At 35.6% G+C, this 121,896-nt stretch overlaps 5 protein-coding genes across 8 annotated transcripts in view; 2 read left to right on the top strand and 3 right to left on the bottom strand.

Moving 5' to 3' along the window:
• Positions 1 to 12,737: 12,737 nt before the first annotated feature.
• LOC114274409 (uncharacterized) lies at positions 12,738 to 16,210 on the top strand. Of its 2 annotated transcripts, none has more exons than XM_082891256.1 (5): positions 12,738 to 13,123; positions 13,806 to 13,839; positions 13,922 to 14,082; positions 14,266 to 15,192; positions 15,696 to 16,210. In XM_082891256.1, the coding sequence occupies exons 1-5, from the start codon at positions 12,923 to 12,925 to the stop codon at positions 15,894 to 15,896; spliced, it is 1,524 nt and encodes a 507-aa protein (XP_082747382.1). In that variant the 5' UTR covers positions 12,738 to 12,922; the 3' UTR covers positions 15,897 to 16,210. The 2 variants fall into 2 exon arrangements, with proteins under 2 accessions (XP_082747382.1, XP_028072122.2); XM_028216321.2 differs by having other exon boundaries at positions 12,745 to 13,123; positions 15,642 to 16,210.
• Positions 16,211 to 18,092: 1,882 nt separating this feature from the next.
• On the bottom strand, positions 18,093 to 42,604 carry CPL2 (carboxyl-terminal domain (ctd) phosphatase-like 2). 2 transcript variants are annotated; one of them, XR_014341930.1, is made up of 17 exons: positions 42,056 to 42,565; positions 41,504 to 41,974; positions 39,116 to 39,326; positions 38,251 to 38,408; positions 38,081 to 38,151; positions 37,859 to 37,964; positions 37,683 to 37,772; positions 37,345 to 37,459; positions 36,860 to 37,224; positions 36,737 to 36,791; positions 23,962 to 24,095; positions 23,833 to 23,886; positions 22,203 to 22,299; positions 20,603 to 20,763; positions 20,335 to 20,526; positions 19,881 to 19,957; positions 18,093 to 18,631 (listed from the first exon to the last, which is right to left on the bottom strand). XR_014341930.1 is itself a non-coding variant. In XM_028216318.2 (16 exons), exons 1-16 carry the CDS (start codon positions 42,323 to 42,325, stop codon positions 18,526 to 18,528), a joined length of 2,541 nt encoding a protein of 846 aa, XP_028072119.1. In that variant the 5' UTR covers positions 42,326 to 42,604; the 3' UTR covers positions 18,093 to 18,525. The 2 variants fall into 2 exon arrangements, 1 of the variants encoding a protein (XP_028072119.1); XM_028216318.2 differs by lacking the exon at positions 20,335 to 20,526 and having other exon boundaries at positions 42,056 to 42,604.
• An 8,795-nt stretch (positions 42,605 to 51,399) lies between these two features.
• Positions 51,400 to 55,273, top strand: LOC114274411 (clathrin light chain 2). Its single transcript, XM_028216325.2, has 3 exons — positions 51,400 to 51,755; positions 53,906 to 54,059; positions 54,655 to 55,273. The coding sequence occupies exons 1-3, from the start codon at positions 51,499 to 51,501 to the stop codon at positions 55,000 to 55,002; spliced, it is 759 nt and encodes a 252-aa protein (XP_028072126.2). The 5' UTR covers positions 51,400 to 51,498; the 3' UTR covers positions 55,003 to 55,273.
• Positions 55,274 to 55,581: 308 nt separating this feature from the next.
• LOC114274410 (cold-responsive protein kinase 1) lies at positions 55,582 to 61,887 on the bottom strand. 2 transcript variants are annotated; one of them, XM_028216324.2, is made up of 7 exons: positions 61,552 to 61,774; positions 61,359 to 61,444; positions 59,367 to 59,479; positions 58,942 to 59,152; positions 58,273 to 58,510; positions 56,875 to 57,025; positions 55,582 to 56,185 (listed from the first exon to the last, which is right to left on the bottom strand). In XM_028216324.2, the coding sequence occupies exons 2-7, from the start codon at positions 61,420 to 61,422 to the stop codon at positions 55,826 to 55,828; spliced, it is 1,137 nt and encodes a 378-aa protein (XP_028072125.2). In that variant the 5' UTR covers positions 61,423 to 61,444; positions 61,552 to 61,774; the 3' UTR covers positions 55,582 to 55,825. The 2 variants fall into 2 exon arrangements, with proteins under 2 accessions (XP_028072125.2, XP_082747378.1); XM_082891252.1 differs by having other exon boundaries at positions 61,359 to 61,887.
• A 58,439-nt stretch (positions 61,888 to 120,326) lies between these two features.
• The window catches only part of LOC114274412 (uncharacterized), a 5,043-nt gene continuing 3,473 nt past the window's right edge, over positions 120,327 to 121,896 (bottom strand). Inside the window, exons 5-6 of the mRNA XM_028216327.2 lie at positions 121,634 to 121,896; positions 120,327 to 120,902 (exon numbers count right to left, since the gene is read on the bottom strand). The exon at positions 121,634 to 121,896 is cut by the window's right edge and continues 772 nt beyond it. Coding sequence (XP_028072128.2) covers positions 120,636 to 120,902; positions 121,634 to 121,896 — 530 coding nt within the window. The 3' untranslated portion in view covers positions 120,327 to 120,635. The remainder of the gene's footprint in view (positions 120,903 to 121,633) is intronic.

Here is a 121,896-nt window from a genome sequence, read left to right as displayed (position 1 = left end):
GGCCAAAAATACTACGCAAGATAACGGTATTTAAGAGGAATAATGAAGCAAGTGCAATATGGGGGGCTCAAACAGTGTTGAGCCCTTAATGAAATAAGAAAATGAGCTCAAAAAAATGACCTTTTCAGTTTTTTTCGGAGCTCAAAACAGTAAGAAAAGAGGCTAGAAAAATGTTGCAAAATTGAGCTCAAAAGAGGGGAAATGATGCTTACCCTTGAAGACAAGTCTTTGGATGCTTCTTGGCTTGAGAAGTGATGTCTCCGAGCTGCTAGAAAGCTCTCCAAACTGCTGGAAATGGACTAGTGGTGGTGGTGCTTGGTGGTGATGAAGAAATGAGGTGTAGGACTTAGGAATTTTTGAGGAAATGAGAGAGATAGAGGGAGTTATGAAGCAAGAGCTCTTAGGGGAATTTTTTGTAACCTCTATCACAGACTTGGCCAGCCAAGTATATACACCAAAAAGGGGGGAAAAGGAGGGAAAGAAATGGGGGGAAAACAAGCCAAGTTTCCCCCCAAAAGTTGTCCCCCCGGATAGAGATTTTTGGAGGGAAAAAAATGTATAGCTGTAATGTACATGTTGCAAGGATCATGGCCGGCCACTTATTGGAGCTGCAGGTGGCCGGCCGGCCACCTCCCATAGCCGGCCGGCCAAGGGTCAAAAGGGTCAAGAAGATTTAATGGCCGGCCACCACAAATTGATGTCCTCCCAGGTGTCCTCAACACAGCCCTATGGTTCAAAATTGTCAACTGTAAAACAGGAGAGAGAATAGGCCATTTTTAGGAGAGGTTCAAAAGGGTCAAGTGGAATTACTGGCCGGCCACTAACTTTTAGGATCCTCCCATGTGTGTACATTACAAATATGTGGTTAAAAGTTGAAGAAAATGGCCCAAGGGTATTCAACATTGGCTCGGAAGTGAGAAAAACGGGCGTCGGAGGGCGCCGGAGGATATATAACTGGTTGCTGAAACAATTACTGGCCTCCCACCCTTCTATGGCCTTCCTGGTGATGAAACAGAGGTACCTGCCAAAAATGAACGAAAACCGATGCAAAACGAATGTTCGGGGGCCAAAACGCGCAGTTCGGGGCCTCGAAAACTGCCTGTTAAGCACCGAAAGTGGCATTCGGCCACGAAGTGGGTCTCTCAGACCTCAGTGTCCCTCAAAAGGGAGCAAATAAGAAGTACGCCAAAAACCAGAGCAATAGGAGATGGTTAAGCGGTCCCGAACCGAGGCACACGGCCTGACGGCTCCGAAAATCGGGAACCGGGCTCCGAAATGGGCAAAATGGCCTACAGCCACAAAATGCAGCCCACGGCCATGAAGAGATCGTCTACGGGACCTCTCCCTCCCCTCAGGAAAACAAACAGAGAAAACCGAGCCTGGTTCACAAACCGAGGCAAAGCACAGAAGAGGGTTCGGAAGTCCGGAGGCAGGGCTCGCAGCTGAGACTCTGAAACTTCTGAACGAGCACATTATGCAATATCACCAAGCACTCAACTGGTGACGTCTGAGTCTCAAGGTCGGTCAAAAATGGGGTGTCTATAGTGTGCTATGCACATTGCGCCCGCGACAACAAACTCACGCCTGCGACTAAGCAGTCCAAAAGTGTAGCTCTCAGTACTTTTCTCTGCATCCCACGATGGCACATCGCTCCCTCAACTTGGAGTCTTGCGCCTACGATAACTACATCCGCACCTGCGAACTTGGCCTGCCCAGGTCTATTTAAAGGCCCCCTAGCTGTTTTGTTAGATATCTCTCACACTTACATTTTCTAAGTATTCTCTCATATACTCTTCTGAATATTTCCTATCTTGAGATACTTCCTATCTTGAGAGACTTTAATTTTTTAGAGGAATACATTTTTGTGCGAGCGTATTTTTATAAGAGAGATTTATTTTTTAGAGAAAAATATTTTGAGAGAGTTTGTTTTTTAGATTGAACTTGTAGTGAGGTTTATGTGTAATGCTCTCATCTGCTTGATGATTCATTAGTCCATGGAAGCTTCAAGATCATCATCAAGCTTTGTAAGTTTTTCACACCTTCCCAAAAGTGAACCTTCTAGGTGGATTCCAAGATTGTAGGCTTCGGCAGATTCCAAAGTCATTGGCGTCCTGTGATTTGACAAACCTTCTTGGTGGATTCCAAGATTGTAAGCTGCGATGGATTCCAAGATTGTAAGTTACGGTGGATTCCAAAGCCATTTGGTGTCGTAGTCATTCAACAACCGTTACAAAGATCTAGTGGAAGAAGAAGTGTTACTTGAAGGTTGAGCAAACGCTTCTACTCGGAGTAGCCTTGTAACATATCTCTTGTACTCTTTTCTTTCATAGTGGATTGTTTGCTTGGCCGAGGGCCCGTGATTTTTTATCACAAGTTGGTGGATTCCAATTGTGATTTTCCACGTAAAAAATCTTTTGTGTCATGGATTGATTTTCTCTTACTCTCTCTTACTTACATCGATCATGGTTGCTTAATTTTTAATTGAATTGCCTAAATCGATAATCACTGTCATGACCCAAACCCGCCCCTATGAATTAGAGTCACAACCAGCTAGTAATCATGAGATTACTTACGGCCTCAGTTAGAAATCAAACCATATTTAATAATAGGGGGCCAAACTGCGGAAGCAATACATACAAGAATTGTCCAACGAGCTGTGCATACATGGTTTAATCGAAAACTTTCTCATATTCATGAAATAACTCACTCCATGCAATACTTACGTTATGTATGTACTACGTACATTCAAGATCATTTTACAGTTTCAACACCAAGTTCCAAGGTTATACACAACGTTGGTCAAACATAACCATAAGAGAACAAAAACAAAAGTAAGGCCTCTGCATGAGGCAACCTTGGTTGACCTCACAAAACTTGGTTTCTCAATGCTCACTGGGGCTGGGGTTGGACGTCCTGGTGCTCACCTACATACATATAAATACCGAGTGAGCTAATGCCCAGTGAATAACACCAGAGTAAAGAGGTTACTAAATGAGATTCGTTCATAAATGAGTCATACTTATAATCTACATATTTGAACTACTGTTCCCATTCATTTACAGATTTATAGATCATAACAAAGCAAAATGACCTCGGGTACAATACGTCATTTCCATATACAAAACGACCTCAGGTCCAACTCATATACAGAACAAAACGACCTTGGGTCTATCTATACAAAACGTCCTCGGGTCCAATACTCATTCATAGACCGACTTTAGGTCTAATGGATCTATGTGCCAATGACCACCGGTCCTTCATATCATATTACCAAACGACCTTGGGTCCATCATTCTAATATTCATAATTATGAGCATGTGATCATGATCACATCCGTACTCATATTCAAAACGACCTTTGGTCCAATTAATTCTTTATTCAAAATTTTGTCCAATTTGTATATAAGATGGCCTTTAGTCTATCTTATTAAACATTCTAAACAGCCTTAGGCCCAATTTGTGTCCTCGTCAAATATACCAAACGGCCTTAGGCCCAATCTGTGTTCTTGTCAAACATATCAAACGACCTTAGGCCCATTGCATATGTTTACACCAATCACTTTATAGATTCTACTACAAATAGGACAGATAGAATACTCATTCATAGTACAAATTCATAAAGTCAGAAATTTACCATGTAGGTAACATTTAGAAAATAATGCATACACAAAAATATATTTACTAAAATATTGCTCACTGTGTTCCAGTGCTTGACTCATCCTTACACTTGACCCTACATAATTCATAACACATTGGGTCATAATTCAATTCATTCCGTTCTTTAATTTGCATAATGTTCTTAGGCTTCTTTCATGCTCTTTAATTCATTTAGAATGTCCAATGCATGCCTCAGAGTACTTAGAAATAAAAAAGAACGGGAAATGAATCATAAAATGACTTTTCAAAATTCCTGAAACAAAGTTCTCCGCTCGAGCGTAGCTTTGGTTACTCGAGCGGACCCTTTTGGTCTGCAAAAGTACTGGTTGCATGCATTTTACGCTTGAGCGAGACTTCCGACGCTCGAGCGAGACTTCCGACGCTCGAGCGAGGAGTCTTGCAAAACAGGGTTCGCTCGAGCGTAGAGTTTATCGCTTAAGCCACTATGCAAATTTCTGCAAAACTTCTGGGAGCTCAACTTTCACGCTCGAGCAATACTTTCCTCGCTCAAGCGAACAAGTCAAATTTTGGGTTTTCCAAAACTCTATTTGAAGCTCAAGCTTGATGTTTAAAGGTTCAAAGCTCATACTTTTGGAACAAAAACATAGAAAACCATTATATGACATGAGAACATGGACAATTTGAGACCAATTACTTAAAATCACGAATCATTATTCCAATTCAAACTCAAAACATGAAGTTGAAACCATGTATGATATGAATTGTATTCTCTCCTTTTCAAGCCTCTCCAATACTCTTATGCATGAGGTGAAAAATGGTAAAATCATGGAACATCACCAAAAATGTCAAATGTAGCTTCATGCATGTGGAAAATTCCATGAAATTCAAGTTCAACTTGGTGATTCATGCATGCTTGTACACAATTCAACTCAATTCTTCCATTTCAAAGAAATTCATACTTCCTTTGTACAATTACATGCAAATGAACTCAAGAATTAGGTAAATTCAAGTTCTAAATGTTCTAATTGCAAGAATCAAGGTTGACAATCATAGCTATGGCTTGAGTTTAAGGGTATTCTAGCCCAATTCCCCCAATCCCCTTCAATTCTTTCATAATTATCTCCTCTCTCTCTCTCTCTCTAAGCAAGTGTTCTCCCTCTCTAAAATGTTTAACTCAGCTAAGAGGTGACAAAGATGAGCTCACCAACGTGAGTTAGGCCCTTGATTAGCATATATATAGGTCTCACTAATTATATGGCTAATTAAGGCTTAGGCCTAATCAATTTAAACATAATTAATTTAAATTAATCTAATTATCTTAATCCGAATCAATTTTTAATTAAATTTCACCATAAGCTCTAAAAATCATACTGAATGCAAAAACACAATCAATTTCGAGTTCTGTCGCCCCTGCGGCCTTCAATTTAATTTTTATAGCAGAAAATCAAACAGATTTTCCTACGGTGAACAGATATAAATTCACAAACATCCATAATCATATAATTAGCATTCATAATCATATTAAGCTCATAATTATAAGCATAATTAAGATTAATTAACATACACTAGAGTTGGGTTATCACAATCACGTTAAATGGGACGCATCTAAATTTTTTAAAAGAGTTTTCCGCACAAATCTAGATTTTTCAATTTATTACTAGTATTGTTGTTGATAATAATAATGAGGAGGAGGAGGAGAAGGAAAAACAGATAGTGTTCATTCTCTCTTTCTCTCTTATTCCTACACATAGAGTAAGAAAGAGCGAGATGAAGAGTGAGAAAGAGATATTGTTGTTGTTGTTGATGATTGCAACAAATAAAAAAAAAATTTGAGCAAATAATTTTTTTTTTGACATAAACAGTTTGTTTTCAACAGTTTGGTATTTTTTTAGTTGTTGTTTTGTTGATTATCATTGTTGTGCTTTCATCTATCTGTTAAACAAGTTCGAGCTTATGTTGAGTTAGTAGTTACTTGTTTTCTCGCACTTCCAGATATTACTAGTATAATTTTTTGTAATTGAAGCTTAGTAGGTGCATTTATTCATCCTCTCTTCTTCTTTTTTTCTTGCATAAAAATAAATTTTGTTGCAGTGCAAATATTACATATAAATTGCATAAATTAATCTTGTACTAAAACCCCTTTAATTATTTTGAGAAATAGATAATTAACTAAAGATCTGTGCTAGATTATTTTATTTTTAATTTTTATTTTTTTTTCAGTGGTTGTTCATGATGATTGTTGTTGTGGAAGATTGTTGAAAATGATGATGGTGATGGTGAAACATATTAAACAGATCATCATTTTGGTTTATTTCAAATCTTTTTTCTTTCTTTGTTAATATTAAATAGATAGGTGAAATAGGCTTGAACAGATAGGGAAAAATTATAACAAATAAATAAATAAATTGAACAAATAAAAAAATGAATAAATAGAAAATAATTTTGAACATATAGATATAAAAATAGATAAAAAAAATATTAATTTTAACAGATAATTGAAAAGATTAAAAAATTAAATCGACAAACATTGAACAAATAGGAAAAAATTGAACAGATAGAAAAAAAATTTTGAACAGATAAGAACATTTTTTGAACAGATAAAAAAATTTAAACAAATAGTCAACGTCAACATATAAAAAAAGTCAACAAAGGTAAAATTTGAAAATAAAATGTCCTTCAAAACCAATAAAAGGATTTCTCACTAAATTATTTCACAAAAAGTGAACTTATCACCAGTAAAAAATATTCACTGGACCTATTACCTTAGACACTCTCTAAATTAGATTTATCACCAATTTTTTCTAAAAATTATTACTATTTAATCGAATTCCATCTTTTGAGTTGGCCTTAGACCTCCAGAAAGTTAGAGCCAACCCTGTCCCTATAGATTCATCGTTGTCATTCATCTTCTTTCACATCTACCCTATAACATTAACCAACCAACCAACATCTTAATAAATATTTTTAGGACCAACGGTCATCGTCGTGATCGCTTTGATAATTTTGTAATATTTGTTTTATTCTCCATTATTTGCAATTATGTGCCCATTTTATCCTTCTTTTTTTAAGGAGTTGCCCCAAAAATGAATTTAGGTCCCATTTATTTGGATGTATTACACTTAAAAATATTTTTCATGTAAATTAATTTCATACAAAAATAAAATAACTTTTTATTATTTTTTTATATTTGAAACAAAAAATTGTATTATATACTATGGGTAGAAGTTAATAAAGAGATACCTCACTTTTAAAAAAGTTACGAACTACTAATATTAATCAAACTTATTTAGATGGTTCACATGACACCTCGGCAAGAATTGAACTTGAGACCCAATGTCTTACCACTCAATCATACCTTTAGGTTCCTTATTTTCACTTATCAAAATCTTCAAAAAGTGCTAGGGCAAAATATGAATTTTAAAATTTATTGATACATTAAAAAAAATTATTAGATTTATAAACATTTAAGTACATCTCATAAGACCCGAGCATTTGTCCAAGCAATCATAAAAAGTGCACTTAAGTGCGAAGGTGAGTAAACTTTCAAGTTTGAGTCTATAGAGAGATATTGGCCTAATGCTAACCGCTATCTTGTGGAGGGAAAAAATTCATCACATAAGACAATTTTAATTTATATAATTTTTAATAATAACTCATTTTAGAGATTATGATAAAAATATATATATATATATATATATATATATTGTAAAAATTACAACAAAAAAAAAAAATCTCAGACTTTAACCTTTATAATAAAATAAATATTGAGTTTTTAATTTTGCCAACTTAGACCCTAATTTTTTGACTTATTTTCAATCTAAATTATTTATTTATTTTCAACATAGAAAAAAGCTATTTTTTGCTTTTTGCTTTTTTTTTTTTTTTTTGGTTGCTTTTAGGCTTTTTCAAAAATGCAATTGGGAATTACTTTTTTTATTGATTTTTTTGCTTTTTTTAAAAAGTATTATAATATGGTATCACATCATTTGTAAAAATTATGAAATTCTCATATTACCCTCATGCACAGAATATGGTCTGCCGTTGTCAATGAAATAAATTGAAAGTATGTCGGTAATTTGACGTATCACTTATTTATCCTTATCGGAAGAAAACATACCTCAAATAAGCTGCTTTTAGCTTATTTCTGAAAAGCAAAAAAGCAGCTTTTTTCTATATTTCCAAAAGATCCCTAAGTAAAATTGATTATAAAGATAATCAGTGTGTTTGGTTTGAGTCTTTTGGATTAAATTTTTAAAAAATTAAGTTTTTTAGTTTTTGTATTTGTTTTTTTAGTAAATATTTTTAAAATTTTAAATATTTTTGTTACTTTTTTAGATACACCTTACTTAGATGTATCTAAAAAATAAAAAAATTGTGAAAAAATAGTTTAAAAAATTAATAAATACATAAAAATACAAAATATATACGGAATTCTCATATTTTTTTTTTTTGTATTTTTGGTATTTAGTGAATTTTTAAAAAGTTTCTTTCACAAATTTTTTACTTTTTAGGTATATTTATGTTAGGTATGTCTAAAAAGTAAAAAAAATTGCTTAAAATATTAAAAAAATTCAGTAAAAACAAAAAAATATGAAAAATAAGAAAATAGAATTTCTTGAAAAGAGTTTTTGAAAAACTCTAACCAAGCATGCTAAATATTTTCGCAATTAAACTTAATGAGAAAAGGCATTTTAAATATATTTTGTACATCTACATTGAGTTTAGTTAAGATACTATTTTTCTGTTATTTTACTTGACGAAAATAAGCTTAAAGTTTAGATTGAAAATAAATATTAAAAAAATAAATTAAAAAAATTAAAATTTTAAGATTTATTTTATTAAAAAGCTTAAACATATGTAGTTTTTTTATAATTTCTCCAAAAATAATTTTAATTTTTCATTAATCAAATAATAAAAAATACAAGTCAAAAGAAACAAAATACAAATAAATAATGCTAGAGGCCCCAAATGTTTAGGTAATGCTGTTATAGAGCGTGTACCACATGTAAATTATGATTTTTGTAGATATAATTACAACAAATGTCATAACTCAGTCATATGAGAATTATAACTAAAAAAAATAGTTATAACCAAACATCACAAAAGGTATAATTAAAAAGTTCTTGAAGCATAACCAAATAATGTTATAATCAACATCAGAATGTCATAACCAAGACCATAATTTATATAAATAAGTTATAACTAATGCTCCAATAGATCAACCAAATACCACAAAGATCATAAATAAGGTGCATATATTACATATCTCAAAAGAAGTGTGTACCATAGAATTTTTCCAACTATTTTATTTAAAGAAATTGACCAAACACTCACATGGCACTGAGTGTTTTCTTAGGAGAATTTCAATTCAGTGTAATATTTTTAAAAAAAAAAATTGCAAAAAAATTGTAAATTTTATACCCATTAATAATTGAAAATATAAATTATTTCATGATTTTGTAGTAATAATTTTCTGGGAAACCCACTGATAAGTAATTTTTCCAATTTTTTTTTAGAGTCTTGCTAACAAAAAAAAATACAAAGTGGTTCAAAAAAAAAAAGGGCAAATTACATATACACCCCTCCAGGTTTGGTTAAATTACAGATACCCCCCTGAGGTTTCGGAAATTACATCCCGCCCCCTGAGGTTTGTATTTTCATAACAATTTACCCCCTGAGGTTTATATTTCATAACAAATTACCTCCTAATTTCTTATGCAAATATAGCATTCAGGGGGGAATTCGTAATTTCTCAAACCTCAGGGGGGTATCTGTAATTTTATCAAACCTGGAGGGGTGTATATGTAATTTGCCCAAAAAAAAATAATATGAAACAGATGAAATAAGCGTCGAATGCAATACATTTTTCGTTAGTTTTGTAACGTTTTTTTACTCATTTTGAAACACTTTTTAACTTTTTCATCATTTCTAAAATACTTTTTATTTTAATTCTAACATTAAACAATACATAAGAATACTTGTTAGCATTTGTCTTTTTTCTTTTTAGGATAAATTATATAAATGGTCTATGTGGTTTACACAATGTGTCAACTTGATCCCTATTGTTTTAATTTGCTCGATTTTGTCCCTTAATTTAATAAATTGTGTCATATTGATCCAATAAATATCGACTGTTAGGTTTGATGGACGGAAACTCAAACGATGTGTCAAATTTTTTTTTTGATCGGAAGAGATATTTCATTTAATAAAGCCAAAACGGCATTTACAAGAGTCCATTTAACCCAAAACTTACACCAAACAAAGAGAAAATAATGCAAGAAGCACCAAGGAAGAAAACTATGAAAATATTCAGACGTACATATCGTACTCGTGCTCGTACTGCGATGCAGAGTCGATCGTAAAAGTTCGACAATAGAGCATGTCCGAAATAAATCATAGATCCCATCCACAATGAGGGTAAGCTAAACAAATACGCACAGATGGACTCTAAGAACCAAACAAATCCAAAAACAACACAAACCGTTGAAAGAAAAATAAACAAAAGTAAAACCAAACAAGATAGACCCACAACCAAGTAAATTCGGCAGCAGCGTCGGCAAATCCGGCAATGGAGAAGACCGGCAAGGAAGAGGCAACAGAGAAGAGTCGGTGAAGGCAGTGGCTAAGGCAAATCCGGCGACAGCAAAGGAGGGAGGAAGAGAAGGCGGCGATGGAGAAGACGAATCTGACCGGCGAGGAAGAGAATGCGGTGGCTATGGAGAAAACGGCGGTGTAGAGGTGGTGAAGGCGCGGATCTGAGATGGGCACTCCCGAAGTGAATGGGTGGAGGAAAACACCTCACAGAGGAGGGAGAGGATGGAAGGCAAAGCTTCCAAGTTATGGAAAAGCAAAAAGGAAAGGAAAGAGCAAAAGAGAGGTAGGGGGAGAGGAGGCCGGACGCCGCCGGAAACCCCTCCCCCACCACCAGCAGCCACCAACTCGGGAAACCCTAGGGGGAGAAAAGTTTAGAGAGAGAAACTCTCAAACTAGAGAGAGAGAGCGCAAGTTGATCTTAACGATGTGTCAATTTGGTCCTTATAGTTTACACGATGTGTTAATTTGATCTCTGTTATTTCAATTTACTCGATTTTGACGAGAAGCAAATTGACACATTGTGTAAACTACAAAGACCAAATTGACATATCGTTTGAGTTTCCATTCACGAAACCTAACGGTCGTTATTTATTGCACCATTATAACACAATTCGTTAAATTAAGAGACAAAATCGAACAAATTAAAATAATATGAACCAAATTGACACATCTTTTAAATTATAAGAACCATTTGCATAATTTACCCTTTTTTTTATTATCCTTAACCTTGCTCAATATAAATTTTGATTATTTACACGAATACCTCTTAAACGATTAAAAAATATTATTTTGATCTCCTAAATTATAAAAATATACAAATAGACATCATAAACTATTGAGAAGTATAACTTTATCTCTTAAATTATATAAGCGTACAAATTGATCCCCTACACTGTAAAAACATATCAATTGGACTGCTAATAGAAAGAGTCAAAATGAAACACATCAGTAGTTTAGATCATTTATTCGACACGTTCTTATAATTTAAGAAGTAAAATGATATTTTTTTAATAATTTAACGAGTCTATTTATAAAAAATTGGATAAATTACAAATACACTCCTTGAGATTTGATTAAAATACGAATTGCCCCATGTGATTTTAAAAATTACATTCCACCATTTGAAATTTCTAATTTCATAACAAATCACCCTTTTATTAATAAATCATGAAGTCAATTAACAACTTTTAATGATATTAAAAATATGTTTCAATTAATAATTTAAGTAATTTTATTATTGTATAGGAAAATAATTATGAATTTTATTTTTTAATTAATTTTGTTAAATAAAAAATTTTGACAGTGAAATATTTATAATTTTTCAAATAATTATAAGGAATAACTTGTATTTTAAGTAAATTTTAAAAAATATATTTATAATTTACTTTATAAATTTTTATAATTCAAAATATCAAAATGATATATTTTTAATAATTTTAAAAATAACCCTATAAATTTCACATGAAAATTTATTGCCGTCGCCCGTGAGCGCTGACATGTAGCTACTGGTACCAACAAAAATATTAATAAAGTTTTTAAATTGTTTTGTTTTTTCCAACTAACCCTCGAAATGCTCACCACAATATTCAACTTTCAATTCAACTCATGGTGATTCCCAGTATGCCACCTGGTTCGTCATCCGTTCTCTCTGTATCCACTTCTCACACTTGTCCCCACCATTAAAATCAGGCTTCGTTTGGCAACCGAACTTTTTAGTTAAAAAGTCAAAAAGTTATTAAATTAGTCAAAAAGTCAACAATACATGTCAAAAAGTGAAATATTCTCTAGTCAAAAAGTCATTCCAAACATACTAATTTTTTTTAACTCATATTTTAGCCAAATAACTAAAAAATTACTAAATTAGCCTATTCCCAAACGGGGTCTCAGAGAGCCTAAAAGCTATGTTTGATTTTTGCTTTTTAGTTACAAGAATATAGAAGATAAAATTTATTATATAAGTTAATAAAATAAAATATTATATTTAAATTATAATTATTATATATATTTTTTTATAAAAGTTAAAAAAGTTAAAAATAAAAATCAGATGAAGCTAAAAAAATCATACTAAAATAACTAAAAAGTAAAACTATTTTAGCTCTTCCTAAATGAAGGCTGAGGCTTGGAAGTAGGGAAAAAAAAATTAGTTTATTGATTTTTTTTAATTTATTTTAAAAAAATAGGTAAGAGAAAATAAGGAGACTATCAAACTTAAATAAGTTAAAAATTTGTTTTTTTTTTTTTTTTTTTTACTTTTCAAAACAAGCCTAAGACATAGATTTTGGCTAACAAAAATTATCATAATCAAATTAAATGAGACATAATTAAAGAAAAAATAATCATAACTAACATAATTAAATCATTTTTAAGGCGATGCATATTAAAATTTTCTTGAAAGGAATCTGAATTACATGTTAATATTTTTTAATAAATTTTGGATATTTTTTTTAGATTAGTAATATCCCTTTATATATGAGAAATTCCAATAATATATATATATATATATATATACTATATAAATCAAATCCCAGGCACCAGTATCAGATTATTACGCATATACATACAAAATTATTCATCTATAAATAATTGTTTCCCTTTTTTCGTCTTCAATTCTTTTAGTACCCATTTGATCTGCTCTCTCTCTCTCTCTCTCTCTAGAACACAAACCCCCCAATCAAAGCTCAGATTGTGAGTGAAGTGTGTGTGGTGTGGTGATGGAAACCCTATCGAGCTCGTCTTCAATGGTGTTTTCAGACAATTACAGAGACAGAGGCTATTACTCTCCGAGAGATGTTGTGGGTAGACAAGAAATTCGTTTCTTATCATCTCCAGCACATGTTAGACTCGGTTTCTCTCATTCGATTTCTCTGCAGCATAAGATGATTCAACCTATTTTTGTATCGTCTGAGACCCAGGTCTCTCTCTCTCTCTCTCTCTCTCTCTCTCTCTCTCTCTCTCTCTCTCTCTCTCTCGAGACATGTGGTTGTGTTGTGGTTTGTTTGATAGCCAGAAAACAGAGGAACCTTTTTATGAATAAAAAATAGTGGAAAAGAGATGTAAACATTTGATTTCGCACCAAAATTAGATTTTTATTTTTATTTTTATTTTTTTTAAGTTCCTTTTGTGAAGTTAATTTTTTTGTTTCTCCTGTCTTTCATTTTCCTACACTTTCTCAGCAACCAAACAGTGAACAGAGCAACATTTAGCTTCAGTTAGTTCTTCCCTGTAGTCCCTTACTTCCTTATGTGGCCTAAGAATCTTTGATATATATTATTTTGTAACCTTCTTCATGTAGCTCCCATGTCATTTCAGTGTTTAAGCAACAAATATTGAGAAGAAAAAAAATGTAAAACATTTTCATCTTTGTATTTTGCTACACATTAAATTCAAAAAACAAATTTCCAGCAAGTAGTGTTTCCTAGATAATATATGATCCTGATATTTTCCTAGAAAACAGAGGAAAGTCATGTAAAGAAATTACAATATATCTGCATATATATATATATATATATATATTTTATTTTGTAGTTGATCTTTATGATTTACAATACAATTCTGCACAAAAGTGAATAATTTATAACATTCCTATTGATGCAGAAGAACTTGCAGAATGAAGAAACTCAAATCCAAGGTACATACAAGTAAAAAAATATCCCAATTTTTCTTATTTTTTCAATTTTTTGTTATCAATATAATGTCTTTTTGCTTTGCAGATACATCGAAAACCGTTCATGTCAAATTCCAATTGCAGAAAGAGTGTGCGTTTGGTGAGAAATTTCACATTGTGGGGGATGATATTATGTTCGGTTCATGGGACCCTTTGAGTGCAATACCGTTGGATTGGTCAGACGGACACGTATGGACTGTCGAGCTGGTGAGGAGAACTTATCCGTGCAATTTTGTTGAAGTTTTATGTATTCAACACCAAATGTTTGATATATCCGTGATACGAGTCATATACTCTACAGATATACCAATAATGGTATCAGAACCTGTTATGTAATGGCTGATATTTAAAACCTTGACGTAGTGTAATGCATTAATATGTTTTTAACAGGATATACCTATCGGGAAGTCGATCCAGTTCAAATTCATACTAAAAGGAAGTACTGGGAACATCCTGTGGCAGCCAGGCCCCAACCGGATTCTTGAGACATGGGAAACGAAGAACACGGTCTTGGTTTCTGAAAATTGGGACTACAATGAACTTCGGATGCTCATAGAGGAAGAACCAACTTCTATTGAAAACATCGAGTCTACAAGTAATACAGATACGCTAATCGTTGTGGAAGACTTGAGTCAGGCAAGAGTAGACAAGGAATCAGCCTCTACCGTTATCATAACAAATAATCCTACGGAGAAGCCATTGCCAGGGAAATCTTTGTCTATGGTTGCAGAAAATATCATTGATCCAGTAAAAGAACCCCGGATCCAAACAAGAACAGTTGATTATGCTAAAGAAGAACATGTTCATAATCCTATGGAGAAGCCATTGCCAAGGAAATCTTTGTCTATGGTTGCAGAAAATATCACTGATCCAGTAAAAGAACCCCAGGTCCAAACAAGAACAGTTGATTATGCTAAAGAAGAACGTGTTCATAATCCTACGGAGAAGCCATTGCCAGGGAAATCTTTGTCTATGGTTGCAGAAAATATCACTGATCCAGTAAAAGAACCCCGGGTCCAAACAAGAACAGTCGATTATGCTAAAGAAGAACATGTTCATGTTTCAAACAAGGATATGGTTACCGGAGAGAATGCTCTTGGAAATAATGACTGGTCCGGGACTCCCAAGAGTTTCCCAGACACAAAAGACGAGGCAAACCTGGCTTCCTATGAAGGTGATCCGGTTTTAATACCAGGCTTGACTCCATTAACCGCAGAGGATACTGAAGAAACATCCCCATCGAAAGATAGAAAACACGTTGTTGCTAATGCTCCCCTCGGTGTCGACAAACAAGCTGACGAGCACAATGTGCCAGAGGTAAATGCTTAACATGCGTCGATTCTTTTCTGCTTTTGCTTTTTTTACTTCTTTTTTCCTCTGTGCCTATTAGCTCTGCAAGAAATAACTATCTGCTTCATTCCCTTGAAGCCGGACCTTAAGAAAGGTGATTCCAAACCAAAATAGCTGTTCTAGTTTTGTTGTATCTGCTTGAAATCCATTTTTGGATGAACCCCTTTTGGTCGGGGATAACTTTGCTCAGATGAATCTCAGGTCTGAGTTCAATCTGAATTCTAAATTCCGAACTTAAAGCTACCTTTCTTTATTTTTGTAACCTCACCTAATGAACGCAATTTAGTCACATCATATGCAATGGATTCTATGTTTTCAATGTATACTTTGATGAATGTCAATCGCATAGAATTTTCTGCACTCCCCGAATGTTTAGTTCCTCATCTCCATAATTATGTTCGGCTGTTACGGCACAGATGCAAGTTGTTGACATACTTCAGATTTTTCACATGTACTCCAACCAAATGAAGAAAATCCCAAACGACAATGACTCGTCACATCCCAAAGATTCGGCTGAAATGATGTTCAATGACAAGGAAGAACAACTACATGGCAATGAACAAACAGAACCCGTTTCAAAGCAACTCGGAGACGTCTTGGAAAACGACGTTCAATGGGGCCGTAGAACTCTCCAGAAACTTCTTACTAGTTTTGGCTTCTTTTGGCTGTAGAACTCTCCAGAAACTTCTTACTAGTTTTGGCTTCTTTCAGCTCCAAATCAACTAAAATATCTTCCTTGGTGTTTGTTATATGTGCATTAGGTACTTCATCATAACCTCGTATGCTTTTATGTGAACTTGGTTACTTCATTATGACCTTGTATGCTATCTCAAAGATTGCCTATTCTCAAGCAAAAAAAAAAAAAAAAACAAACAAAAAACAGAGAAGAAGAAGAAGATTGCCTAGGTTCTTGTTGTATTTGGGATGCTTGTAAAAAACCTCAGTTGAAGTGTGAAAGGAGATTTTGTAATGTATTCTTGTACCATTCCTTGATAGCGTACCAGTGACAACTCAAAACACACACAACTAATTTCTAACTCTTGCATTGATGTTGAAAATTCAATCAGCACAACCTTATGGCTATTCTTCTTCTTCTTCTTCTTCTTCTTCTTCTTCTTTCTGCTATGCGAATGGAACGAAAAGCAGACTACTTGACACGTTGGAGAATCCAAGACTTATCCAAGTTGCAAGAGAAAAATTGAACAAGCGTGCTCGGCCCTTGTTGGAATGTACTATTAAACCTAGATTGGGGTTATATGTTAAAAACTATGGCAGAGCAATTTATGAATCTCTACAATACGACAGACTTGATTTTACTCCCAACCATTTACGTGTTGGAAAGTCCATTTCTTATTTTGTGTCGAAGCAATTGAAATTTTAGGATCTCTATTGAATCAGGAAAGACTTACTCTGAAGGGCTTCAGCAAGAACATGTTCAGTGGCTGTTTCTAAAAGCCACCGGCATCCTTCCCTGCTTTAATTGTAGGAAATCTTTTCTTTTTCTCATAGCAATAAGATATAGGCAATTACTTCACGTTAAAGACAATAATAAATTGTTCCCGATAGAAATTGGCACAGGAATAGGAGGGAGTTCCGGCCACTGGCAGACTCAATGGTTTCTTGGAGGACTCTCACCAAAACCGAGCTTCATCTTTGAGCATGAATGTAGCCACTATACCACTTGCCATTATCTGTAGATGTCCATCATATCCAAAAAGAATTACATCTTTCTTAACTATTGCTCTGCTTCCAAAGGGTTCATGGACTCAGAAAATTTGGAGGTCCAAAACAATGAAGCACTACCAGTTTTCTCGTCCCTTCCATGTCCTTTCTGTCTGAGAAACCATAGCTGAAGGACTAATGCTGCAGGAATCAGCACAATTACTTTTATATCCCTAAATACATGGGTCTCCAGAAAATATGGTTACATTTCAGAGGAACTGACACGACATAAGTTTTAGACTGGATATCGACCAAGGGGTGAGGTAATTCTGTGTGATGCCCGTGTTCAAATCTCACCAACTGCAAGCTGTCAAAACACAGAAGATTCCAGGCAACAAGAAAGCTGGAGGGAGAGGGAGAGAGAGAGAGAGAGAGAGGTGACTATGAAAAATGAATATGGCACAGTTTCACACAACTAAAGATAGCCAAGCTCACTTTCTCCAACACCCTTATTGAATTGAATTCTGGTTTATACCCATAATAAAATCCTCAAAACACACAGCGTACAGCGTAAGTTGTGCATTTTTTGTATTCAAATGAGTCCTCCCATATACGCAACACCACATTCAAAAAGCTGGTGAGGGACACATCATCAGCACACGGAACATTAAGTTAATCAAATTCATCAAACCATCAAATACAATAACTTAATAAGAACTACAAGACCCCACATCAATGCTGTGATCATTTAGTGATGAGTGGACACAATGAACCTCGAAATTTCACCTGTTTCTACAAAAACACAATCAATTTTTTTCGTGGCATCAAAGATTTTGACCACAAGTGAAGACCAATCACAGTCAAAGCTTGGCTCTAGTTGATGGGCCAGCAGTAATCACTTACCAAATGCATAGGAAAGAACATACATGTAGGGAGAAGGGAACTCAAAAAGGAAAGAACCTCACCTGTTTCTTCTAATAACTACCTACTCGCTTCAACCCAACCTTGTTCAGCCCCAAGTTCTAAGAAATAATGGTATCAAGGAAATCGAATTACAATGATGTTTGTGGCATAAAAATGTGATTTACAGTATCATACTGAATATAAAGTTCAACATGTAGATTGACAATATACTATGTCCCATTTTCAGAATAACAAACTTGCAGTCTATCATAGATGAACCTTCTATATCAAGATCAAAGCCATTTATAAAACACAAACCATATCTCTATTCCATTAGGGAAGTACAACCAGCCAAAACAAAACTGAACTTGTATGGGCAAGGAGGTCAACATAATCATCTCTACCGTGATTTCTACATGAAAGATACTAACAAAGAAGAAACAAAAGATCCAAAGGCACCTTATACCCTCAAAATAAAAAAACCTAAGCAGGACAAAACAAAAACAAAAAAGCAAAGGGCATCAAGGGAAAATAGACTGCTTTTCAAAAACAGGTTAAATTACGGAAAGATTATTCACCTCGGCAGGACACTCCAAATTTACCAAGAGAAAGATACTCTGAGCGTATGGGAACTCCGGTGTTAGAGCCTATAACCTCAAAATGTTTAGCTGAATTCACATTTTCCAATCTTAGGTAATTTTCTCTTTTTTTTATGATAAATAATCTTGTTACTTCCTATGAAACAGCATGCCCATTCTTCGGCTGCAATGAGGATGATACACCTTGTGAACCATGCAATAGTTCTTCCTTTGATCGTTTACTTGGAATGGACTGGGACGACCTGAAAACGGACTACGAAAATGAGAAACTACACACCATCTATAAGTACCATGTGGAATAATTCATCTACTTCATGCCTTCCAGTGCTATTTATCAAAAAACAACTTTGTGACTGAAAGGGAGTTTTAACATCAGAAAATAAGGGTAAATGATGAAATGAGGCATGAACGAGACACATATTTGTAGAAAAGTCAACTTTTTATAAAGAAAGACCAGTCAAGACAAAAAAAATTGCAAAACTCGCAAGACAATTGTTATGGTGACAAAGTTCACATCTCTTTTCGTAATCCTTTTGGTAAAGCAAAGTTCTAATCTCTAGAGAATATATCAGCAGAATCCTGTGCTTTAAGGTACAATGACACCACTTATAAAGGAATTGACAAATACCACACATATAACGTCAAACAGACCTCTCAGCCCTCACAATTCCTTCCATTCCATTCTTTTCCATGGCCTACAAAGTAGCTAGACTATCAGATGCCACTATATTGAGTCCATTTCCATGAATCGAAGTGAGCATTGCAAAGCTAAATAAAAAAACAAGCCCAAATACTCAACTCAAAAGTAGAGGTTGAAATAAAAATACAGTAGGGGGGATGATACCAATAATCAATAACAAACTACCCACTTCTACTCACTCATTAAAATTTCTAACCTGCAGCATTTTACATCTCCAGATTTGCCTAGACAACAATTGAAGGACATATCTTTGTGTTGGTTCCATCATTACAATTAAATAGAGTGATAATATACAAAAATCAATACATAATGATGTGGCAGATTTGTATCTATTCATTTCTACACCAAAAGACCCATCAAAGTGACATAATTTCAAAAATGTCACAGCCACATCATTTTTGTGGGATTTTTTGTAAAAAAATTTGTTACTGAATCATTTTTCATATAAGTTATTGTATTTTAACTCTGCAAATGTCATTCATAGCTCTTGGGCTCAACCTTAACAACTCGAGTCCAACGAAAAGTTTAAGGGCTTGGGCAATATAATTTTAAATTTGGATAAATTATACTGACCTCCCCAGAGGTTTAGAAAAATACAGTAAGCCCAACATTTTTTGCATAATTACACTGACCTCACGTTTAGTAAGGTTAAATGGACCAAAACTAATGCAAACGTTGTGACAACACAAAAATAAACTACTTGAATACATTTTCGAGTGAAAGAGATGACAACGTCATGTTTTCATCCATATAACTAACAAGAATAAGATCCATCATTTATCATATTTTACCTGGGAGAATTGGACCGCTTCTGCACTTGTTGGTTTCCCACATCGAAGGAAGTATTGCCAAGTGCCCCTTCAGCAACCTGGAAAACATTTTTTGTTGGTAGAGAGGATTAAATCCAGTTCATCTGAGGAACATTGAATAAAATCACATACTACGAATCTATTTTTGTTTTCTTTTCAGTAGAAAGTGGTAAGGTGTACAAGGTAAAAAGGTTCTGGTCAAATTACCCCCAACATTATCAACCACAATTCACTTAAATGAAACATTATTTGAATCACAGGAACTGAGAATTTTGAAGAAACCCAAATATCCCCAAGGAAAACTGATTACAGATGGCCAATAAACCCATAACATGAGCTAATCAACTCAGAAAATGGAGTAAAAAACTCAAGGAGTTGACAACACGGGAGTACTTGGATAACGGGTAGAAACTACGACTCATCACCAAATCCTTACCTCTAAAAACAGGAATTGTGAAGCATGGTGACGGCAGCACTAGTGAACATGAAGCCAGCTCACTACATTTTTCCTGTTTTTTGCGCTCACACCTTGGTGCAATGCAAAATCCAAAAGAGGATTGGTTTTTCTCCCGATAACCACAACCCCTTACTGAATTTCTTGCCCACATACCCTTTATCCAAGCATCACCTATGTTCTCAACAAAAAAAAATGAAGCAAGAAAAGAAATCAAATCAAACATAGGCAAAATCATTAAAACTCTCACCTCAGAAGTGCTTTCTTTGGACAACCCATCTTCCACTGATGGTTCATCTGATCCAGGATTTATTATATCCCATATAAATCCATTTTCACTTTCAAGAGAGAGATTATTCAAATCCCTGTCCACAGCTCCAGAACGAGGTGCAATATATGATATGTATTTATCTGTGGTACAATAGGTAAAATATTATGTTAGCATCTTATACTTATATAATGTAATTATTTAACATTAAAGAGCAACAAAAAAGAAAAAGAAAAAGAAAAAGAAAAAGAAGTAGAAATAGATTTTTAGTCTACCCTCCAGGATAAGCATGTAAACTAAACAGCAAAAGTTCCAACTCCAATAAATGGAATCCATACAATATGCAATGACAAATAGTAATGATACTTATGATAAATGGAGTACTAAAGTCAGGAAAAGAATGTCTGGATGAATAATTTCATACATCAATAAATCATATATTTCAAAAATGATGTTTATATTTCGCAGATTATAGACAGGATTTCTGGAGCATGGATGTGTTTATGTTATACAATGGAACTTTATGTAGCCATAAAGTGTAATGAAACAAAAAAATTCTGGATCATGAGAAAAATTAGACGTCACATTCTCACAAACACAAAAAGCAAGCATCATTGTCAAATAAGACTTTAAGTGAGGAGAAGATTTAAAAAGGAGGGAAGGTGAGGCAAAAATGACATTAGCAGATTAGTGACCGAAGATCAATTCCCTTCAGTTTCTAACTATATTTTTCTGTTAAGTTAAAAACAAAAAATTGTATTTATGAACGAAAAGACGCAAAAGGGCACAACCTTTGTACAAAAACAATGACAAATCAAAAAGGCTCAACAGAAAAATTGAGCTTACCAATGAAAGCTATAAGAATAAAAGAGGATTCACAAAAGCCTCCAGAGAGTTTTCTGAAATGTTTAGATATCCCCAGGTGAAGTTAGCTGCCTAAATATTACACTTGAGTGACAATATCTTCCTAATATACTCAACATTGCAGTCAGGCTAGAATTTCATATATGGGAGAAATTCTCTTTGCAATCAAGTCACCCACCATCCAGAGTGGGAGTAATTGATGGGCAAAAACATAATCCCAAAAAGCAGTTAAGGTTTCAATATTTTTGTTTGGATTTCATAAATACGACACAAGTCACCTTGTACAACAATTTGAGAACAATAAGGGTACAAAATTTTCTAGTAGGAAGAAAATACTGTTTGGAGAGGAAAAAGAGTTGCAAAGACATCTGTATAGAATACGACCATGGAACGGTTCATGTCAAGCCCATTCTCATAAAAACATTGGAGGACTTGTTTACTTAAGAAGAATAGAATAAATTAAGAGGCATGCTCCGTGGTCAATTGTTCATTTTAGATACAGTGGGGATTACATTATTAGGATAACTAAACATGCCCCAGAATAAGTCACTTCATAACTATCATTTCAAATATTTCGACATAAATGCCCTTTATCAGAATCTAAATCCTTGCTCCTTTTACATCAAAAATTATTCTTGCAAATAAAGAATCCACATTGAGATATATTTGACATTACAACAAACAAAGGTACGAAAAATAAACTAGAGGATGGTCTTACCAGCCAAGCAACGAAGAGCATTCTCAGCAGCCTGTTGCTGAGCATCCTTCCTCGTCTTGCCCATTCCAACGCCAATTTTCTCACCAGTGAACAAGACCTACGCCAAGAAGTCAAATTAAATTCTTCAACATTCAATCAAATTTTTAAGGTTTACCAACACAAAGAAGGGGAGATCACTTCCCAAAGAGAAAAAAAAAAAAAAATGAATATAAGCTACTTCAGAACAAAATAGCAAATATATGTTCCTGAAGCAACTATGATGTCACTAGCCTAGAAAAATCTTATGGTGCTTTAGAAATTAAATGCCTCCTCATATGCCTATACCATGAGACAATCCTCGGTTTTGCATGGTCAAATTTAATGAGAAAAGGATATAGTCACTAGAGAAACACTATAGCTAAGAATGAACGTAACTGATGCAAGACAGGACTAGAAAACCGAGGATAGTGCTGCCTATAATTTATTTTCACGGTTGGTTTATGTCAAGGAAAAGTTGCACGCTAAGGATTTAAAAGGGTGGAGGGAAATGGATAGATTTGGCCAAATTAAGTCGGAGGTTGCTGAAATTGCAAAAATTAGTCACTAAAATTATCGACAGAAAGTATGTTCTACTTTTGTTTGTTAAATTGAAGGCCAAAAGGTAGGGAAAAGGTTAAAGATTTAATGAGGCTTGATGGATTGGTGATAAACTAGGGGCAGTTTTGAGGCTGTGACAACCAACTTAGCTATTTCTGTAGAACAAAAATTAAAAAGCCCAGCCCATACTTCTTAAAACCCAGGTATTAAGGAGAGGAAAACTAGAACCTTACAACTAACACAAATGGGCAACTTTAGGCGATGTGGGACACATTCCAATAGAAACAAGAACAAGGAAAGAATATATATATATATATATATTTTTTTTTTGATAAATAAGAACAAAGTAAGAATATATTCTAGAAATCACATATATAGTTCCCCAAAAAATCAGCTACTTTGGTTAGGTTGCATCACACATGAAGCAATCCTTAATCCTACTCATTCCATTGATTAAAAAAAAAAATTACACCTACAGATACAAACTGTTGAGACTTTTCCTACTCCTATTAGAGCTAAAGACTTCAATTAGCAAATACCAACTATTAACGTAATGCCAAGAAATGTAAATCATTATATATAAATATAACTACAGCCATGATCTTCAACAGCAACGTTTAATGAGAAGATTTATAAGTTAAAAACTTGATGGGCATAAAAATCATGAGCCCAATTGTAACCTAGATTGCACAAACGATACAAATCGGTGTAAAATAGATATTATAACAACATCACAAGATTTATAGAATCATGCAGGATCACAACTAGGATCATTCGGATGGTGATTTTTCAACTTACTTTAATATGCATCATCATTATTGGTGAATTTTCACCTTATTTTCTATGCAAAATAGAATCATACAATCCTAGATCTAATCCGCAAGACCCTCTCATTGATCCCACGTGGGATCCTGATTTTAACAACCATGCTATGCTTACCAAAAGTAACGAAATCAACACTCTCAGTGAAAAGAAGAAGAAGAAGAAGAAGAAAACTACAAAAAATATATATCAAAATATGTTCACAGTAACAATAGTTACACATCATACTAACCTCAACAGAAAACTGCAAATCTTTACTAGTGCTTACGACAGACCTGAACTCAATCTGCATGGCAAGAAACAATATGAAACCCAAAAAAAATAAGCAACAATAACAATAATAAAAAATAGGTTGTTATACCTTTGAGCTGCATCTCCTTCCAATTTCTTGCAGCACTCCAATAGAAAAAGAAGATGGCAGCAAGCTCATTTTTCCACCTTCAGTTTGAAGTTCTCTGCCATATGAGGATGATTGATTCTGAGATACACCAACCTCTACACCCATGAAAAAAAACAAAGAGAGAGAAAGAGATCAATCACCCAATAACATAATATATTGGTCACATACATAATCATTTTTTATAAATATATATAATATTGTATCAAAACAAAACAAAAGGACGGAAAGATGAGCTAAAAGCAGAAGGGAATTGTTGGAAGCTGTAGTGTGCTGATGTCAACTTGACGTTGGCAAAAGTACTAAATAAATCACAAACTTTTCTGATACTGAAATATGATAGAAAAGGGATCAATCAATAGGTTACATATGGGTAAAAAACATCTCCAGATGAACATCCAGTGGACTCTTAGACAATCTCATGCCCTCCGCACCGCGTCTCTCAAGGGATTTCCCCCCTGATGTGGGCTGGACATATCAAATAATTAGATCAAATGGTGGCAAAAGCTCCTATTGTAGGCAGCCTTAGGACCTAGTTTCTTAATTTGTCTAGCAACAATTTGGTATAAGAGCAAAAGATCCTTAATATTGTTCCTGCCCTTATCTAAAAGTTGGTCTATGACGATGGTGACAAAAGCTAAGTTCAATTCAAAATTGGAAACACTAATTGAAGCCTGGACATCAATACAGAGCAAAAAGTTCTACTCAAGTGAATGACAAGTTTAGTACTATAAGGGTTGCTTCTGGGTCATAATTTGGGTCAACTTAAGCTTTTGGGTTATTTATATGGTTTTTATAGGTCTAGAATATTCCAATTAGTAAAAGTTTACTAGTTTCCAATTTTTTTGGGCAAAATCCTTGTCGGAAAAGAAATTTTTAATAGACAAAGGACAGGGGAAGCAACTGAGACATGGAAGGCATAGCTCTGGAGTGCAAATATATATGTATGTAGGAAGGGCGGCAGCACCAGTGTTGTAAGGTATTCAGTTGAATATACAAGTAATATATATACATATTAATTAGTCCACTCATAATTTAAACACCCAAATTCACTTATTTTGAGTACTCATCCCACAAATCTTGAACACCCAACTCGCTCACTTCAAATGTTGTACAGCCACCCCACAGCTCACTCACAATCTCTTTTAATTCTGAATGTAATACCCTCATCAGAAACGTTAGTACCAAGAAAAAGTGGTCAGAAAAGTTAAAGTGTACGATATACAGTTAAAGTTGGGGTGATGTGAGGAACACTCAAAATGCATTTTGCTCATACACTTCATTTTCTGAGTACTTTTCTTAATTTGTAACAGTATTGTACCCCTATACAAAGACCAAAAAAGTTACTCGTCAAATAAAAAGAAGGTAATACCCAAAAGACAGCTCTCGTAGTAAATGTAGCTTATATTGAATTATAGTACTAAATTTGAGAAAATCTGCCATCAAGCTTTATCAAGACTAGGTCGAGTGGTATGACTTGTCAAGAGAAATTGTAGAACTGCATATATTTATTTATTATTTCTTTTTGCATTGAAACAATAGTATCAATATATTAAAATTATTTTTGTTTGTGATTTGAAAAGTTTAAATTAGGAGATTGGAAATTGATGATAAAGATGGGTGAGTGTGATTTCTTTTATATAAATTCTAAGTTAAGTTTTTGAATAGCCTGACCAAAATTTCTGGAACCACCATTGGGACTACATAATATACATGTAGATGCAAATTTATATGTACGTCAATAAAATTATAACTCTTCTCCAATCCTCACCACTTTGATAAACTGACTTAACTACGTTTTTTAGTATGGTATATCTTTTAAATAAACCTTAACTTAGAAAATATGAGGAAGAAGAACTCCGAAAATATGAGGAAGAAGGAATATATTTCTATTATATTCAAAACTTCTTATTTTACAAAACCAAATGACACTCCTTATATAGGAGATATTACAAACATCATTATAACCCATTATATGCCACTTACATATTATATATTACCACTATCTACCACTATCATATTATATACATGCCACTATCTACCACCAACACCACTATCATATTCTATACATGCCACTATCTACCACCAACACCACTATCATATTCTATACATGCCACTATCTACCACCAACACCACTATCATATGCCACTATCTTATTATATGCATTAACACAAATTTCCAGCACTCCCCCTCAAGCTGGTTTGAAGATATCTTCCATAGCCTGTTGACATATTATAATCACCGAAAGACACTTAGCATATTATATTAGCCGAAAGTCTCTAGGATCTGTAATCATTTTTACGCACTCAGGGATCATCTTGTAATTGTCTTCTTTGTAAACCCTAAATCTTCATTTATAAATAAGGGGTGATATCTCATCATACCCTAAGCTGGTTACCCAAGCTTCATGGTATCAGAGCATCACCTCCAGGGCTAGGGTTCAAAGCATACCTAGTTGGATCATCTGCTGAATCGATCTTCTGCCATCATCATCATTCCGCTTCGTCTTCGTCTCTGCCATCATCATCATCCCGCAGTTCGTCGCTCGTCTTCATCAATCGCAGTTCATCCCGCAGTTCGTCGCTCGTCTTCATCAATCGCAGTTCGTCGATCTTCATCGCAGTTCGTCGCTCGTCGATCTTCTCCCGCAGTTCGTCGCTCGTCTCAGCCCTCGTCCCTGTCGTCCTCGCCCTCGTCCTCGTCGTCCTCTGATCTAGGTACATATAATATATATATATATATATCCTGATATATATATATATAACTATAGTCTGATATATATATTTATATATAAATACATGTATATATAAATAACTCAACATATATAAAATAAAATAAAATAAAATAAAATAAAATAAAATAAAAAAAACAAAAAAAAACAAAAAAAAAAACAAAACAAAACAAAACAAAACAAAACAAAACAAAAAAAAAAAAAACAAAAAAAAAACAAAAAGAAAAAAAAAAATGGTTTCTTAATTTTGTATTTTGTATGTCTTTATAGTGATCATTGTGCCGGTTATCTCACTACCACCTTCCGGGTTTGTGATTTCCACTAATTTGTTGCGGGTTTGGTAGTATTGTATCCATGACAGATTCCACTAGTGTGTCCTCTTCGTCTCAAACACCAAAAAGTGAGAGTCTCATTCTACCTACTACCATGATTGAGAACCCCAACCCTAGTCTGAAAATCACCACCTCTCTATTTAATGGTCAGAACTACCTAGCATGGTCTCAAAGTTTGACTTTGTTTTTAAAGAGCAGAGGGAAGATGGGGTATGTTGATGGCAGGATACAGGCACCTAGTACCACTGACTCAGGTTATGACCAATGGGAGATTAACAACTCTTTGATTATGAGTTGGCTTATCCATTCGATGGTTCCAGAACTTGGTGAGGGCTACTTGTCTATGGAGACTGCCCAGGACATTTGGGAGGCTGTGGCTGTTACCTATTCCCGCAAAGGAAATTTTTCACAGGCATTTGAGTTGCGTCGCTCTATTGAGAGCACACTTCAGGGGGAGCAGACTGTTCTTCAGTACTTCACTTTCCTCACCAACGGCTAGAAACGCCTTGACCACCTGGAAGACTATAAGCCCGTTTGCCCTACTGATTCTATCGGGTACAAGAAGTTCATCGCACGGGAACGGGTCTTTAAATTTTTGGCTGGCCTAAATATGGAGTATGATCCAGTTAGGGGTCGAGTTCTGAGTATGGACACTCTTCCTTCACTGCAAGAGGCATTTGCCTATGTCCAAAATGAGGAGAGTCGTCGGTCTGCTATGATGTCCCCTGTCTCTACTGACCGTTCCGCATTACTGTCTACTCCTCGAGATAGCCTCAGCCTGCCTCCTCCGTCTGCTGCTAAGGAGTCTGTATTCTGTGATTATTGCAAAAAGCCGCGGCATACTCGTGAGACATGTTGGAAGCTTCATGGGACTCCATCTGGGGGTCGAAGTGATCGGTCGGGTTCTCGAGGAGGTCGGTCAGGCCACTCTCGAGGACGTGGTTCCTATTCCCGGGCTCATCAGTCGAGTGCCGTTGATACCCTTGATTCTAATTCCACTTCTGCTACCCAAGCTTCTGATACTGAGCTGGAGGATGCTTTGCGCCAATTGTTGGACCGCCGATCTTCTACTGCTCTCAGTACCGCTTCCTCGTCCTTTGCCCGCTCAGGTAACTTAGTACCTTCTCCTTGTGCTTTCCTGTGTCATACATCTTTGCCTTGGATTATTGATTCTGGTGCCTCAGATCATATGTCTGGCTCCTCTGATCTTTTCTCTGCCTATAAGCCCTCTTCAGGTCAGGACAAAGTTAGGATTGCCGATGGAACTGTTTCTTCTATTTCTGGAAAAGGTTTAGTCCAAGTCACTCCTACCATGCATCTATCTTCTGTTCTCCATGTTCCCAAGTTTTCTGTTAATCTGTTATCCTTAAGTCGTCTTACCCAGGATTTGAATTGTTGTGTGACGTTTTTTCCTGATCATTGTCTTTTTCAGGACCTTGTCACGGGGAGGACGATTGGCAGTGGTAGTGCAGAAAATGGTCTCTACTTCCTAGATCAACCGGACAAACTTGCTTATTCTTCCACCCCGTCTTCTCCTACCCCCGCTGATGTATGGCTGTGGCATCGACGTCTTGGGCATCCCTCATTTCATTTACTTAAGCATTTATTTCCTTCTAGTTTCGCAAATCATCATGTGTCTGACTTTCTTTGTGAGTCTTGTCAACTTGGAAAACAACATCGAGCTTCTTTTGCTCCCAGTTTGAATAAAAGCTTAGTTCCTTTTTCATTAATACACTCTGATGTTTGGGGTCCCTCTCGTGTTCTGTCTGTGAAAGGTCATCGCTGGTTTGTTACATTTATTGATGATTTTTCTCGTACTACTTGGGTGTATCTCATGAAAGATAAGAGTGAAGTTTTCTCTGTGTTTCGCACTTTTCATAAGATGATTTGTACTCAGTTTGGGGCCACTATCAAAATATTTCGTTCTGATAATGGCGGGGAATACATAGATTCTGGGTTAGGACAATATTTCTCTACTCATGGCATTATCCATCAGACCTCTTGTACCAATACCCCTCAACAAAATGGGGTGGCCGAACGCAAGAATCGGCATCTTCTTGACATGGCTCGGTGCATGTGTTTTTTTATGAACGTGCCTCGACCCTATTGGGGCGACGCCGTTCTCACCGCTGCCTATCTTATTAATCGTCTCCCTACCCAGGTTTTGGACAAACAGGCTCCGCTTCACGTCCTCCTCGGTTCTCAGTCCTTATTTTCTATTCCTCCCAAAATATTTGGTTGTGTCTGTTTTGTCCATAATCACTCTCCCTCTCGTGGTAAGTTGGACCCTCGCTCCCTCAAGTGTGTTTTCCTTGGTTATTCTCCTACTCAAAAGGGGTATAAATGTTACCACCCTTCTTCTCGTAAGTGGTTTGTGTCCATGGATGTCACTTTCTTTGAGTCCCAGTCCTATTTTTTGTCCTCTCCGGTGTCCCCGACCTCACTTCCGGGGGAGCCTTGGTATGAAGTGAGTCCTGTGCCTCCTATGGTAGAAGTGAGTCCTATGCCTCCTATGGTAGAAGTGAGTCCTGTGCCTCCTATGATAGAACCAGTTGTTCTTGCACCACCTGGAACTATAGAACCCACTGTCACCAAGAATAAGGATGGACATGTTTATATCCGAGACATCGACAGAAAACAAGTTAACTGGATACACGGGACCGTTTCTGCTACTCCACTGTCATCTCCTGCTTCTGATGAGAGTCTAGGTAATTTTGAATCTCGTGAGTCCATTGATCTTGATGTTCCTATTGCCAAAAGAAAGGGTGTGAGATCTTGTACTCAACATCCTATCTCACAGTTTGTATCATACTCTCATTTGTCATCCTCATATAGAGCATTTGTGTCCAATATTTCCTCTGTTAGCATTCCTAACCATTTTCAGGATGCTCTTGCTATCTCTGAGTGGAAACTAGCCATGATTGAGGAAATGAAAGCACTTAGGAAGAATGGCACTTGGGAATTGACCGAGTTACCTACGGGCAAACGACCTGTGGGCTGTAAATGGGTATATACTGTGAAACACAAAGCAGATGGGTCTATTGAGCGTTACAAGGCAAGACTTGTGGCAAAAGGGTTCACTCAGACATATGGCATTGATTATCAGGAGACCTTCGCACCCGTGGCTAAAATGAATTCAGTCAGAGTACTTCTTTCTCTAGCAGCTAATCTAGATTGGCCGCTTTATCAGTTTGATGTCAAGAATGCTTTTCTCCATGGTGACCTCGAAGAAGAAGTATATATGGACATTCCTCCGGGTTTTGAGAATCATCAAACAGAAGGGAAAGTATGCAAACTTCGGAAGTCGTTATATGGTCTCAAACAGTCTCCAAGGGCTTGGTTTGAGAGATTCACTCAGGCTATGATTAAATATGGCTTCAAACAAAGTCAGGCAGATCACACATTATTTGTGAAACATTCCTCATGCGGTAAGACTACAGCACTTATTGTTTATGTAGATGACATAGTTCTTACAGGCAATGATAGTGGGGAAATACCTCTGTTGAAGAAATATTTAGCCAAAGAGTTTGAAATCAAAGACTTGGGAAGCTTGAAGTATTTTCTGGGAATTGAAGTTGCTCGCTCTAAGGATGGGATATTTATCTCACAGAGAAAATATGTGCTTGACCTGTTGAAGGAAACTGGGATGCTTGGCTGCAAGGCATGTGCCACCCCACTGGAACCCAATCAGAAATTGGGGGATGATGAAGGAGGAGAAATTGTGGATAGGGGGAGCTATCAACGTTTAGTGGGTAAGCTCATTTACCTATCTCACTCACGTCCTGATATTGCTGTTGCTGTCAGTGTAGTTAGTCAGTTTATGCATGCTCCTCATCAGATTCACTTGGAGGCTGTCATGAGAATCTTGAGGTATTTGAAGTCTGCTCCTGGTAAGGGTCTGTATTTTTCAAAGTATGATCATCTTCGTGTAGAAGCCTATACAGATGCTGACTGGGCTGGGTCAGTAACTGATAGGAGATCAACTTCAGGGTATTGCACATTTGTCGGCGGCAACCTAGTTACTTGGAGGAGTAAGAAACAGAATGTGGTTGCCAGGTCAAGTGCAGAAGCTGAGTTTAGAGCTATGGCACAAGGTGTGTGTGAACTTTTATGGATCAAATTATTGTTGAGTGATCTAGGTATTGCTCAGACGGACTCCATGCGGTTATACTGTGATAATAAGGCCGCCATCAACATTGCTCACAATCCCGTTCAACATGACAGGACAAAACATATTGAGATTGATCGCCACTTCATTAAGGAGAAACTCACTAGTGGTACCATTTGTACTCCTTTTGTTCAGTCTGGTGAACAACTTGCTGACATTCTCACCAAGGGAATTGGGAATAAACCGTTTCATGACATATTAGGCAAGCTGGGCATGAAAGATATCTTCGCACCAGCTTGAGGGGGAGTGTTGACATATTATAATCACCGAAAGGCACTTAGCATATTATATTAGCCGAAAGTCTCTAGGATCTGTAATCATTTTTACGCACTCAGGGATCATCTTGTAATTGTCTTCTTTGTAAACCCTAAATCTTCATTTATAAATAAGGGGTGATATCTCATCATACCCTAAGCTGGTTACCCAAGCTTCATAGCCAGCTTGCTAGTCAGCTTATCAAATTGCTTCTTGTGTAGTCCCTTCGTTAGCACATCAGCTAATTGTTCACATGTTGGAAGGTAGGTCATACAGATTATGCCAGCATTGATTTTCTCCTTGATGAAATGTTTATCCACTTCTATATGTTTTGTGCGATCATGTAGAACTGGATTATGAGCTATAGATATAGCTGCTTTGTTGTCACAATAGACCTTCATAGGTGTCGGGTGAGAAAGCTTTAATTCTTCAAGAATTCTTTTAATCCACATTACTTCACAGATTCCATGGGCAACAGCTCTGAACTCTGCTTCTGCACTACTTCTAGCTACCACATTCTGTTTTTTACTCCGCCATGTAACTAGGTTCCCACCTACAAAGGAGCAGTATCCGGATGTTGATCTCCTGTCTGTAACACTTCCTGCCCAGTCTGCATCTGTGTATACTTCAACTTGAAGATGTCCATGTTTCTTGAACAGTAAGCCTCTCCCTGGAGTTCCTTTCAAATATCTTAAGATCTTATAAACGGCCTCAAAGTGCTCTGCCCCTGGTGAGTGCATGAACTGACTTACCATGCTGACTGCAAAGGCAATATCAGGCCGCGTATGAGACAAGTAAATCAATTTCCCGACAAGTCGCTGATATTGTTCCCTCTCTTTGACTTCTTCAGCCTTAGCAGCTTGTAACTTCAAGTTAGGCTCGATCGGAGTCTCCACCATCTTACAACCAAGCATACCTGTTTCTCTAAGGAGATCAAGAACATATTTTCTCTGATTAACGAATATACCTTCCTTGGATCTTGCAAATTCCATTCCGAGGAAATACTTGAGGGCTCCCAGATCCTTAATGTGAAATTCTTTTGCGAGTTTCTCTTTGAGGGCTGCTAACTCTGCTTCATCATTACCAGTTAAAATGATGTCATCAACATAAACAATCAAAATTGCAATTTTACTGTTTTTTGAATGTTTATAAAATATTGTGTGATCTGCTTGACTCTGCGAGAAGCCACAACTGATAACTGCCTTCCCAAAGCGTTCAAACCATGCTCTTGGTGATTGTTTGAGTCCGTATAATGACTTGTTCAATCTGCATACTCTGTCGCTTCCAAGTCTCTGCTCAAATCCCGGCGGTAGGCTCATGAACACCTCCTCTTCAAGATCACCATTGAGAAATGCATTTTTAATGTCAAGTTGATGTAGAGGCCAATCTGAATTTACTGCAAGAGACAACAGTACTCTGATGGAATTTATTTTAGCAACAGGAGCAAACGTCTCCTGATAGTCGATCCCATAAGTTTGAGTGAAGCCTTTAGCCACCAGTCTCGCCTTGTATCTCTCAACGCTTCCATCTGCGTTACATTTTATCGTAAACACCCATTTACACCCAACTGTTTTCTTGTCTTTGGGTAGATCAACTATCTCCCAAGTACCACTTCTCCTTAAAGCATTCATCTCCTCCATGACTGCTAATTTCCAATTCGGATCATCCAATGCTTCCTGTATATTCCTTGGAACAAACAAGTGTGAAATCCTAGATGTGAAAGCTCTATGGTTTTTAGACAGTCTTTGATAGGAGAGGTAATTTGCAATAGGATGTTTAATGCAATTTCGGACACCTTTCCTAATTGCTATAGGAACATCAAGGTCGGAAATAGAAGGAATAGGATTACCTAAAATTTCGATGCCAGAACTCGGGTGGACATTCGGGTCATTAGGATGGACATTCGGGTCATTATTCCTCAGATGAAATCGCTTCCTAGTATAAACCTGAAGCTCAGGATTTAGATCATTTTGTAGTACTTCTCCCCCTAAACAAGAATCTTCTTGACTAGGCACCATAGAACTTGGTTCTCCTAAGTGATCATTATCAGATAGATGTGGTTTTTGTGTAGGATAAATGACATTGGGGAGCGGGATAGAAATATCCCAAAAACGGTCTTCTACTCCACTTGTCTCCCCCTGAAGAGAAGTGTTGGGAAAATAGGATTTTGTTTCCACAAATGACACATCCATACTCACATGAAATTTCTTGGTTTGAGGGTCGAAACACTTATACCCCTTTTTGTTTGAGGAATAACCCAAAAAAACACATTTTATAGCACGGGGGTCAAGTTTTGAACGAAACTGACTAGGAACATGAACATAGGCAGTACATCCAAAAACTTTGGCGGGTAAATCAGAAAACAACCTCGTGTCAGGAAAAAAGGTTTTGAGACAATCGAAAGGCGTTTTGTATGTTAACACCTTTGTAGGCATCCTGTTTATCAAATAAGAGGCTGTTAAAATTGCTTCACCCCATAAATATTTAGGAACATGCATGTAAAACATTATAGCACATGCTACTTCAAGTAGATGTTTATTTTTTCGTTCTGCAATGCCATTTTGTTGAGGGGTATCCCGACATGTAGATTGATGAAAAATTCCCTTTTTTTCCAAAAACTCACCCAACTGCTCATTGAAATATTCTGTTCCATTATCAGAATGTAAAATACCAATTTTGGTTTGAAATTGGTTTTCAATCATATTGTAAAAATTTGTGAATAAATTTTTCACGTCAGATTTTTTATTCATCAAATAAATCCAACATAAGCGGGTATGGTCATCAATAAATGTAACAAACCATCTTTTACCAGAAAGAGTAGTGATTTTAGAAGGGCCCCAAACATCACTATGAATCAAATAAAAAGGTTTGGAAGCCTGGTAAGGTTTTGGCAAATAAGTAGAGCGATGAAATTTTGCAAAAATGCAACTTTCACAATGAAAAGAAGAACAATCAATCCCTTTAAATAATTCTGGAAATAAATGTTTCAGATAAAGAAAACTAGGATGTCCTAGCCTATAGTGCCATAGCATTATTTTTTCTCGAACAGAGATTGAACTAGTACTATTAAAGCTCTGAGCTTTTTTATTACTAACAGGTACTTCATCAAAGTAGTAAAGACCTTCAAGCATCCTAGCACGCCCAATCATCATCCCCGAGTTCTGGTCCTGAAATTCACAATGGGATTCAAAAAATGTAACACGACAATTAGAATCCTTAGATAGTTTACTGACAGACAAAAGGTTACAGGCTAAGTTGGGGACGTGAAGAACAGCATTGAGATTAATTTTCTCAGTTAGTTTAATAAATCCTTTTCCTGCAATAGGTGAAAAACTACCATCGGCTATTCTGATTTTGTCATGACCGGAACAAGGGAAATAGGTACTAAATAAATGGGAAAAACTAGTCATGTGATCGGAGGCACCGGAATCTATGATCCACGGAGAGAAGTTTAGGCAAGAGAAGGCTTTAGGATTTCTACCTGTTTGTGCCAACAAAACACTAGGAGTACCGGATGAGGAGTTGGATTTTATCAGCTTTAAGAGTTGATCAATCTGCTCTTTGTTGAAGGGACCTGAATCGGCTTCATTAGCGGTAGAAAAGCCACGATTCTTCTCTCCTTGTTTGCTGCTTTTCCAGTTGACAGGTTTGCCATGGATCTTCCAACACGTTTCACGTGTATGGCGAGGCTTGTTGCAAAAATCACACCAGACCCGTGGCTTATCATCAAACCTGCGCTGGTAATTTGCAGCCTTGTTGGCCGCAGCATCGCTAATTAAAGCAGAAATTTCAATTGATTCACCAGTACCTTTTTTCTTAAGCATGACGCTCCTTCGGCTCTCTTCCCTTCTGACTTCGGCAAATACTTCGCCAATGGATGGGAGAGGAGGTCTGCCAATAATTCTTCCTCGCACTTCATCGAACTCAATGTTGAGGCCGGCAAGAAACTTGTAAATACGGCTGTCTTCCACAGTTTTCTTGTGGTGGTTGCAGTCGTCAACCGATTTCCATTCGTATGTGTTGAAGATGTCAAGATCCTGCCACAACCTTTTCAACGAATTGAAATATTTGGTGACGGAATCATCTCCTTGACGAATCTCTCCCAACTTCAAAGTTAATTCGAAAACTTGAGATTGATTTCCTAAGTCAGAATACATCTGACTAACATTATCCCACAATTCTTGTGCAGTAGGATAGCACATGTAATTAGAGCTTATATCCTCCTCCATGGAATTGACCAACCATGTCATAACCATGGAGTTTTCAGCGTCCAACTATCGAACAGCGGATCATTAACAGCAGGAGCCTTCTTGTCACCAGTGATGTAACCGATCTTTCCTTGCCCACGGATATACATCCGGACAGATTGTGACCAGCGGAGAAAATTATCACCATTTAGGCGGATGGTGGTGATTTGGACAGAGTGAGAATTTGATGTTTTCAACGGAATGGCAGCGGCAGGGGTTGAATTGGTTTCGGACGTGACTTCCGACATGGCTATGACGGTTTTAGGGCTGCTGTGTTTTTTGTAGCTCTGATACCAACTTAGAAAATATGAGGAAGAAGAACTCCGAAAATATGAGGAAGAAGGAATATATTTCTATTATATTCAAAACTTCTTATTTTACAAAACCAAATGACACTCCTTATATAGGAGATATTACAAGCATCATTATAACCCATTATATGCCACTTACATATTATATATTACCACTATCTACCACTATCATATTATATACATGCCACTATCTACCACCAACACCACTATCATATTCTATACATGCCACTATCTACCACCAACACCACTATCATATTCTATACATGCCACTATCTACCACCAACACCACTATCATATGCCACTATCTTATTATATGCATTAACACAAATTTCCAGCACCTTATCATACTACGTTACAATTACACCATGTCCAATGTCAAAAGTTTACACATAGGGGGTCTCCAAAAAGGGTCAGTAAGATGTCCAAATATATGGATTTTACTTTTATAGAAGAGACATAGCAAAGATGTGTCGAACACTTCTACAAGTGCCTAAGAAACATTGCAATCCTTCATATGTCTAAATGGAAACATCTTATCTTAAAAGTGTATCTGATCAAAGAGACTTGGACACTCTTTTTAAAGTGCCATCACATAATAAATATATGAAAAATTAAAAATAAAATAAAATAACGATTCAACGAAAATTGAAATTGTCTAGCATGCAAACATTGCACTAGATGATATATCCATATACCAGATGGCTTTGCGGAAAGAGTATTCTGCCTCTGCAATTCACGTCCTGGATACCCCTGCAAATCATGTATATAAAAGTTAAAACTAGAATCTAATATCCTAATAAAAATTCGAAAGAACGAACCTCTTCACCCTTCACTTCAGATATATGTGATGATAATCCTGGAGTTGAACCAGTTGTGCCATGAAAAGGTGGATTCTGATGAGCTCGCTGCTTATCAATTTTTAACAAATCAGACTCTTGAACAGTTCCTGAATTTCGGTTATTGAAATGCCCTCTATTTATATCTTCTTCAACTAGCCAGCCTCCCTGTGGTTGTATGGGGATCACTGGTAGTGGTGCAGGTAATCTGGACAGCAGAGGAGGTTCACCCAAACTTTGATACCGTATGTCTTGAGAAGGGTTCACAACGAGGAATCTTCTCTTCACCTCATCAGATTCAGAAGAGCTGCTGTCTCGTCTAAAGGGAGCTCCAAGCAAACTAGGCTCTACAATGTCAATGGAAAAAGAATATGATAAGACAAAAAAAGACAAATATATATATACTGTATATCCTGCTTTCAAAACCAAAACTTGAACGAAGAATATGCATTGAATAAGGTTCATACTGTCTGAAGGTACAACTGTCCTGAAAGATGCTTGACCAAAAACATTTGGAACACTTGCCACAGGTAGCTGGGAGACTTCAGATTTAAGCTCGAAATCTGCTCCATACTTCTCATCCTAAATCATGCACCGATAAAAGAAAATAATAATTAAACAAAATTCCTTATCTCATGCAAAATGATCAAATGCAAAGCAATGAAAACAATAGAAATCAAATCAAACAATCACCAAATGCGAATCAAGCATTTTACCATTGTACTCTTTCTTTATAGGACATAATTTATGAAAATAAAGCAAAATACGGAGATACCAAATTTAAAATAAATATATACAAACTTACCAATTGGTTCAATCTCTGGGCAACTTCAGGACCATTCATCCCCTCAGCCATGGGGGCATTTGTATTTCCATTTGGTACAAAACTAGCATCCTAGTATCAACAATAGCAAACAAAAATAAATGCTAACTTTCATCAACAAATTGGCCCTTGAAGTAACTAGTTGTTTACTAACATACCTCTGACATCAAGTAGTTGCTCACGTCAGGTGCAGAAGGTAAATTTACCACCTCATCTTCATAGAAAAGTTCAGAGATTCTTCTTAATAAATTCTCATCAAACTCTCTGGTTAATATGGCAAATATACATGTATAAGCATAACAAAGTATACAACATACCAAACAAAATTTACAATCTTATGCAAAAAATTTATTTGTTATATAAAATTGAACTGCTCTTACTTGAAAAAGCAACCTCTAACATTGCATGCAACATTTCTTGCCACACAGAGGACTGGAACTGCATTTGCTGTCTATTTAAGAGAATATTAGCTTTAGCATCAGTTCTTAGTAACATAATATACTATATAGTAAATACAATGATTGAGCTTATGGGAACCACAGCATTGTACCTCTGCCTGAGGAGCATAATAAGGAGTAAACGGAGGTACTACATGAACTCGAGGTTGATCCTTATCTTCCCAAACCTTCAGGCGGTCATCGATCACCATTGCCATCTTTGGATGGCAATTGCCATCTTGGAAGACACTGAGCAAGGACTTCCGAGCACCTGCAACATATAAACACTGAAAGAGGTTAAATACCAAGGAGAATGGGAGGTGGTAGAGACAACACCGAAAACCAATGAACTGAAAACAAAAGTACATCATGCACATTGACAATTAGAATCAAATACAAAAGTCTGCTAAACCCTCCATTCCCCGCTAAGAAGCACAGGCACAGACACACGAATCGACTCAGACACGCCAATGCGCCAATTTTAAAAAAATGGCAGACACGACAGATGAGGAACAAGCACGAAATACATAGTTTTATATATTTTTTATATGTCACTTATATGAATATATTATTCAAAGATAATTAAAAAAAAAGTGCAATATAACACTTATTTTTATAAATTTACATTAATTTTCTTTTATTATTGTATCCTAAGTTATTTTGTTCAAACCTATAATAGTTTTATGTGTGTTTAATCGACGGACACGTGTGTTTAAGCAATGGAAACATTATCCTCCAAGTGTTAGAAGAGTGTCCGGTTCTAAAAAAAAATTTAAAAAGTAGGACACATTTTGACAAGTGTCCAATGAGTGTTGGTGTCTGACACGAACACAACACAAACACGCCACCTTTTTAGAAGTATCCGTGATTCTTAGATTCCCAAGAATTGAAATAGTGAACACTTCAATAATACATAATACATCTGACCAATATTTAGCATGACCAATGATCAAAATATTCTAAGTATAAGGTGCTTGCCTGATTTGACACATACAACACGGTCCATTAATTGCTTTGAACTTATCAGGTGTGCCTCCGGGTCTAGCAGCCTCCACATCTCTAATGCATAATCTCTTTCAGCCATGGTACAAACGTAAACTTCAAACCTTTTCCGCCCTTTTGCAATTAAATAACTTCTCAAATCCTCCCAAGCAGGTCTTAACCTAACCAGCACACTAGTGTCACGGATCTGTGCACGCAAACAACCATTAATCATAAAAAAATTATGCAATGCTTTAAGTCTCAGAAAATTAATTGATATCAAATGCAAACGCCAGATATGAATATTATCATCCAAGTTTAATCATTTTCAAAATGCCCATTAATCAACCAATCCTTTGAAAATTTCCAAACATAAATAATTAAACAGTATAAAATAAATCATAAGAACACTGAATAACCAACCAAACATAAAAACACTGAATTAATAATTTTGCCTATCAATCATTTTGCAATATGAAAATTTTCAAACATAAATATGCCGAAAAATTATAAGCAATTAAACGCCATATGGAATTATAACATAAGAACACTGAATAACCAACCAAACGTAAAAACACTGACTTAATCATTTTGCCTATTAATCATTTTGCAATATGAAATTTTCCAAACATAAATGTGCCGAAAAATTATAAGCAATTAAAAGTCATATGGAATTATAACATAAGAACACTGAATTAATCATTTTGCCTATTAATCATTTTGCAATATGAAAATTTCCAAACATAAATGTGCCGAAAAATTATAAGCAATTAAACGGCATATGGAATTATAACATAAGGACACTGAATAACCAACCAACAACCAGCCCAAACCATCTGCATTGAACAGAACAAAGAATTATTAATCATTTTGCAATATGAAAATTTCCAAATATAAATGTGACGAAAATTATAAGCAATTAAATGACATGTGGAATTATAACATAAGAACACTGAATGACCAACCAACAGTCAGCCCAAACCATCTGCAGTGGACAGAACAAAGAATTAGGCACTCCACAAGTTCTAGCATGAACATTCAGGGCTTGAGCTTGTGGACAATGCTGCCAGTTGCCAAAAGACACTATTTTTGTCTTGACTGCTAAGTCAGATGCAGAAACATCATCTTACAAATTTACAAAACTAACTTCCACCAGATGATATAGAAACCTATTCATAGAATCATTACTGGCCCACATAGAATATTTGTGGACTAGTAAAAGAACGGAACATGGGTTCATACCCTGGAATCAAACCTCAGTTCCAAACTTAGCTCATAAGACAAAACTATATTTATCTCCCCATAACTGCCACCTGCCACCAATTCTTTTAACTGACTTACCAGTTAAAGCAATGACCATATTATGATGGCTACCGAACCGAATGAACAAATTGTCCATGCAGCCTAAATCAAGCAGTTGAACTATCTCAACCATTAGGTCGAGTTGAGTTCTTTTTTTTTTTTTTTTTTTTTAATCGGCATTAGGTCGAGTTGAGATTAATAATACTTGATATATTATGATGGCTGCCGAACTGAATGGCAAAATTGTCAGTGCTGCCTATGTCAAAAGTTGACATATCTCAACCATTAGGTCGAGTTGATATTTTATTTTATTTTTTATCGGCATTAGGTCGAGTTGAGATTTTATTTTATTTTTGATCGGCATTAGGTCGAGTTGAGATTAATAATACTTGATTTATTCTGATGGCTACCGAACTGAATGACAAAATTGCCAGTGCAGCCTAATTCAAAAGTTGACATATCTCAACCATTAGGTCGAGTTGAGATTTTATTTTATCTTTGATCGGCAGTAGGTCGAGCTGAGATTAATAATACTTGATTTACTATGATGGCTACCGAACTGAAAGACAAAATTGTCGGTGCAGCCTAAGTCAAAAGTTGACATATCTCAACCATTAGGTCGAGTTGAGATTTTATTTTATTTTTTATAAGAAGTAGGTCGAGTTGAGATTAATAATACTTGATTTATTCTGATGGCTACCGAACTAAATGACAAAATTGTCGGTGCAGCCTAAGTCAAGCAGTAGAAATATCTCAACCATTAAGTCGAGATAAGATTTTTTTTTTTTTTTATCGGCATTAGATCGATTGAGATTAAATACAAGATTTATTTCAAGATTAAGAAAATGTAAAAAGCGTTATGTCAAAGCATTTGATTCCCCAGAAAACAAATTGGGTATTCAATGCATTATTTCCTACTGCTAAACCTACATGTAAATTACTCATATTCAATCAATGTAGAATCTGAATTTCCTAATTCACACAAGCTCCATTATCAAAATTCCATATTTGTTTATATAAAGGAAATAGATTGACTACATAAACAACTGCAATGAAATGATATAATCTAGTAGAGTTTCTAACCTCTGGATTAATGCGAGTCAAGACTATATTCCTTTCTGGTAATCGTATAACAGGCCGAAGAACCCTCTCGTGACCATCTGATAATGGAGGAACCCCCTCCAATTGAACCTTAAACATCTTCCCATTATCCAAAACATAATCACTCTCCGTGAACTGCTTCAACAAAGCTCGATCATCGACATATCGTTTCATCTCAGCGGTCATTCCTGACATACGAATTGGATCTGTTTCACGTGCAATCCAACTCCGCAAAGCCTCGATTCGATCCTCAAACGACTTCATAGTATTGGCAACAATCAGAGTTTCATCCAGATCAAACACAATTGAAAGACACCGTAAATTCAACATCCCCAAACAAGCATTATACAAACCGGACGGAACCGCATAGCACCAAAAACATGGAAATTTCTTCTGCTTGCTCGGCATTGCCACCAAGTGAACCTCTTCGTCTCCGATCAACACCACCGCAGTCTACAAAACCAGCTTAAAACCAATCAATACATACAAAATGAAACTCAATTACAAACAAATAGATGCATGTGTAATTGAAACCTTGAGTTCGTAAAAGCAAGAGGCGTGAAGATTGATCAATTGAGACTGTTCGATTGGAGATGTAGATTCGAGCTTGCATCGGACTGAATTTGAGGAAATTGTTTGGAGGATTGAGAGAGGAAGGCATCGTTCGCTGAGAGGAGATGTGTGGTGGATTCGAATCTCGTTATTCGGAAATTGAAAACTCTGGTCCTTCACAGGGATTGTGTCTAACTCACCCAAACAACAATCGCCATGGTAGACCACCGATTTAAACCCTAAACGACTCATTTTTGATAATCAAATTGAAAACCAAATTGAGACAATAAAAAGGAGATTGAGAACGAGAATGTAGTGGAGAAGTGAGGGTTTTTATCAGGTGAAATGAAATCTGTGGGGGTGATTTTCTCATATCACTCTCTACACCTTCTCTCTCTTTTTCTCACACTTTCTCTCCCATTTCTCACACTCTCTCCCTCCCTCCTTCTGCATACGGTTTCAAACAAAGGAGAGGGTCTGTGCTTTATATAGAGAGAGCGAAGCGGAATGGTCGGTTATATATATGGCGTTGCTTTGGGTGAAATTTACGGACAAGCCTCTCTTGTCCCGGCCTCCAGATATTCTGCTAGTTAGGCCCATTTTGGCCCAAAAAAATAAATAAATAAATAAATAAAATCTTTTTCAAAATTTTTTTGCTTTAGTGATTTTTTTAAAAATTATGTAAAAATTTCGTACTTCTCCTGTCGGTCTTGTTGAAATAAATCTAAAACGTATATTTTTTTGAAAATTTCAAGAAAAAAATCACTAAAGATGAAAATAAATAAATAAAAGATTGTTTATTCTTATCTTTTTTGAGTTTTTTTGAGGTTTTTTAAAAAAAAAATAATTTTTCAGTTCGTTTTATCGAGCTGAATTTAAAAACTTAAAACTTTTTGAAAAATTTAAAAAAAAAAATTACTAAAAACAAAAATAAACCAAAAGAAAAAAAACAAAATAATGCACTTCCCAAAACACCCCTTAAACAATCCATGCTATATAGGGCTGCAAACGAGCCGAGTCAAGCCAAATTTTCCTAAGCTCGAACTCAGCTTATCGAGCTTATTTATTAAACTTGAATTCAGCTCGATAAGTAAATAGATTCAAGTTTGGCTCAATTCGTTAATATTAACGAAACTCAAGTTTTACTTGGCTTGATAAGATTTTTTTTAATATTATTCATATTATTTAATATATGAATTATATATTTATTATATAATTTAAATAAAGATAAACAAATCGAGCTTATTCAAGCTTGAGTTTGACTCATTTACTAAAACAGAGTCGAGCCGAGTAGAGTCTATTCGTGAATAGTTTGATTTATTTGCAACTCTACATCCCACCAATATAGCACCCCTAATCTATCTCTAAAGACGTGGAAAAGAGAGAATATGGAGACATAGAGAGAGGGGTGTAGGTCCACCAATTCACATGGTCTATTCCATGTCATTAGGAGTGGATTGATAGTGTCAAATTAGTACTCTAAAGCATTTTTCATAAATATTATTCTAAAATGGCCAATGTTAACAAGTACTTCTTAGGCATTAGTGTCTTGAAAATATGTAAAATATTAAAAAGTATATTAATTTTCAATAAAAAAAATATATTGAATTTAATACAAAGTGTCTTATTTTTTTTAATTTTTTTTATTTTTTATTTGTGTCCTAAGGACACTTGCTAACATGACTGTTCAAAAATTTAACGGAGATTTACGGATCAATCATATTAATTAAAAGGGGTTTGAATGCCACTTAAACAAGCTGCTTAATAGTTTGTTTCTATTACGTCCATTTTTTACTCTTTTACACATTTTTTAGTAATAATTAAAATTAAAAAAAAAATTAAAAAAAAAAGACAAAAAAGAAGTCATACCCAAACCATCTTAAAATTTTTTTTTTAAAGATGTTTGTGAGTAGTTTTTTTGGTTGGTTTGTTGTTTTTTTTTTTAAAAAAAAATTCGAAAAGTTATAATTTCCTACATTCTACTCGAAGACAAACCAAAAAGTTCTAAAAATCTGAAAAAAAAAATAGAAAATACAAAAATAAGCCGAACATTTTTTTGGGGGTGCTTATTTTAATTTTTAAATTTTTTTTACACATATCACTAGAAGAAAAAAAATGTAGGTTATTTCTAACTTTCCAAACGGCATCTTACTTTTTTTTCACTTATCATTATTTAACAAAAAATTATTGGGACAAAATAAACATTTAAAACTTATTGATACATTTAAAATTTTGTACAAGACTTACAGATATTTAAGTCCATCACATAGGATTGACTCATAATTTAGCAAAATTTTTAATTAAAATAACAAAATTAATGAATTATATTTATTATGGGGGTGGCATGCAAGTGTAGTCCATACATTAATTTTGAGATAAATTTTGATCATTTTTTAGCTACAACAAAGGGTCCAATAAGAGAGAAATTTTTTGAAGTAACGCTACAATGGCCATATTTGCATAGTATATTTAGTTTATTATATCATGTGTCATCATTATTTTAGGAAAGATGATTTGCATTCCCAGTTTTGAAGACCCCCAGTGACCCCCAACTGATGCGGCGGCACGCGATTAGTTGAATTTTTTTTTTTTATTATTTTCCCTTGGTCCACAGCCTTCATAATGGAGTGCGGGTGCTGGGGTCACCCCCCAACTGGGAGTCCCCAGCACGGCTCTTATTTTAGTTACAAACAGTGGTGGGACCTATTCAATAAATGCAATTATGATAAATGAAATTATAAACCCAATGTGTTGTACAAATATGCTGATGGTAGTTTTTCTCAAATTTCAATACAAACAAGAAATTATTCGCGAAACAAGTGCAAACAATGATTTAACATTGAACATTTGGTACAACAAAAAATAAGAGTTAATGAAAATTTTCATAATTAATGAAAAATAAACATGCTTGGATGGAAAATATTTTTCCAACTTTAAAACGTAGAAAACATTTTTCAAACTAAAATCTTATCAATGCCAGCACATTATCTCTACCACCATCACATCCACCACCAATGTCACCACCATCCCAACCACTACCATCATCACTACCATCATCACTACCATCGCTACCATGACCTTATTGCTACTAATACAACCATTAGTGTATTAATTTTAAAAAATCAACCAAACATATGAAAATATTTTCTAAAAACAAAACTTTTTGTAAAATATATTTTCCAATTGGACCACTAAATACAACCACCCTTTCCCAGTTTCACTCCTTAGTCCCACCTCACCCTCTAATGTAACCCTCTATGTCATGCATACCATTGTGGCGTTTCTCCCTCTTTTGCACATCCCCAACACTCTCTTACATGCCATCACCCCACTACAACATATAAGAAGTTTAGAGGTTAAATATTTTGATCTCTAAAAGTAAAAATTTTGTTACAAAAGGCATTTAGAGATCAATTTTTATCGTCATGAGGATAGTTGCTAAAAAATCGTCCAGAAAAGTCAAAAATAAGGCTTTTAAAGACAAAATTTTGATATATATATATATATATATATTAACGCTAATCCGCATCTAATATATTTATGGTAACTCAAGTTTGGAGGACCAAACTTCTTAAGGTGTGGAGAATGTAACAACTCCGATCCGTAATTAACTACTAATCTGTAATTAAGAATGCTAACTAAGTGTTTAAAATGGAATTATGTGCTAATTGTGTATTTTGTATGCTATTTGGCTCTCTATTTGTTACTCGTAAAAATATTTTGATTTGAAAATCAAAAACCTTATCGGCATTCGAAACTGAAATTGATTACATCGATACGTTATTTAGAATATTTAGAACACTTTGGTAAGTTCAATTAAAAATTGATTCAGTTTGATTAATTAAGTTATATTTAATTGACCAGATGTTCTAATTGTTGTATTATGCCATTTTAGCTATATATATAGAGCCTTAAAGCTCATTTGAGCTCATCGTTTGTCATTCTTGAGTGCAAAAATCTGAGAGAGCTTCTAGAGAGAGAGAGAACTCTCATTTTAGAGAGAGAGCGAGAAAATTGAAGGATTAAAACTTAATTTTTGAAGATTAAAAAGAGAAGCTCTAAGATTTATAATAATTTGGCTTATCCAAGATTCTAGTAAGCCTTTAGCCCTCAATTCTTGAAGATTATGTGTTTTAAAGTTGAGTTCATGGATTATACATGATCATTTGCAAGTATTTTGTTAGAGGAAGTCAAGAAAATGTCATAGCTTCACATGCGTACATAAATATGAAGAATTCTGCCATGATTGAGTTTGCTCTTGAGCATCTAAGTTGTTATTGTAAGTTATTTGGTACATGCATATGTAATTCATCATGTTTTGGAGTTTAAAGTCATGTTTTGAAAGGGATTTCTCACATGCATGGAGCTTTTGAGCTTAGTTTTGCTAAAAACCATGGAGTTGGAGAAAAATGGTTTATAAAACTTACATGCATGAAAGTTTGAACTCAATTTTGGTTAAATTCATGAGATTTTAAGTTGTATATGAGTTTTTATCGTGTTTCCAAGTTTTTGGACAAAGCATGCATGAGTTTGCCTTTGAAATTGCATGTTTGGAGCTCAAATTCTATTCTGGAAAACCCAGAAAATTTGCAGACCGCTCAAGCGAAAAATGCAAGCTCCTAGAAGTTTTGCAGACATAAATCTTGGCTCGAGCGACAGAACCTGCGCTCAAGCGACCACCTTTTGTTTTGAACTTTGGCTCGAGCGAAGGAAGCTGAGCTCGAGCGTAAAACGAGAGCTCTCAGAACTTTTGCAAACCAAGGGGTTCGCTCGACCGACCATAGTTGTGCTTGAGCAAACTGCCCTATTTTTTAAAATTTTGTTAAGTGTTTCAAAGTACATATTTGCATCCTCATTCCATCTTGGGCATTCTTAAGCCATGGTTAAGTCACAATAATTAAGATAAGAATTAGAAACACGCTAAGAAAGAAATAGAATAAGTTAAGAGATTACAAAAAGTGTGTTTCAATGTGTATAAGCAATGTGATATAAAAGACAAGAAATCAATGTAGAAAAGCTAGGCCATATTGGCCACACGGATGTGTAATAATAAGTCATGCTTTGTGCTATGTACGTTTGCAATTGTAGGTCGAGATTTGGAGACCGAACGACTGTTTATAGAAGCCCACTATGAGTAATATTATTGTAAAGATATGTTCATATGAATTATGTTCCAAATGTGATTCGATAAGTTATAATTTCTAAAATGTGATTTTGTTAACATGAACAAATGTCCTATTTGAAATCTATTACGGCATGTTAATGCGGGTCCATAATATATATGTGATTACGAGATCTCGTTAGCCACTTGACAAAGTGGTTATGTGTTTAATCGGTATCCAGAACCGATTACTCTCGTCGGATAACGATATGATATGTTCTATTAGATGTACCATTATTATGTTCGGATATGAGAACTGATTCTGTTATGATCTATTTTATGAATATGATATGTTCAGAATTTGTTCACTAACCTCTTTACCTTAATGTTATTCACGGGGCTTTAGCTCATTGTTTGTATATATATGTAGGTGAGCGAATGCAAGATCAGGCCTGAGGGCTTCTGTCTGGTTCTGTTTTGTCATGCCAACCATTGCACCTCACGAGAAAGTTCCTAGAAAGATGTTTTGTGATCAAGGCTCAAGTTCTTCTTGTCTTTTGTTTATTTTGTATATAGGGCTAAGTCCTTTTTTGTTTTATCTGTATACGGTTGGCGTAAGAATAGTGATGTTGTGATATATGTATGTAATTGTATATTAAAGTTTATGTCCCATATAAGCCAGCATAACTCATTGGACAATTATATTTTTAATATTTGCTTCCATTAGCCCTTTATATTTTGTTTAATCTGTTCAGAGGCCGTAGGTAATCTTAGGATTACTGGCCAGTTACGACACTAAACCTATAGGGGCGGGTTTGGCTCGTGATAGTTAAACTACAAGGTTGGTAAGAGAGATATTAATTTGGTTTTGAAATGGTCTTGAGATTTAATGAAGAGCCTAAAAAACAATGCGGATCATAATGTTTTTTTTAGCAAAGTGGCTTGGTATGGGTGGTTTATTTGGAAAGAGAAAAATGATTTTGTGTTTAATAAAAAAAATTGTAGAGCCCTCCTCGACTTTATATCAAGCTTGAGTAGCTATGGCTAAATTTGAAAGAGCTTTGGACCACAATAGAAGGCAACAACCTCATTCATTTGAGAGAGGTTTACGTAGAAAAGGTGGTTGGCAACCCCCTGCTATTAGGTGTTTCAAGGTGGAAGTGGCTGTTTTGCGAGATTTCAAGGGGAGGGTGTTTGATGGGTTTAGGCTATTTTGGAAAGATGGTTATAATCAGTTTTTTTGTGAGAGAAGAAGTGTGTTATAATTTGAAAAACAGATTATAACCTACTTTCCAAAATAAGCCTAAGAAAGTTTGCATTAATTCTTCCATGCAAGGCGAGGCTCTCCCATGTCGATGGGCTTGTTTATTTGCTCAAGTAACTGAATTTTCAAATGTGGAAATTAACGGGGAAAAAAAGTTGATTATACACTTAAGCGTCACTGAAACATATTCTCCATGGGAATGTGGGGTGATCATCAATGACATCAAGGTGTTGGTAGAGCGAGGGTTGGGTTCCTAGGTCTGCAAACAAGGTGGCTCATTAGGGGGTGAAAACTTTCCTATCTGAACAACTCCCTCCTAATTGGGTTGTCTGTTCTCCTGTTCTTGCCTGTTTGATCGATGTCGTTTAGGTCTTGTTTGGGGAGTAATTATTTTAGTTAAAAAGATAAAAAGTCACTATAAAAAGTCATTATAAATTGTCACATCATTCTCTTTATTTTTTTTATATATTTTTTTATAAAAAATTAAAAAATTATCAAAATAATTTATTTCCAAACGAGACCTTAGTTTGTTATTGTGCTTCAATTTCTCTGTTAAAAAAAAAAAACTCCTTCACACCACATTAGGCCTAATGTCTTGTAGTCATTAGGCCTAATGTCTTAATTCCTAAAAAAATATTTCAAAGATACAGATATTGAAAATTTTCAAAAGCATTAGATGAGAAATAAAACAAAGAAAAATATTAGATAGTTGAATTTGTATGATTTAAACGTTTTGAATGTATCAAAATAATATCATTTTATCTTTAAAATAATATTATTTTAAAACATTTTAATTATTCAGACTATAAAAATTCATACGACCATGCTGCAGACCCTCAGTGAGGGTCGCACTCCCAGTGAGGTGGCGAGCCCTCACTGGCTGAAACTCAAAAAAAAAAAAAAAAATTTTTTTTTTTGTTTAGTCACAACACACCATTTCAGTGGGGGTCGAACCTCAGTGGGTTCCGAAGCATTTTTCAAAATTAATATTATCATGGTTGTAAAATAAAATCTGCCAGACACGTACCTTGACTGCAACTTGAAAATCAAAGGTGGCGCTGTTCAGTGCACGCCACATTCATAGTACCTGAGTCTTACGAGTGCATCACACATGTCAATCTCTTATTTGCCGAATTCGTGCTCAATAGCAAACGACAGAAACTAGAGGGTTTGGATGTTATACTAATATATTAAAATATATTTTTTTAAGTTATGTCAAATAATTAATTAAAAAATTAATTTATTCTATCTATTTTGTATATATTATTATGTAAGAAGTCAAAAAAATTATTTAAAAAATTAATTGTTAAAAATTTTTATTTTTTACAATGACTTGAAAAATCAGTTGAGATTATCTAAGTTAATTTATGACAAATTAGTAAAATTATAAGATTTTAATTGTGAGTTTCAAATATTTTTTCATCACGGGATAATATTATGGTATATATCACATATGTAAGTTAGGCTATTTGTGAGTTTTTTTGTTTATTTTAATTTTTAGATTGGGCTATTTGTGAATTTAATTACTACAAATGACATATTTTAATATATGAGACTCATAATTAAAAAAAAAGTTAGGGCAAATTACATATACCTCCCTCGAAGTTTAGCTAAATTACAGATACCCCTGAGGTTTCAGAAATTACAGATAGCTCCCTGATGTTTATATTTTCATAACATATTGCCCCATGAGGTTTATATTTTCATAACAATTTACCCCCTAATTTGTTATACAAATAGTACCTTCAGGGGGGTATCTGTAATTTCTCGAACCTCAGGGGATATTTGTAATTTTGCTAAACCTCGAGGGGGTATATGTAATTTGCCCAAAAAGTTATAATCAAACATTACATAAGTATAATAAACAATTCTTAGATTATAACTAAAATAATGTCATAACTAATATCACAATAAATTATAACTAATAAAACGATAGATTAAAGATCAAAAAGTTTATAACTAGAGTGTATATATCTCATAAAATTTCCCATTATAATATACAAATATAAAATGATATGTTGAGTTATAAGTATTATCATTTTAAAATTTAAAACTCATGGAACATTTTATTTACAAATTTGTACTCATATCATTTTGATGAATAATTTTAATAAAAATGAAACAAAAAAATGTTTAGAATTCAATATCAACAGTTAATATTTATTTAAAAAAAGTTACTATCCCAGATATGAGCCTAGAATTTTCTGAATGAGATGTTTGTATGATAGAGATTCAATTGTCTGAATGAGATGTGTGTATGATAGAGATTCAATTGGTATAATGCGGATATAATATAAGTATGAAATGAATGTAAGCCCATATTGATATTTCTGAATAAATTTAGCTAAAATTTTAGTATTACTATATTTATTTAAAGAGGAACCCCACAACCACTCTCAACACCATCGTCGCCACCATAACCACCGTCACTACCATCTATACCTCATTACTACCACCATCACCCTTGCCACACCACTGCCGCCATCACCACCCCCAACACCTCCACTTTCACCTCCACCCTACTGTCACTATTGCCATCATCACTAATACAACTATTAATACATTAATTTTAAAGATACAACCAAATATAAGAAAATATTTTCTAAAAAAGTTTTCTATATAAAATATTTTCCAAATTTTTTTTCTAAAAAATATTTTATACCGAAACAAATGAGCCGTAATGAAAAAATATAATTTTATAATTTAGTTAATTTAAATCATACAATCAAACACTTATTAATTAGTTATTGAGTTTATTTGTTCAAAATTATAAAAAAAAATATATATATATATATATATATTATAATTTAAGATGTTAAACTAATTCTAATTTTTTTAATCAATTAAATTTTAACTGTTATTGATTTCAATTAAATTTTAACAGTTATTGATTTATTTATATAATTATTTTTTTAAAATGAAAACGATAGTTTAAAAATAAAATAAAATAAAAATTGTGATAATAAATTAATCATTTATTAGCAGCAGAGAACAAGAAGAAAAGACATTCGACTAAACTGTCGCCTAGAGAGAGAGAGAGAGAGTCGGAGAGGCATCATCATGTCATCGTTCACCGGCTCTTCCGCCGCCGTTCCTCCACCGTTAGACGACGGCGACGACGAGAGTCGATTGTCTTCGCGGCGAGTTGACTCGTTCTTTGCTGACGGCGAGTCGGTGATGGAACCGGCCGAAGAAGATGACGTGTTCTCGACGGAACGGAATGGAAACGGTGGTTTCGTGGCCTCGGACGGACCAATTCTTCCCCCTCCAGCGGAGATGGAGCCGGAAGAGGGCTTTGCCCTCAGGGAGTGGCGCAGGTGCGATTTTATTTTATATCAATCTTCAATCTCTCTCTCTCTCTCTCTCTCTCTCTCTATCTATATATATATATATTAGACATACACACATGTATATGATGATTTGCTTGGTGATTTCCTGATTTCAATTTTGGATTTGAACAGTGAAGAATTTACTATAAGCTCATACTAAATTGATGCGTATGACACACTATTACCATTCATTTTGTGCTTAGATTGTTGCCTTTTTTGGTGTCTGATATATTTTTGAAGTCAATTGTATTTATATATTGTTATATATGTTTCTCTTATTTTTTATTTTTTGTAGTTTTTTTGTTTTGTGTACATTGTGTGAATTTTTCTTATGATTGTGAATTATGGTTTTAGTGCTTTGATTGATGCTTTTTATGGTGTCTGATAATATAACTATGAACTCAATTGTATGTATATATTGCTATATATGTTTCTGTTAGTTTTAGTTTTTTTTTTTTTTTTGGGGGGGGGGGGGGGCGGGTCAATTTTTCTTATAATTGTGAATCATGGTTTTAAATATCAGTCATTATATAGTATCGGGCCGTTTTGTTGAAGAATAATGGTATGAGAAGTTCAAAATCCCAAATCCTAATGCATAATGGGCAATTCAATATGTAACGGGTGATACAGGTTTGGTTTGGGAAGTGAGTTGATTTTTTGACTTTTTAATTTTTTTGATTATTTTAGTTTGGGTTAAAAAGTTTGGTTTGGGAAGGATTTTTTGACTTTTTTTTGTAAGAGAAGAGTTTAATGATTATGGATTAAATGTGATGTTTTGTTTGGTGTGATTAAAATAGTCTATTTTATCTTTTGTGGCTAAAATAGCCACAAACCATCTTCCCAAACCTAACCTTAAAATCCTATTGTAAATTTGGTGATACAAACTTTACTTATTTGTTGTCATACAACTCTCATTATTTTTCTATATATTTTTTTCGTAATAAGACAGAAAATTATTAAAATAATATATTTCTAAACGAGGCTATGCATATATAACAATATTAGTATGAGATGTATTACACATCGGAGTGTTTGTGTTTGTGCTTCTTATTATGAATATAAGTAGGGTTGAGCATAGAGTTATCCGAATCACACAATCTGATCAACTCATACCGATCCGCATACAAATGGGTCGTTTTGCAGATACAATGTGGGTAGATGCGGTTTGGAATATGACATTATTGCGGGTTGCGAATGGGTTGCGGGTCTTACCCACACCCACAAGAATTCACCTGCACTTATTTTATTTTTTATGATGGAGTTTACGAGTTTGCAAATGTTTTTATTTTATTTAATTGATTTGAATTGAATGAAATTTGACAACAATTTATTATTATGTTATTATTGCATTTTGGATGAATGTAAAAGTTAATGAAGAATTACTTTTAGGTAAGTTTAGGATTTTGAATGATTTTACTTTAATTGTATTATTTTGTAGTGAATGATTTTGATGATTTAGTTTAAGATTTTGAAAAATGTGCTTGTGTTAGTTTATGATTTTATTTAAAAGTTTAGGATTTTGAATGATTTGTTTGTATTAAGAATTGATTTTGCTGTGTTTTTAATTTTATAAATTTTAATTCATTAATTATTAATGTTAATCATTTTAGAAAATAGGAAAAAAAGGGCCCAAAATAAATATTTACAAAATAGGGGAAAAAAATGTCCAAAATAATTTTTTTTTTAAAATTTCAATCCGCAAACCGCCCGCAACGGCCTGCACATCCGTGAACCCTATCCTTACAAACTGCAACCCGCACTGATGGTGGTTACGAGTTCAATTTTTTCAAACCGCACATATGAGAGCGGGTTCAAACCGCAAAACAAATTGTTCAAAACCAAACCGCGAGCACCCCTAAATATAAGTATCAATATGAGATATTGCACATGTTTATAAATATTTATAGAATAATACTATATATATCAATTGATATACCAATTAATATACTAACAGGTGCATAATTTTAGAAGTTTTTAGTATTTGTAATTTGTATAATAGGTAGGGTCAGTAATAATATTATAACATATGTTGGTACACTAATTAGTATACTAATTGGTGCATGTAGTACCACCGATATTTATATGTATCTCTCAGATTTGGTGGTGTGTTTTTGCTGTGATTGTGAATGTATGGGCAGGCAAAACGCGATTAAATTAGAGGAGAAGGAGAAGAGGGAGAAAGAAATGTTGAGAGAAATAATCGAGGAAGCTGATGAATACAAAGTTGAGTTCTACAGGAGGCAGAAGCTTGCAAGTGAGAACAACAAAGCTGCGAACCGGGAAAAGGAGAAGGTAATCTCTGGGAGAGAAAAAAAAATTACCATTTTAATTTTATCATTTGACTTTGATTTTGTTGTTCCGATAATTAGTTTGGCTAATGATGTTTTTGAGTTGAGCTGCTATTTTTCCTAGATATGCTTGTGTTGGGGAAATAAATTGCAGAATTTAGGACTTGTTTGGTATATTTTCATTTTACGGGAAGCACAGATAAATTTCTATATTTTGCTGCATAACTTGCATTTGGGAGCACAGGATTCATGAGTTGGATTTGAAATTGCCCAACACAGTTTTTGAAAATTGCATATTCAACCAAATCAGCTCAAATGGAATTTTGTTTGTTGTTAAATTATAACTATGCCATGGAAAGGCTATCTTATGGAGAGAATTTTAATATACTTCATCAAGTTATGGAAAATATAACTACATCGATATCCAAGTTTCAAAATGAAAATATACTTGGTACCTTTCTCTGTTTTTTGATCAAATTAGATGCATACAGGACCATATAGATCATAGAAATTATATTTGAATTGAATTTTGATATTTCCAACTACCATGAAATTTTACATCTCTGCTACCCTGACTTGGATCTTTATTATTATTGCAGCTATTCTTGGAAAGACAAGAGAAGTTCCACACAGAAGCCAACAAGACTTACTGGAAAGCAATTGCAGAGCTCATCCCCAACGAAGTCCCGACTATAGAGAAGAGGGGGAAGAAGGAGAAAGAAAAGCAGCCTTCCATTGTCGTGATCCAAGGCCCCAAGCCGGGAAAGCCAACTGATCTTTCAAGGATGCGTCATATACTTGTGAAACTCAAGCACAACCCACCTCCCCACATGAACCCTAAACCATCACCGTCCTCGGAAACCAAGAAAGATGCCAAAACCGGCCCATCATCTCCCGTTGCCGCCTCTCCCAAGCTTGCAGCTCCTGAGGCTGTAGCTGCTGCATGAGAGTGAAGCAGCCATGTGATATATATCTGATTCTGTTTGTAGAAAACTGTTTGCAGCCTTAAGCAGAGAGGTTGAGTTTGTGTTATATTGGACGTTGAAATGTGTGAAAGTCTGTATTAAGTAGTTTTAGAGCTGCAACTGTGTTTGGTTTTGTTTTTAGGATCTGTTTTTCCTTTAAAAACACTAAAAAACTTATTTGGTGTAAAAATATCTGTATATTCTCGCATCTTTTATGCTATGATTGTATGTACATTCTCATATCTTCACGCAATGTTTCTGTTTGGTAGGTTTCAGACCAATTTTTTGTTTGAATTTTTCATTTTTCAGTGTCAGTCAGAGAACAATTTATAGATGGGAAACTCATTTTCCATGGAAAGGAAATTGGAAACTTCCATTTGTTAATGGATTGGACCTCAATCATCAGAACAATTTCATTTTGGCCATTGTTATTGGGTTTTTTCTCTCCAACAAATAACTAGTTCAAACTTGCTGCTAGCTACCAAAAACCAAATATATAATAATAATAATATATAAATAACGAAAGAAAGAAAGAAAGAAAAGTATGCAACACACGACACGTGGCAACCAAATCATTTTTATTAGGTTAACAAAAAATATAATACAACTGTTAAGCCATGGTGAGCAAAACAAAAAATTTACTATGCCCCAAAAAGAATAGAAGAAGAAGAAACTCCAAAAGAGCAGACTATTTTACCGGCACCTATGAGGGGAGAGAAAAAAGGGCAGTTAAAAGGTTATGACTAACAAGGCAATAGTTTAAAATATAATATAAATTTACGCGGCACACGGTGGATGATGTATATCACCTAGGAAGCATCTGTGTCACACTGTGAGAGCTATCCATCTGGATTGAAGTTTCAGAAGGGTTTATCGATTGCTTGCCTTTGTTTGTCGATGATGATGTCTCATGCGAACTAGTACCAACCAAACCCCGAGAGGTATGCGCCCTATAGACCCCCGGCTCTGTCAATAAGTTATCCTTGAGGTGAACCTCTTTTGAAAGCATTTCCACCACTTGTTTCATGCTCGGTCTTTGGTGAGAAGCTGCTTGGGTGCAAAAAAGTGCGACCTTGATGAACCGTATTACCTCGTTCTCAGGATATTCAGCCAGTTCGGGATCAACAATGGAAAGAAGGCTACCTTCTTCTCTCAACTTCCATGTCTGCAACAACGTTGTTATTTATGTCAACACATGTATAAAAATAACTGACTTGTAAATAATAGTCATTTTAGTTTTGACTTCTAAAGATTTTGGTCCCTAGTTCATATACACAGATGGATTACATAATTACATCTATAGTTGAATGAAGCCTAAATTCCCAAATTCTCTACTAGGTTATTTTTGTACAAAAGAGAGATACATAGGCGAAACCTAGTCGGGTGTCATGAAATTGCATAATTCTAACAGAGTGACATAATTTCCACAGCCGTTTCTATGTAGACGTCAGACTAGGTGTAGGAAGAAGAGGAATGTGGAACACAAAATTGGGGACGGCTTCAAATTTGAGATTAGAAGTCATCCAACGGGAAGAATTTCCAATTTTATGGACCTAAATTATCAATAGGCTCCCCAAGTACATTGAAAATTTGTTGGAAATATGAACAGAAAAAGCACATAATACAAAATCACTTTCCCTTTGAATGGATGGTATGAATATTGTGCACCATATGAAGTTTTATGATAAGAACAGATGACTTTGAATCTCATAAATGCTCCTCCAATTAAGCAGTGATAAGACACCACGGGGCCCACATTTTCCATTTTTTCTCATGTTTTCTTGAAAATAAAATAAATAAATTATAAAATTGCTAAATGGTCAGTGTAATCAAGATAATAATTCCAAAACCTACCCATTCCACCAGAACCAACAGATCGTCTCCAAATGCTGCCTTACTACTACTTCTGCCGCTTATTATTTCAAGTAAAAGTACCCCAAAGCTATACACATCTGCCTTCTTCGTAAGCTGTCCTAACAAGGCGTACTCAGGGGCTAGGTATCCCCTGCAGAATTTAAATGAACATTTAGATACAGAGAGGAAGCAACAAATAGAAGAAACAAAAAAAAAAAAGGAGAGAGAGAGGAGAGGATAGCATAGCTGAGCAGAGAATTCTACCTTGCCATGGTACAAAAGATAATAAGGATGCAAATAATAATCACATTGTGCATATATAGCACATAAGCAAAGTAACAGATCTTTTGAAAGAATCATTTATACTGCGAACCACCATTATATTTTTCTTAAAAATTGGTATGTTTGGTTTGTGTTTGAGAGATGTGTTTTAGAGATAAAAAGTACGAAAAGTTGTTTGGTTTGGTTTTTTTCAAAAGATGTTTTGGAAAATTATTTTGAGAGAGAGTTTTGGAAAAAGTGATTGATTTGATGTGTGTGAGAGAGAGATTTGTTTGGAAAACTTGTTTGGTTTACAAGTTTTGAGAAATTTTTTTGGGAAAATTTGTTTGGTTTGATTACTTTTAAAAACTTATTTGTAGAGAAAATTTCCCAAAAATTTTTTAGAAATACAAACCAAACGAACCCATAACCTCTTCATGTCATTAGGTAAATTATACCAAGTTCAAACTTTCCCAACATTGCTAGAAATAATAGGTAAGGCACATTCGCTGCAATTAATTTTAAGAAAGACCAACACATGCCATTGGTAACTTAAAGCACACACTTCATAATGCATCGCTTGAGTGCATCCCATGGATCAGCAGCCAACAATTACTCCTCCCATTAAGCAAGTAACCAAAATAAAAGTCTAATGCTGTGTTTGGTTGGGGGATTTGGGGAGGGATTTAGAAAGGGAAAAGGAAAAGGTGTGTGAAACTAGGTGAAATGTAGGTACATTTTATTCACATTTCACCTAACTTTTCCCTTTCCCTTTCCAAATCCCTCGTCAAATCCTCCAACCAAACACAGCGTAAAGGAACTAAAGTAGATATTCTGTCAAATAATAAAATTGTGCATCACACCACTGGCTGAAAATTCTACCATTGTAAAAGAAAGAGCAAGCTATACCCGTTTTACAGTTATCAAAGAGGAAGCGACCTAAAATAAATAATGCAACCCTATACTGTACCTACAGACTCTAGTTTAAATTTTATTTCTTTTTGGGTGAATTAAATTTATTTTAGTTTAAATTTTATTTCATCATCTAAGCTAACTAATTTCCCAACAGGGCCATAATTCAGGTAGTTCACCTAGGCAACATAAAAAGAATGAAATGCAATAAAAAATAATGCTTACACTGTTCCTGCCACTCGAGTACTAATATGAGTGACATTGTCTGGAAAAAGTTTTGCCAACCCAAAATCTCCTATTTTTGGATTGAAGCTTTCATCAAGAAGTATGTTGCTGGCCTTTATATCACGGTGGACAATATTTGGTTCTGCGTCGTCATGAAGAAATGCAAGACCAGAAGCCGTACCCATACAAATAGCAGCTCTCTTAGGCCAATCCAGAGGAACACGTTTACCTTTTGAACCTGAAACGAAAGACTTCAGATATTTGTTTGCCCCGAAATAACTCATTATATTAGCATATACATACATATGTGTGTATACAAATTTATAAAGCAAATTTATTTTTTTTGTCAAGCACAGATAAATATAGATAGATTATACCAAGTAAAAAAAAAAGAAGAAAGAAAGAAAGAAAAAAGGAACCCGGTTGCTTCACTTCCCCATATTCCACAATTGGCTTGAGGTAACCTTTAACTAAAAAATACTTTACTAATATCAGTAAAAAGGTTATGGAGTGAAAATGTGGAACCACAAGTCATCTTAAATTTCTATTCTTACAGTTTTGATTTTAGTACATACACTGTATTTTATGATTTATGTTTTCCTTTTTAATCCATTAGAACCAAAATCAGAACCACCTAGTAACAACTAATTTTAACATTATGGGAATTACCAAGTATAGCGCTAGCAAGGCTGTTGTTCTCAAGATATTCGTACACCAATATCCGATGGTTTCCCTCGACACAACAACCAATCAGTTCAACAAGGTTCGGATGCCGGACATTTGAAATCAAATTAATCTCTGTCAAAAACTCATTGGCCCCTTGTTTTGATTCAACAGAAAGACACTTGATGGCGGCATGAGTATCATCCCTTAAAACTCCCTGCACTTATATGTAGTAAATCCCTGGTAAGTATCAAATCCAAAAAAAGAGAGGGAATAAAACAGAAAATGGGAAAATTTGGCTGCACAAGCATGTTTGCACATATATGAGGTACCAAGCAATCTAAAATTTTATTTTCTCTTACCCTCTGTCAAGCAAGAGATGCTAAAGTAACTACATAGTTAACTAGTACAACATAATTTCATTCACTTACCCTAAAGACAACCCCAAAACCACCTCCGCCTATTCTGCTCGATGGATGGAAGTCCTTTGTTGCTGATCTCAATGAATTATACGAAAAGAGCCTCACATGGTTGGTAGAAATCTCTAACAAGGACAGGCAAATAAAATACACAAGCATGTGAATACATTGTGCAGAGCATTAAGGAGAAACTACAAATAGAACAAAAGGAAATATTTGCAAATAGCATCGTAATTCTTTAACAACACAAAAAACTGAAGGTAAATGTGCAAATTTGAACCTTACAAGTTTTATGGTCTGCACATGGGACAAGAGAAAACACTATGGTTCACAGAAATTTTCTTTTTCGTTGAACTCTTTTACTGATTTTCAAAGGTACAATTGGTTTAGTTAGGTCTCCTATAGCTTTCTTCTTGTCCATGCAACCTTCCTGTGGACTTGTATTATGTGCTTTGGCACTTTTTGATGATATATTTTAGTAAACAGAATGGTCTTTTAAGAATCACTTTCTCACATGTCGTCCAAATTAAAAACTAACAAATTTTTTTTGGGGCAGAATTTATAGGATGAGGAAATGTCAATCTACGAAGCAACATACAAGGCTAGGCAGGCCCAACACTATGTTCAGCTGAACTTGAACAGTTTAAGCCATGATTATATAGATTAGGATGAGACCACTGTGCAGGCTTCAGTCTTCTTGGCTTAGCCTAATCCCTAGCACAATGCACATTGAGCCGTAGATACTTAATTAGATTACTACCTTCAAATAATGATTAACCGTTAACAAAAACTAGGCGATCATAGAGGTGAGTCTCCAAACAAACCTGAAGCTAATACTTTGAAAAGCAATGAACTATATTTCATCAAGGCACATGTAATATACGATTCAAGTTTAGACATTCGTATAGATTAACTTGTAGACACCAAAAAATATATATGTTAAAAAGTACATCATAGCTAAAGTTCAAATATTTAAACACTAATGTCTGATATGCATTCCACGTAGTAACAAATATTCTGGACCTTATATTCCATCAAAATAGATTAGGAAAAACCCATTGTTAAACACTTAATTGAAATGGGTACCCAATAGGTTTTTGAAACAGACACATATACAAGATCAGTCAAAAGACCCTTTTTTTTTGATAAAATATTATTGAGAAAGCATCAAGATGATGCAACAAATCCAATAAGGCCACCCCAATTTGGGGAGAACAAAAACAAGTGCTAACCAATCACCTCATCTAGAAAGTCTAAAAAAACAAATAAATCCGGATCTACCTTCCCCTCCAACCAACTATACATAACTATAAGAAGATGATTCTGTAACCAAGAAACACCATGAAAACCTCTAAAAGGGCGCGTCTATTTCGCTCCAACCAAACAACCCACATCAAACATAGTAACCACACCTGCCGACGTCGAAGCCCGAGCCGGACACCTCGCCAAGCCCAAAGCAAATCCAATACCCCCTTTGGTTGAACCCAATCAACCCCAAAGAGTGACCAAACGAAACCCCACAAATACGAAGCCACCAAACAATGCATGCCAAATTGAATTATTGCACCAAATGAACCATTTCTTGTCTCTTTTCAAGCCATTAAGTTCAAACAACGGGTAGGGGTTTTTTGGGTTTTGGGCGCAAGTTCTTGATTTAAAACTCAAATATTTTAGTGATACAACTTCATACTTATCCTGACCCTGACAGTTTTGACCTACTTACTCCTCTCCCCAATGCTCTTCTAAACCTTTTTCTATTAGAATCAAATTGGGACAAATACAATTGGACCGGGTAATTTTTCCATCCTTCACCTCTTTTAACTCAAAAACATCACAAACTAAATATTAACAAGAAAAGAGAAAAAGACGTTTTGCATCAAACAGATACTGAATTTCAATAAACAAAATAATTCACACAATACAGTCACTAAAGATTGATGGAGTCGGTGGTTGAAGGAATTGTTTGATAGATACATATCCATAGAATCAAATTCATGTCCTTACCTTGTTCTTGTGCCAAAGTCTTCTGTTTACAAGATTTGAATCCTCCAAAGCAACTGAAATTCATGGCTTTCACTTACTAAAAACACCTGGACGAGGTCTTCTCTTTCAGTCCAATACACCCAATTCCCAATTTTCAATCATATAAACACTTTCATATATACATAATAACCAACAATTGAGTCAAAGACCCAACCTCATAAAAATCCAGAACCCTAGTCAAGAATCCTTATAGCGATTCATTCATGTGAAAAGAATTGGGTAAGTGCATTTATGTGGGTATATATATATATACATAGATGTAAAACAGTAAGAGATTAGTGATGAGACTGAGATGGGTTTTTTCTTTTGAGTGTGAGATTGTGATAATGAGAGGAACGGAGGCGACAAAGTTGCCATTGAACAGAGAAGGAGAGCGAGAGCGTGATGAAAGTGACATTGGGGGGGTTTACTTGATCGCTCGCGTCTCATTTTTCGTGTGAGAGTTGGCGTGGTGGTTGGTGGGTGGGTGGGAGCAAACAACAATTACAGTAGTCAATACAATACTAGTCAATACAATACAATAGCGAATAATATTATAATTCAATAGTAGTCAATACAACACAATAGCGAATAATATCATATGTATTAATTGATATATAATTGTATTTTCTTTGTTTTAAAATATTAATTTTTTTATTATTATTTTAAAATATTAATTTTTTTTAAAAATTAAGAAATAAAATAATATGAATTTATTATTTTGATTATTTTTAAATTTATTAATAATATAAAAAATATAATTATGACAATTAATATTTTAAAAAAATTGTACTATTAAAGGATAATTTTAAAAAATTAATATTTTGAAAATATAATAATTGTACTATAAAAAAAAATTAGATTTTTTATAAAAAAAAATTTATACTTTTTGATTTTTTACGAAAAGATGTATAAAAAAGTAGAGATATAATGTGATCCAAAAAAGATAAAAAAACAAAAAGTGTGCTTATATAGTATACCCCAAATTTTATACTGATGTACCATGAACGAGTCCAGATCCTCTACTTGAATTATTTCCTTATTTTCTTACTTGCAATGATAGAAATATATTTTAAGATGATCTGACGGTTTAGATTTAACTATTTAAACGACTGCAAGTAGAGAATTCCAATTTTACGGTGAGCCAATATAAAATTGCAACGTAACCAATCATGGTTTTTTCTTCTCTTTCCCTCATATTTCCAATACCAGTCAAACTCCTCTTCCACCATTCATCACAACCCCAACACGCAACAATGCCATTCGTTCCTTAAATGGAAAATTATTAAGGGCGTGTTTGGTAACGTTTACGTTTTCAATTTATATTTACAAAAATTTTATAAACTAATTTTTGTTTATTTTTAGAAAAATATAAACTACAAACGCTTTTGGTAATTGATAAAATGTTTAAAAAAATTTTAAAATATAAAAAAGAGTGAGAAATGGCAAGTGGCGGCGGACGACGGTGGTGGAAAGTGGTGACGGTGGGCGGTGGATAGCTGCTGGTGGTGGTGGTGGTGGTGGCGGCGGCGGTGGTGGGTGGTGGTAGCAGGTGGGTGGTGGGTGGCGGGTGATGGTGGTGGTGGTGGTGGTGGGTGGTGGTGGCGGGTGGGTGGCAGGTAGCTGGTGGTGGTGGGTGGCTAGTGGTGGCAGGTGGTGGATGGTGGTGGCAGGTAGGTGGTGAGTGGTGGTGGCAAGTAGGTGGCGGGCGGTAGATGGTAGTGGCGGGTGGTGGGTGGTGGCGGGTAGATGATAAGTGGGTGGTGGGTGGTGGTGGTGGTGGTGAGGGGTAGGTGGTGGTGGCGAGTGAGTGGCAGGTGGGTGGTGGTGGTGGTGGCGAGGGGTGGGTGGTGGTGGTGAGTGAGTGGCAGGTGGGTGGTGGTGGCGGGTGGTGGTTGGTGGGTAGTGAGTGGTGGTGGTAGGTGGTGGTGGGGGTGGGTGGTGGTGGCAGAAGACAGTGGTGGAAAATGGTGGCGGGTGGTGGCTACTGTTGGGTGGTAAAAAAAAAAAAACTCAAAATTCAAAACGGAAACACATTTTTTGTGTTTTCATTTTTTGGCCAAATTTATAAACTGAGACTACTGATTTATAAATCAAAAATTTTACCAAACAAGTTTTTATTTGAGTTTTTTAAATTTTTATAAATATAAATAGAAAACTGAAAACGTAAGTGTTACCAAACGGCACCTAAGTAACCTCGGATGATAAATACCTAATATTTTATAATAGGATAAATTATAAATATATTATTTTGAAATTTGTTTAAAATATAGATTATTTCTTATGATTTGAAAAATTATAAATATCGCCTTATTATAATTTTTTATTTAACAAAATTAATTAAAAAAATAAAATCCATAATTGCTCTCTTATACAATAATAAAATTACCTAAATTATTAATGAAAACATATTTTTAACATCATTAAAAACTGTTAATTGACTTGATGATTTATTAATAAAAATGACGATTTGTTATGAAATTAAAAATCTCAGGAGATAGAATGTAATTTTCAAAATCACAGGGAGTACTTCGTATTTTAATCAAACCTCAGAAGGTGTATTTGTAATTTATCCTTAATAATATTGTAATTAATGAAAAAAGTGAATAAGTGGGATATTATGTTGACCAATTAAGAAAGATGAGGAGGTAGAATAAATTATGATTGGTCAAGAATGTGGACACATAATGCTCTAGAAATAGTCTATAATTTCCAACTTTGAATTGTGTAAAAATCAAAGCTACCCCTCAAATTGAAATACCAAAAACCTTGACTATCGACCACCGTCACATCTTGGACTCTGTAAAACACTGTTTAATCTGTTAAAATCATATCGATTTGCATTAATTCACACCATTCAATTCTCTGACTATAGATTAAACTTTAAATTTTATAATCCATCTTTGAAACCACCACACCCCACTATAATTAATACATATATATTTTTGCAACCTCTAATGAAATATTAAAGTAAAAATGAGTATAAAAGAGATTTAAAATGTGAAATTTGTTACAAATTAATAGTTATACATATGAAAGATATTATATAAATTTAGCTGGTGTTATATATATATATATATATATAATATTATTCAACTTAGTATTATATATTATGCAAATACTTGATAATTTGTTAAAATATTCTTCAATCCGTTGATCCGCCTAAAACTGTTCAAACTGCGATTTGTAAATTTATCTTTTGATTTATAATTTTACTCTCGAATCACACCACACACACTCCTAATCACATCCCTATCTGATATCGAAAATTTATCGTGCTATGTTTTTGTGGTTGTTTGGAGATGTGAAACTTGAGTTGGGAAGGGCATGATTTCTATTATCTTTTATAATGTTTCGGAGCTCTAAAGCACGAGCTCTAGAGCTGCGTTAATGACATGGTGCCGACGTGGCATTAGCTGTTGCTAACTCGCCATTTTCTCTCTCTTTCTCATTGATTTCAAATTTCAAAATCATTTTCTAGAGCTGGAATAGAGCCTTAACTTAGAACATCAATCTAGATATGAGCAGAAATTTTCTTTCTTTTACTTATTTATTTATTTTTTATTATTTTTACATAGTGCGTGAAACACACGCACTATATATGCAAATGTGCTTCATCTTCACACATTGGATGCTATCTATTTAGAGCTGATCTTTTAGAGCTCTTAATCAGTATTGTTTAAATATTTGATAACAAGCACTAGTTCACCTTTATCTATTTGTTTGTATATGGCATATCAAAGTATCTATCTCGTTTGGAATGAGTGTTTGGACTAAAATAGTTATATTGGACAAAATAAGTTATTTAGTTAAATATAATAAAATGTCACATCCAACCTATAATCATTTTATTTTTTTCTCACATACGTATAAAAAAAAAACCAAAAAATCTATCCTAAATAAAAATTTTTAACCTCAAACTAAAATAATTAAAAAGTCAAAATTTCAAAAAACCACCTCACATTCCAAATAGAAATCTCATATCCTAAGATGCACATAATGGATCTCATTGAGGCCTAGAGAAGAAATTCAATCATGATAACAGGATGAGAGAGACGGGTTTTATTGAGGAAAGGGCTCGGAAAAGGCACAGTTGCTACGAGAAAGGAGGGGGTTGGTTAGAAGAGGTGGGGGGTTGATAGTTGAGGAAACCAAATGGGGAGGAAGAGAGGTTAAGTGAGAGAAATAGTGAAAAGAGAGAACATAGTATTTCTTACGTAAGTCTTATTTGTTAATTATATATTTTAGTTAAAAAATTAAAAAAATATTATAAATTGTCACATTATTTTTTTTTATTTTTCTGCACATCATTTAATAAAAAATTAAAAAAATATTAAAATAATCTGTTTTCTTACGAGGTCGTAGTCCATAAATTAGCTAACATGGCCATGTTTTATTTGTTGACCGTATGTAAGTGATTTATGGCACAACCGTATAAATAACTTAAACTCTATATCAATTATATTAATAAATAATATAACATAATTTTAAATATTTTAAATATTTATAATTTATATAATAAATATAATCATAATTTTAAAATAAAAATATCATAATATATATTAATACATTAATTAATAAACGAATTAATACATCCCACATGGAATATCATCCAGCGTCATCGTATTGCCCAAAATTATGATGTACTTTGAAATTAGTGTCCCCTTCCCCCCTCAAATGTTTTGGGGAAATTCTACTCTTTTGAAGGGCAACAATGATTCATTCCATTAAAAACATCACCACTAATAGCACTAATGCATTAAAAAAGTAAAAAAAAAAAAAAACACAACTCCAAGACTAAAACATCACATCATTAATGGCGGGACCCACTGCCACCTAATTAGTGGGAGCACTAATTAGTGCTCCGAAGTATTTTTCTTTGAAGTGCATTTTTTGTTTTGTTTTTTTTTTTTAGGTTTTTAGTGAATTTTTTTTTTAAAAGTTAAAAAATTCTAGATTTCTAAATTCACCTGACAAGACAAATCGAACAATTATAATTTTTTTTAAAAAATTTAAAAATGATAAAAATAAGTCAAAATAAATATAATATATATATTATTTTCATTTTTAGTGATTCTTTTTGAAATTTTTCAAAAAAAAAACTATTTATTATATTTGTCTCGAAAAGACGGATTGAAAAAGTAAAAATTTTGACATAATTTTGAAAAAAAATCACTAAACAAAAAAATTGAAAAAGATGTGACTTTTTTTTTTTTTTTTTTGCCAAAATGGACCAAAAGAGGCATGGTTTTTTATTATGATTTATTATGGTGTTAGTTATAATTTAATTATATATATATATATATATTATGGTATTAGTTATGATTTATTGTGAGGTTAATTATGATATTATTTAGTTATGATTTGAAAAGTTTTTTAATTATAGCCTATGTGATGTTTACTTATAAATATATATATATATATATATATATATTTTTTTTTTAGTTATGACTCCTGTCCCTGTGCCTAATAAACTATGGATTTTGTTAGGATATATTAAATTCACTCAACAACCTCTACTATCATAGAAAATATAAAACACTATAAATACATTTTTCTTGTAGAACTAATTATCCTTTTTTTCCAATTTCATATATTTTAACATTCTATACTTCTCAAAATAGAATTTTTTTTAAAACTTTTTTTTATCATAAAGTAAATGTCCTTTATTTTAAATAACATTTCATAATTTTTTTAAAATTTTAAATATTATTTATTTTCAATCATAATTAAATTATATGGTAAAAAAATGAATTTAAAAATTATAACAGATAGAAAAAGAAATTTATAAGATCAATCAATATAGGAATATGAATTTATTTAAAAACAAATGCTTCAACATTGTCATTCACTATCACCTTTGCATATTAAGGTTCTAAGGATTCAAAATAAAGAATATTTTAAAAAAAATACAAAATGTCATTTAAAAATAATGGACATTTACCTTTATGATAAAAAAATATTTTTTTTAGAAATACTCTATTTTGAAAAGTATATAATGTTAAAATATATGAAATTAGAAGAAAAAAACAGGTATAGTTTAGTCTATAGGTAAGGTGTATTTGTAATGTTTTATATTTTTTTATGATAGTAGAGGTTGTTGAGTACATTTAATGCATCATTAACAAGTGTCCTTAGGATACTTATTAATAAAATTCTTAAAATATAGGGTAAATTACACTAATAGTCCTTATAGTTTGGGACTCATGTCACTTTAATCCCTGACTTTTCAATTGTGACACATTTGACCTTGAATTTTGAATCTTGTTTCAAATAAGGACAATTGAATATACCATTGCTTAATTTCAAGGGCAAAATCGTTAATTTGATAAAATATAAACTAATTTGACAAAAATAAATGTCAAAAAAATATTTTAAAATTTAAAAAAATTATTTCTACCCACCAAAGATAAAATTATGTAAAATTGATAAAAATTAATAAAAATTACATGATTAATTTTTAAAATTTAATTTTATATGTTCATCATCCAAATACATATTAAAAAATAATTTGGTAAAAAATAAATAAATAAATGTCTAAAAGATTTATCAATTTTATATAATTTTATCTTTAGTAGGTAGAAATAATTTTAAAAAATTCAAAAATAATTTTTTGACATTTATTTTTGTCAAATTAATTTATATTTTATCAAATTGATGAATTTGCCCTTGAAAAATTCAATAGTATCTTCAATTGTCCTTATTTGGAACAAGATTCAAAATTCAGAGTCAAATATGTTACAATTGAAAAGTCAGGAATTAAAGTGACACAAATCTCAAACTATAGGGACCATTTATATAATTCACCCTAAAATATAAATAAAAATTATATCAAATAATCCGACACAAACTTTCTGAATAAAAAAAAATTATAAACAACACGAACCAACCACCCCATTGTGGTTTTTTTTTTCGTATGGTTCAACTTTTATTTTTTTTCCAATTACTTTATCTACGTTCCACTTATGTGCAATTTCCCAAATATTAATGTAGTGTAAATAAGGTTAAAACTTGTAAGAGCATTTTCACTTGATATGTCAAATTTAATGTGTAATTCATTAATTTTATTTTGACATATTAAACGAACTCTACTTGGTGTGCCAAAAGCAGACATAGCTTTTGGTATTATTATTTCAGTCCCGCTGCATACCCCCAGTGGAGGTCGCGCCCCCAGTGACGTAGTGCACCCCCACTGGCTGAAAACTCAAAAAAAAAAAAAAAAAAAAACAGTTTCTGTTTTGGGCCAATCCCGGAGTGACACCTCACTGGGGGTCGACCCCTAGTGGGGGTAGGAAGCATTTTTGTTATCATTTCATGTCAATTTCGACGACCACTTCATGTCTTTTCTTTTTCTTTTTATTTTTTATTTTTTTTAATAAAAGAAGATTAACGGTACATAAAAGAGTTTAAATTTTAAAAATAATAGAATAATAGATTTGACACAATTTGTTTCCCAAGCTTTAAAAAAAATTGACATACAATTTGGGTGGAGATGGTCTAAGCTAGTCAAGTTGGAGGTTATTTAAATTTGACTTAACAATTTAATGAGTTTTAAAATGTGTTTAAATTTAATTAGTTCGTTTGTTTGCCTGTTTTAATTTTTATAACAAAGTTTGGCTTATTTATGTATTGAGTTGATCCGAAATGAGTTTTAATTGAGTCGAGCTTGAGTAGCTTAATTTCATAATGCATACAATTGAGTTTAATTGAGAAGAAAATTGTTCAAGTTTAGTTTAAAAGTTTAAATTTTTTTAAAATGTATTCAAATTTAATTTATGTACATAATAAGTCAATTTTAAACGAATTTTAACAAATTCAAGTAACTTAATTGTTTTACAATTCCAAAGTGTTAAAATGTCAATGTCATACAGCTTTGAATTGGAAAATTATAATGGAGTGGACTTTACGACTTGAAGTCTTTGTTCTAACTTTCTCAATCAAAATTCGGCATTATTCCGGTCTTAATACACGCTTCTGTATAAACGTTTGGGATTTTATGAATTAATCTATCACCCGGGCTATATACGAGATAATTATAAATATTTATATTTGTTTTAAATTTTTTTTAATATATAAATTATATTTTTTCAGATTTTTTTATAAAAATAATTTAACAATCTTATCACTAACCATAGTGTATGAAAGAAGTTAAAAAGGAAACTGTAGTAACTATGCATGGGTTGTATCTATAATTATTTGTATGAGAAGATTTTAAATGCTCATCAGGAATTTTGACCAAATCAATAAATGCAAGTATGTGGATTGAAAAAAGTTAATAAATGCTGATCAGAGGATTTTAACCAAATCAATAAATACTGAGTTTTTTTTTTAAATAAAAAATTTAGAAAATTAAGATTGAGAGATTGGAGCTCTCACAAGGCTTGGGGTTTAAAAACCCCATTTTTCTTAACATATTTACAATTAACTATATATGTGAATTGAGATTTTTAAATGTCTTTTTTTTTATTTTTTCTTTTTTAAATGTCTTCTTTTTTTCCTTTTTCATATTATATTAAAGTTTAATATTTTGATAATAATCATATGTGTTGAACTTTTTAAGGAATTAAATGTCTTCTTTTTTTTATTATATTATATTAAAATTTAATATTTTGATAATAATCATATGTGTTAGATTTTTCAAGAAATTTTTTTTATGCTTATTCTTAATGCATTAATATTTTGATAATAATCATATGTGTTGGGACTTTTCAAGGAATTCATATGTGTTGGATTTCAAAGAATTTTTTTTATACTTGTTTTTAATGCATTAAAGTGTTATTATGAGGGTAAGACCTGTGGGTTGGAAGAAGTTAATAAATGCTAAGTTTTTTTTTTTTTTTTTTAAATCAAAAAATCAAAAAATTTAGATTGAGAGATTGGAACTCCCACAAGACTTGGGGTTAAAAAGCTCATTTTACTTAATATATAGTATAGATATATAGATATAGATTGTAATGAAGTCATCTCACCATACACAAATTGAAGTTCATTATAAAAATAAGGGTTTTAAAAGTGATTTTTTAAAGTGAATTTTTAGTTTTTTAGTTAAAATATAAGGTGTAGTGTAGAAATTGTTTGGGAATGATTTTTTGAATTTTTATACTATGAAATAAAAAAAATAAAAAAAAAACTACAAAGAGAGGGAAAGATTCTTGACCTTTTTTATAGTATATTTTGATTTTTTGAATATTACTTTCTCTTTTCAAACATAGCCTAAAACGTAAAGGTTATGGTTGTATCTGAAATCGGGAGAGAGATTAACAGAGGGAAAAGAAACATGAATGAAATATATATATATATATATATTTTAATGTCATGTACTTTGAAATTAGTGTCCCCTTAATGTCATGTACTTTGAAATTAGTGTCCCCTTGCCCCCTCAATTTATGACGTTCTTTGAAATTAGTGTCCCCTTGCACCCTCAAATGTTTTGGGGAAATCCTACTCTTTTGACGTGCATTTTTTGGGTTTTTTTTTTAATTTTCTTTTATAGGTTTTTAGTGAATTTTTTTAAAAGAATTTAAAAATTTTAGATTTCTAAATTCACTTGACAAGACGAATCGAACAATCATAATTTTTTTTAAAAAAAATTAGAAAAGATAAAAATAAGTCAAAATAAATATATATATATTTTGTTTATTTTCATTTTTGGTGATTCTTTTTAAAAAGTTTCAATTTTTTTAAAAAGTAAAACACAATTTTGAAAGAAATTACTAAACAAAAAAATTTGAACAAGATGTGACTTTTTTTTTTTTTTTTGGTTGCCGAGACGGGCCGAAAGAAGCATGGTCTTTGATTATGATTTATTATAATTTTAGTTATGATTTAATTATATATATATATATTGGTATTAGTTATGATTTATTATGATGTTAATTATGATGTTATTTTAGTTACAATTTAAAAAGTCTTTTAATTATATCCTATGTGATGTATAATTGTTTTATTTTATTTTATTTTTTTAATTATGACTCTTGTGCCTAATAAACTATGGATTTTGTTAACAAATGCCATAAGGGCACTTGTTAAGGATATATTAAATTCACTCAACAACCTCTACTATCATAGAAAATATAAAACACTATAAATACATTTTTCTTGTAGACTAATTATCTATTTTTTTCAATTTCATATATTTTAACATTCTATACTTTTGAAAATAGAGTTTTTTTTTTAAAACATTTTTTTTATCATAAAGTAAATGCCCTTTATTTTAAATAACATTTCATAGTTTTTTTTTTAATTTTTTAAATATTATTTATTTTCAATCATAATTAAATTATATGGTAAAAAAATGAATTTAAAAATTATAACAAATAGAAAAAAGAAATTTATAAGATCAATCAACAAAGAATATGAATTTATTTAAAAACAAATGCTACAACATTGTCATTCACTATCACCATTGCATATTAAGGTTCAAAGGATTCAAAATAAAGAATATTTAAAAAAAAAAATACAAAATGTCATTTAAAAATAATGGACATTTACCTTTATGATAAAAAAATTATTTTTTTAGAAAAACTCTATTTTGAAAAGTATATAATGTTAAAATATATGAAATTAGAAGTAAAAAAAAAAAGGTAGTTTAGTCTATAAGTAAGGGAAATGGGGCCACTGCTATACGAAGGCACCGCAGTGATTGTTGTGTCTCAATTTGAAGTGTATTATGGACTTATTTTTATAATCTGAACCGTTCATTTTGTAAGATTTGTTGAATACTTCATGTCTACCAAATATTATATTAATCGGATATTAATAACTATATGATCGAATTGCATATTGTTTATACTATTTCTCAAAAGAAAAACTTATTGTTTATTTTTTTGGTTATCGATCATATCGTTATTGATATCCGATTAATATTATTTTAGATAGGCATGAATTACTCAACAAATTCTACAAAATGAACGGTTCAGATTATAAAAATAAGCTTATAATGCACCTCAAATTGAGGCACAACAGTCACTTTTCTGCCTTTAGTATAGCAGTGACCCCAATTCCATAAGTAAGGTGTATTTGTAATGTTTTATATTTTTTATGATACTAGAGGTTGTTGAGTAGATTTAATGTATCATTAACAAGTGTTTTTAGAATACTTATTAATAAAATTCTTAAAGTATAAGTAAAAATTATATTAAATAATCTGAAACAAACTCTGTGAATAAATAATAATAAAAAAAAATTATAAACAACACGAACCAACCACCCTATTGTGGTTGTTTTTTTTTGTATGGTTCAACTTTTATTTTTTGGAATTACTTTATCTACATTCCACTTATGTGCTATATCCCAAATATTAATGTAGCGTAAATAAGGTTGTAACTTGTACGAGCATTTCCTGTCAAATTTAATGTGGTAATTCAATAGCTTTATTTTGACATATTAAACAAACTCTACTTGGTGTGCATCTTTTCATGTCAATTTTGACATGAAGATCACTTCATGTATTTTCTTCGTCTTTTTTTATTTTTATTTTTATTTTTATTTTTTAACAAAAAAAGATTGATAGTACTGTTGGCTACATATTTTGTATAAGTCAATTACAATTCAACGCGTAGCAGAATAAGAGCAATATAGGAAGACTATTCAAGTCTTCAATCATAATCACACACATGGCAATCAGCATTGGTTATAATGGATTTGCGTAACACTAGATCAGCAAAAAGATGCAAAGTGACTTGACTTCAACGGTTACGCACATTTAAATTCAAAATCAGGAGTAAAGCCTAACTGTAGGTATTGGCATAGTGGAGCTAACTATAAGGCAACATGATCAACGATCATGGAGGAGCATTTCGACGGTTAGAAGTGTAGTTCAATGGTTATCCTTGAGAAATATAAATAACAGAGAAGGCCCCAGAAAAAGGCCCCAGAAAAAAGCCTCAGACTCAGATCCATAAAACTAGTTTTATCTACTTTACTTCCTTTCCAGTTTTATATTTCATGTTCTTTATATTTCTGTACTTTAAAATTTCTGCACTGCATTTCGTTTATAGGAGTAGTTTCAAGTAGATTGTTACTGTAAACCTTTACGAGGCTGAATTGGATCATTGTAAGTCTTTTATTTTACTTAATGAAATACTGCAATTGTTCTTTATTTTAATCATTGTCAGTTTATTCCTCCTAAGCAAAGCCACCAATAAAAGTCCTCTTCATTGAGACTGAAAGAACTAAAACACAATCGTCTGATAATTTGTTGACAATTAAATTTCTGTAAGGACTGATTGATCCTTACTGGCACGCTCACAATTACAAAAATAACATTCGAAAGCCAAAAAAGTCAACATATATTTTTGGCACGCCCAATGGGACTAATTGAATTGGCTAGATGTAGGAGATAAGAAGAAAATGAACGCTTGAAAAAAGGCGTGGAAGGAGAGATAGAAATGCCTAATTCAGAGGATAATGTGACAACACATCCTGTGAAAACACCTATTTTATCAGAACCTATGGTTGAACAGACCAGCACTTAGGAACAAGTACCACATGTTCATAATATTGGACGGAGCCAAGAAATTGGATCATTCACTGTTCCATCTACTCAGCCAATGAATCCATGGGATGGCCTAGTAGATGCTATGGGATAGCAGTTAATGAACACAATAGAAATGCGGGCAACATCCTTTTTGGATTGAATGAATACCCACCAACCAACAAATGCAAGGCATATAGAGAAAAATTCAAATGCCCTTCAGCAAAGATTGGCTAGAGACAAACAACATATGCAGAGTAATGGGCACATTAATGGTCAAACTAGTAACCAAAACCTTGAAAGACCACCACCTCAATCTTGGTAGAGGCCTATGGCAAATCAAAATGCTTCATTACTTAACAGTGAAGCCATGCAAATTGGTCGATTTGGCCCAACATAGGATAATGGTGTAAGGATGGTTCCAAATCCCATGTTCGAAGCCATACCTAGCACGAGGGGGTTCATTAATCCTTTGTTCAAATTTATACTCGGGGGGTTGGAAGGTTTTCCTGCAACTAGAAGAGACACAATACCTGTTCCAGCACCGTTCGCAGGTCCCTTTGTAGGACAGGCTCAAAGGGATCACCCATATCCCCAACAGTAGCCAGCACCACAGGGACAACCAGTCCCAAATATACTACCCTATGGACCAAGAGGACCCCAGGCACAAGGTGGTCTATCAAATATTGTGTTTGTTCCTCCGGTAGTGGTTCAACAAGCACAAAATATGGTTCCTAGGGACCAAATTGTTGATATTATTAGAAAGATGTGTGGACCAATGGCTCGAGAGGTTCAAACTCCTGTGTACAGGAAGCCATATCCAGAATGGGTAGATAGGGTACATGAGTACCCAAGAGGGTTTAGGATACCCGACTTCGCTCTTTTTTATGGGAATGGAAACCAATCAACGGTTGAACATATTGCTAGGTTCGCTGCTCAGTGTGGTGAATTTACTAACAATGATTATATGAAGTTAAGATTGTTCCCAAACTCTCTAACTGGGGCAGCATTTGTATGGTATATTAACCTTACACCTGGCTCCATTCAAACTTGGCAACAAATAGAAGAGGCATTTCATGCCCAATTCTTCCAAACACAGCCAGAGGTTTCCATGGCAAACTTGGCAAGATTGAGTCAAAGGCCTGATGAGAAGGCTACTCAGTTTATCGCCAGATTTAAAAGAGCAAGAAATAAATGTAGGATCATCTTACCAGAGCCTGAATTTGTGAGATTGGCTCAAAATGGTTTAGAGTTTAGGCTTCGAAAGAAGTTTGACTCAACTGAGTTTAGAGACTTAGTGGAATTAACCTATAAGGTGTCTAGGTATGAAGCATTACTAAAAGAAGAACAAGATCGAAGTAATGCATCATACAAGACGTATTATAGAGACCCTAATTATGAGATTGATGCAGCAGAGATTGTAGGGAAAGAACCTGTGATCTGTGAAGTATCAATTCATAAAGACACAACAATTGACCAGCAGTTTAAAAAGAAAGACTTTCACAGGAAATACTCTTTCGATTTAACAAAGGCATATGACATTTTTGATCGTTTGCTTGCTGTGAATTTCCTGAAGTTACCAAAAGGAGTTAAAATTTCATCTCCAGAGAAACTTAAAGGAAAAGTGTATTGTAAATGGCATAATTCTTGGTCTCACTCAACTAAAAACTGTATTATTTTTTGAGATAGGATCCAAGAGCAGATTCGAAAAGGGAGTTTAAAATTCCCAACTAAAGCAGAAAAGGCCATGAGGATTGATACTAATCCATTTCCAGAAATTGGAGAGGTGGCAACCAATGTTATTACGCCTGACTTTGAGAACTTGTCCTTGAAAGAATTGGAAAAAGTTAATGTGCAGATGCATGTTACCAGCCAGACAACTGTCAAGAAAGACACTGGAAATCTACCAGCTATTGGACAAAGTTTCTCAGACCAGAGGGAAGACTCTGATGAAGAAGCACTGGATGATGATTCTTTAGAAGCAGCTGTCATGCAAAGAATGTATCCTAGATGCAAGCTGAGCTATAAGTGGTTGAAAGGGCTTCCAATTGATGGGAAGCAATATTACAAGGATGTGCAGAGGGGTCCTAAACTAACCGGTGCTTATAACAAAAGGCCATATCCAATTGGTACGAAGCATCAGCCATTAATGGTTGAGCCAACAGTCACTAGGATGCACTCCAAAGGCAAGAGGCCTTTACATGAATCTAGGCCACTTAACTATTACAGAATGGAGGGCAATCATCTTGAAAGAAGATCTGAAAGGGGTTCAAGTTACGGGATCAAAGCCAGAGATTGACATCCTAGACCAGCCTCACACAGGACAGAAGGTGGCCATCTTCATTGAAAGCCAGAATTGGGCCCAAACAGGAAGTTAAGGCCAAGCAGTGGCCTTCACAGCCAGCTTCGAAGATGGCTTCGAAGGAAGAAAGAAATAGTTCAACAGATGGGTCAGTAGGTTCGTGGGTACCTAGAGTTCCAGATTGATTTGTCATGCAGAACAAACCTAGGGAGATGTCTACCCAAAGAAGTATTGTTGGAAACCAAGGTATGATGGTCAAACCTCCTTTCGTGGCTCCGAACAATTGGGTATTGCTTAAGCACCCGAAGATAAAAGAACCAAACATGGTTCCAATGATTTCTAGGTCCCAAAAAAGGAAGATCCAGCGAAGGTACACTCAGTACCAGAAGGATCTAAAAGAAGGTGGAGAAAGCTCTTCATTGGTTCAGAACTAGGTAGAAGGAGAAGAAGATTCAAAGTCAGACCATAATTTAGAATCGACTTTTCCAGACAAAAGGAGTTGCAGCAGGGAGCAGTTGGCCAAAGTTCATTCCGAACTAAAGGCCAAGGAAAGATCCAGCCTGGCAGGATTGGAAAAGGCTTTGAAGGAAAGTGATAGTGAGATAGAGGAAGAAGTTGGCCTAGGCCAAAGGAATGAAGTGGTTGAGGAAGAGATGTTTGAAGCCTTCATGGCTGAACAAACATTTTTGGTTGAAAAGCCAGCAGAAACAGACCATTCGAAGGAAGCTATGGGTACAGAAGTGCCAGAATGTAGCATAGAGGACGCTTTTGAAGTAATTGAACCAGTTGACCAAGAGGAAAAGTAGGTACAGTCAGTCGTCCAATTTGGCTCATTCCCTCTAGTGTCAGTGAATATGGTGCTTCTATTACCACAGGAGTTTCAAGCTCAAGATGAAAACCACGGTCAGGAGATGGACCCAATCCCAGTCTCCAGTGAAGACTCCCAAGTAAGTATGGTGCAAGACGAATCCGAAGTAGCCACACCAATGGAAACTGAAGACGAGAGTGAGGAAGAGGTAAGTATTAACCTCTCATACCCTTTTGAGTGTCTCACGACATCCATGACACAGCATGACAAACCCTTGTATATCAAGGCCTTCTTCGATGGAATACAAATGAATCGGGTGCTGGTAGATAACAGGACAGCAGTAAATCTGCTTCCAAAATCTTCGTTGAAGAAACTAGGAAAGAAGAACCCCTGACTAATCCCAACCAGTGCAGCCATTGCTGGCTTCTCTGGAGACAAACAGATGGTCCAAGGTATTTTGCCTATCAACCTGAGTGTGGGAACCAAGGACTGCATGACAGCATTCTTCGTTATCGACAACAATGCTAAGTATAATGCTTTACTTGTAAGAGATTGGATTCACACCAACAAGTGTGTGCCTTCCTCTTTACATCAGAAAATCATGATGGCCTTGTACAATGGAGAGACAGAGGAGATCAATGCAGATCCTTAACCCTTCATAACTTGTGCAGATTTTGCAGAGGCCAAATTGTATACTGAAAGAGTAGCACCACTCAGTATACTGAGAAAGCCTGATGGATCAGCTGAAGTGACGGTTGAGGAGGAATTAGCACACCTGAAGCACTTTGTCCAGGAAAGTGCTGATGAAGAGTTTGTCGTTAAAAATGGCAATGATGCCTGGTTGTAGGCAAAGAAATGGAACCCAGGAGGCCAAATCTCTGGCTTTAATTAAGTCTTCAGCATTGGACATATAGTCAATAGTCTAGAAAGTGCAAGAACAAGAGAAAGAAGCCATAATAATTGGTTGGAAGCAGGAACAGCAACAGGTAAGATGTTTGGCCTTGGATAAATACTGTGCTTTGGATATTGAAATAAAAGTCCAAGAGATACAGGAGGAGGATGCCTTGTGGACAGACTTTGTCTATGAAGAGGAGGGTAAGGATGTCGAACCAAAGAAACTGGGAGCAGAACAAAGCAAGGAGATTGCTTCGGAGTCAGAAGGAATCAAAGAAGGAGAATCATAAAGTTCTTAGATACAAGATCCTTTGGAAGAAGTAAATCTAGGGGAATGTTCTATACAACAGCCTACTTATATAATAGCTTGTTTGAATGCTCTTGATAGGGACCAGTTGTTGGTGGTCTTAAAGAAATATAAAGACTATTTTGCATGGTCATATAATGAACTACCAGGATTGGATAGGTCATTAGTAGAACATAGGCTCCCTATGAGGCCTAATTTCAAGCCATACAAGCAAAAACCAAGAAAATGAGTCCATAAGTGATTCAGAAAGTTAAAGAGGAGATTCTTAGGCTCCTCAAGACAGGCTTTATTAGGATAGCCAGGTATGTTGAATGGTTATCCAATATTGTACCTGTAGTTAAAAAGAATGGTAAAATGAGGGTGTGCATCGATTTCAGAAACTTGAATTTAGCAACCCCAAAAGATGAGTATCCTATGTCTATAGTGGATTTGTTGGTAGACAGTTCAGCAGGGCATCAAGTTTTATCAATGATGGATGGGCATTCTAGTTATAACCAAATCTGTATTGCAGCGGAGGACATCCATAAAACAGCATTCAGATGTCCTAGGAATATTGGCACCTTCAAATGGGTTAAAATGCTATTTGGTTTGAAGAATGCTGGGGCTATATATCAAAGGGCTATGAACACTATTTTTCATGACCTCATTAGAGGATATTTAGAGTGTTATATTGATGATATTGTAGTAAAGTCCCAATCCATGAAAGAACATTTGTTTTACTTGGAGGCAGCCTTTGAAAGAATGAGAAGGTTTAAGTTGAAACTTAATCCTCTCAAATGTGCTTTTGGCGTATCAGCTGGAAACTTCTTGGGCTATGTAGTACACAAGAAAGGAATAAAAATTGATCAGAATAAAGCCAAAGCTATCATTGAAGCCAGACCTCCATCAAGTAAGAAAGAATTACAAAAATTCCTTGGACAGGTTAATTTTCTTCGAAGATTCATTTCTAATACTGCAGGGAAAACTAAAGTTTTTTCTTCCTTATTAAGGCTGAAGGATGAAGAGGAGTTTGTGTGGACAGCAGAGCATCAAACTGCTTTCGAAGGAATCAAAGCCTACTTGGCCAACCCTCCAGTGTTGATGCCACCAAGGGGTGATAAGCCCTTAAAGTTGTACATAGCTGCAACAGAGGATTCATTGGGAGTTTTCTTAGTCCAAGACAATGAAAAAGGCAAGGAGCAAGCTGTTTATTACCTTAGTAGGTTTTTAAATTCTTGTGAATGTAAATACTCAGCTGTAGAAAAGTTGTGCCTTGCATTGTATTTTGCTGCAATGAAATTAAGATACTATCTTTTGCCTACAACTGTCTTGGTAATTGCAACCACAAATTTGGTTAAGTATTTGTTATCTAGACCTATGTTGAGGGGAAGAATTGGCAAATGAATACTAGCCTTATCAGAATTTCATTTAGAATATGTTCCCCAAAAGGCAGTAAAAGGACAAGTTTTAGCTAATTTTTCGGCAGACCATCTATCTCAAACAGAAAACCAAGAGATAATGGAACTTGGTATGTCTAGTGTTGAACCATGGCAAATGTGGTTCGATGGATCAAAAGCTAATAGTTTAACTGGAATTGGTATAGTAATTAAGTCACCATAAAGAGTAGAAACCATACATGATTTCAGAATGGATGAAATTACCTGTTCCAATAATCAAGCTGAATATGAAGCCTTGATAATGAGACTGGAAATACTTATTGGATTACAAGCTCATGCAGTTGAGATATTTGGGGATTCTTAATTGGTAGTTAACTAGGTGAAAGGGGTTTTCAAATGTCAAAGTATAAGCATGTTGACATACTATGTTGTTGCATTACATCTGCTTTCTCAATTTTAGATAGCAAATGTAATTCATGTCCCAAGATTCTTGAATAATAAAACTAATGATATGGCTCAGAAAGTTTCGAATTTCAAGAGAAAAATACTCAAGGGAACATAAATCAAACAACATATCAGAAAGTAATACCACATTTGAATAAAAGGGATGTGGTCTTGGAAGTCAATCATAATGACTTACAAGAACAAGATTGGAGGCATCCAATAATGCAGTATTTGGCTGGCCCATCTTCGAAAGCCAGCAGAAAAAATAAATTGCAGTCTATGCAATATATAATGTATGGTAATGCTCTCTACAAAAGGAGGGGGGAAATGTGTTATTGTTGGAATGTTTAGGACCAAAGGAAACATTGACAGCTATGGCTGAAGTTCATGAAGGCATCTGTGGTGCTTATCAGCCTGGTGTGAAGATGAGATGGCTGTTTCAAAGGCATTCCTACTATTGGCCAACTATCCTTAAAGACTGCATAGAATATGCAAAAGGTTGCCAAGCATGCCAAAAGCATGGCACAATAAGGCACGTGCCCATAACTGACCTGCATACAGTTGTGAAGCCTTGGCCATTTAGAGGATGGGCCATGGATATGATGGGAAAAATACACCCATCCTCTTCGAAGCATCATCGTTTCATCTTAGTGGCCACTGATTACTTCACTAAGTGGGTCGAAGCTAAGCCATACAAGGCTGTAGACCAGACTAAAGTCATTGGATTTATTAAGGATTTAATCCATAGATTTGGTATCCCACAAACTATAACTGTTGATAATGGGACTGTATTTGATGGGAAAACGGTAAAGTCTTTTGTGACAGAGTTTGAAATTAGCCTTGTTAATGCCACTCCCTATTATGCATAAGCCAATGGTCAAGCTGAATCATCCAATAAGTCTTTGAAAAAAGGAATACAGAAAGTTGTGGAAGACAATCTTAGGGATTGGCATAGCTTATTGTTGGATGTATTGTGGGCTTATAGGACTTCTCCAAGATCAAGTACAGGAATCACTCCATATGCCTTAGTGTATGGGCATGATGCAGTGCTACCTGTGGAAATTAATGTTAAGTCCTTGAGGGTGAGATGCCAAGACCAGTTAGACCTTGAGCAATACCATCAGAGTTTGTGCTTGGAATTAGAAAGTATAGATGAAGTTAGGATTCTGGCATTAAATAGCATTCTTTTCCAAAAGAAGAAAGCTGCCAAAAACTATAATAAGAAAGTCAAGCATATTGGCTTTGATGAAGGTGATTTGGTTTGGAAGACAATACTCCCAATAGGGATTAAAAGCCATAAGTTTGGCAAATGGTCACCTAATTAGGAAGGACCATATCAAGTTCATAGGGTCCTGTCTTTTGGAGCATACCATTTGAGAAATTTAAATGGATATGTACATCCCAAAAAGATTAATGGCAAGAATTTGAAACCTTATTATCCAACCGTGTGGGAAACACAAGGAATAGAATAAGTGCTAAATAAAAGAACATGAGAATACTTCAATGATAAATAAGAATTTATTTTATAAAGAGTCAAATACATGTAACCATATATTGGTCCAAAAGTCATTACAATGTTTAAATTTTTCTTTTACAATAGATGCTCTATTCTTGAGGAATGGAAACAATTAAATGGTTGTAGTCATCTCTTGCTTTCGATCAGCTAGCTCTTGATTAGTGATTTGCAGCTTGGTAGTGGTCCGATCCAAAGCTTGGTTAACTGCTGATAATTCTTCCTCAAGTTGAGCCTTCTTCTCCAATAGTTGAGCTCGAAATTGGGAGACAGAGGAATGTTGTTCCTTCAATTCTGATACCTCAGTGTGTACTTTGGAAACAAAGCTCTGATCCCTCACCAATTTCTCCTCTGCAGCCTTGGCAGCATGGCAAATGTTGATGTAAAAATCAATAGTGGCTGCCGCCTGAGACAAATGACCTGAGACAGCCATGCCAGATTGCTCAATAATCTTGCAGCACTGGAGGAAATCATTTCTTATTATAGGCCTCTGTAAGGCTTCGAAAGGGATCCTCGAGAAAGAAGTCAGCAGCTCCAGTCAGTCGTCCAAGTCTATTGGAGGCAAGAAGTCTTACTACTGGTGGAAGAGCTTTCAAAAATTTCCAGTAGGGAATCAGCCAGAACTAATGGCTCAGTCTCATTGCTAGCTATTGGAGAGGTTGAAGGTATGTCGAAGAGACTAGCTAGTCTAGCTTCGAAGATGTCTACCTCATCCGTGGACATGAGAGGTGCAGAAAGAGCTTTGGTGGAAGGAAGAAAGCACTGCATAGGAATAGGAGAAGTGAGAGGAGCATCTTCAGTAGTCTGTGTAGTTCTGGCCACCAATAGGTCAAGAGAAGAAGGACTGGAGCTAGGCAAAGATAATGGATGATGGATTGGAGAGCTACCAGTACCCTCTATAGAGGAATCAGTCACCATCAAAGATGAAGCAACAGTTGGAGTTTCCTTAGGAGGGGAAGGAGAAGTAAGGCTCGAAAGAGAACCAAATTGAGTAAAATCAAAGGACAGATAAGGGAGGTACGAAGTTAAACCAAAAGAAGGAGATATAGGGATACTTGGCTGTAAGGAGGGTACGGAGAATATAGGCCTAGAAAGTGAAAGTATTATCTGAATAGACTTCACATTTTGTGATTGATTAACTTCAACCGAAACTGAGGGAGTCCTTATTTTGGAGAATAGGCTCAGTAGTTGTCACTGCAAAGAAAGAGGTACAAAACAATGTTAAATCTCAATATCAACAATTTGGGAAAAGAAAGTGGAGACATGAAAGAAATTTACTGGTTTCAGAGGTGGTGGCAATGACGGGAGAATTACGGAGGAAATAATGCTCGGCAGTGTGTTGTCTTCTCATTGTTTCCCTTTGGGTTACATCAGTGGCAGCTGCTTCATCCCTTAGCAATTGTTGCTGTCGCCTTTTCTCAGCTCTTTGAAAAATAATTATTTCTTTGGAATGTTCCTCCTCTACTGCATTGGCAGCTGCCTCATGAGTGGGGTCTTCGACGAAATCAGAAGGATAGACAGTCATCTTCTTTCTCTTTTTTCTCTGTGATGGTATTCCCTGCTCTTTCTCAAGCTCTCTCTTTTCAGTCTGAAATTCAGACTTTTCAGGATTGAATTCCTCCTCTGCTTCTTTCGCAGTTGCTTCATGAGTGGGGTCTTCGACCAAATCAGAAGGAGAGACAGTCATCTTCTTTCTCTTCTTCCTCTGTAATGGCACTTCCTGCTCTTTCTTAATCTCTCTCTCTCCAGTCTGAGATTTAGACTCCTCAGGGGTGAGTATTAGCTTCCTCTTCTTTTTCTGCTGATGTTTATCTTTGAGAGTAGTTAGAGCTTCAACTCTCTTAGGAGATTCCTCTTGTGGAGATCCTACACTAAGAAGTATGAATGTAAAGAAAACAAGCAGAAAAATCTAAAAGAAAAGAAACCTCAAGATACATACCCTTTTTCGAAGCAGCTCTAGTAACTCTGGAAAGAGGGGGCGAGACTGCAGAAACAGTTTTGGCAGCTGTGGAAATAGGGAGAATGTTCTCGACTGATGTTGGTTTAGCCTTAGAAGGCACTCCTAGCCCTATCAGTAAATCATGAGGGTGTATTGCTAGGCGCACTTCCATATTGGTTGTCCACTAGTTTTGAAATCTTTTCAAAGCCAAGCCAGAGGGAAGGAAGGGGACAAATTTGAACTCGCTCAAATCCTTTAACAGTTTAAATGTTGCCTCTTCTAGTTTTGATTTGGGTACTCTCTAGTCTCTGGTTGTAAAATGGACATTCGAGAGGCTGCAAAGTGGAATGGGAATCCCTTGAGTAAACCCAAATTTCCTGGCAAATTGAGAAGGACAGTATACCTCAGATATCCACTTATAAGCTCAGGGGTTTAAAGTACCAATGAACAGTTCCCTCGGTAACAAAATTGAAGCTCACATATCTTTGTGTGGTGAGGTGGAACACTCTTTATCGGCCAAGAATGTTTGCAGCCAAGCTGGTCCTTTGTTGGCATCAAAGGGACAAAAAAAGGTGGCAGATGGAGAAATAGGAAGTTAGTGAAAAAATGTGAGGTAATAAGCAAAGGAAGCAGGGTAAAGAACAACTCTAGCATACTTTTCTTCGTAAGTACTAGGGTCTTGAACTAAAAACTTCAAGCACTTAGGATGCAGGTTAGTAAAGTATGCAAAGAACCAGAGTTGGAGCACCCAAAGGGAGCCTCCTTGGTTGATATCAAGACGTTTCTCACAAAATTGGGAGCAAGCTCTATAAACATGGCCTCAGAGATAAGGGGCCAAGGCTATGCGTTTCTTCAAAACAAGGGCCTTCGCAAGTGGGGCGAATTCAGGCATGATCTGCTGAGATGATGTACAAAAGAGAAATTTACACAACTAGTATAAAATAAAGGAAAAGAGTCCTCAATCTCTCACGGGACCTTCCCTTTTATTTTCAGCCTTTACAAAATCACTAAAGGAGGAATTTAAGGGTGGAAGGGAAAACTTAACAGAAAGGTCTGGGTAGCTGGGTGTAAAAGGAGTGCCAAGTGGTGAAAGCCCTAAGAGGTGGCAGATATCAAGAATGGTGGGGGCCATCATGCCACACCGAAACTGAAAAAAATTAAAAGCCATGTTCTAAAAGCAAAGAGCAGCAGGAATAAAAAAAGGGTCTTCAGGGATGATAAACCTGGAAAGACGAAGGGCGTCGAGAATACAGAGCTCTTGCAGGTCACCTTTTCTTGCAGGCACAACTCTGTTATACCATTCCTCCCACTCAACCCTCAATGTCGGCCAGCAACGGTGAGGTCGGTTCATTCTCTAATTTTCCCAATTGAGCCCCCCTTCGTAGAGAAGAAAGTGGTCCTCCAAACGAGGGTATAAAGCTAAAAGTTGAGCGGGAGCTTCTCAAAAGATGGGACCTAGGACATATTCTTGTTTGTCGCTATGACGAGGAACAAAGAGGCGTCCGTCTATGGCACTTGACTCATCAGCTGTAAATTTGGCGATCTTTTCCTCAATACATTTCTTCAAAGCCATTGTTGGACTTATACGATCGCCAGTTGGTTCTTTCAGAGAAGAAGAGTCCATTGGTGGCAAGCAGCAAGGAAGAGAGGGTTAATAGAGGAGAAGGGTTTGTGTGTTGAGCAAACGAGTGAATTCAGAGCACGAAATAAAAGGGTTTTTAAACCTTTGTGTCTGGAATTTGTAAAGAAGTACTAAAAGTACGGAAGTGAAGAGTTTCCCTCAATATTGATAATTTCTGGAGAGAAACACATCTCAAATACTAATGTCAGCTTCAAAATAAAATATTTGGCTTCAAAGGCAATTTTTGGCGCCAAAATGAAATGACAAACGGCTTCGAATGTCGAAAGCTTACTTCGAAGCACTTTCCATGCCTCACAGTGAAAGAGTGTTTAAATATTTGTTTACTTCAAAAGGATTGAGAACTTGTTTTTTGGTTTCTTAGTGAGTATAAATCATTCGAAGCAAAACTTGAGATCCCTTAAGGATGGAAATTGTTGTTCGAAGTATCAAAATCAATAGTTGATTTGATAATATATAGAAGAGATTGCTCTTTCGAATTAAAGCAGTGCAGCCCTTGAGAGGGGTTTCCATATTTTTGAAAAGTATGGACTATTGTTCGAAGAAAAAATGGTCAATTTAAAACTGATTGATCATACTAACTAAACGACCATATGTTGGATATGACTAGAACAAGCTTTAAAGGATAAGATTGCTAAATTCGAAGCACTGATTCTAAATCAGTAAAAGTTGTCAACTGTATTCCATGAATTGGAAAAGTTCATGTTGGTTTTTTAGTGTTTCATTTGAGACGATTGAATCCGGATTCGCAGGATAAGATTGTTGAGTTCGAAGCCCAAAATTTGCTTGTAAAGACAAACGGAGATAAAATCAAACAATGCCAAACAAAGAGAAAAGTCTTAACTATATTAAAACAAAAGCAATTACATCAAATGGCCTTCTTTGGGTACAAATTCGAGTTCATAAAAGTAAGGAATAAAATAAATAACAAGATCATGGAATTTGGTCCAGCTATGGTCAATAAATTTTTGTTCCTTTTTTATTCTATCCTCTGTTTTCTCCATGCTTGGCTGCTGAAGTTGATGTGCTCTCACTTGATAAAAGAGCTCTTCAGCCTTTATTTTGAACGCTGTTTTTTTTAACCCTTGTTCCAGCTCGTCCATATCCAAGTCATCCCAGTACGCAGAGTCTTTATTCTTGAAGTCATCGTATTCTTCGATGAGGTTCTCTGCTTCGTACTGGGTATGAACTCGAAGGGATGAAAGTTGGTTTAAAGATTGGGTGGTGGCCGCAGAAGTCCGGTGCCAATGGAGAAGCAACGGGAGTTGGTCCAAAAACAGTTGGAGTTCTGCTTGGGCGATGGGGTTGAGGACATGACCCCGAGTCATAATATCACAAGCCCATCAAAGGTTCTTGAGAGGAACATCGTCTTCAAGAACATTGAAAGGCAAGTGAGAAAATGCCGCAAGTAGAAGTTGGGTTTGCTTTCGCTAAGCTGGAGTAGGGGAAGGTGGAGGCTTGTAAGGAGGAAAAACCTTGTCTGCAGAGAGGGTAAGCCTCAGTCTCTCTGTCCAACAGGGATTTTGCGGAGGAGGAGGTATAGAGGCTTCCATTTCGAAAGAAGGAGGAAACTGAGGGGCATTAACACAATCAAGCCAATTAGAAGAGCAAAACTTCACCTTCTGGGCTAAGAACGATGGGTTATACCCTTGTGCCTCTTCTAGGCGTCGGGTAGCTTGCACTATCTTTGTAGGCATGGAGGATGTGTACCATGCTACAAGCAGATTGTCCTCTAAACTGCGTCGACGGTCGATGGGCACGTAAGGATAAACCACCGAACTTCGAGCATCAGAAGGGAATTCTAGAGGATCAGTGAACTCGACAAAGTGATGATTAACTCGCTCCCTCAATTCACATGCCTCAGGTCCCGACCAGCTTCTCCAACCAGAAGCCCCAGAAGAAGAAGAAGCCACGACCTCATCCCATGCATAGGATTGTGAATTAGAAGAAGAACTTTCCATGTCCATATTTGCAAATTTCTAAATTAGGGAATTGTGGACAGTATGTTCGTAATGCAAAGGTTGATAATTTGCGAAAGCTTCCATGACTTGAATATAGGAAGGTAGGTAAAGGTGGCTAACCAATGCATGAAGATTCTTTCGAGGACGAACGGTATTATCGAACAACTCTTCGTATGCTTGATCAAAATAAGAAAATGTCTGTTTATCCATTGAATTGGACTTTTCGAATGTTGAGATAGTGAGCGTGTTTAAGGGATCAAAGAGGAGTTAATGTAGATGTTCATCAATGAATGATGGTTGTGTTTCTAAAAATGCAAAGCCCATGCACGTTCTAAAACATGGATAAAAGACCTTGATCCACTAATATCACCAAGTATTGGGTATATTAGTGCGGAGGGTAATGTTGGCTACATATTTTGTATAAGCCAATTACAATTCAACGCGTGGCAGAATAAGGGCAGTATGGGAAGACTATTCAAGTCTTCAATCATAATCACACACGTGGCAGTCAGCATTGGTTATAAGGGATTTGCGTAACACTGGATCAGCAAAAAGATGCAAAGTGACGTGGCTTCAACGGTTACTCACATTTAAATTCAAAATCAGAAGGGAAGCCTAACTGCAGGTATTGGCATAGTGGAGCTAACTATAAGGCAACATGATCAGCGATCATGGATGAGCGTTTCAACAGTTAGAAGTGCAGTTCGATGGTCATCCGTGAGAAGTATAAATAGCAGAGAAGGCCCCAGAAAAAAGCCCCAGACTCAGATCCATAAAACCAGTTTTATCTACTTTACTTCCTTTCCAGTTTTACATTTCCTGTTCTTTATATTTCTGTACTTTAAAATTCCTGCACTGTATTTCGTTCATAGGAGTAGTTTCAAGTAAATTGTTGCTGTAAACCTCTATGAGGCTGAATTGGATCATTGTAAGTCTTTCGTTTTACTTAATGAAATACTGCAATTGTTCTTTAGTTTAATCATTGTTAGTTTATTCCTCCTAAGCAAAGCCACCAGTAAAAGTCCTCTTCATTGAGGTTGAAAGAACTAAAACACAATCGTCTGATAATTGGTTGGCAATTAAATTTCTGTAAGGACTGATTGATCCTTACTGGCACGCTCACAATTACAAAAATAATCTTCGAAAGCCAAAAAAGCCAACAAGTACATAAAAGAGTTCAAATTTTAAAGATAATAGAATAATAAATTTGACATATGTCAATTTGTTTCCCAAGCTTTAAAAAAAATTGACATATGGTTTGGGTGGAAATGCTCTATGCTAGTCATGTTGGAGGTTATTTAAATTTGACTTAACAATTTAATGAGTTTTAAAATGTGTTCAAATTTAATTAGTTTGTTTGTTTGTTTGCCTATTTTAGTTTTTATAACAAAGTTTGGCTTATTTATCTATTGAGTTGATCCGAAATGAGTTTTAATTGAGTCGAGCTTGAGTAGTTTAATTTCATAATTATGGGTGTTGATTTCTGAACATACTGTCAAATAGGTACTCAGTTGGAGAACACCGGCAGAATAGATAGCGCCTGAACGACCTGTCACAGAAAGATGAGACTCCAGCGGTGGTTCGTCCACCCGGGGGCACTCCAACGATCAAGTCAATACTCAATTATCTCTCAAAGATAGCAAATAGTGCTTAACTCACTAGCCATGATGCAAAAAGTGTACCTTAGATCCACGATGGTGCCTTACTTTTATAGCCAGCACTAACCTGACCTCTGTAGAAGCCTAGCTTCTCTTGGACTCTGGCTTAATGCTCATCCTAGACTCTTTAATATATAAAGATAAACTCCCTAAGAGCTTTATCCTTATCCAGGCTGAGGTCCTCCCCTACTCTAGGACTCTAACAACTTATCCGTTCATCTCAGATTTCGGTATCTCCGCAGATAACCTCGGTCTAGCCAAGATTACCTCGGCGCGCATGACCAGGACACGTGGCACTTCAACTAGTACTTTGGTGCCACATTGGCTACGTGTTGTTATTCACAAAAATATGCCCCCATAACTACCCTTTAGGTTCTGTTACCCTGGTATCCTAAGGTGATGGAACCTACATCATTTGTCCACACAGCACGTTGGCTAAAACTTGCCATACCCTTCATTACCGAGGTCATAACTCATTAGCTCCCATATGACCAAGATTGCAATCTGTTTTATCAACACCCAAAAAACAAAAAAGTTTTTTAAGTTCTTTAATCGAGATCGTCCCCTTAGCTGAGGTCTTTGCTTCATTAAATCAAGAACTCCAAGAGTTCTATCTGCGCATGAGCTGTCACGCATGGCTTCTTAACCGTTTTGCCACCCATCTTTTCCTCATTGACTTGTACCTGACACGCGCCACCAGATTGCGTCGTTTCCGCGCACGCCGCCTAACAGACACGTCGTCCTTGGCACACTAATTGTGCTTTTGCCGCCTTTTCGTGTTTAACCAAAAACACCTCTTTTTCTCTCCGTTTTTTCACTTTTGCATTTTCGTTCCCCCTCTACGTTTCAAGTTCTTCTCTCTCTAAACAAACCTAAATCCTCTATTTTCGTACTTTGAAGCTTCTGCAACTTGCTCCAATCATCTCCTTCAGCGGGTATTTCATCATCTGGCTTTGACTACTCACGCCGTCTGACTCTGGCGAGTTTCATATCGGCGCCATCTTCTTCGGTAAGTCACTGTTCCCCTCTTTTCAGCCTTCAATTTATTTCAAAATTTTATTGTATTCAACTGTTGCTATTGCAAACTTGTTCGTGTTCTTGAATATTTACTTGTGTGTTGAATTCCATCATTCGTGTATCGAGCACGTTTGTTTCATGATTTTGCTTCTGCCCAATCTCTTTCTGGGTATACATATACACACACCACACACACATTTGTTTATTTTGCCACCGTTCTTGGCTTTGCACACCTGCACAAACTTCATTACAATGTTCTTGATTTCCTATTTCTTTCTTGAGTCTGAATCACACTCTTTTTTCTGTTTTCCTTGTTTGCATTTTCCAGATTCTTGCCTTTATTTCTCTGCTTTTACATAGATTTTGGTTTGGGTTTTGGTAGAGAAACCACATTCTTAGGAAAACTAAAACAAACTTCCTTTGATCTTGAAAAACCCTTACCACGGTTTCTGTTTTGGGTTTAGCCGAGGTCCCTGAAACCCACACAAACCTCTTTCTTCCGAATTCTCACACCTTGTCCCTCTTGCCGACGTCATGGGTATGTTTAGGTAGATGGTGGATACCTTGAAAAAACTTGAGCATTTTAGGAGGAAGTTCTCCATCCCTGCCGATGTCCAACTCAATTTGGCTAGGGAGGAAGACTCCATTTTGCCCAATGACAACCTCATGCCTTTCCCAGTAGTTACTTTTATCGAATGCGGACTTAGGTTCCCTCTTGACATCCTTTTTCGCTAAGTCCTTCATTATTACAAACTTAACCGAATGCAGCTAGCCATTAACTCCTACAGAGTCATAAATGGTATAATTGCCCTAGCTAGCCGAGAAAACGCTAGGATAACACTAGATGACATCCAATACTGTTATACCATGTGTGACCTTAAATTAGAAAAAGGCTACATCTACTACCTTAAGCCGAGGTCGATCGAGTACAAACTTATTGCCTGTCACGACCCAAACCCGGCCCTATGGGTTTAGCACCGTAACCGGCCAGTAATCCGAGATTACCGAAGGCCTGCTGAACAGTAATACAGTAAAACAGAGTACAGGGCCTGGCGGAAGCCAATACAGTAATTAAACAATGTCCAATGAGCTGTGACAGTCTGCATGCCAAAAGATTTTTCATGCATTCATACATATACAAACAGTACAGTCTGTACAGAATTTACAATCACACAGTACAGGGACCTAATCCCTTGATAACAGTACGGTAAACATTCAGTCTATACAAAGCAGTGAAACAGTACAGAAGGGGGAATTGTAAAACACCCCTAAGCCCTAACACGTTAGGCTCGGAACCTCGCAGTGAGGCACAAAGGCTGGCTTGACAAAACTGGAGTTACCCTGACGCCTCTAGCTGCGGTCTGGTGCCTGTACACCTACATATATATATGAGCAGTGAGCTAAAGCCCAGTGAATAACATAAAGCGTAAAGGGGTTTAGAATGAATGTCCTTACAGTAATGAAAACAGTTCAATTCAATCAGTATTTCAGTTGTTCAGTACAGTAAACAGTCATATGTGGTACATCCATTAGCATAACAGTAACCGTAGGTCTTGAAAGACCGAACAGTAATGATGGCCATCAGTCAGTAAACAGTAGTGGTTCCACGAGGGAACCGACAGAGAATTCTGTCGCAGTAACAGTAACAGTAAACAGTAAGTACTAAGGATGCCACAGTACAGTTCAGAAATAAAGGACATACATTCATTCAGTAAATAATACCAGTTCAGTAAACAGTTCAGTTCAGTATTCAAAAGATATCAGTTGAACATATCTTTACACAATTGTTACTCACAGAGTTCTGGGCTACAGTATGCTAGAGCGTGTCTCCCCAGTTGCCAACCCTACACAGTTCACAGGTTGAACACACACTAAGCTACACAGTTGGGAAATATCATAACTTAATCCCTAATTTGCCTTGGTGTGTTCTACAACGATATCCTCATCTAAATGTCTTAAACTAGGCCTAAGAATGCCTAGGATGGGATGAGGATGCAAAAATACACTTAGAAAATATTTTGCACAGTTTGCTGAAACTAGGAGCCTCGCTCGAGCGAGACTTTCTCCGCTCGAGCGTAAGTCCAAAATCAAAGGCTTCGCTCGAGCGAGTAATCCTTCGCTCGAGCGGTCTACAAAACAGTAAAAAAATACTGGATGCTGAGATTTTACGCGCGATGGTCGCTCGATGGTCGCTCGAGCGGATCCCTGGACAAAGGTGCTCGCTCGAGCGGGGAACCCTTCGCTCGAGCGAGGAAGCCAATCTGGAATTTCCAGATTTGCCTCCCAAGCTCAAACCAAGCATTCTACCACTCCAAACTCGACCTCTTGGGCCCAAATTCTGGAAAACATAACTAAATTCAATGTATATCAAGTTTCAAAGCTCAATTTATGAATTCAAGCCCCAAAGGTGAGTCAATTAAAACCATATTCAAACCCATTTTCAAGAACAACATTCAAACATGCATGGATGAGTTTTAAACCAAATTAAAGCTCCAAAGCTTGCTCAAATGAGCTCATTTCTTTTCAAAACCAGATGAAAACATGGTCTATAACAACAATATGAGCATGCATGTACTAATGTCCATGTAATCAACCTCAAAATGCAACAATACTAACATGCATGCAAGAGATGAGCTTCAATCCACCATTAATGAACCAAATCATGACTTAGCTCTACAAATTAACATGAACCATGCATGAATCAACTTAAAGACAAAATCAAAAGATGAAATTCATACCTAGGTTCCTCGAATGCAAGTCTAGAGGTTCAATATAGCAATCTACACTTCAATTCCAAGCAATTCAAGCCAAATCAACAAGAACAATTCTCTCTCTCTCTAACTCTCCTCTCATGGTCGGCTAAGCTCAAGAGAAATGGCTGATGGAAATGTTTTGAGTCAAGGATGCAAGGCTCTAGCATCACTAGGTAGTGTGCCACTAAGGGTGGCAATATGGTAAATAAACCAACCTCTTTAATTAGCTTATTTTAATCTAATTTAATCATGCCTAATCAGTTTTCAGATAATTATACCATAAAATCACATTAATTATGAGGATCATAAAACACTAATCAATTCCGATTTCGGCCGCCGATAAGGCCTTCAATTAGCAGTTTAAACATATAAGTATGAACAGATAATCATACAGTCAAACAGATAGAATGCAATTTAACTAACATATACTCAATCAATTCGGTTTCCAATTTCAGTCAGTCAGTTCAGTACTTTTAATCAGTTCAATTATCAGTCAGTTATCAGTCATTATCAGTTCCGTTTAACAGTAATCGGTGATTATCGGTAATCAATCGGTCATTAATCAGTAAACAGTATGGGGGTTGTTACATTGCCGACCTCCCAGACTCCAACAAAGGTGCTGGAGATGATTATTTCATCGTCTCGGGTAACTAGGAGTTCCCACTAGATGATGACCTCCACCTCTACCCCTTGAGCAGATCAGTCTTTAAAGAGGTAAGAACCAAGTGTCACTTTTCTTGCTTTCAAGTCTTTATTACTTTGTTCCTTTTATATGTTCTAATGTCTGTTTTTTACTTACAGCTCTTCCCCAGCCACCAAAGGACTTCCGCAAAACCTTTTATCCCACCAAAGACTTCAAGAAGCCGCTGGGCTTACCTGTCAATCAGCGCAAGGCCTCTTTGTTGCTCAACTACATCTCGACCTTCAAATCCACATTGCCTAACGTCCCTAAGAAGAGCAAGTCTCCACCCTCAGCAACAACTCCTCCTACCACTTTGTCACCACGGCCTGACGAAACCTCAACATCTGACCCAGCAGATCAACTATCAACATCCACTTCCCAACTATGTCCTCCAGCACAGCGTCGACACCGTCGCCGAGTTCTCGCCAACACTCCTGCTGGTAGAACTCGTAGCTGAAAACGTCGAAGTTTCGAGGCGTCGACTTTTAATCCAGCTAACCCATCCACTGCACTACCGGCAATTCACTTTGGCACCAAGGTTACAGTCGCCGCCACCGCTGACGAGATGGGGCGTAACAAGGCTGTAGCCGAAGACCTTTTGGCTGACATCCCGAGCATCGTGACAATCCAATCTTCCCCATCACAGTCCCAGCCAAAGGCCAAGCCAAAGAGGTTGAAGAAAGCCCAAGCAAAGGCAACGGTGACTCAGATCGATTCTGAGGACACCTTGTCGATTTCAAAATTGGCCGAGGCCGAGAAAAGTTCCTCTGCCCTCGAAAAAAGGCCTGCTGAGGCTGATCCTTCTGAAAATATTCAGTCAAAAAAGCCAAGATCTGAATCTGCAACCACCTCAGGTCCACAAAGACCTGATGACCCCTGAGCCCCATCAATCACAATTGAGGACAAGCCAGTCAAAGCCGATGATAGCGCTACTGACATTGAGGTCGGTGTTGCCCTCTATACTGCGTTGATCCTTCCCAATGACCTCAACCATATGGCTGAGGTCAGCGAATATGAAATTTTTGCTCTGATGGTGCATCACTTTGTACTGGTAAACTCCTAACACTTAGTACTCTCCATTCTCTGTTTTCATACTTAAAGAGTTTACTAACTTTGTTCTTTCCATTTCTTCTAGGCGATCTAGCACGCCTACTCATTTGCGATGCAGGCAGAAAAAATGAAGAAGGAGCTGCTCTACAAGACCAAGGAGGCTGCTGGCTTGCTTAAGTCCCTAAACAAAGCCGATGCCAAAATGAAAGTCTTGATAGATCAAGCCAAGGTAGCTGAACAAGCCCAGGATAAAGCCGAAGAAAAGGCCGGTGCTGCAGAGGCTGTTGCTTAGGTCCTCAAAGTTGAAATAAAAGAGGCCGAAGCAAAAACTGCCGAAGCCTAAGTAGAGCTCTGAAGTGCCTTGGCCACAAAAGACGCCGAAATCAAAATGGCGGACGAGAAGGCCTATGCCGAGGGGGCAGCCGATATCCGCGAAAAGTATAAGAAACAAGTCAGACAGGCATGCAACAAGGGTTACACCCTTGGTTGGATGGTTGTTCTGAAGGAGTTGGTTGTTCCCGAGGATTTCCCCCTTTATGACGAAGGCCGACTTGCAGTGTCATTCCCTCTTACTTCAAGCCAATTTGAGGCTAAGGCTGGAGAGGAAGAAGGCGAAAAAGAAGAGGATGATGAAGAGACTGAGGTGGCAACCGATACTACGGGTTCTGCTGGGGCCAAGTCCCCAACTTTGAATGAGCAAATCCTGGACTTGACTCAGATGAGGAGGACGAGGTCCGAAAGACCACCTCTGAGGCCGAGGTCGAGACCGCCAATAAGAGCCTTGATGACACACTGCGTGAGATTGATGCCGAGGTAAAGGTTGACAAGAGTGTAACACCTCAGCCGATGAAGCCAATCCTAACACTTAAGATATTTCTGTTTTTCCTTGTATTCTTTCTCTATTTCCTTCTTAGCTGTAATACTTTGTTTTGAACAATGTTTAGCTTTGTATTTGGCCGATGTGCCCTTTTTATATTAGAACAAGTAATCCTTTTGCAGGCCGAAGTGCCTTTTTTCTTTTGAATGCAAGTATAATTTCTTCTTTCAAGTGTTTGCATGATTTACTGCTTCCATACTTAGAATATTTTTGCATGTCTTCAAAGTGTACCTTTATCTGTAGAACCTTTTCATAGTATAATACCTCGGACATAACTTCTTGATTGTTTACCTCGGCCTTGGTTTAACACTTGAAAACAACACTTGAAAATATTGTAAAAGTATTTTCACAAGTGTTGGTTTTAAACTTGCCACTTTGCTCTTTCTTATCAAGACTTCTGCCTTCTATATTCTCCGAAGTGGACAAGAATGGTCATCTCGGCAAGTACGTATATACTTCTTGCATTATTACCTCGGCTTATCTTCAACTTGTAAATTTTTCTGAAAATTTTAACAAGTATTAAGCCAACTTGTACTTTAAACTTTTACTCATTATTCTCTAGCTCTCTGCCGCCTAATGTGAACTTAAGTTTTACTTGGATTCTTATTAAGTATGTGGCTACGATCTTGTTGCCGAGGTTAGATTCGAACAGAGATTGGTTGAGGTTCTTAACCTTGGTTCGTCTGTTAATCCTACTTATATGCACTTAGTTCCAAACTGAGTTTGATTCTGCTAATATGGTAGATCTAGGTTAATCCAACTTAGTTCAACTCCATTATATGCAAGTATAATTTCATCTCTGCCATATAATGAGTCTAAGTTATTCGTCGTGTTTCAATCAGAAATATCGCCAACTTAGTTTAACTCTATTATATGCAAGTATAATTCAACTCTGTCATATAATAAGTCTAAGTTATTCGTCATGTTTCAATCAGAAACATCGCCAACTTAATTCAAGTCTATTATATGCAAGTATAATTCAACTCTGTCATATAATAAGTCTAAGTTATTCGTCATGTTTTAATCAGAAACATCGCCAACTTAGTTCAACTCTATTATACGCAAGTATAATTCAACTCTGCCATATAATAAGTCTAAGTTATTCGTCATGTTTCAATCAGAAATATCGCCAACTTAGTTCAATTCTATTATATGCAAGTATAATTCAACTCTGCCATATAATAAGTCTAAGTTATTCGTCATGTTTCAATCAGAAATATCGTCAACTTAGTTCACCTCTATTATATGCAAGTATAATTCAACTCTACCATATAATAAGTCTGAGTTATTTATCATGTTTCACTTAGAAACATCACTAAGGGACTGGTTAGTCGTATTACACAAGTTTGAAATTAAAAATCGAGCTAAAATTTTATTATTACTTCAGCTAATAACAAAAAACTTTAATTAAAAAACTAAAAATCTAATGATAAAAAAACTTCAAGTTGCAAGTATTCTAGGGTCTTGACAACTCTTTGCCTTTGCTGTCTTCAAGCCTGTATGCCCCATTGCCGACAACTGAGATGATTCTATAAGGTCCCTCCCAATTTGGGCCAAGCTTTCTCTCTCTGGGATCTTTTTTGTTGCTGACGACGTTTCTCAGGACGAGGTCCCCAACTTGAAACTCTTGTGGGTTGACCTTCTTATTGTAAGCCCTAGCAAGCTGCTGCTGGTATGCCCCTAGCTGAATTGTTGTTCTCTCTCTTCTTTCTTCCAATAGGTTCAGATCTCGGGCCAGGAATGCCTCATTGGTACCATTCTCTACTTCTTAGGTTCTGATCCTTGGGATGCCGACTTCCAGTGGGATGATTACTTCGGTGCCATAAGCCATGGCAAATGGGGATTCCCTAGTTGATCTTCTCGGCATAGTCCGATATGCCTAGAGTACATTGGGCAACTCATCTACCCACTTTCCTTTTACTGCTTATAGCCTCTTCTTGATCCCATTCAAGATAGTTTTGTTGGATGCTTCTGCCTAACCATTACTTTGAGGGAAGCTTGGAGTGGAGTAGTAGTTCTTGATTTTGTACTTGACACAGAAGCTCTTGATTAACTTACTGTCAAACTGTGTGCCATTGTCTACTATTATTTTCCTTGGAATCCCAAACCTGGCAATGATGTTCTTCCATATAAAGTTCTTCACATCAACATCTCGAATCTTCGCAAGGGGTTCTGCTTCTACCTATTTGGTGAAGTAGTTTGTTGCTACTAGCAGGAATTTTCTCTGTCCAGTTGCTTAGGGTAGTTGCCCAACTAGATCTATGCCTCACTGGGCAAATGACTAATGACTGGACACTGAATTTAAATCTGCTGCTGGTTGATGTATCAAAGGTGTGAACCTTTGACACTTTTCACACTTTCTGACATAGGCTTCAGCATTCTTCTACATGTAGGGCCACCAGTACCCCTGAGTAATGGTCCTATGAGCAAGTGACCTGCCCCCAGCATTGCTTCCACATATTCCTTCGTGTATTTCATACAAGAAATCTTCAACTTGTGAATGATGCACACATCTCAAAAGGGGACCAGTAAAAGACCATCTGTAGAGATGTCCCTCTGCTGTTAGACTGACCCTTGCCGACTTCAATCTGGTCTTGTGTGCTTTTTTCCTGCCCTCTGGTAGCTTTCTATCTCTAAGGAACATTACTATTGCATCCATCCAACTTGGTCCTATCTCTACACACATTGCTTCATACTCTGTGATTAGTGGTTCCACACATGGGCCTGATAGGTAGTCAACCATTATTGTCCTTGTCTCCCCTGATTTCATTGCACTAACCAGGTTAGCCAAGGCATCGGCATGGTTGTTGTCATCTCAGCTTACCTGCTGTAGTCGGCAGTCTTGAAACAAGGCCAGTAGTTTGACAACCTCCTTAACGTAGGCTATCATTCTTTCATCGCGGGCTGCATACTTACCTGTTGCCTGGTTCACAATAAGCTAGAAGTCATAAAAGACCACAACCTCATCGGCTTCCATTGCTGCTGCCAGCTTCAATCCTGCGATCAATGCTTTATACTCTGCTTCATTGTTGGAGGCTTTGAACCCCAAACAAATTGATTGCTCTAACATTCGTCCATCTGGAGATATTAGTACTACTCCTGCCCCCGCTCCCTGTCGGTTTGAACTCCCATCAACAAACAAGGGGAATGAGTCGCCGATGTAAATATCGCAGGGCTTGAGTTTCTCTACTTTTTATTGCTCTGCTATGGGGTTTTTCATTCCCAGCTGGGTCTTTTCTTGTTCTCTTGGACATCCTAAGCCGCGGCTCATTGGAGCCCGATGTGGGATGGCTCTAGGTGTGAACTCGGCCACGAAGTCGGCTAGAACCTGGCCTTTGATTGCTGTTCTGGGCTTAAATTCCAAGTCATATTGGCCTAATACTACTACCCACCTGGCTACCCTGCCTGTCAGATTTCCTTGTTGTAGCAGGGATTTCAAGGGATGTTCAGTCAATACAACAATCTTGTAGGCTTAGAAGTAGTGATTCAACTTCTTGGACGCCGTTACTAAAGCTAATGTCAATTTCTCTAGGGGAAAAATACCTAGTCTCTGCGCTAGCTAGGGGTTTACTAACATAGTAAACTGCCCTTTGTTCCCCCTTTTCTTCTCTAATTACCACTGCACTCACTACATGCTCCGAAATTGCCATGTACAAGAAGAGTTCTTCTCCTAGTATAGGATTTGAGAGAACTGGGGTTGTGGTCAAATATTTCTTCAAGTCGATGAAAGCGACTTCACATTCTTCTATCTACAAGAAATCTATGGCCTTTTTCACTAAACTAAAAAAAGGTTTGCATTTGTCAGAAGTTCTGCTTATGAACCTATTCAGGACTGCGGCCCTTCCAGTTAACATCTACACTTGTTTTGCCGTTGTCGGACTCTTCAAGTCCAAGATGGCCTTGATCTGATCTGAGCTCGCTTTAATGCCCCTTTTGGTAATCAAGTATCCCAGGAACTTTCCTGACCCAACTCCAAATGCGCACTTTAACGCATTGAGCCAGAACTGAAATGCCCTCAGGATATCAAAGACTGCTTTCAGGTCGGCCAGATGATCCTCAGGCTCTTTGGTTTTCACGACCATGTCATCAATGTATACCTCCACTATTTTGCCTATTAGATGTCTGAACATCTTAGTTACCAATCTCTGGTAAGTTGGTCCCGCATTTTTTAACCGAAAAGGCATCACTTTGTAGCAATACAACCCTTTTGGGGTGATAAATGTAGTCTTCTCCTCATCGGGGGGGCACATGGCTATTTGATGGTACCCCCTGTAAGCGTCCAGGAAGCTTATCCTTCCATACCCTGAAGTGGCATATATCAATTGATCGATTTTGGAGAGCAAGAAACTGTTTTTGGGACAGTCCACACAGACCCTTCACTTCCCATTTTTCTTCTTCACAACAACTGTGTTTGATAACCATGTTGGGTAGTTTACCACTCGAATGGCTCTAGCCTCCAGCAATTTATCCACTTCATCTTCTACTGTCTCAACATGCATCAAGGTCGGCCTTCTAGCTCGTTAGATGATAGGTTTAGCCGACCTGTCTACTTTTAGTCTATGGCAAGTGACCTCGGGGTCAATGCCAGGCATCCCGTAGGGCGTCCAGGAAAACACCTTTATATTTGCTCGCAAGAATGATTCCAACCCCCTTTCTTCCTCTTCGGCTAAACCTAAGCCGAGAAGGAAGAAGCGCTCCTCATTATCTTGTCGAACCAGAACTTTCTTCAAGGCTTCTTTACTTTTCTTAACTGGTTCTTTGCCGACGTCGTCTAGGACCTCCATGTCCTCGTCCTCAATCTCAGTTGTGTCTGCTTCTCGTATGGTGCAGGTGGATTTCATTGCTGCCATAGAGTAATTCTTCACCTATACCTGGTCTTCTCTGATCTCTTCAATTCCCTACTCCGTCGGGAACCACAATAGTTGGTATAATGTTGAGGGAACAGCCCTCATTGCGTTCAACCACGGTCTTCCTAAGTTAACGTTGTAAGGTGAGGGGGTGTCAATGATTGTGAACTCTATGCTCACTTTCCTGGTGCCTGCCTGTACCTCCAAATTTATTGCCCCCAAGGGCCATGTCGACGTCCCATTGAACCCGACCATTGGACTGTTGGACTGTTCCAGATCGTCTTGGTGAAGGCTGAGCTCCTTGTAACATCTGACATACATGATGTTACAAGAGCTGCCTTGGTCAACTAGAATGCGCCTTACCTGGCACTTTCTAATCTTCAAGGATATCACCAGAGCATCATTGTGTGGATGCTGCACCATGTCTAGGTCGGCCTCAGTAAAAGATACCATTGGTTCCTGGCACTCGCCTGCCCTAGTCCTTTTTTGCTAAACATGACACACGTGCTGTAAGTGTCTTACCCTCTGAGTATTCCCACGTATCTCGTTCTCATTGACCCTCAAGTGAATCACATTGATCACTCGAGGTCCTTCTGGTTGTGGTTGCGGTTGTGGTGCTGGTGGGGGTGGTGCTGCCGGTGCCTGGGGCAACCTTACCTATTCTTCCCTTATTCTGCCTTCATCCACCAGGTCCCTCAAGTAGCCTTGTCTGACCAGGTCTTCTAAGTGTGTTTTTAGGGCTCTGCACCCCTGAGTCAGGTGCCCATCCTTATTGTGGTAGGCACAATGCTTCCCTAGGCTCTTTCTCATAAATTCGCCAGGGATCTTCTCTGGCGCTCTATAGTAAGGCTGGTTCCTGATTCTCTCAAGGACTTTGTAGACTTGGATCTGGAACACTGTGTTGACTGCCTGTGCAGCCCTTAGTCCTGTCTCTTGCCTGTTATATCCAGTATTTCCTTGGCCTCGCTTCGGCGAGCCGTTTCTCTTCTCTTGCTTTGACGCCTTTGTCCTTGGCGTGTCTTCTTCGGCTCTTGCATAATTCTCAATCCTGGCTATGAGTTCCTTTATACTTTTGGGTAGTGTCTTTACCAGTGACTTTCAAAGCAGGCAGTCATCGTTTAAGCCGTTCTTAAAAGAAACGACTGCCAATTCTTGATTGCACCCTGGTATTCGGTTAAATACTTCATAATACCTTTTGGCATAAGCCCTGAGGCTTTCATCCTCGCCAATTCTCAGAGCCATCAAGGAGTCTACCCTCAATGGCTGCAGTTTGTTTGTCACAAACCTGGCCACGAACATCTCGGCCAGGCCTTCCCAACTCTTCACAGTTCCTTTCGGTAACTTGTGAAACCAGTCTGATGCGATTTCCCCAAAGGACGGGGGGAATACCTTACACAGCAGCGGCACGTTCCCGGCGTACAGTGCCATTGAGTTTAGGTATAAGCCGAGTGGAAGTTAGGATTAGACTTGTCGTCGTATATCTGGAATCTCGACATGTGGAATCTTTTCGGGGCCTCAAACTTGTCCAGCTCTACTAAGAACGGTGTTCTCGGCTTAACCGGAGATGTTACCTCAGCATCTTGTCGCTTTCTCTGTAAGTAGTCTCTCAAATCCTCCTTAATCTGTCTAGGAGCTCAACTGTCGACGGATTTCAACCTTTTTGGTGCGCTACTCCCAGTGTCATTATGAGTCATCTTGGACCTCCCTCCATTGGTCGTGTCGAAACAAAGCTCCTTCCCTTGAACATGTCGATCTTTTTTAGTGTAAGCTTCTTTGGTATGATGTATCTTCTGAGACTCTCCTTTCATCGACTCTTCTCTCCTGACCTCCCGTGAAGGCCAGTGAGAATGTTCCTTTGTCCTGTCACGCTGAGGGACTGCATGAACTGTTTTCTGCCCTCCTTTCTAGGCATCGTTCTTGGATGCCGGAATCGGTGTGTCTTGTAACGGAAACGTTGACCGCATGACGTTATTCTGTATCATGAAACTGACGACCGATTGTAGGTCTTCCAATTTGTTCGCTATTTCCTTCATCTCGCCGTCCCTCCACAAGCATCTGTCTTTCCATACCTGGAGGTCGTTCTGATTATAATACTCGCCTCGGTCTGCCTTCTTTGGTATGTCTCCTTCCTAGCTGACGTCTTTCACTCCGGGATTCTTATCCCGCGTTTCTTCGTTGCCGTTATCCTCCTCTACATTAAGGTCAATGTGTTTACCACTTCCAGTAGGGATGTCGTCCCCAATCTTCTCTTTATGTCCGTCGTTGGTCATCTATTCTCCTTTCTTTCCCACAGACGACGCCAAATTGTGGGTGTTGATTTCTGACCACACTGCCAAATAGGTACTCAGCTAGAGAACATCGGCAGAATAGATTGCTCTCGAACGACCTGTCACAGAAAGATGAGACTTCGGCGGTGGTTCGTCCACTCGGGGGCATTCCGACGATCAAGTCAGTACTCAATTATCTCTCAAAGATAGCAAATAGTGCTTAACTCACTAGCTAGGATACAAAAAGCGTACCTTAGACCCACGAGGGTGCTTTACTTTTATAGCCAACACTAACCTGATCTCTGTAAAAGCCTAGGTTCTGTTGGACTCTGGCTCAATACTCATCCTGGACTCTCTAATAGATAAAGATAAACTCTCTAAGAGTTTTATCATTATCCAGGCTGAGGTCTTCCCCCACTCTAGGACTTTTACAGCTTATCCGTTCATCTCAGATTCCAGTATCTCCGCGGATAACCTCGGCCTAACCGAGATTACCTCGGTGCCATGATCAAGAAACATGGCACTTTAGCTGGTACTTCGGTGCTACCTTGGCCACGTGCTGTTATTCACAAAAATATACCCTCACAATAATGCATACAAATGAGTTTAACTGAGAAGAAAATTATTCAAGTTTAGGTTAAAAGTTTAAGGAGTTTTAAAATGTATTTAAACTTAATTTATGTACCTAATGAGTCAATTTTAAATGAATTTTAACAAACCAAACATAAATTGAATTCAAGTAACTTAATTGTTTTACAATTCCAAAGTGCTAAAACGTCAATGTCATACAGCTTTGAATTGGAAAATTATAATGGAGTGGACTTTACAACTTGAAGTCTTTGTTGTAACTTTCTCAATCAAATTGCGGCATTATTCCAGTCTTAATTACACACTTCTGTAGATGAATTGCAATGAAGTCATCTCAATCAACTTGAAGTCTTTTGGTCTTTGTTCTAACATTTGGATTCTATGAATTGCAACGAAGTCATCTCACCATACACAAATTGAAGTTCATCATAAAAAAGTAAGGGTTTGGAAAGTTATTTTTTCAGTGAGTTTTAAGTTTTTTAGTAAAAATATAAGCTGATATATAAAAAATTGTTTGGGAATGATTTTTTGATTTTTTATAGAAATTTTTTGACTTCTTATAAAATTCAATAATAATATCATAATTAATATTAATACACTAATTAGTGCATGTAATACTACTGTAAAAATTGTCAACGGAGTTGGCCATAAAATAAACAATTAGTGCTTATCATTTAATGGAGTCTAAGGCCCCGTTTGTTTGGAGAGTTAGAGAGGGGATTGGGATTGGTAGTAAGGTGAGACTCACTAATTTTGTGTTTATTTTGAAAGATGAGGAGGGGATTGATAGTGAGTCCGGATTAGGATAGGCCTCCCCAAGGGGATTCGGATGGGCCTCCAGGACTTGGTATTAGAAAAATAGTCCGGCGGATTAGAAATTTTTTATTTTATTTTTTATATGTTGGGCATTTTTTTTTAACATTAATATTTAATTTTTATTATTTTTTGTTAAGTAAAAATCATTATTTTATTTGTTTTATTTTTTTCTGAAAATTTTTTATTTTATTTTTATTTTTTTAAAATTTTTTACATGTTGGGCATTTTTTTAAAAACATTAATGTTTAATGTTTTTGTATTTTTTTTATTTGTTTTATTATTTTACATAAAAATAATTTAACAATCCTTACACTAACAACTATCATCAAAATAAATACAATTTTACTTAATTCCCTCGCTACCAATCCTTTACATTCTCCCTTTGAAACTAAACGGGACCTAAAGTCATAGTAAACAAGTAGATGTCTCGTTGTGTCAAACGTGGACTTTCTACGTGTTTGAAGCAATGAAAAAGATTTTCAACAAACTTTATTTTGCTCCATCCCTCTAAATTTTTTGAAACTATTTTTTTTTTGTAGTTTAGGTCAATAGAACTTCACCTATGTCCTGGATTTTAATAATAGGCACAGAGTTGATTTGTGATTTTGTAATAAACTAGTATAATTTTTATTTAAATAAATTATTCTAATAATTTTTTATTTTTATAAAAAAAAATGTGCAAAAAAGTAAAGAGAGGCGACTTTTGAAAAAAAGTTTAAAAAATCAACTTTTTGACTTTTTAAATTTTTTACACAAAAAAGCAAAAAAAAAATCAATTTTTTTAGCCAAAAAACCCACCAAAAAAGTGAAAAAGTTAAAAAGCCACCAATAACAAGTAATACGAGTGACCTTTTAATTTTTTTTACTAAAATATTTAATTCCAAACAAGGCCTTATGACTAAACTACTCTATTGTTTCTTTTTGTACTGTTGTCTACTCTCTTATATGTTAATACTCTTTATACATATATATATATATATATATATATATATATATATATATATATTTCACCTAATTACAAACTTAATAAAATATTAGTTCAATAAAGCTTAAATTTAAATAAAAAATGAAACTAATTTTTAATTTAATTATTATAATAATCTGTATAATTAACTAAAATATAATAATTACTAAATAGATATATGCATAATAATGTGCATAATTAAACAGATTTTTAATTAGAGTTGAGTTTTTTTAATTTTTTTAATTACGGGATTGTCTAGTATCAAAACTATGCGTGGTTTGTTGGCCCCATATTGCTAACATTAGTGAGCCCCACTACGGGACCCACAGTCCCCCTTCACAATTCTTAAACTAGACATTTCATGAATTTGTTTAATTAATGTGTATTATTTAGGCGTCATTTTTATATATATATAATTATGTTTATAATAATAATATATACAATTATCTTAATTAGGGTCTTGAATGGAAAAGATGAAGACATTTTATTTTGAAATTTGACTTTTGATTATATTGTAAGGCACACATTAACCATTTTTTTTGTCAGTCTAGATAATTTTCTATAGAATGAAATAAAGTACATGACAATCAGAACATAGGAGGGCTCTCTATAATTTTCTATAGAATGAAATAAAGTACATGACAATCAGAACATAGGAGGGCTCTCTACATATTATTGAATTTCAGAGAGGTAAAATGCAAATGATACAGACTAAAAAGGATAAAGTAGATTTTGCCTTTTGTATCAATACATGACAACACTAATTTTTCATATTTACAATCACCTAAAAAACATACTAGTGAGAGTTGAACCTAAGGCATCTGAGTTTATTGCCCGCCCTAGAGTTCACCCCTAATATTGATGAACATGTAAATTTTTAACGGAACAGTATAGCAGTCTACTATATATATCTTAACAAATTCAAGATAGAATCAATAGGATCATGACAGTTCAGCCCTAGTGCATATACAGAGACAGACAGAGTTTTTGTTTTATTAATAATTTCAATGGTTGCAACTTGCATTGGCTTTCTATAATTCAAAACTTCACGACTTTGATGCTACAGAGGATAAAGTGAACAAATATTAATGTCAAACATTTTCTAGCAGGTCAACTGTTTTTCAAACCCACTAATACAAAGGCAAAAAATGGGCTCAAAAGACGAAAGGCACTTATCATCTTAAAAAGCGACTTTTCATGATGGTACAATTTTTCGTCGTGAAAAATATAAATTTTTGTAACGGCATAATTTGTTATCGTAAAAAAAATAAAAGTATTTGCAAGAACAGAAAATATTGTCGCGAAAAAGAGAGTATTTGTGACGGTAGAAATTACTGTCACAAAAAAATAGAGTTTTTGAGACAACACCAGCTGCAGTCGCAAAAAAAAAAAGTGAGTTTTTTGCGACTGTAATAGGTGCCGTTGCAAAAAAAAAAAAGTTAAAAAAAATATTATAGCTTTGAGACGGCTTCATATATATGTATAGTCACAAAATTGTTTGAATAAATGCAATAGTATTTTGCTATAGCAAAAAAAATTTTAAAAAAACGACGTCATCTTACTTTTTTGATATAACATTTCTCTTTTCATCCATTTTTTCGGCTTCCTATCTCTTTGTCTCTGTCTCTCTCTGTCTGTCTATCTCTCTCTCTTTCACTCCTCACTCTTCTTTCTCTGTGTATCTGTCTCTGTCTCTCTCTCTCTCTGTGTCTCTTGCTCATCTCTCATCTCTCTTCTTTCTCTGTCTCTTTTGCTCATCTCTCTTCTCTCTCTATTTCTCTCGCTCATCTCTTTTATCTTTATCTCTCTCATCTCTCTTCTCTCTCCGTCTCTCTTGCTCATCTCTCTATCTCTATCTCTTTCATCTCTCTTCTCTCTCTATCTCTCTCGTTTATCTCTCTTCTTTCTCTATGTCTCTCTCTCGTTCATCTCTTTTTGCTCTCTTTCTCTCTTTTTTTGTCTATCTCTCACTCATCTCTTGTTTGTCTCTCTCTCTCTCTCTCTCTCTCTCTCTCTCTCTCTCTCTCTTTCCACTGTGTTCTCGTTGCTCACTTTCCCCCTCATGTCTTCTCTATTTACTGAGCTTCTTTTTGATTTATCGATCCACTACAAGAAAATGTATTTTTAGCGACCACTTTGTCTCTCTCTCGCTCATCACTCTGTCTCTATTTCTCTCTGTCTCTCTGTCTCTTTCTTCTCTCTGTCTCTCATCCATTTTTCTCTTTCACCACCCATCTTCTCTACCACCTTGACCACTACTGCAAACGTCATTCCACTACCACCACTACTACCACTATCGCCACTTCACCTGTACGACTACCATTACTACTACTATCACCACCACTCCACAACCACTATTACTACCATTACCCCTCATTCACTCCTGCCACTCCATCTACTCTACCACTACCACAACTTCACTACTAATCTCCTTCGCCATCACCACCACCATCACCATCATCTCTTATCCACCACTTTCACCACTACCGTCGCTCCCTCTTATCTACCACAAAAAATTAGTTCATGATTTTTTGTAACCAAAAAAATGGGCCGAAAAAAAATATTTTTCATTGACCACAAAAAATCAACTTTTATTTTAGTAGAAAATATTTTTCATTAAAATATTACCCCTACTTCTACCAAATAAAAAATTATAATAAATTTTTTTTCATTAAAATAAAAATGAAACAAATAAATTTTCAATCTTAGTAACTAAAAAAAAAATGAATTTTTTTTAAAAAAAATTTATGAACTACAAAAAAAAAAAATTATTTTAACAAAAAATAAAGTTTTTTGGCGACGGCAACCCCCGTCGCAAAAAAATAAAAAAGAGTTAAACGGCGTCGTTTTGTAGTGTAAATTTCATTTGTGACCCAAAAAAAAAAATATTTTGGGTTTTTTTTTTTTCATTCCCGCTCTATTCCCCCCCAACCCAAAACAAAAAATCCCCAATCTCAAATCCCCCCCTCCCCCGCCCAAAACCAAAAATCCCTAATCTCTTCTTACCCCCCCTCTCTCTCTCTTTCTCTCAATCGACGGCGAGTGGCAGTAGACGACTGCGAGTAGCAAACGAGGCTGCTGTGTGAATGGAAAGGGCTCCAGAGTGCACGAAACTTGGCACACACGACCGCCTTGGCATGTGAGACCTGTGGGAGAAGACGGGACTCGAATCAGGCTCCCGATTTGATAGTTAGAGTCGGATTTCACTTTAGGTAAACTAGTTCTTTAAAAAACTTAGAATTCGAGGTGTTAACGCCCCAAAATCACCAAACGGCGTCGGATTAGCACAAAACTCGGCACACATGACCGCCTTGGCACGAGAGACTTGTGAGAGAAGACGGGACACGAATAGAGTTCCCGATTTGGGAATTAGAGTTGGATTTCGGTCTCGGCACAATTATTTACTTAATTGTCTTTGTAATTGTATAATAGTTAAATTTTTACGTTTTTTTTTGTAATTAACATATTAACACATAATTATATTGTCATTAATTTTTTTTTTTCTAGATATTTCCGGAGTAGGAGTTTGCTTCTTGTGGATTTCATGCCTGTTAAGAATGCCACTAATTTTTGTTTTTGTACCACGGGGAATGCTGAGGAAAAATTTAATTTTGGTTTATGTTATTTTGAATTATGAATAACATTATGCATTTAAACATTATATATATATATTGGGGTAATTTTGTTGATGTATGGTTATGAATGCAAGAATATGTTTATTATGGAGAAATTGTTATTTCTATATAAGAATTTTTATATTTTTATGCAATTATTGATTTCTTTTTAAATTATTTTTCATTAAATACAGATAATTTTAATAGTTTTAATTAATTTACAGCGGGGCTTTTTTTTTTTTTTTTTTGCGACGGCACCTAACTGTCGCAAAAAATAGGTATTTTTTTTTATTTTTAATAATTATTGCATTTTTTGCGACGGCAGCACATCGTCGCAAAAAATCAAAACCTTTTTTTGGCAACATATTCAATGCTGTCGCGAAAAGAAAATATGCCCCGCGCAAAAAAATAAAATAAAATAAAATAAAATTACGAAGGCAATTTCTGCCGTCTCAAATAAAACTTTTGGCGATGGTAAAACAGAGCCGTTGCAAAATGTCTCCATTTTTACACATTACTGGCGACAGTAAAATGCCATCGTAAATAGTAGCATATGCCGTCGCAAAAAAAAGGCGACAACATGATGTCGTTGCTAAATTTTTTTTGCAACGCCCTCTATTGTGACCCCCTGTTTGCCGTCGCTAAAAATCATTTGTCATCGCTAAAAGTTTTTTGACGGGCCGTCGCAAAAAATTGAAATTTTTGTAGTGATATGTGTCAACTATGGGCTGCAAAAAGACATGGATATCTGATCTTGAAGTTTATTGTTTCTACTTTCATGTTTTCAAAAACAAAAATGATGAAAGGTTTGAAAACAACCATCATTTTCATTTTTGTGTGAGAACAGTTACTACAAATCTAAAGCATCTTCTTGTTGTTTCTTGAAAAGTGGGTTGTTTTCAGAAAATTATCTCAAAAACAGTTTTGAAAAACAATTCACCAAACAGAAAACAGAAAATGAAAACAAAGAAAGCAGTTCAGAAGCAAAAACAGTTATGGCAGAAGCTTTGCTAAAACTATCACAATTTAATTACAAAGCAATTCACATTACAAGAGAAGTATAATTGTGAGCTCAGAGGTTCAACTAATAAATGATCCTGGAAAAACATACCTAAAAGCAACTTTCCATCAAAATCATCGAAAATATAAAACGCCTCTCACGGGGGTCTGTTCTTTTAAGAAACAATTTTTCTCTCCCTTTCTTAGCTTCCAAATAACAATAAAAATTAAAACACGTGAAAGTTTGCATTACCAAACTACATCCCGGCCTGACAAGTCATGTAGATCACTCATCTTGCAGGTTGGAAGGAGAAGAGGAGTGAGCTTTCTCATTGCCAACCACGTTCTCTTCTTCTTCACTTCCATCTAAATAATGAGAGTTATTGTTGACACTTGGCTTAGAGCTTGCATTACTACTTATGGCAAGAGGAGAATCTGAAACGCTTATTGTCCTATTTTTTGTTGAGCCTGATCGCACACTGTACACAGAAGAAGCCGGAATGTTTGTCACCCGAGGGCGTAAATTACCTAGAATGGTTCGCCGTATATCCTGCTCAAAAGAAAAACCATGGATCAGAATGAGATTTGCAGTATCCATGAACAAGAATAAAACTTGATCATAGAACCAATGTAGAAGTTCCTACTAGTCCATTCAATTGTCAGGAATATTGTATTGGAAAATGTTTCTTGAGAAAATGGATTAAAAAGAAAGAAGAAAAAACATGATTTACATTTCCGTTAATTGTTCAGTTTACAAGAAAGTTTATGTATAAAATCAATTTGATCTTTCCCACAATGCATAATCCTGTACTTTTCACTAGAATGGGTTTGAGAGAAAATGGTTCCGTCATGGATTAAAAGCGAAAAAAAATTATTTATATTCCAGAAATTGTTCCGTTTATGTATAAAAACAATTTGAATTTTCCTGCGATGCATAATCATGTACTTTTCACTAGAAGGGGTTGGGGAGAAATTGTTTCTGTCAAGAAAACATTATGGTAAGACCAACATTTTACTGCAACAGCTAAAAACACAATTCAGGATTCTCCTGTGTTTGGTTGGGGGATTTGGAGAGGGATTTGGAAAGAGAAATGGAAAAGGTAGGTGAAATGTGAATAAAACATGCCTATATTTCACTTAGTTTCACACACCTTTTCCCTTTCCCTTTCCAAATCCCTCATCAAATCCCCCAACCAAACACAACAGAAAGAAAACAGTTTTCATTTTATTTTTGCTTTCCATTCCTGTCAATCAATTCTGTTTCAGACAAATCTGGATGTTTTTGTCTTAGTTCTGATTGAATCTGTAAAAACGGATTCTTGATTAAGGGAGTTGCTGGGAGTGATTTGGGAATAGCCTCCCAGCAGGCTTTGGTACGCTCCTTGATACTGAAGGATATAAAAATCTCATTTCCATATCCTGTGAGATTGATATTCTTCATATTGAGATGCTAGAAAAATAGTTTAAATGTACTAAAAACACAAATTGACAGGCTGGAAAAAAAAAAGAAAAAGGATTTAGTTAATATGAAGTCCTTACCATAGATGTTTGAGTAGCAGGATGACCATTTGAAATCCCAATCTGACTTATTACAATTTTATGTGATTCCATCTCTAATGAAGGAAATAGTGGGGTACCGGGTGGTGTAAGAAGCCTGAAACAAAATTATCAACAATGATTCATCCCCCCTTTTTCCCCCACCCCCTTTGACCCCCTCTCTCTCTCATTGGTTACATTTTCTTTTTCTTTTTCTTTTTTTTTCCTGCTGTTCCAATCACCACCCGCCACGTGGCAAAAGGGGTGAGGGGGTGACCCCCAAAAGGGGGTCCCAAGCATTATTCCAAAATTATTTCGAATAATCACCAACTAGTAAGACATGATTTAAAAAGAAAAAAAAAATCATGAAACAAAGATTACTTTTAAAGCTCCAATGAAAATTTGATACTCTATTTCTGGACACAGCGACGTGCATTGTAATCAAACACGTGCTTCAATCAATTTGTTTTGCATTTAGAAACATATACTGTGAAAACCCAAATTGAAAAAGCTTTTATTTTGATCCCATCTAAAGTGAAAAGTAACGAATTCATCATAAGCTGTGAGGTGTTGCCACTACTGTGAAAGTTCTATTGGTAACTGTTGAAAGTTCTATTTGTGAGAAGATGACATACGACCTAAATTCATAGCAACATCGTTAATTTTGAAAGATACCCATCACCTCTTGCATTTAGGCATGGTTTGGCAAGTGGGTTTGGATAGGTTTAGGGCTATTTTAGTCATAAAAGATAAAATAGGTTATTTTAATCACAACAAACAAAACATCACATTCAACCCATAATCATTACACTATTCTCTCACAAAAAAGTCAAAAAGCCCTTCCCAAACCAAGCTTTTTAGCACAGGTTAAAATAGTCAAAAAAGTCAAAAAGCTAACCCACTATATAATCAGAAAATTAAATAGTTAAACAAGCACATCTATAAAGATGTCAATATTGCATTTGGCAATACATGTATTCCATTTCTACCAAATGGTTCCTTCACTACTCTCATATTGGTTCAACCAATTTAATGTTGGACTCTCTTGTTTGATTACGAGGAATTTCAAATTTTGAACAACAAACAACTTTCAGGGGAAGTAAATTGACTCAAGAAATCATAACACTTTGGGGTTGGCTTTCGGTGGCATAATAATTCAGGCAGATCTACTCTGTAAGAGGGAGCAGTTCTAAAACTAGCACTTGACATACTCCTGGATAAGGGTCTGGAAGGTCGGTTAAAGGTGAGATATACATTACCCCCTTGAGTTTGGACAACATCATCAATAGTTTGTCTGATAATTGGTCTAATTGGTACAGCATTGAGAATTTGTCAACGTTCAGGAAAAGTAATGTTTTGCCAATGCATCATCTTAGGCACAGCAACTTGACTACTGAAGAGGTTTGTGTCAATTAGAACTGTATGTCTTAATTCACTTTGTTTTCTGGTATAAGGATTCAAGGTGGTTAACACTTTCAAGTGAATCCTAGAAATTACTGTAAAAGGTGTTGATCTTGATAAATATTGATAACCATGTGACAGAACTCTAAGTTCTAAAACTTTTGACAGGTTGGGGTCAATAAGTGCTATACTTAGATTTGGCTATATGTTAAAATATACTGGACCATGGAAGAGGCTGGTTTCTATGGCTCCCGTGAGTGATGCTTTCCAATCTAAACATCTCCCATCTCTTAGAGTACTCTGAATATTGGTATTTTGCCCAAGCAAGGTCAAAGGTTTGAATGCTATCTGGATAAGTCCTATATGGACATACTTATACTTCTGTAAGAATGGATATAAGTCTTGTATGTGAAGAAGATACATTATCTTATCATTATTATGTATAGGTACTACATGTTCAAATGTTTTGATTATTTTTCTGTTGGTAAAGTCAAAGGTTCCTATCTTATAGATTGTATCTGGTTTGACTTTTGGGATAGTCCATTTATCTAAAGCTTCCCTTACATTCTGATAAGCAACTAACTCGGCTACTTCTGATGTAGAAGCTACTGTATTGGCTACTGTAGTGATTGTATCTTTTGTAGCGGCGGAACTCATAACTGGTGTATAATGATCATATATGTATAATTTAAATAAAATATAATCATAATACAAATAGTGGTGTGTTTGGTAACGTTTACGTTTTCAGTTTATATTTACAAAAATTTTATAAACTGATTTTTGTTTATTTTTTGTTTATTTTTTGAAAAACATAAACTACAAACGAGTTTGGTAATTGACAAAATGTTTAAAAAAAATTTAAAATATAAAAAAAAGTGAGAAATGGCGAGTGGTGGCAAGTGGCGGCGGAAGACGGTGGTGAAAAGTGGTGACAATGGGTGGTGGGTAGCTGGTGGTGGTGGGTGGTGGCGGTGGGTGACGGTGGTGGTGGTGGTGGTGGTGGTGGGCGGGTGGGTGGATGGGTGATGGTGGCGGATGGTAGCGGTGGTGGTGGTGGTGGTGGGTAGTGGGTAGTAGTGGCAGGTGGGTGGTGGTGGCGAGTGGTGGTGGTGGTGGTGAGTGGATGGGTGACGGTGGCGGGTGGTGGATGGTAGCGAGTGGGTGGTGGTGACAGGTGGGTGGTGGTAGGTGGTGGCGGGTGGTGATGATGGGTGGATGGGTGGGTGACGGTCGCGGGTGGTGGATGGTAGTGGCAGGTGGGTGGCGGATGGCGGGTGGTAGTGGGTGGTGATGGTGGATGGGTGGGTGACGGTGGTGGTGGTGGTGGTGGTGGCGGCGGGTGGTGGATGATGGGGGGTGGTGGCAAGTGGGTGGCGGATGGCGGGTGGTGGTGGGTGGTGGCGGGTAAGTGGCGGATGGTGGTGGTGGTGGTGGTGGGTGGGTGGGTAGGTAGGTGACGGTGGCAGGTGGTAGGTGGTAACGAGTGGGTAGTGATGGTGGTGGTGGCGGGTGGTGGTGGCAGGTGGATGGGTAGTGGGTGATGGTGGTGGTTGTGGTTGTGGTGGTAGTGGGTGGTGGGTGGTGGTGGCGGGTGAGTGGCAGGTGACTGGTGGTGGTGGGTGGCTGGTGGTGGTGGTGGTGGTAGGTGCGTGGTGAGTGGTGGTGGCAAGTAGGTGGTGGTGACGGGCGGTGGATGGTAATGGCAAGTGGTGGGTGGTGGCGGGTGGATGGCAGGTGGGTGGTGGGTGGTGGGTAGTGGTGGTGGTGGTGGTGGTGGTGGTGGTGGTGGGGGTGAGTAGTGGGTGGTGGTGGCGGAAGACGGTGGTGGAAAATGGTAGCGGGTGGTGGCTAGTATTGGGTGGTAAAAAAAAAAAAACTGAAAACTCAAAATGGAAACACATTTTTTGTGTTTTCATTTTTTGGCCAAATTTATAAACTGAGACCACTGATTTATAAATCAAAAATTTTACCAAACAAGTTTTTATTTGAGTTTTTAAAATTTTTGTAAATATAAACAGAAAACTGAAAACGTAAGTGTTACCAAACGGCACAATAAACTTGGCTCTCATACCATAGGAGGTGCTGGACACAGGGTTTAGCTAAGCACGTCTGTCAACGACTTGCGATGACAATGACCTAACCGCACTTATTACTAATAGTCTACCTCTACGCGACTTGGGTGATGTCCCACTTAACCTAACTCTGGTTTACCCTCAAGGGGCACAAACCCAGGAATAGTACTATTCATATTATTATTTTATTAAATCTAAATTATGCCATATATGGTCTTATACTGTTTCCTGTTGGGGTGGAGGAGGCCTGATATAGGCCGCCAACCGACAGATCTCCTCCTGGATCTGCTATTCAATTAACTGGATTTGATTATTGATATTCTGTAACTGTTGTGCATGAATAAATTGCAGATGACGGTGTTCAACAGCAAGCCAAAAATTACGACGTGATTTATAAAACTCTAAAACTTCATTTTATTCAACAAGTGCATTAATAGGCATACATCAAAGAAATACTTACAAACAAACCTTCAAACTATATATATATATATATATATTGCTGAAGCAGGAAACAAGAGAGAGAGAGAGAGAGAGAGAGCACACTTATATTATTTTTACAAATACAAATACTCTTATTGCTTATGCCTTCAACAAGGGTGAGGCTATCCCTTTTATAGACAAAGGAAAAGAAAAGATAAGATAAGGGGAAGGACATGTGGCGTGTCCTTGTGGAGTGAAGTCGATTGTCCATATCCTCAGTTGATCTTTTGATGACTCAGCACCTTATCTTTTTTATCTTGGCTTGGATAGCTGTGTGGCTGGTACTGGATGGCTGACAAAGTATCTATTTTTCGGAAAGTTCATTATTGTTTGTTGTCGTTTTATGCCGACACTTCTGGCAGGTAGTACTAATGGGAGACAAGGTCACTCAGCCTTGCCTTTTCTTTTCCTGTCTTTTTCCTTTTCTACTTTATCGACAATGAGACTAGTCAAAGAGTCCCAAAAGTCGTCAAAGTTTGATTCGTCATCAGAGGGATTTTGAGCTTCACCGACAAGTATGGCGAACTCATTTTCATCCTGGTCCAGATTAAGTGGGTCTTCTACAGGCCCTTGGCTACTGGTGACAAATTTCATGGAACTATCATCACTAGTTATGGATTTATAAAAACTATTCTTTCATGTAATCCATTCTTTTTACAATCAATTCTGTTTTAGACAAATTTGGATATTTTTGTCTTAGTTCTGTTTGAATATGTAAAAACGGATTCTTGATTACGGGAGTTGCTAGGAGTGATTTGGGAATAGCCTCCTAGCAGGCTTTGGTATGCTCCTTGATACTGTTAAGGGTATCTTGTTGTTGTTTAGGGGTATCCATACCTTTTGTCCACCATCTCACAAAGAAGACTCTTTTGAGACGAGGAATCTTGTTCTGGTAATCACATTGAAAATCTCATTTCCATATCCATGGAATTCCAAAGCAAATAACAAAATGAATAATGGATTGGACATAGAAATGCCCTTATTAACTGGAAAGTGAGTATAGGCAATTTGCCATTCATTGAAAGCTTACCTAATGGGCTCTGGAAGGATTTCTAACTGGAGCCATAATTTATTCCATCAAACGAGAAACTAGTTCGGGACATCTCCAATGCTTTCGATGATCAATTAGGTAATGACTCGATCGATTGTTTTTAATTTTGAATTGGGTGTTAATTGATTTGAGAATTTGAAGGGTGTTTGATTGATTGTGCGTTTGTTTTAGTTTTTTGTTTTCGTTTGTCGCATTTTCTAAATAAAAGTAATGAAAGAAAACATTGTTTTGATTTCTGTGCAAAAACAAAATTTGAAAACAACTTTATGTGTTTCTTAAAAAATGGTTTTTTTTTTCTCGACACAAATTGAGTTTATTTATTTATATTTTTTAATTTTTTTAGATGAATCTATATAAATTTAAAATGTATAATATTTATAGAATCTTTTTTAATAAATTTATCAAATACAAAAAATGTAAAAAAAATACAAAAATTCAGTATATTTTTATATTCTTGTGTATTTATTAAAATTTTAAAATATTTTTTTAAAAATATTTTAATTTTTAAGTGTATCTAATTTATATGCATCTAAAAAGTAAAAAAATTACTTTAAATATAAAAAAAAAAATTGACTGAAAACAAAACAAAAAAAAATACAAAAAATAAAGAACTCAATTTTTTAAAAATTAATCAAAACCAAACAAGGTGGTTTTCAAAATAACTGTAGTGGGATTCTTTCGAACGAATGTCCAAAGTCCAAGTTAGTGGGCAGATGGATGCCCCATGTAGAAATAGGCATAATATTATACATATATGGTCACTATATACTAGTTATAAGTTTTTTAGTAAAAATATAAGTTGAAATATAGAAATTGTTTGGAAATGATTTTTTTGACCTTTTATAAAAATAAAATAAAAAAAACTACAAAGAGAGGGAAAGTAATTGTTGACCTTTTTTATATGATTTTTTAACTTTTTGATTATTACTTTCTCTTTTTAAACAAAGCCTAAAACGTAAAGGCAATGGTTGTATCTAAAATTTGAAAAGAGAATTACGGAGAGAAAAGAAATATGAATGAAATATATATATATATATATATTTGATATTTATATTTCTCTTCACAAATTCTTCTTGAAATATAAAATCCAAAAATAGAAGGAAAATGTAAAGAAGATAATTAAAAAAAAAATTTATGTCATGTACATTTCCTTCTTTTTTTTTTCGTTTACCTTTATTTTGTTAATTTAAAATTCAAAGACAAACTTCGGTCATATAGGCAACATGTATTCATATTTTCTTCATTCCTAAATTCTATTCTCAAGAGGGATAGCTAAATATTTTCAAACAATTTTATAAACTTATATATTTAAAAATAATAGTACTATAATAAGAGCATCTCCAACGGTGAATCAGATTTTTCACCAAATTTGAGTAAAAAATGACCCATTTTATCAATTTGATACCACTCGCTCCAACGGTGCACTTTCATCAAATTTGTGCCGGGGACAACCGGTTGGTTGACCGGTTAAGCGAAAAAAAAAAAATTTATTTTTTTTTGAACTTTTTAGTGGTCGACCGGCTGGTCGACCGGTTAGGCAAAAAAAAATTTTTTTTTTTTTTTTTTACTGTTTGAACCTTTTCTTCGAACCGTTTGAACCTTCAGGCGGTCGACCGGTTGGTCAACCGGCCGGGCAACCGGCTGGTTGACCGGTTGGTCTCTCCCAACGGTTAGGAACAGTGATTTGGTAAAATGCTTCGCCTATTCTCATTTTGGAAAAAGATTTGCTGAATTCTGGATTTGATATCAATTTGGTGAAACCGTTGGAGCTCAAAAAAGTGACTTTTTCATTAAATTTTGAATTTGATACCAGGTTTGATAAACCGTTGGAGATGGTCTAAGGGATTTTTAAAAACTTTTAGAGATTATGGCTAGCTACCTTGGGGTCCATCCCTATTTGTATATAGTATTGTCGTTTTCATCTATTCCATTATAAAAATAATTTTATATGCATATTTTAAAATTATATTTGAATTTTAAATTTAGGTAAATATTTAGAAAGAAAAATATAAAAAAATAAAGACAATATGAATGAAATATATATATATATATATATATGTTTATTTTAGTTTATTTTTCAAATTTATGATCCAATAAATTAGTTCCTCACAGCAGTATAGGACTTCCATTGATTGATCAAATGAGAGAGAGAATAAACAAAACTGTGTGGTTTGGTTGGTTAAAGAAACTGTATTAACCTTAAAAATTAAAATAATGTTATATGTACCCATTAATGTATTAATTGATGATATGATATAATTTAAGAAATTTTTTATATTTATAATGTGATTAATGAGTGAGGTCAATAATAATGTCATAACTAATGTTAATATATTAATTAATGTATGTAACACTACCGTAAAAATCGTCAACAAAGTCGGCTATAAAATAAACAATTAGGGCTTATCATTTAAGGAAAATGATTTTTTCTCCGAATTTTGTCCCCCTAATCCCCTGAATGCCCAAAACGACGTCGTTTTGGGCATTCTTTTTTTTGTTTTTTTTTTTTTTTCTTCTTCTTTTTCTTCATGCAGGTGCAGGTCTGAGACAGAGGGAGAGGGAGAGAAGAGAGGCCGATCGTCGCAGCACTCCAGTTCAGTCTGATCAGCGGCCGATCGTCGTAGCTCGTCGGCCGATCATCTCCGCCCCGCCTCCGCCTCCGCCTCTGCATTCACCCGATTGATATTGGCCCCTCCAGTCCAGTCCTCCTTCTTCTTCTTCTTTTTCTTCCTTCTCTTCTTCTTCTTCTTTTTTTGAATTCGGAGGATTCGGGGAGGGGGGAGGAGCTTTAGCACGACTCATCATTTAATAGAGTCTAAAGGCATAGTAAACAAGTAGACGTCTCATTGTGTCAAGCGTGGACTTTCTATGAGTTTGAAATATTGAAAAAGATTTTCAACAAACTTTATTTTGCTTCATCCATCTAAATTTTTTGAAACTATATATATTTTTTTTTTTGTAGTTTGGGTCAATAGAACTTCACCTATGTCCTGTATTTTAATAACAGGCACAGAGTTGATTTGTGATTTTGGACTAAACTAGTATAATTTAATTTAAACAAATTATTTTAATAATTTTTAATTTTTATAAAAAGATGTGTAAAATAATAAAGAGAGTAATACGAGAATTTATAATGACTTTTTAATTTTTTTTATTAAAATATTTAGTTCCAAACGAGGCCAAATGATTAAACTACTCTATTGTTTCTTTTTTACTCTTGTCTACTCTCTTATATGTTAATACTCTTCATATATATATATATATATATATATATATATATATATATATTTTTTTTCGACCTAATTATAAACTTAATAAAATATTAGCTCAATGAAACTTAAATTTAAATAAAAAATGAAACTAATTTTTAATTTAATTATTATAATGATTTGTATAATTAACTAAAATATAATAATTACTAAATAGATATATGCATAATAATCTACATAATTAAATAGATTTTTAACTACAGTTGAGCTTCTTTTTTTTTTAATTTTGTCAAAATACTAACCCACATTCCAAACGAACCTGAATGGTTTGTTGGCCCCATATTGCTAACATTAGTGAGCCCCACTATGGGACCCACAATCCCCGTCACAACTCTTAAACTAGATAATCCATGAATTTGTTTAATTTATGTGTATTATTTAGGCGTTATTTTTATATATATAATTATGTTTATAATAATAATGTATACAATTATTTTAATTAGTGTCTTCAATGGAAAAGATGAAGAAAGGGCACTTTTGTCATTTTGTTTTGAAATTTGACTTTTGATTATATTATAAGGCACACATTAATCATTTTTTTGTCAGTTTGGATAATTTTTTACGGAATGAAACAAAATGCATAACAGTCAAAACATAAGAGGGGTCTCTACATATTATTGAACTGCTGGGAGGTAAAGTGCAAATGATACAATCTAAAAAGGATAAAGTGGATTTTGCCCTTTTATCAATACATGACGTGACAACACTTATTTCTCATACTACAATCACCTAAGAAAATACTAGCAAGAGTTGAATCCAAGACATTTGAGTTTATGTCCCGCCCTAGAGTTCGCCTCTAACATTGATGAACATGTAAATTTTTAAAAGAACAGTATAGTAGTCTACTATATATATCTTAACAAATTCAAGATAGAATCACTAGGATCATGACAGTTCAGCCCTAGTGCATATACAGAGACAGAAAGAGTTTTTGTTTTATTAATAATTTCAATGGTTGCAACTTGCATTGACTTTCTATAATTCTAAAACTTCACGACTTTGATGCTACAGGGGATAATGTGAACAAACATTAATGTCAAACATTTTCTAGCAAGTCAACTGTTTTTCAAACCCACTAATACAAAAGCATATGTGTCAACTATGGGCTGCAAAAAGACATGGATATCTGATCTTGAAGTTTGTTGTTTCTACTTTCATGTTTTCAAAAACAAAAATGATGAAAGGTTTGAAAACAACCATCATTTTCATTTTTGTGTGAGAACAATTACTAAAAATCTAAAACATCTTCTTGTTTCTTGAAAAGTGGGTTGTTTTCAGAAAATTATCTCAAAAACAGTTCTCAAAAACAATTCACCAAACAGAAAACAGAAAATGAAAACAAAGAAAGCAGTTCAGAAGCAAAAACAGTTATGGCAGAAGCTTTGCTAAAACTATCACAATTTAATTACAAAGCAGTTCACATTACAAGAGAAGTATAATTGTGAGCTCAGAGGTTCAACTAATAAATGATCCTGGAAAAATATATCTAAAAGCAACTTTCCATCAAAATCATCGAAAATATAAAGCGCCTCTCAGGGGGGTCTGTTCTTTTAAGAAACAATTTTGCTCTCCCTTTCTTAGATTCCAAACAACAATAAAAATAAAAACAAGTGAAAGTTTGCATTACCAAACTATATCTCAGCCTGACGAGTCGTGGAGATCACTCATCTTGCAGGCTGGAAGGAGAAGAGGAGTGAGCCCTCTCATTGCCAACATCGTTCTCTTCTACTTCTTCACTTCCATCTAAATAATGAGAGTTGTTGTTGACACTTGGCTCAGAGCTTGCATTGCTACTTGTGGCAAGAGGAGAATCTGAAACGCTTACTGTCCTGCTTTTTGTTGAGCCTGATCGCACACTGTACACAGAAGAAGCCGGAATGTTTGTCACCAGAGGGCGTAAATTACCTGGAATGGTTCGCCGTATATCCTGCTCAAAAGAAAAACCATGGATCAGAATGAGATTTGCAATATCCATGAACAAGAATAAAACTTGATCATTCTCCAAAATAGTACCAATGCAGAAGTTCCTACTAGTCCATTCAATTGTCAGGAATACTGTATTGGAAAATGTTTCTTGAGAAAATGGATTAAAAGGAAAGGAGAAAAAAAATGATTTACATTTCCATTAATTGTTTAGTTTACAAGAAAGTTTATGTATAAAAACAATTTGATCTTTCCCGCTATGCATAATCCTGTACTTTTCACTGGAAAGGGTTTGAGAGAAAATGGTTCCGTCATGGATTAAAAGGGGGAAAAAATTATTTATATTCCAGAAATTGTTCAGGTTATGCATAAAAACAATTTGACCTTTCTTGCGATGCATAATCATGTACTTTTCACTAGAAGGGGTTGGGGAGAAAATGTTTCGGTCAAGAAAACATTATGGTAAGACCAACATTTTACCGAAACAACTAAAAACACAATTCAGGAAAGGAAAACAGTTTTCATTTTATTTTTCCTTTCCATTCCTGTCAATTGAACACAATAAATGAAAACTTTGGAACACAGAATATCCAAAATTCTTTAGATTTCAAAGCTTTCAATTACCATTATGCCTTCTATTTATAGAATAAATCCAGTTTTTTTTTGAGAAATTGTTAGTTTTGCTTTTGCAAAATAGTAAACAGGATAACCAGCAGTAAGGTAAGGGATACATACCATATGCCTCATAGCCATATCTAATGATTTTTTTGAAAGCGTTCTTCCAAACCCAGAATTTTCTTGGGAGGACAATGACTTCCCTGAGTTACTAGTGTTCATGATATGATCATCTTGTTTTGGTGGAGCTAGTTTCCTCATGTTTACTACTCTTTCAACCATCTTAGTTCCCATCAACACAGGGTTCACATCATCACTGCCAGTAGAATGTCCTCTGCTCATTGCAAGTCGCGAGCTTTCAATTCCATTGCTACGAGCACAAC

This window comes from Camellia sinensis, chromosome 10, assembly GCF_055761805.1.
Source record: "Camellia sinensis isolate YWXY chromosome 10, ASM5576180v1, whole genome shotgun sequence".
NCBI lineage: Eukaryota > Viridiplantae > Streptophyta > Magnoliopsida > Ericales > Theaceae > Camellia > Camellia sinensis.
Note: the sequence above shows the minus strand (reverse complement) of the source record. Positions and strands in the feature narration are given on the sequence as shown.

Bases quoted from the DNA above. Each gene is read 5' to 3' on its own strand.
- LOC114274409 (XM_028216321.2), top strand. From the start codon at position 12,923: ATGGAAACCCTATCGAGCTCGTCTTCAATGGTGTTTTCAGACAATTAC. The intron at 13,124-13,805 runs GTCTCTCTCTCT...CTATTGATGCAG, and splicing joins TTGTATCGTCTGAGACCCAG to AAGAACTTGCAGAATGAAGA. The intron at 13,840-13,921 runs GTACATACAAGT...TTTGCTTTGCAG, and splicing joins TGAAGAAACTCAAATCCAAG to ATACATCGAAAACCGTTCAT.
- CPL2 (XM_028216318.2), bottom strand. From the start codon at position 42,325: ATGAGTCGTTTAGGGTTTAAATCGGTGGTCTACCATGGCGATTGTTGT. The intron at 22,300-23,832 runs GTTAGTATGATG...TTCTTGGCGTAG, and splicing joins ATTTGCAGTTTTCTGTTGAG to GTCTTGTTCACTGGTGAGAA. The intron at 18,632-19,880 runs GTAAAATATGAT...GTCCGTTTTCAG, and splicing joins AAGCGGTCCAATTCTCCCAG to GTCGTCCCAGTCCATTCCAA.
- LOC114274411 (XM_028216325.2), top strand. From the start codon at position 51,499: ATGTCATCGTTCACCGGCTCTTCCGCCGCCGTTCCTCCACCGTTAGAC. The intron at 51,756-53,905 runs GTGCGATTTTAT...ATGTATGGGCAG, and splicing joins GCCCTCAGGGAGTGGCGCAG to GCAAAACGCGATTAAATTAG. The intron at 54,060-54,654 runs GTAATCTCTGGG...TTATTATTGCAG, and splicing joins CGAACCGGGAAAAGGAGAAG to CTATTCTTGGAAAGACAAGA.
- LOC114274410 (XM_082891252.1), bottom strand. From the start codon at position 61,422: ATGAATTTCAGTTGCTTTGGAGGATTCAAATCTTGTAAACAGAAGACT. The intron at 59,480-61,358 runs GTAAGGACATGA...TGTCCTTGTTAG, and splicing joins GACTTTGGCACAAGAACAAG to AGATTTCTACCAACCATGTG. The intron at 57,026-58,272 runs GTAAGCATTATT...TAAATTCTGCAG, and splicing joins ACTCGAGTGGCAGGAACAGT to GGGATACCTAGCCCCTGAGT.